The sequence below is a fragment of the Oncorhynchus kisutch genome, linkage group LG17 (assembly GCF_002021735.2).
Source record: "Oncorhynchus kisutch isolate 150728-3 linkage group LG17, Okis_V2, whole genome shotgun sequence".
Classification (NCBI taxonomy): domain Eukaryota; kingdom Metazoa; phylum Chordata; class Actinopteri; order Salmoniformes; family Salmonidae; genus Oncorhynchus; species Oncorhynchus kisutch.
Window position 1 is genome coordinate 38383387 of NC_034190.2, and position 121012 is coordinate 38504398.

General features: G+C 43.0%; 2 protein-coding genes and 2 long non-coding RNA genes across 7 annotated transcripts; 1 reads left to right on the forward strand and 3 right to left on the reverse strand.

Annotated features, from left to right (window-relative positions):
• Positions 1–47123: 47123 nt before the first annotated feature.
• On the forward strand, positions 47124–96528 carry LOC109908519 (sodium/hydrogen exchanger 3-like). The gene is made up of 16 exons (XM_031793779.1): positions 47124–47507; positions 53361–53663; positions 53872–54032; positions 62399–62477; positions 63069–63246; positions 63734–63954; positions 73904–74106; positions 74252–74341; positions 78815–78885; positions 79038–79167; positions 79461–79612; positions 88853–88973; positions 89082–89255; positions 89355–89409; positions 95229–95309; positions 95452–96528. The coding sequence occupies exons 1-16, from the start codon at positions 47258–47260 to the stop codon at positions 95595–95597; spliced, it is 2415 nt and encodes an 804-aa protein (XP_031649639.1). The 5' UTR covers positions 47124–47257; the 3' UTR covers positions 95598–96528.
• On the reverse strand, positions 85678–86682 carry LOC116354406 (uncharacterized). Its single transcript, XR_004203625.1, has 2 exons — positions 86401–86682; positions 85678–86310 (listed from the first exon to the last, which is right to left on the reverse strand). It is a non-coding gene; the product is annotated as an uncharacterized LOC116354406 (long non-coding RNA).
• Positions 94025–97616, reverse strand: LOC116354405 (uncharacterized). Its single transcript, XR_004203624.1, has 3 exons — positions 96941–97616; positions 95407–95593; positions 94025–95298 (listed from the first exon to the last, which is right to left on the reverse strand). It is a non-coding gene; the product is annotated as an uncharacterized LOC116354405 (long non-coding RNA).
• A 4910-nt stretch (positions 97617–102526) lies between these two features.
• On the reverse strand, positions 102527–113698 carry olah (oleoyl-ACP hydrolase). 4 transcript variants are annotated; one of them, XM_020505713.2, is made up of 7 exons: positions 113591–113698; positions 110909–111039; positions 106603–106741; positions 106288–106387; positions 105945–106114; positions 105002–105084; positions 102527–104715 (listed from the first exon to the last, which is right to left on the reverse strand). In XM_020505713.2, exons 2-7 carry the CDS (start codon positions 111033–111035, stop codon positions 104573–104575), a joined length of 762 nt encoding a protein of 253 aa, XP_020361302.1. In that variant the 5' UTR covers positions 111036–111039; positions 113591–113698; the 3' UTR covers positions 102527–104572. The 4 variants fall into 4 exon arrangements, with proteins under 4 accessions (XP_020361302.1, XP_020361303.1, XP_020361304.1 ...); XM_020505714.2 differs by having other exon boundaries at positions 113582–113698; XM_020505715.2 differs by having other exon boundaries at positions 110909–111044; positions 113591–113693.
• Between the last annotated feature and the right edge of the window lie 7314 nt (positions 113699–121012).

Sequence of the window (121012 nt, forward strand, 5' to 3'; positions counted from 1 at the left end):
TGACATCGGCTGATGTAAAAAGGGCTTTATAAATACATTTGATTGATTGATAGTACACAACTTCTTTACCCATGTCATCATTAGCATAACAACAATCAAAACAATCCGATTAACATACTAAAACTTACTCAAATCAATCAGTCAGTCTTAAAAATCATTCAGCTTCCAAATCATAATTAAAACCCAATGAATTATCCTACCAAAATTTAGAATGACATTGCTCAGTGATTCACATTGGTTCTATCCCTCAAAATGAACACCCTCAACTTAACACACATCAGCACTGGGCGAATGTACATTTATATTAACATACAATATATTCACCTTATAATTAACCCAATTAACTATCTCATCAGGGTTATAAATACAGATCAGTATCTCAATGCATTCTTAGCCTAAATTACTATAAATGTAGCAGTGTGTAAACCTCCTCAATCAAACTGATACCCCAACTAACAATTTCAGTCTAAATCAATTACGGGCACTGTTGACCAACCCCCTCCCTTTCCTGGTAATCTTCTGGCATTTCTTAATTTTTCTTCTTCAGATAGCTTCACAGTTCAAAGTGTATGGCCCATGACAATGTTGTTACGCCCTGGTCGAAGTATTTTGTGTTTATCTTCATTTATTTGGTCAGGCCAGGGTGTGGCATGAGGTTTTTGTATGTGGTGTGTTGGTATTGGGATTGTAGCTTAATGGGGTGTTCTAGTTAAGTCTATGGCTGTCTGAAGTGGTTCTCAATCAGAGGCAGGTGTTTATCGTTGTCTCTGATTGGGAACGATATTTAGGCAGCCATATTCTTTGAGTGTTTCGTGGGTGATTGTCCTTAATGTCCTGATGTTCCTGTCTCTGTGTTTGCACCAGATAGGACTGTTTAGGTTTTCACTTTTCTTTAGTCTGTTCATGTATAGTCGTCTTTATTAAAAACATGAATAACCACCACGCTGCATTTTGGTCCGCCTCTCTTTCACCAGAAGAAAACCCTTACAGAATCACCCACCACAACAGGACCAAGCGGCGTGTCAACAGGCAGGAGCCGCAGGAGAAGCAACAAAGGCAGCAACAGTAGCGAAAAGAGGAATGGACATGGGAGTATGGTTTGGACTACAAGATTATGGACTATATTTCTTGGGAGGAGGGGCTCACAGGGAGTATGGCTACGCCAGGTAGGAGACCTGTGCAAACTCCCTGTGCTTACCGGGGGGCTAGTGAGACCGGGCAGGCACCGTGTTATGCTTGGGAGCGCACGGTGTCCCCAGTGCGGGTGCATAGCCCGGTGCGGTACATTCCAGCTCCGCGTATTGGCCGGGCTAGAGTGAGCGTCGAGCCAAGTGCCATGAAGCCGGCTCTACGCATCTGGTCCCCAGTGCGTCTCCTTGGGCCGGCTTACATGGCACCAGCCTTGCGCTCGGTGTCTCCGGTTCGCCTGCATAGCCCAGTGCGGGCTATTCCACCTCGCCGCACTGGCAGGGCGACCGAGAGCATTCAACCAGGTAAGGTTGGACAGGCTCGGTGCTCAAGAGCTCCAGTGCGCCTGCACGGTCCGGTCTATCTAGCACCACCTCCACGCACCAGCCCTCCGGTGGCAGCTCCCCGCACCAGGCTTCCTGTGCGTGTCCTCGGCCCAGTACCACCAGTGCCAGCACCACGCATCAGGTCTACAGTGCGCCTCGCCTCTCCAGCGCTGCCGGAGCCTTTCTCCTCTCCTGCGCTGCTGGAGTCTCCCGCCTGTTCAGCGCAGCCAGAGCCTTCCTCCTCTCCTGCGCCGCCAGAGCCGCCAGTCTGCATGCAGCAGCCAGAGCCGTCAGTCCGTATGGAGCAGCCAGAGCCGCCAGTCAGCATGGAGCAGCCAGAGCTGCCAGTCAGCATGGAGCAGCCAGATCCGTCAGTCTGCCAGGATCCGCCAGTCAGCCAGACTCTTCCAGATCTGCCAGACTCTTCCAGATCCGCCAGTCAGCCAGACTCTTCCAGATCCGCCAGTCAGCCAGACTCTTCCAGATCCGCCAGTCAGCCAGACTCTTCCAGATCCGCCAGTCAGCCAGACTCTTCCAGATCCGCCAGTCAGCCAGACTCTTCCAGATACGTCAGTCTGCCAGGATCTGCCAGTCAGCCAGACTCTTCCAGATCTGCCAGTCAACCAGATTCTTCCAGATCCGCCAGTCAGCCAGGATCTGCCAGAACCGCCAGCCAGCCAGGATCTGCCGGATCCAACTACCTGCCTGAGCATCCTCTCGGTGCTGAGCTTCCTCTCGGTGCTGAGCTTCCTCTCGGTGCTGAGCTGCCCCTCAGTCCCGAGCTGCCCCTCAGTCCAGTGGGGTTCTGGGTGAGGACTACTAGGCCATGGTCGGCGGCAAGGGTGGACTATCCTAGGACGCGAGGAAGAGGGACTAAGACATTGATAGAGTGGGGTCCACGTCCCGCGCCGGAGCCGCCACCATGGACAGACGCCACCCTCCCTATTGTTTTGATGTGCGTCCGGGAGTCCGCACCTTAGGGGGGGAGGGGTTCTGTCACGCCCTGGTCAAAGTATTTTGTGTTTATCTTCATTTATTTGGTCAGGCCAGGGTGTGGCATGGGGTTTTTGTATGTGGTGTGTTGGTATTGGGATTGTAGCTTAATGGGGTGTTCTAGTTAAGTCTATGGCTGTCTGAAGTGGTTCTCAATCAGAGGCAGGTGTTTATCGTTGCCTCTGATTGGGAACCATAATTAGGCTGCCATATTCTTTGAGTGTTTCGTGGGTGATTGTCCTTAGTGTCCTTAGTGTCCTGATGTCCTTGTTCTGTGTTAGTTTTTATACAAGTATAGGCTGTTTCTGTTTTCGTTACGTTCATTACGTTTATTGTTTTGGTAGTGTTTGTGTTTAGTGTGTTTTTTCATTAAACATGAATCATAATCTACACGCCGCATTTTGGTCTGATCCTTGCTACACCTCTTCGTCAGAGGAGGAGATAGAAGAAAACCGTTACAAATGTCCCATTTTCAATGTCTCACCTGAGCCCCACCTCAACTCCTATGTCCATTTGCCAACCAGTACACCAGCAACATGAGATGTTTTGGAACGGATCTCTCTCCATTCTCACTCCACGTGGACTTCTGTTGTACACCTGATTGAAAAGGCATGAGAGAAAAGGATGTCGATAGCTTCAACTGGATGCTGTACACTGGTTGCTGGCTCGGACTCAGGTCTCTCGATAGAAGTGGTGCAGGACAAGGCTGTAGTGAACGCCATTTCTTCAGCCGGTTAGAGGTGTTTTGAGGTCCACACCGTTTGGTCAAATAACCCTTGGATGCATTTAGATACCAACTGTAGCCATCTCTCCATAATCTCGAGAAAGGACAGATAAGAACAACAGTTTAGTTCAGTTCACTTCTGAATCAGGAAATACAGACAAGCATTGACTATATGACAAATTATTACTAATATTGAGCAATATTATTAATACAAATTTCTAAAACAAAAGTAAAGAAAGAATAACAACACATTCCATTGAAACAATTTTTCCAAACTCCCCTCATCACACTGTCAACCTCATCGCAGAGTCATAAGATCAGGAAATTATCCCGGTCATCCAGCAGACCCAATCTGGTGAAATTTGTGTCAAAGCAAAACAGAACAAACAACGCAACAATACACTACTTCATATATCACTCAATACATCCCTACATATCACTCAAGGTGTGTAAACTTCAATCCAAAAACCTCAAAAGACTGGTAATTCCCCCATTTTGACACATGACTAATGTGTAAAAACAACACTACTGGTTTAAAAAATGAAACAAAACAACTTAAAATAACAAAATCGAATTACAAGCACTACCCATAATCACACCATAAAGAACATTTGTACCCATCATTGCAAAAACAGACTTTAGACAGTCTCCCCTTATTCAAGGGCAGCCCTCTCTTTCCCATGTGGATCAAATCACAAATAGGGCTATGAACTATAAACCTCTTCATAATTATCAGTATTACAAATGAGCTTCATTTCATCATCCAATGTCTCTCGGCTTTCCAGTGGGGGTGATCAAACCCCACTAGAAAGTCAGGACAGAGGTCAGAGGTCATTCAAATAAGTGTTATTACTGTTTTAATGAATTATGTAAATAATAGTCGAACATTCTATACATTTCAATTTCCAGGTTCACAGTAAGTTTCTGCAGGACATTTTTATCAAAATAATTAATGTGTTCAATTAAAACTCAGAAACTTCAGAAAATTCCATGTGTGTGTGTGTGTGTGTGTGTGTGTGTGTACCCTTTAGGATACCTTGGCACTAAGACAAATGGGAAACCCACTACCCCCAAATGAAATAGAAAGGTCACAATAAATCAGACATAGTATCTAAAAAACACAAACAAATATTCATAATATTCAAGTGTGTTGTGTGTGGGTGCCTGCAAACAATACAGCAAAAACAAGCCAAAATGGCCACCATTTGATAGTTTACGGCCTAATCTGGATACCTTTCTTCTAACTACATTGCAGAATTTCACTAACTGCTCTCCCAAAGAGAGAACAAATGACTACCCCATTCTACAGGAAAGGAAACTGTACATTTCTTTAGCATTCACTATACTAATATCATAATCAGCAAGCCAAAGGTTTTAAACTACAAACAAAACACGATAATAATAAGCCTATTGTACTCCCTCAAATCATTAATTGTTTGTTTTAATGTACATCAACGTTATGTGTGCTTAATTTACAATGCAAGTAATTTTTCCAACAATTGTTTATAGACAGATTATTTCACTTATAATTCACTGTATTACAATTCCAGTGGGTCAGAAGTTTACATACACTAAGCTGACGGTGCCATTAAACAGCTTGGAAAAATCCAGAAAATTATTTCATGGCTTTAGAAGCTACTGATAGGCTCATTGACATAATTTGAGTCAATTGGAGGTGTACCTGTGGATGTATTTCAAGGCCTACCTTCAAACTCAGTGCCTCTTTGCTTAACATCATGGGAAAATTAAAAGAAATCAGCCAAGACCTCAGAAAAAAGTTGTACACCTCCACAAGTCTGGTTCATCCTTTGGAGCAATTTCCAAATGCCTGAAGGTACCACGTTCATCTGTACAAACAATAGTACGCAAGTATAAACACCATGGGAACACGCAGCTTTCATACCGCTCAAGAAGGAGACGCGTTCTGTCTCCTAGAGATGAACGTACTTTGGTGTGAAATGTGCAAATCAATCCCAGAACAACAGCAAAGGACCTTGTGAAGATGCTGGAGGAAACAGGTACAAAAGTATCTATATCCACAGTAAAACGAGTCCTATATTGGCATAACTTGAAAGGATTATTTTCATCATTGTGTCAAGAGATATAGTACTAAAACACTTGAGCGTCTCTCTTGATCCTAGGTCCTGGCAGAGTTGTGCAGACTCAGGACAACTGAGCTTTGAAGGAATACGCAGATTTAAAGAGGAGTCCGTAATTTGCTTTCTAATAATCATAATCCCAGAAAGCCAGAAGAGGACTGGCCACCCCACATAGCCTGGTTCCTCTCTAGGTTTCTTCCTAGGTTTTGGCCTTTCTAGGGAGTTTTTCCTAGCCACCGTGCTTCTACACCTGCATTGCTTACTGTTTGGGGTTTTAGGCTGGGTTTCTGTACAGCACTTTGAGATATCAGCTGATGTACGAAGGGCTATATAAATAAATTTATTTGATTTGATCTGATAATCAATGCTTGGAATTTGTCAGAATTTGTGGGGTTTTGTTTGTCCACCCGCCTCTTGAGGATTGACCACAAGTTCTCAATGGGATTAAGGTCTGGGGAGTTTCCTGGCCATGGACCCAAAATATCGATGTTTTGTTCCACGAGCCACTTAGTTATCACTTTTGCCTTGTGGCCAGGTGCTCCATCATGCTGGAAAAGGCACTGTTCGTCACCAAAGTGTTCCTGGATGGTTGGGAGAAGTTGCTCTCAGAGAATGTGTTGGTACCATTCTTTATTCATGGCTGTGTTCTTAGGCAAAATTGTGAGTGAGCCCACTCCCTTGGCTGAGAAGCAACCCCACACATGAATGCTCTCAGGATGCTTTACTGTTGGCATGACAGAGGACTGATGATAGCGCTCACCTTGTCTTCTCCGGACAAGCTTTTTTCTGGATGCCCCACACGATCGGAAAGGGGATTCATCAGAGAAAATGACTTAACCCCAGTCCTCAGCAGTCCAATGCCTGTACTTTTTGCAGAATATCAGTCTGTTTCTGATGTTTTTCCTGGAGAGAAGTGGCTTCTTTGCTGCCCTTCTTGACACCAGGCCATCCCCCAAAAGTCTTTGCCTCACTGTGCGTGCAGATGCACTCACACCTGCCTGCTGCCATTCCTGAGCAAATTCTGAACTGGTGGTGCCCCGATCCTGCAGCTGAATCAACTTTAGGAGACGGTCCTGGCGCTTGCTGGACTTTCTTGGGCGCCCTGAAGCCTTCTTCACAACATTTGAACCGCTCTCCTTGAGTTCTTGATGATCCGATAAATGGTTGATTTAGGTGTAATCTTATTGGCAGCAATATCCTTGCCTATGAAGCCCTTTTTGTGCAAAGCAATGATGACGGCACATGTTTCCTTGCAGGTAACCATGAATGACAGGAAGAAAATAATTCCAAGCACCACCCTCCCTTTGAAGCTCCCAGTCTGTTATTCAAATATTCAAACTCAATCAGCATGACAGAGTGATCTCCAGCCTTGTCCTCGTCAACACTCACACTTGTGTTAACGAGAGAATCACTGACATGATGTTAGCTGGTCCTTTTGTGGCAGGGCTGAAATGCAGTTGAAATGTTTTTGGGGGATTCAGTTCATTTGCATGGCAAAGAGGGACTTTGCAATTAATTGCAATTCATCTGATCGCTCTTCATAACATTCTGGAGTATATGCAAATTGCTATCATACAAACTGAGGCAGCAGACTTTGTGAAAATTAATATTTGTGTCATTCTCAAAAATTATGGCCACGACTGTACATGGAATTTTAAAAATGTTCACATGTAAACATGCAGTGGACGGGATGTTTTGAAAATATGATTATATTAAATTAATGCACAATTAATTATGATATTTATTTGTAGTTTACAATTTTAGTGTTTTAGCATTATAAGTAGTGTCAAAATATATTTTGAAATTTCATGGATATCATTAGCATCATGTTTTCTGTTAGAGAGTGGAGAGGAAGGAGAGGAGGAAGATTGAATAGGAAGAAGAGTGAAAGAGAGAGGGGGAAAGGTAAAGATATGATTACAGAGCCTGACAATTTATTATTCCAGACAATGTTTTTGAGATAAAATACAAAAATGAGGCAAGCAATGGGAATCTTTTAACCAAAGTATTTTATCTAATAGTGTACTATATATTATTAAAGATTGGAGAAGAAGGAGAAGGAAAAATTAAGAGAGTAAAAAGAGTGAAACGAGGATAGTGTGGAAGAGTGAGGTGGAAAGGTAAAGAGACGGAAAGGAAGAAAGATCAGGAAGGACGATTGAAGAAAAGAGGAGAAAGATTGGAGGAGAAGAAAAAGTTAAGAGAGTTAGAAGAGTGACACAAGGAGAGTGAAGAAGAGCAGACGGAGGAGGTACAATGGCTCTTTCCAAGAAACAGAAATGTCATTTTAATGACAACATGATGAGAGAATTTCCATTTATACGCTCAGGTCAAGACGATAGAATGGTTCACTGCACCCTTTGTAATTCCTCTTTTTCAATCGACAGCGGGGGACGAACGGCAGTGGTAGAACATCAACAGACAAAAAAGCAAAGCCTCTCTGATTGGCCGTGTTGGTATGCCCTCTGTCACCACATTCTTCAAGAAGGTAGAGCCTTCCCAAGATACCACACTATGTGACACAATCATAGTTACAGATCTATGGGCTGCACAGCACAACTGACACGAAAGCTTTATGAGCCGAAGTTTACATGTGCTAGGACAAAATGTGAAGCCATAGCGAGTAACGTGTTAGCATCATGTGCAACTACTTTGGTAACGCAGGACCTAGACCAGGTTGATTTTGTGTCCCTGTCCATTGATGTGTCCAATCATGGACATGTAAAGCTGCTGCCAATAGTAGTCAGATATTGTAAGATATATGGTGGCAACACATCTGTGGAAACAAAACTGCTTGATTTTGTTGAATTGAAAGGAGAAACAGCAGAGGAAATTGCAGCTGAGGTCCTGGTGGTCATCCAAAAACGTAACCTGGAAAAGAAAGTCGTAGCTTTCTCTACCGACAACAAATACCAACTTTGGAAGACTGAATAGGCTGGGGAGGGTCAATGTCCATACCAAAGTTTAAAATGCTCTGCATCGGGAGGTGATTGGCTTAGGTTGTCCTGCCCACATCATTCATGACATGGCCAGAACAGCTTTGGTTATGATTCCCCTTGATGTTGAGTACCTGCTCACAAATATATTTGGATATTTTCACTGTTAGAGTACAAAGACTGAAGAGCTTTTGAAAGTTTGTTGTCCAGGAGTACAATAACATTTTAGGACATAGCAATGTTTGCTGGCTGTCCAACGAAATGTATGTGCCATTGAAATCCTTTTTTCTTTCTAAAGACAAATGCCCTGTTGTCCTGCGAACAATGTTTGAAGATCCACTGACTGAACTTTGACTGGCCTTTGTCCATGGAAACTTGACCGTATTCAGTGACACGATCAAGATGCTTGAAGGCCAGGACCACTGTGCTGTGGAGTCAGCTGCAATTCTGAGAAACATTGAGGCAAAATTGACTGCAAGATGTGATGACAACTTCATTCCAGTTTTAGTCAGAGGACTTCTGAGAGAGCTAGAGGAAAATGGAACAATGTCTAAAGAGGGCTTTCTCAAAAATATTTACATTGTCTCCTTTTAAAAAGGAAACATCAGCGTGAAGAGATCCAGAAGGCAGCAGGCACACTGCAGGAAATATGCCCCAATGTGACCATCAATGAGGATGCATTGTTTGATGAGGTTACTGGCCTGCAGGAGTTCCTAAAGGGGGGGCATCGCTTGAAGAATGGAAAACATCTGAGACACCGCTTAGTCAGAGATGGAGCACGGCAGTTACCCACTTCAAAGAGAACGACATCCCATACACTAACCTGTCTAGATTAGCCTCTGTTGTCATGTGCTTACCTGGAAGTAATGCACCAGTCGAGAGAGTGTTCTCCCAAATGAATGATATATGGACAGCAGCAAGAAATAGGTTCACTGTTCCTACCATCAAGGCCATGCTTATTGTGAAGACAAACTTCAACCTCCCCTGCCAGGAGTTCATGGAGAAGCTGACCAAAGACAGAGCAATCCTGAAGAAGATACATTCTTCTGAGAAATATACAGAATAGGTTGGTATAAGTATATTATGTTGTTACCAATCTCATCATTGTCTTATTTCTTTATTATGTTAAGTATTTCACATATACTATTGTCTGTTTTTTCAATTTAGCTCATGTTCTCTTCTGTTCTTATTCTACCCAGACTACCAGGACCACTGAATGGCTGTTCAGATTGGACAGTTCTGTCTTGTCTGTAGTGTTCCTGTAATATAGTTGTTTTCTCTGTCACGGTGTGCCTGTTAGACTATCAACCAATCTATTGGCTCAGCAAACATTCTCCCAGCAGAAGAAAAAGGAAGTTTCCAGGAAACTGCCTTGCCCGGTCATGGGATCCTACATGGTTCTCTATCCTCCCAGAAACTACGGCAAAGTCTAGCCTTCCAGAAACTATAGACTTGCTGCTAAAATCCCGCTCTCAATACCACCCCGAGATGTTCTATGATGGGCAGTGATGGACGGAACACCAAGATAACGTTATATCAAAACACATTATCGAAATTTCAATCATCTTATTATGCAAATTTCCATATCTTTTTTCCATACTCACACACACTCGTATCACAGGAATGAGACAGACATGGAAAACCAGTTAGCGCTGTTCTTAGATTTCAAAACCCTGTCTATATGAACAGGGAAATCAATACCATTATCAAAATATTGCCTATTAAGTGGTCCCACAACGGGGTGTTGTATCCACACAGGGATATCGCTGTAATGGCTCTCGTTGGTGGTAGAAAGAGTAGACCAAGGCGCAGCGTGGAAAGTGTTCATGATTTTAACAAAAAAAACACAAACAAAATAATGAAAACGTACAGTTCTGTCAGGCAACAGTAACTAAACAGAAAACAAGATCCCAACAAACTAGGGTGGAAAACAGGCTGCCCAAGTATGATTCCCAATCAGAGTCAACGATTGACAGCTGCCTCTGATTGGGAAACATACTGTTAGATGAATTTAGTTATTGTGTTCATTAACCAATTCAAATTAAAACACTCTGTCCGTTTCTAAGAATTTGTAAGATCCTTATTTGCATAAAATAGACATAGACCAGTCAACTGAAATTATCCAATAGTGTTTATTCTCGAGAGTGCTGATCATAATACCACGTACATTGGTTTATATACCACACATTTCGTCATAGCCCCTCCTTCTCTCCGACAAGGACAAAGCTGCTTCTAAAGTCCATTCCAACCCACTAGCGAACATACATTACACACTATATCTGTTTTATCTCCTGAAGTCTCACCACAGTTTATTACCACTTAGCTGACAGTTCCAGTCCCCCCAGATACGGAAAACCTGGAGGGGCTCTCGCTGTCTTATTCTATCTCCACAGAGTTATAGCCGGGTAGGTTCAAACATAGGTTAAGGATTCTCTTACTTTAGACACACACATACATTCCTTCTTCCACATTGGTTATCATTTCCAATTACCCCTTGTCCATGCTACATAACCTCTTTCTTAGGAACTAACATTATTAACCAGATATAATAAAACAGGGTATAATTCAATTAGTTATAGTTCTAATTATGTATATATTGTTTAGTCATTATTCATAAAATTCATAACACATACCCGGCCAACAAAGAAATAGAAAACTAGAATGCCCACCCAAATCACACCTTGACCTAACCAAATAGAGAAATAAAAAGGCTCCCTAAGGTCAGGGCGTGTGTCACACCCTGACCATAGTTTGCTTTGTATGTTTCTATGTTTTGGTTGGTCAGGGTGTGAGCTGGGTGGGCATTCTATGTTACATGTCTAGTTTGTCTAGTTCTATGTTTGGCCTGATATGGTTCTCAATCAGAGGCAGGTGTTCGTCATTGTCTCTGATTGGGAACCATATTTAGGTAGCCTGTTTGGGGTTGGTTTTTGTGGGTGATTGTCCTTGTAACTGTCTAGTGTTAGTTTGCACCAGTTTAGGCTGTTTCTATTGTTTATTGTTTTTGGATTGATTCGTGTTTACTTTGTTTTTATTAAACATGAATCTCAATAGCCACGTCACATTTTGGTCCGACTCTCTTTGCCATACAGAAAACCGTGACAGCGTGACAATCGCCTACTGCGATTATTATGGTATAGATTCTCTTATGTCTATCCAAATGTACAAAACTACCTACAGAGTACCCATGTCTCCTATCTATGTAACACAGTACCAAAAAATCCTCTCTTACCTGGTATTTCTAAGTATCAGGAATATCAAAACACACCTAACACCTAACAACAGTAACCCAGGGCATACCTGTTTATCTCATTTAACAAAACATTTGATCAATTACATACATGTTATAATTTGAACTTCACCAAGCCAGATGCCCTCGCAAGGCGTCACCTGCACTCTAGTTCCTCTTTCAATGAGCTTCACCAAGCTGAGTTCTCTTGCAAGATTACCCGTGTTCTTGTCCTACACTCCACATTAACCTCACCTGTCCTACTGTGATCAACTCAGTACCACAGATCTGGACTTTTGGTTGCCCGCAACTGTCTAATTAACAATTAAGCCCAAGGATACCTCACTTAAGAACACTCTAAATCAACTCTGTCTTGCTAGTTACCTCAGCGGTGGCCCTATTAAGGAAGACCTCGCTCTGAGCATACCCTCAACAGGATCCTTTATGTTTTTATTATATTTTTATATTTTATAATTCCATCACTTATTGGTAGATTGTCCAAGCCTACCTCTCTCAGTACTATGTCCAAGATCTGGTATCCACCCATACCCACTACTTCTCAGGTCATAGGCGGGTCCAGCTGCCCAATAATAAGCCTGGTTTACCCTGAGATCCCAATTTCTCATCCCCTGTGCACAGTATACCCAGATCTTCAGGAGTGGTCAACAGCTGAAGTTGCAGAGATCCTCCTCGTCGCCAAAAATGTAGTGGAAATTCTGTACTGAGAGAGACTTGGTCATTTCTTCAAACAATCATCTTTATTTAATCTTGATCAATTATTGCAATAATGAAACCGGTCAACTCAAAATACTTTATTTAATCTTGATTAATTATTGCAATAATGAAACCGGTCAACTCAACAGACTTTATTTAATCTCGATTAATTATTGCAATAATGAAACCGGTCAACTCAACAGACTTGATTTAATATCGATTTATTATTGCAATAATGAAACCGGTCAACTCAACAGACTTGACGGTTGAGCAGCCTTTACAGACAATGCACAGTTTTTATTTAGCTGATACCAAGAATGCTTGGTTCCACCCCGCCAATATAGATTGGGGGGCACCATAACCCACTTTGGGTTCATCCTATGGTCATCTGCCTCTGGTGTTGTCTTCCAGATACCAGTATAATTAGACACAATAAGTATTATGTTCTACTCCCTCAGGCTCTCTTTATCTTGGTTACACCCACCTCATCTTATCTAGGGAATGCCAGCTGTAGGTTTTTACCGAGCCATCACTTAATCAGTTGCCAGCCCAAGCTTCAAAAGACTCCTCTCAGGCCACTCAGAATGAAGGAGAGAAATGTATCACTGTTAAGTATATACTCATTCATTATTCATATCAAACAAAGCAGGTAAATATTTTTCTATCACAAGTTTTCCTTATTATATCTCTCAGCCATGACCCTCATATTTCACAGCATCAGGCACAAGATGTCCTGTCTCAGAAGTTATTTAAAGAGAAATAAGAAACCTCCGGTGGATGGTTATATTTACTGTGTCAATACATGGCACACAGGTAAGGGCAACGTTTTATCAGTCAACCATATTCTGTTAAATGTACACATTGCACAATGCCCCAGTACATAAAAAAGGACCACAGTGCTAGTCATTTTCATCTACATTTTTCCCATTCATTGCCAATTCTGAACTGTTTTTATGGTTTTGCATTATTGGATTTATTTTTGTAAAATTCCAATAATATCCACAGCTACATTTAATCTAAACTAGTAACATGTTTCCCTGGTGAGACAACCCTACTATTGTACTTAAAGAATGAAAAAGACAATAAATTCCATATAAAATGAAACTATTCTGAGATTTCGCAAAGTGCAAAAGGACAGTTTATTTTTTATTATCATAGACACCTGGTTACAGTGGCATGTATTCATGGATGCCAAGAGAATCCAGGCTTGCCCAGAAAATCTACCAAGGAAAAATAATAATTTTCCTTCAATTCATAAGAGGCTGAATGTATCTCACTGGAGAAAGCATCTGATTGAGTGAAACAACACCCTTCTGTCTCTGTATGTGTAGCCCATCTATCTGATGCTGTCTTGTCAAAAAGAGTATGATATTGTTGCTGCCCGTAGCATTGAATATAATGGAAGCCAGCGAGCATTTGGCCTCCCTTGATAAAAAAAAAAATTATAATAATAATGTCAATCAGCGTTGAGCTAAATTCAGCGAGCTCAACTGTGAATGGTCCTGGCGCACAAAAAAAAAAAGTTTCATGAGAAGCCAGTTTGGATTTGGCTTCTCTCTAATCATATCACATCAAAAACCAAACGTCATTGACAGAGAACTTGAATTGTTGCATTTCATTGTGAGGTTGTCCTCCGGTGATGGCTAGCTAGCCAAAATAGGCCCTTTCCTAAATTAGCCATGGATGGAGATATGGATTTAGACTTGTGGTTTTACTTAATTTTCTGTACTGGCCAATGATTATAATGATAATTCTGATGGCTATTCTTGCCTGAGAGGATGGAAGTTCAATATGTAGCTAGATGCAGCTTAAGTATGTAGCTTACACTGACTGGACTAAATAGTTTTTTGGTATCTTTTCGTTGTCACTGTATTAGACTAAGCATAGGTGAGTTGATAATGATGAAATGTTAAAGTTGAAATGCCGTTGGAATATTGGAGGCAACACCTGTTTTCTTTGCAACATGCCTAACTCTCCATGGTTCTAAATCTATAGTTGGTCATATAACTGTTATTACATGCAATATGCTTTGTGGACTTCACAGGACAGATGTTGCTCTCCGGTGTTGTGATGAAACGCAGGTGTGGTTGAATTTATTCTGCCTCTGTCATCTTTGTCTTGGCCTTAGGCCTACAGTTGAAGTCGGAGGTTTACATACACCTTAACCAAATACATTAAACTCAGTTTTTCACATTTCCTGACATTTAATCCTAGTAAAAACTCCCTGTCTTAGGTCAGTTAGGAACACCACTTTATTTTAAGAATGTGAAATGTCAGAATAATAGTAGAAATAATTATTTATTTCAGCTTATTTCTTTCATCACATTCCCAGTGGGTCAGACATTTACATACACTCAATAGGTATTTGTTAGCATTGCCTTTTAAATTGTTTAACTTGGGTAAAACGCTTCAGGTAGTCTTCCACAAGCTTCCCACAATAAGTTGGGTGAATTTTGGCCCATTCCTCCTGACAGAGCTGGTGTAACTGAGTCAGGTTTGTAGGCCTCTTTGCTTGCACAAGATTTTTCAGTTCTGCCCACAAATCTATTGGTTTGAGGTCAGGGCTTTGTGATAGCCACTCAAACCTTGACTTTGTTGTCCTTAAAGCATTTTGCCACAACTTTGGAAGTATGCTTGGGGTCATTGTCCATTTGGAAGACCAATTTGCGACCAAGCTTTAACTTCCTGAATGAGGTCTGGAGATGTTGCTTCAAAATGATGCTGCCACCCCCGTGCTTCACGGTTGGGATGGTGTTCTTCGGCTTGCAAGCCTTCTCCTTTTTCCTCCAGACATAACGATGGTCATTATGGCCAAACAGTTCTATTTTTGTTTCATCAGACCAGAGGACATTTCTCATTTGTTCCCATGTGCAGTTGCAACCCGTAGCCTGGCTTTTTTATGGTGGTTTTGGAGCAGTGGTTTCTTCCTTGCTGAGCTGCCTTTCAGGTTATGTCGATATAGGACTCGTTCTACTGTGGATATAGATACTTTTGTAACTGTTTCCTCCAGCATCTTCACAAGGTCCTTTGCTGTTGTTCTGGGATTGATTTGCACTTTTCACACCAAAGTACATTAATCTCTAGGAGAGAGAATGCGTCTCCTTCCTGAGCGATATGACGGCTGCGTGGTCCCATGGTGTTTATACTTGCGTACTATTGTTTGTACAGATGAACGTGGTACCTTCAGCCGTTAAAAAATTGCTCCCAAGGATGAACCAGACTTGTGGAGGTCTCCAACTATTTTTTCCGAGGTCTTGGCTGATTTCTTTTGTTTTTCCCATGATGTCAAGCAAAGAGGCACTGAGTTTGAAGGTAGGCCTTGAAATACATCCACAGGTACACATCCAATTGACTCAAATTATGTCAATTAGCCTATCAGAAGCTTCTAAAGCCATGACATCATTTTATGGAATTTTCCAAGCTGTTTAAAGGCACAGTCAACTTAGTGTATGTAAACTTCTGACCCACTGGAATTGTGATACAGTGAAATAATCTGTAAACAATTGTTGGAAAAAGTCCTTGTGTCATGCATAAAGTAGATGTCCTAACCGACTTGTCAAAACTATAGTTTGTTAACAAGAAATTTGTGGAGTGGTTGAAAAATTAGATTTAATGACTCCAACCTAAGTGTCTGTAAACTTTACATATCATGGTGGCAAGGCATATGAACTAACTGCACCGCTACTGCCTGGTTACTAATTTTGGTTTAATAGCTCCCTTATGTCATCCAGCTCAGGATTTTAGCATGTAAAATCCTGTGCACTTTCAGAAAGGATTACATTTCTATGATGCAGATCCCTTCACGTTCAAGAGCAAGCTTTCCATGATCTAAAACAACTCCAGGGCCTGGCCAAACAAATCTTTTGACAACCCCATGCTTTCGCTGATGCAAGCCTCTCCACACTCCCTTTGTTAGACCTAAGTAAATCAAATTAAATCAAATTAATTTATATAGCCCTTTGTACATCAGCTGATATCTCAAAGTGCTGTACAGAAACCCAGCCTAAAACCCCAAACAGCAACCAATTCAGGTGTAGAAGCACAGTGGCTAGGAAAAACTCCCTAGAAAGGCCAAAACCTAGGAAGAAACCTAGAGAGGAACCAGGCTATGTGGGGTGGCCAGTCCTCTTCTGGCTGTGCCGGGTGGAGATTATAACAGACCATGGCCAAGATGTTCAAATGTTCATAAATGACCAGCATGGTCAAATAATAATAATCACAGTAGTTCAGTAGCACCTCAGGAGTAAATGTCAGTTGGCTTTTCATAGCCGATCATTAAGGGTATCTCTACCACTCCTGCTGTCTCTAGAGAGTTGAAAACAGCAGGTCTGGGACAGGTAGCACGTCCGGTGAACGGGTCAGGATTCCATAGCCGCAGGCAGAACAGTTGAAACTGGTGCAGCAGCACGGCCAGGTAGACTGGGGACAGCAAGGAGTCATCATGCCAGGTAGTCCTGAGGCATGGTCCTAGGGCTCAGGTCCTCCGAGAGCGAGAAAGAAAGAGAGAGAATTAGAGGGCATACTTTAATTCACACAGGACACCAGATAAGACAGGAGAAGTACTCCAGATATTACAAAACTGACCCTAGCCCCCCGACACATAAACTACTGCAGCATAAATACTGGAGGCTGAGACAGGAGGGGTCAGGAAACACTGTGGCCCCCTCCGATGATACCCCCGGACAGGGCCAAACAGGAAGGATATAACCCCACCCACTTTGCAAAAGCACAGCCTCCACACCACTAGAGGGATATCTTCTACCAACAACTTACCATCCTGAGACAAGGCCGAGTATAGCCCACAAAGATCTCCGCAACGGCACTACCCAAGAGGGGGCGCCAACCCAGGAAGATCACATCAGTGACACAACCCACTCAAGTGACGCACCCCTCCTAGGGACGGCATGAAAGAGCACCAGTAAGCCAGTGACACAGCCCTTGTAATAGGCAGAGAATCCCAGTGGAGAGAGGGGAACCGGCCTTGCAGAGACAGCAACGGCGGTTCGTTGCTCCAGAGCCTTTCCGTTCACCTTCACACTCCTGGGCCAGACTACACTCAATCATATGACCCACTGAAGAGATGAGTCTTCAGTAAAGACTTAAAGGTTGAGGCCGAGTTTGCATCTCTCACATGGGTAGGCAGACCATTCCATAAAAATGGAGCTCTATAGGAGAAAGCCCTGCCTCCAGCTGTTTGCTTAGAAATTCTAGGGACAATTAGGAGGCATGCGTCTTGTGACCGTAGCGTACGTGTAGGTATGTACGGCAGGACCAAATCAGAGAGATAGGTAGGAGCAAGCCCATGTAATGCTTTGTAGGTTAGCAGTAAAACCTTGAAATCAGCCCTTGCCTTGACAGGAAGCCAGTGTAGGGATGCTAGCACTGGAGTAATATGATCATTTTTTGGGGTTCTAGTCAGGATTCTAGCAGCCGTATTTAGCAATAACTGAAGTTTATTTAGTGCTTTATCCGGGTAGCCGGAAAGTGGAGCATTCAAATCAAATCAAATGTATTTATATAGCCCTTCGTACATCAGCTGATATCTCAAAGTGCTGTACAGAAACCCAGCCTAAAACCCCAAACAGCAAGCAATGCAGGTGGAGAAGCACGGCGGCTAGGAAAAACTCCCTAGAAAGACCAAAACCTAGGAAGAAACCTAGAGAGGAACCAGGCTATGTGGGGTGGCCAGTCCTCTTCTGGCTGTGCCGGGTGGAGATTATAACAGACCATGGCCAAGATGTTCAAATGTTCATAAATGACCAGCATGGTCAAATAATAATAATCACAGGCAGAACAGTTGAAACTGGAGCAGCAGCACGGCCAGGTGGACTGGGGACAGCAAGGAGTCATCATGCCAGGTAGTCCTGAGGCATGGTCCTAGGGCTCAGGTCCTCCGAGAGAGAAAGAAAAAGAGAACTTTTGTAAAACCATGGAGTCAGTGTTAGTTTGGTCAGTCTGTTTAGTCTGTCATTGGCTGCATTTTCACAGGCAGCCCAGTTTACTAATTGATCTTTAGACCAATTAGATGAGCTCTGAATAAGATATGTGAAAGGTCTGTTCTGACTAGTCAAAAGATCAATTACAGTGCCTTCAGAAAGTATTCATACCCCTTGACTTTAATACATCCTGTATTAAAATCATGTTCTTTCTCACCCATCTTGTAGTGGTCCTACGTGTAGCTGGTGTACGGAGTCAGGCGCAGGACAGCAGATATGAATAATAAAAGTACTTTACTCAAAAAATACAAATAAACAAGGCAACAATGATAGCCCACAAACATGGACCGAATTACAATAAATAATCACTCACGAACACAACATGGGGAACAGAGGGTTACATAGTAAACAAGTAATTGGTGAGTGAAGCCAGGTGTGATAAGACAACGACAGAACAAATTGAAAAATGAAAACTGGATCGACGGTGGCTAGAAGGCCGGTGACGTCGACCACCGAACACCGCCCGAACAAGGAGAGGTGTCACGACTTCCGCCGAATTCGGTCCATCTACACACAATACCCCATAATAACAAAGTTAAAACATGTTTTTAGAATTCTTTTGCAGACTTATTGATGAAATACAAATCTAATTTACACATGTATTAACACAACCAAGTCAATTCATTTTAGAATCACCTTTGGCAGTAATTACAGCTGTGAGTCTTTCTGGGTAAGTCTCTAAGAGCTTTGCACACCTAGATTGTACAATATTTGCCTGTTTCTTTGTAGTGACTGGGTGTATTCATACACCATCCAACGTGTAATTAATAACTTCACCATGCTCAAAGGGATATTCAATATCTGCTTCTTTTTTTTTTACCCATCTGCTAATACTGTACATGTCCTCCTTTGCGAGGCATTGGAAAACCTCCCTGGTCTTTGTTTGAATCTGTGTTTGAAATTCACTCCTCAACTGAGGGACCCTACAGATAACTGTGTTTATATGGTACAGGGATGAGGTAGTCATTCAAAAATCATGTTAAACACTATTGCACACAGAGTGAGTCCATGCAACTTATTATGTGACTCAAATCACGGTCACGCCCTGACCGTAGAGATCCTTTTATTCTGTTTGTTTGGTCAGCCTGTGACTCTGGTGGGAAAGTCTATGCTTTCTGGTTCTTTGTTTTTGGTCGGGTATGATTCTCAATCAGGGACAGCTGTCTATCATTGTCTCTGTTTGGGAATCATACTTTCGGCAGCCTTTTTTCCTTTTCTCATTTGTGGGTTGTTGTCTTTGTTAGTGGCATGTATAGCCTTACAGAGCTTCACGTTCATTTTGTTTATTGTTTTGTTGGCGACATTTAAAATAAAAGAATGTACGCTTACGACGCTGCACCTTGGTCCGGTTATTTCCTTGACGACGATCGTGACAAGGGTTGCCATAACAAAGGTGTTGAATACTTATTGACTCTAAGACATTTCAGAGTTTCATTTGTTACATTTTCTAAAAACGGTTCAAAAATTCCACTTTGACATTATGGGGTATTGTGTGTAGGCCAGTGACAAAAATATATATATTTAATCCATTTTGAATGCAGGCTGTAATAACAAAATGTGGAAGAAGTCAAAGGGTCTGAATACTTTCTGAAGGCACTGTAGCTGCAAAAAAACACAGAATTGGGTTGTCTTAGTTTCTTTTATCGTCCAATTATTACCTTAGTGCATGTATTCCTATTTTCCATTAATTGAATGACAACCTTTCCGTCTGTGGATCTGTGGCGTGCCAATTGGTCTGGTTTAATCCGGTCTGGTTTAGTCACAATGGCTGCATTTACACAGGCAGCCCAATACTGATATTTTGCCCAAAATATCTGAATTGGGCTGCCTGTGTAAACACAGCCTAAGTGCAGTACATCACCAGTAGTTGATTATGTAGCCACATTAGCTGACACTGGATAAGACTGTCTGCTAAATAAAAACACGTTCCTGTAACCTACTAAGTTGTTAAATGTTAAAACAAACAAAATCAAGAGGCTCTTATGTTGATGCAACTTGGTAATCAGGTTGAACATGAGAAGCATCTGCTGCTGTTACACAAGCAATATATTTTCTCCCTACCACAAACAATGGTGGATCAATGGAGGATAAAGGATACATTTTCCATCACCCTGATAAGTTGCTACCAGCAGGAGGGAGAAATACTATTTGTGTTGGCTGTTCCAAGACTGGACATAGTCTACCTTCTCTGTTTGGTCATAACAGTGAAGACCTTACAGTGCAGTCGGAAAAGATTTGCCACACTCAAAACAAGCACTCTTGGCACCCTTGATGAAGATGAGCAAAAAATATAAAATAACTAATACCAATACCGAGCCCCCCCCCCTCTCCTCGCCCCGCCCCGCCTCGCCCCTACCTGGGCTCGAACCAGGGACCCTATGCACACATCGATAACAGCCACCCTCGAAGCATCGTTACCCATCGCTCCACAAAAGCCACAGCCCTTGCAGAGCAAAAGGAACAACTACTTCAAGGTAGTTGATTGAATCGCTATTAGCGCGCACCACCTCTAACCAGCTAGCCATTTCACATCGGTTACACTACGACAGGCAACCACGCAACGCCATCCGAAATGATCATTAGCAAATGTAAGCATAACTAAACTTAACAAATTGCAATTATTATTACTACTGGTTCTATTACATGTACTGTAGTTCTGCGTGTGGTTTGTCCAAGTGGTGTTGCTTAACCCCAGCAGAAGCCATTGCTCGACTGCTCTCTATTTCAATACTTTCAAATGTATTAAGTGAAAACTAGAATGTAATATGAGTGTTATGTAGGCTATATCAATGTCGATAGTGATAGTTTTAACGTCAACACGTCAATTCCTCATTTTGCGTTGGAACTGTAATTGTGGAAATAAATCATATTTTGTGGAAGTGTTTGAGTGGAAACAAACGTGTTTGGTGAAAACAAACGTGTTTGGTGAAAAATGGGCCTGGAAAGTTAATTAGCCACACATTCACCCAGCGACCAACAATGGTGCTCACAGGCGTATTCAACTAACGTTAATGTCTTTATTACCTTATACTGGTCAGAAAGCCCACGTGAAGTCTGAGTAAAGTGTCAACCATTTTATGTTGCGCTGCATGTGTAATTTATGTAGACAGTAGTAGCTTTCATTTATTGCATATTCATATAGTACACTGTATAGTATACTGTATACTGTACGGTATATATTTACTGTAGATTGGTACTGTATAGATGTATAGATGTACTGTATAGATGTACTATATAGATGTACCGTATAACTGCACTGTTGTAACGGCGTTCTTCGTTTGTTGAGAGAGAGTCAGACCGAAATGCAGCGTGGTGGTTACTCATGTCTCATGCGTGAGGCTGGCACCAACTTCACCAGCCGACTAACACGCACCTCAGGACGAGTATGGAGTGCTAACTCAGGTGCCATCAAATCCCCGACACGATCCGTCGGACGAATATGATATCTATAGCACCAAGCTAGCAACTCCCTCATTACTCTCCACTCCACTTTCCCCATTAACTCCTTCACAGTCTCTGCTTCGCTCACCTCTAACACCGGCTCTGGTTCTGGTCTCCTCCTTGGCTCCTCACGATAAACAAGGAGAGTTGGCTCAGGTCCATCTCCTGACTCAGCCACTCTCCCTCTGAGCCCCCCCCCCAATAAATTGTTTGGGGTGACTCTCGGGTTTCGCTCTGCGCCACCGTGTCTGTTTCTCCAACTCCATTCGCCTATAGCCTTCTTCGCACTGTTCCAGCGAATCCCATGCGGGCTCCTGCACTCTCTCTGGGTCGGCCGCCCACCTGTCGATTTCTTCCCACGTCGTATACTCCATGCCATTGCTGTCCATAACGTCCTCCTTTCGCTTTTCCTGCGGTCGCTGCCTGTAACCACGCCGCTCGGTCCGTGTGTGGTGGGTGATTCTGTAACGGCGTTCTTCGTTTGTTGAGAGAGAGTCGGACCGAAATGCAGCGTGGTGGTTACTCATGTCTTTAATGAAGAAAATCGTGATACATGAAATAAATAAATAAATACGAAAACAACAAACGGAACTTGAAACCTAATACAGCCTATCTGGTGAACACTACACAGAGACAGGAACAATCACCCACGAAAGACAAAGCGAACTCAGGCTACCTAAATACGGTTCCCAATCAGAGGCAACGAGAAGCACCTGACTGCTGATTGAGAACCGCCTCAGGCAGCCAAGCCTATACAACACCCCTAATCAGCCGCGATCCCAAATACTACAAACCCCAATACGAAACACAACACACAAACCCATGTCACACCCTGGCCTGAACAAATAATTAAAGAAAACACAAAATACTAAGACCAAGGCGTGACAGAACCCCCCCCCCCCCCCCCAAGGTGCGGACTCCCGGACGCACCTCAAAACCATAGGGAGGGTCCGGGTGGGCGTCTGTCCATGGTGGCGGCTCCGGCTCGGGACGTGGACCCCACTCCATAAATGTCATAGTTCCTCCCCTTCGCGTCCTGGGATAATCCACCCTCGCCGCCGACCATGGCCTAATAGTCCTCACCCAGAACCCCACAGAACTGAGGAGCAGCTCGTGACTGAGGGGCATCTCGGGACTGAGGGACAGCTCGGGACTGAGGGGCAGCTCGGGACTGAGGGACAGCTCGGGACTGCGGGGCAGCCCGGAACTGAGGGGCAGCTCGGGACTGAGGGGCAACTCGGGACTGAGGGGCAGCTCGGGACTGAGGCAGCTTGGGACTGAGGGGCAGCTCGGGACTGAGGGGCAGCCCGGAACTGAGGGGCAGCCCGGAACTGAGGGGAAGCCCAGTACTGAGAGGAAGCCCAGTACTGAGAGGAAGTCCAGTACTGAGATGAAGCTCAGGTAGGTAGTAGGCTCCGGTAGATCCTGGCTGGCTGGCGGATCTGGAAGATTCAGGTTGACTAGCAGATCTGGAAGATTCAGGTTGACTAGCAGATCTGGAAGATTCTGGTTGACTAGCAGATCTGGAAGATTCTGGTTGACAGGCTGATCTGGAAGAATCTGGTTGACTGGCAGATCTAGAAGATCATGGCTGACTGGCGGATCTAGCTGCTCTATGCAGACTGACAGCTCTGACTGCTCCATGCAGGCTGACAGCTCCTTGCAGACTGGCAACTCTGGCTGCTTCATGCAGACTGACAGCTCTGACTGCTCCATGCAGACTGACAGCACCCTTGTAGACTGACAGCTCCTTGCAGACTAGCAGCTCCTTGCAGACTGACAGCTCCTTGCAGACTGACAGCTCCCTGCAGACTGGCAGCTCCTTGCAGACTGACAGCTCTGACTGCTCCATGCAGGCTGACAGCTCCTTGCAGACTGACAGCTCCTTGCAGACTGGCAGCTCCTTGCAGACTGACAGCTCCTTGCAGACTGACAGCTCTGACTGCTCCATGCAGGCTGACAGCTCCTTGCAGACTGACAGCTACTTGCAGACTGACAGCTCTGACTGCTCCATGCAGGCTGGCAGCTCCTTGCAGACTGACAGCTCTGGCTGCTTCATGCAGACTGACAGCTCCTTGCAGACTGACAGCTCCTTGCAGACTGACAGCTCCCTGCAGACTGACAGCTCTGACTGCTCCATGCAGGCTGACAGCTCCTTGCAGACTGACAGCTCCTTGCAGACTGACAGCTCCTTGCAGACTGGCAGCTCCTTGCAGACTGACAGCTCTGGCTGCTTCATGCAGACTGACAGCTCCTTGCAGACTGACAGCTCCTTGCAGACTGGAAGCTCCTTGCAGACTGGCAGCTCCTTGCAGACTGACAGCTCTGGCTGCTTCATGCAGACTGACAGCTCCTTGCAGACTGACAGCTCCTTGCAGACTGGAAGCTCCTTGCAGACTGGCAGCTCCTTGCAGACTGACAGCTCTGACTGCTCCATGCAGGCTGACAGCACCCTGCAGACTGGCAGCTCTGGCTGATTCATGCAGACTGACAGCTCTGACTGCTCCATGCAGGCTGACAGCACCCTGCAGACTGGCAGCTCCTTGCAGACTGACAGCACCCTGCAGACTGACAGCTCCCTGCAGACTGGCAGCTCCTTGCAGACTGACAGCTCTGACTGCTCCATGCAGGCTGACAGCTCCTTGCAGACTGACAGCTCCTTGCAGACTAGCAGCTCCTTGCAGACTGACAGCTCCTTGCAGACTGACAGCTCCCTGCAGACTGACATCTCTGACTGCTCCATGCAGGCTGACAGCTCCTTGCAGACTGACAGCTCCTTGCAGACTGACAGCTCCTTGCAGACTGGCAGCTCCTTGCAGACTGACATCTCTGGCTGCTTCATGCAGACTGACAGCTCCTTGCAGACTGACAGCTCCTTGCAGACTGGCAGCTCCTTGCAGACTGGCAGCTCCTTGCAGACTGACAGCTCTGACTGCTCCATGCAGGCTGACAGCACCCGGCAGACTGGCAGCTCTTTGCAGACTGGCAGCTCCCTGCAGACTGGCAGCTCCTTGCAGACTGGCAGCTCCTTGCAGACTGACAGCACCCTGCAGACTGGCAGCTCAGGCTGCTTCAAACAGGCAGGAGGCTCCGGCAGCGCAGGAGAGGAGGAAGGCTCTGGCTGCGCTAAACAGGCGGGAGACTCCGACAGCGCAGGAGGGAAGGAAGGCTCTGGCTGCGCTGAACAGGCGGGAGACTCCAACAGCGCAGGAGAGGAGGAAAACGCTGGCTGCGCTGAACAGGCGGGAGACTCCGACAGCGCAGGAGGGAAGGAAGGCTCTGGCTGTGCTGAACAGGCGGGAGACTCCGACAGAGCAGGAGAGGCGAGGCGCACTGTAGGCCTGATGCGTGGTGCGGGCACTGGTGATACTGGAGCGAGGACATGCACAGGAAGCCTGGTGCGGGGAGCTGCTACCGGAGGACTGGTGTGTGGAGGTGGCACAGGATGTGCAAGGCTAGGGATGTGCACAGGAGGCCTGGTGCGTGAGGCTGGCACCAACTTCACCAGCCGACTAACACGCACCTCAGGACGAGTATGGAGTGCTAACTCAGGTGCCATCAAATCCCCGACACGATCCGTCGGACGAATATGATATCTATAGCACCAAGCTAGCAACTCCCTCATTACTCTCCACTCCACTTTCCCCATTAACTCCTTCACAGTCTCTGCTTCGCTCACCTCTAACACCGGCTCTGGTTCTGGTCTCCTCCTTGGCTCCTCACGATAAACAAGGAGAGTTGGCTCAGGTCCATCTCCTGACTCAGCCACTCTCCCTCTGAGCCCCCCCCAATACATTTTTTGGGGTGACTCTCGGGTTTCGCTCTGCGCCGCCGTGTCTGTTTCTCCAACTCCATTCGCCTATAGCCTTCTTCGCACTGTTCCAGCGAATCCCATGCGGGCTCCTGCACTCTCTCTGGGTCGGCCGCCCACCTGTCGATTTCTTCCCACGTCGTATACTCCATGCCATTGCTGTCCATAACGTCCTCCTTTCGCTTTTCCTGCGGTCGCTGCCTGTAACCACGCCGCTCGGTCCGTGTGTGGTGGGTGATTCTGTAACGGCGTTCTTCGTTTGTTGAGAGAGAGTCGGACCGAAATGCAGCGTGGTGGTTACTCATGTCTTTAATGAAGAAAATCGTGATACATGAAATAAATAAATAAATACGAAAACAACAAACGGAACGTGAAACCTAATACAGCCTATCTGGTGAACACTACACAGAGACAGGAACAATCACCCACGAAAGACAAAGCGAACTCAGGCTACCTAAATACGGTTCCCAATCAGAGGCAACGAGAAGCACCTGACTGCTGATTGAGAACCGCCTCAGGCAGCCAAGCCTATACAACACCCCTAATCAGCCGCGATCCCAAATACTACAAACCCCAATACGAAACACAACACACAAACCCATGTCACACCCTGACCTCAACAAATAATTAAAGAAAACACAAAATACTAAGACCAAGGCGTGACAACTGTATAGTATACTGTATAATATACTGGTAGCTGTACTGTACAGCTGTACTGTATATATGCACTATAGATGTACTATATAGTATACTGTACAGTGTACTATATAGTGTACTGTATAGTGTACTGTACAGTGTACTATATAGTATACTGTATAGTATACTGTACAGTGTACTGTATAGATGTAATGTATTGTATACTGTATAGATGTACTCTATAGTATACTGTACTATACAGTATAGCTGTACTGTGTAGTGTACTGTATAGCTTTACTGTATTGTATATTGTATAGATGTACTGTATAGTATACTGTGTAGATGTACTGTAACGCTGTACTTGTGATAAATAGCATTATTAGTGTTTGTTTGATTAAAGTGCAAACAGTATTATTTAGTCAGCTGATATCGCCAAGTTGGTTTTGTTCCTACAACATCATAATTAATGTTGCTTCAGAACCATCATTGCAACTGACCTGTCGTTAGTTGGTTACGAATAATGATATCACAACAGTCTAATCAAAATGTACAGACTCTTGTTAGCCTCCATAGGTTAGCCTTTTATCATTTTAAAAGGCTAATTGATCATTAGAAAACCCTTTTGCAATTATGTTAGCACAGCTAAAAACTGTCCTGATTTAAAGAAGCAATAAAACAGGCCTTGTTTATATTAGTTGAGTATCTGGAGCATCAGATTACAGGGTCAAAATGGCCAGAAACAAAGACCTTTCTTCTGAAACGCGTTCATATATTCTTGTTCTGAGAAATGAAGACTATTCCATGCGAGAAATTGCCAAGAAACTGAAGATCTCGTACAACGCTGTGTACTACTCCCTTCACAGAACAGTGCAAACTGGCTCAAACCAGAATAGAAAGAGGAGTGGGAGGCCTCAGTGCACACCTGAGCAAAATAAACAAGTCCTCAACTGGCAGCTTTTAAATAGTACCCGCAAAACACCAGTCTCAATGTCAACAGTGAAGAGACGGCTCCAGGATGCTGGCCTTCTAGGCAGAGTCTTAGAAGGCCAGCATCCCGGAGTCGTCTATTCACTGTTGATGTTGAGACTGGAGACAGCCTAGCCGCACTGCTCCTTGACACAATGCCCGCTTAACCCGGAAGCCAGCCACACCAATGTGTCGAAGGAAACACCATACACCTGGCCACCGTGTCAGTGTGTGCATTGCCTTCCTCTGACACCGCATGGTATAGAGGTCCTGGATGGCAGGGAGCTTGGCTGTCCGTATGCACTACCTTCTGTAGTGTAGTTGGATGCCAAGCAATTGCCATACCAAGCGGTGATGCAGCCAGTCAAGATGCTCTCAATGATGCAGATGTATAACTTTTTGAGGATCTGAAGACCAATGCCTTTCAGCCTACTGAGGGGGAAGAGAGGTTGCCGTGCCTTCTACATGACTGTGTTGTTGTGTGTGGACTATGTTAATTCCTTAGTAGAACTTGAAGCTCTCAACCCGCTCCACTACAGCCCCATCGATGTGGATGGAGGCGTGCTTGGCCCTCCATTTCCTGTAGTCCGCGATAAGCTCCTTTTGTCTTGCTGATGTTGAGGGAGAGGTTGTTGTCCTGGCACCCTATAGGCTGTCTCATTGTCGTCTGTGATCAGGTCTACCACCGGCGTGTCGTCAGCAAACTTAATGATGGTGTTGGAGTCATGTGCGTCCACACGGTTGTGGGTGAACAGGGAGTACAGGAAGGGACTAAGCACGCACCCCTGAGGGGCCTCAGTGTTGAGGGTCAGTGAGGTGGATGTGTTGTTGCCAACTCTCACCACCTGGGGGCGGACCATAAGGAAGTCCAGGATCCAGTTGCAGCGAGCGGTGTTCAGTCCCAGGGTCCTGCGCTTATTAATGAACTTGGATGGTGTTGAACACTGAGCTGTAGTCTATGAACAGCATTGTCACATAGGTGTTCCTCTTGTCCAGGTGGAAAAGTGTGGACAGCAATAGAGATTGTGTCATCTGTGGTCTGTTGGGGTGGTATGTGAATTGGAATGGGTCAAGAGTCTGGAATGATGGTGTTTATGTGGGCCATGACCAGCCTTTCAAAACATTTCATGGCTACAGATGTGAGTGCTACGGGTCATTTAGACAGGTTAACTTGATGTTCTTGGGTACAGGGACTATAGTGTTCTGCTTGAAACATGTAGGTATTAGAGACTGGCTCAGGGAGAGGTTGAAAATGTCAGTAAAGACACTTGCCAGTTGGTCAGTGCATGCTCTTAGTACGTGTGCTGGTAATCCATCTGGACCCACGGCTTTGTGAATGTTGACCTGTTTAAAGTTCTTACTCACATCGGCTACGGAGAGCAAGTTCACACAGTTATCCAAAACAGCTGGTTTTCTCATGCATGGTTCAGTGTCTGGTAGTATTGAATCACTGGGCAGTTCCCTGCTGGGTTTCCCTTTGTAATCTGTGATAGTTTGCAAGCCCTGCCACATCTGCCGAGTGTCAGAGCCAGCATCGTAGGATTTAATCTTAATCCTGTATTGATGTTTTACCTGTTTGATGACTCGTCAGAGATCGTAACGAGATTTTCTATCTACGTAGCGGGATGTTTAATCTTGATATATGTACTATCGGATGAATCCCGCAACATATTCCGGTCTGTGCTAGCAAAACAGGGCTGTAGCTTCCCTCTTGGACCACTTCCCTATTGAGTATATCACTGGTACTTCCTGTTGAGTTTTTACTTGTAAGCAGGAATCAGGAGGATAAAGTTATGGTCAGATTTGCCGAAGGGAGTGCGAGGGAGAATCTTGTATGCATTTCTGTGTGTGGAGTAAAGGGGATCTAGAATTTTGTGGCCTCTAGTTGCACATCTGACATGCTGGTAAAAATGAGGTCAAACAGATTTCGGTTTCCCTGCATTAAAATCACAGGCCACGAGAAGCGCTACCTCTGGGTGTGCATTTTCTTCTTTGCTTATGGCCTTTGCACTCATTGTGTCACGCCCTGATCTGTTTCACCTGTCCTTGTGCTTGTCTCCACCCCCCTCCAGGTGTCTCCCATCTTCCCAATTTTCCCCTGGGTACTTATACCTGTGTTCTGTTTGTCTGTTGCCAGTCATCCAGCCTTTTCTCAACTCCCGCTTTTCCCCGGTCTCTCTTTTTTCACCCTCCTGGTTTTGACCCTTGCCTGTCCTAACTCTGAGCCCACCTTCCTGACAACTCTGCCTGCCCCTGACCCTGAGCCTGCCTGCTGTCCTTTACCTTTGCCCCACTACTCTGGATTATCGACCCCTGCCTGCTTTGACCTGTCATTTGCCTGCCCCTGTTGTTGTAATCAACATTGTTACTTCAACACAGTCTGCGCTTGGGTCTTACCTGAAATGTGATACAATTAGCTGTACGTCTTAGTGCCAGCATCAGTTTGTGGTGGGAAATAGACAGCTACAAAAAATATAGATGACAACTCTCAACTCTGGCGAGCAAAAACTTGAGACTTCCTAAACATTAGAGATTGTGCTCCAGCTGGTGTTTAAAAGAGACACACCCTCCCCTGTCATCTTACCCGAGGCTTCCTGTCCGGTCTTGACGATGCATGGAAAAGCCAGCGAGATGTATATGATCTATATCTTTGTTCAGTCATGACTCTCTGAAACACAGAATATTACAGTTCTTCAGGTCCTGTTGATAGGATAGTCTCGAACGGAGCTCGTCCATTTTGTTCTGTAGTGACTATGTTCGCCAACGCATCTGAGGATCGAGGTGGTTTATTTGCACGCCAACGTAGTCTAGTCAGGATGCTGGCTCATCTGCCTCTTGCACTATTGCTTCCTCTTTCGAGCCCCGGGGATTAGTGCCTGGTCCGAATTAAGCAGAACGTCCAGAGCTGCCGACTCGTTGAAGTAGAAATTGCCATCCAAATTCAGGTTAGTGATCGCTGTTCTGATCTCCAGAAGCTGTTTTCAGTTATAGGCATTATGTAGACAAAAAGTTAGTGGGAAAAAAAGAGCATAATTGGTCAAAATGGCTGCTATTCACTGCAGTGTCATCTTAGATCAATTGAGTTATATTTTACCACTAGGCTACTTTCTGTCATTTCTGCCTCAATGTGGTTCATGTGTGATTTGTGCAATGATGTGACCAGTCTGGGATTTAGTGCACTATTGGGTAAACATTATAAGCCGTCTCAATAGCCTACTACAGTATTTGCAGCCATAGGTGGTTTTCAAATGTAAGAGTCTTTTTTTTTTACATTGTCACCTTAGTTGCATTGATATGTCTTAGTTGTACTGCCTTTCTCCTTTCGAAATCCACCTTTCCAGTGGGATCAAGAAAATCCAGATTTGATTGATTAACGGTCAGATTGGATTATGAAATCCGAATCCCTATCCAGAAGATCAGAATGAAATTTTTCAGTAAAAAAAAAAAAATCCCAATTCTATGGAAGCTTGTTCCCGCCACCAAAATCATATCTGACTACGAGTTATGGGAAAGTAAGTAATTATTATGAGTTATACCATGGCATTGTTGAATACTTTTTTCCCCCCTGATTTGCTTGAAGGGCTTTCTGAAGCATGCATTATTTCCCTATAAAGACGGTATATTAGCACAATAGAATTCAATGGCTATAGTTAATTCATTCTTGCATTCTATGTTTGAGCTGCTTTAATTAAAGTTGAATTCAAAACATTATGGGCATTGTTAAATATAATTTTCATAATAGTGAGCTAGGACTGATGGTTTGGTTAGCTAAACTAGCAAGTCTGTTTGTTTGGTTACCACTGTAGCTATCTGGTAAACTTGCTAGCTACTTCAGTGGATGTTGAACACATTTCTACCTGCAAATAAACACATTTATGATGGGAAATGTGTTAAGTTGGAATAATCAACTTGGGGAAGTTTTTTTGGAGCGAGTTAATATTTACATTTTTAATTTCATCAATAAGACCAATGTATTTATAATGAAAGATGTAATATGTTATTATTAAAATGAAAACAAAACCACTGAATAAGTTGTTAATTTCTTCATTCTCTCTGGTAAAGTTTATATACACAAAAACAAATTTGAAATCTGTCCCTAAATGCAATAACGTAAACTCACTCACTTTTGTACATCGCCTTGGTCCGTACAATTGACCTTATTTTAGCGCCCCAAAAGCGTAATACTTCCAGATCAACTGTTCTGTCAATACCATTGTAAAGCACAATTTCTCCCCTTTCCAACAAAATCAATGACATGAGCCCCACGCTGCCCGTTTCTGCATAATTCAACAAGGCAATGAGCTCTCAGGTCTTTCTAAAAATGGCGGGTGGGGAAGCTAAACTCATGCGTGATAGTGAGAAGGACAGATGTCGTGTGGGAAAACTGCGTTTTTTCACTCGATCTGTCCAACTTATCGCCTCTAAAATGTAAAAACACTAAAGAGTTTATATAATGTGTCATTCCATACTTATTTGAAGGTTTGTGTCGATTTTGAATCGGGTTTTTAGGGCGGTGCTAAAGTGATCTTCAGAAGTAAACCGCAGCTTTGAGAGTCATGATCGCATGCAGTGATGATGCAAAACATGACTAGGTATCAACCCCTTACCCCGTCACTGTCCATTTCTTGTTTTTAAACTATGAGAGAAGTGCTACACCTGGTGGAGAGATTGTAAGACAGAAATAGTTGCTTTATGCATGCTGTACGTTACGGCATGACACGTCATGATGTAACGGAGGGTCTGTTTTTTCAACTTTTCTCCAATACTATAGAGCCATTAGCATGTCGATCAACGCTTGAATAGAAACGTAGTTCACACCCCAAATTTTGAAGTCAACAGTCGCTACAGTCCCATTAGTTTTCTTTGCAGCCTCGTTTGAATGTCGCTGTTGCGCACATTTGTACGGAATGGGGTGAGTTTACGTTATATTTTTACCAATATCTAATCATCTTTAGAATTAGTCAATAACAAACAAAAAAACACTTCTTATAACTCTATCATAAGGTTATACAACTGTAACCCCTGGCTTTTTATCCTTTTTCTTTTAGGAACTAACTTTTGAAAGTTTATTTTACATTTTGTCACGATCGTCATAAGAAGCGGACCAAAATGCAGCGTGGTATGTGTTCATGATGTTTTAATTAAAGAAAGCACCGAACACTGAATACAAAACAATAAACGAATAACGACCGTGAAGCTATAATAACTGTGCTGACACAAGCAACTAACATAGACATAGACAATCACCCTCAAAATACCCACAGAATATGGCTGCCTAAATATGGTTCCCAATCAGACAACGATAGACAGCTGCCTCTAATTGAGAACCAATCTAGGCAACCATAGACATACAATTTACCTAGAAAGGAAACAGCCCCATAAACATACAAGACAAAAACACATACATCACCCATGTCACACCCTGACCTAACAAAAATAACAAGGAAAACAAAGAATACTAAGGTCAGGGTGTGACAGTACCCCCCCCCCCCAAAGGTGCGGACTCCCGACCGGACACCTAAACCTATAGGGGAGGGTCTGGGTGGGCGTCTGTCCATGGTGGCGGCTCTGGCGCTGGACATGTACACCACTCCACCATAGTCTTAGTCCGCTTTTGTGGTCTCCTAGGAACGGCGACGCTCGCCGCCAACCTAGGACTGGCAACCCTACTAAAGGGCCCCACTGGACTGAGGGGCAGCTCCGGACTGGCTGACGGCTCTGGCGGATCCGGACTGGCTGACGGCTCTGGCGGATCCGGACTGGCTGACAGCTCCTGGCTGACTGGTGTCGTGGAGGATCGTTACAAAATATAACACTTACAAGAACTTGTGAATTCAATATAGGCTTTTAATACAAATATCAGAAGCCTAGATGGTCCGCGCAACACACACTTTTCCAGAGCACTGGCTCTGATTTATACACATACAACATATGAGTCCATCCCACATGCAAATGAAGTTGTTTCCCTCAGTCCATCTGCCACCATTATCTTTCAATCTGTGCTTCCTGCTTGTTCATGCCCAATAACGCCCATATCTGCTTTCAGTCAAGTTATAATGGTGACAGGACCTCTTCATGTCCCAAAAATAATACATGCCCATCTTATCCTATGGGCCCCTTAAGTTCAGCTTGGTGTGTTCTTTTGGTATGTCTGTCCTTATTAGGACTAGTAGACTGTGTCTCTTCTCTTCATGTCCTAAAAATATATGCCCTATGTCTATATTCCATCCGTTGGTCATTTGGCTGACTCCCTCCTTTGTGTGTCCCTCTGACCTCGGTATGTCCAGCTGTCCTATGCTCTCATGGCCTTACTTTGGTTTCCTGTCCTATACAATAGACAATGCATTTTACCAGAATGGCAAATACACTCTAAGTGCATCTTTCTCTTGTGGTACAGTATTATGTTTCTCCCTAGATGTACATCTTGCTCCCACACTGGCGGCTCTGGCGGTTCCTTGCAGACTGGCGGCTCCTTGCAGACTGGCGGCTCAGAACAGACTGGCGGCTCAGAACAGACTGGAGACTCTGGCGGCTCAGGACAGGAGGAAGGCTCTGGCGGCGCTGAACAGACGAGGCACACTGTAGGCCTGGTGTGTGGTGCCGGCACTGGTGGTACTGGGCCGAGGACACGCACCTCCAGGGCGAGTGCGAGGAGGAGGAACAGGGAGTACTGGCCTCTATACGCGCACAGGAAGCCTGGTGTGAGGGGCTGCCACCGGAGGGCTGGTGCGTGGAGATGGCACCGGATAGACCGGCCCGAAAAGGCGTACTGGAGGTCTCGAGCACCGAGCCTGCCCAACCTTACCTGTTTGAATGCTCCCCGTAGCCCGCCTAGTGCGGCAAAGGTGGAATTGCCCGCACTAGGCTGTGCAGGCGAACCGGGGACACCATGCGTAAGGCTGGTGCCATGTATGCCGGCCCAAGGAGACGCACTGGAGACCAGATGCGTAGAGCCGGCTTCATGGCACCTGGCTCGATGCTCAACCTAGCCCGGCCGATACGAGGAGCTGGAATGTACCGCACCAGGCTAAGCACGAGTACTGGGGACACGTGCACTCCACCGCATAACACGGTGCCTGACAAGTACGACGCCCTCTCACTCCGGTAAGCATGGGAAGCTGGCGCAGGACTCCTACCTGCCTTGGCCACACTCCCCGTGTGCCCTCCACCAATACATTTTTGGGGCTGCCTCTCGGGCTTCCTACCGCGCCGCCGTGCTGACTCCATTCGCCGGTATCCCTCCTCACACTGCTCCAGAGAATCCCAGGCGGGCTCCGGTACTCTCCCTTGGTCAGCAGCCCACCTGTCAATCTCCTCCCAAGTAGTGACCTCGTCCAGATCTCGCTCCCAAGGCCATAAGTCCTGATTACGCTGCTCCTGCTGCCGCTGCCTGTCACCACGCTGCTTGGTCCTGTTGTGGTGGATGATTCTGTCACGTTCGTCGTAAGAAGCGGACCAAAATGCAGCGTCGTATGTGTTCATGATACTTTTAATTAAAGAAAGCACTGAACACTGAATACAAAACAATAAACAAATAACGACTGTGAAGCTATAATAACTGTGCTGACACAAGCTCCTAACATAGACATAGACAATCACCCACAAAATACCCACAGAATATGGCTGCCTAAATATGGTTCCCAATCAGAGACAACGATAGACGGCTGCCTCTAATTGAGAACCAATCTAGGCAACCATAGACATACAATTTACCTAGAAAGGCAACAGCCCCATAAACATACAAAAACCCTAGACAAGACAAAAACAAATACATCACCCATGTCACACCCTGACCTAACCAAAATAACTAGGAAAACAAAGAATACTAAGGTCAGGGTGTGACACATTTAATACTATTTTATGTTTATTCAGAAAAAAAGTATACATGTAGTGATGTCTTGTTTGTATTGTATTGTAATTTGAAATGTTATCTAAAAAATACATTTTAAAAATGTATCAACTCGGGGCTCTATGCCTTCTCTGGAAAGTAATACAACTCTGTGCAAGGTTAGTTCCACTCCTCTAGCACGTCGTGGAACACACCTTCCACGTCATTCATTATTTTCCATAGAACGCATTGCCCCTCGTTGATTTATCCCTAAGATAGTAAGTCACAGTTATGACATAGTAAGTCATTATTTATGAGCTAGTAAGCCTGGATCATGGACATTGAATAGTCCTGCAGGTCGACCCCCTTTAACCCCCTAAGGTTGACGTCTGCGCCCGTCTGGAAATTGAATTAGCATAATACAAATCTGTCAGTTTAAGCTAGAGATATGTTTTGAATTGGATAGGTCTCAATCCACGGCATATGCCTATGTCACGCTTCCGCATCTGCAGTTAAAGGTGACAGACCTAGAGCTATGTTTGTCGGTTTTAGTTGAAAAAATGTATGGAGGTACAGTATGTGGAGACTGTTTAATGCCACAAATATGGGGTTAAAAACATGTAAGAAAAATAATTATCCTGACCTTTCTTATCGCTCAGATATACTCTAAAACTTCCTTTTTACATTTGTGGGGACTATCTGTTCCATGTAGTGAATCTGTTATTCAGTGCGTTTGTATGGACTAATGGCAGTAAGGCCTACAATTATTTGTTCCTCTTTTTTTATATACAGTACCAGTCAAAAATTTGGACACCTACTCATTCAAGGGGTTTTCTTTATTTTTACTATTTTCTACATTGTAGAATAATAGTGAAGACACAAACTATGAACAAATCAAAATATATTTGAGATTCTTCAAAGTAGCCACCCTTTGCCTTGATGACAACTTTGCACACTCTTACGTTGCATGTACACTAGATAGCGGTAAATTGCCACGTGCCGCTTAGGCCTCCCGCATATGGCAGCATATAGCAGCATGTTAGATTGTGCGTCAATAATTCAGCACAGCATTTTTGTTTGAAGGCCGGATTATTATATGGGTACATAGTTCAATAGTAATATCCTCTAAAACGCTCTGGTGACAAACACTTTGCTGCCCTGTTTCCGGTCGTCCACATGGCTGGGAGAACCTATTCAAGTAAGTAAATACATTTTGAAAATGTAAAGAAAACAATGTATTATTAGCTAACTAGCTACAGTGCAGGCTAACTCAAATGAGCTGCTAAATGTGCTAGCTAGTTGGTTAGCTATCTACCTAGTCAACTTCACATACTGTATAGATAGCTAGCTAAGTGAATGAAATGTCACCATCTACCTAACTTCATATTAGCTAGGTATATGCATTTGTAGGTAGCTAGCTAATGGCCATGGAGGAGGGTGAAAGGATAGCCACCCCAACTTTCAGTGAGAGAGTAGGCTATTCTGGATAGGGCAGGTACTTTTGTGTTCCTGTCCCTAGAAGTGAGGACGGAGATAATAGTAACGTAATATTCAGTGCGGTGTAATATGACTATAATGAAGTCTGTTTCTTGTGAGGTTTTCTGTCCTCAGATACAGAGAGCTGTGAAAGCCTGTCTCCAGATGAAGAGGTCCCAATGAAGAGAAGTGGTTCTCAGTCCTGGTCCAGGAGACTCCGAGGTGCATATTTTTGTTTTTGCCTCAGCACTGCACAACTGATTCAAATGATCAACTCCTCATCAAGCTTCAAGTGGTATTTATGTATTCATTTCTGATGCTATCCTTGATATGATCCTGTTATTGTCACATGCTACACATGCACATGTGTGTGCCCATGCATCTATCAATCCAATGTTATCATGATTTGTTATCAAGGATATTATACTTTAGTAATCCACAATGACCTGGTGATGTAAAAGTCTAATGATTACATTATCTTCCATATTCCTACCGATACCTTGTGACTGGAGATTCCTTCAAAACAATTGCCTTCAGTTAACGTGTAGGGCACTGCAAGGTTGGGTGACCAGGGTCATCTGGGACTACCTCCTGGAGGAATTCAAGTGTGTGAAAACTACCAGTGTCCTGCATAACTTCATGAGAATGGACACGAGGACCAGGAGGGGATCTGCAGCCATGTGCCAGAGAAGAAGTCTGCTGCTCTGCAGGATGTTTCCATCAATCAAATGTCAATCAAATGTATTTATGCAGCCCTTCTTACGTCACCTGATTCACAAAGTGCTGTACAGAAACCCAGCCTAAAACCCCAAACATCAAGCAATGCAGGTGTAGAAGCATGGTGGCTAGGAAAAACTCCCTAGAAAGGCCAGAACCTAGGAAGAAACCTAGAGAGGAACCAGGCTATGAGGGGTGGCCAGTCCTCTTCTGGCTGTGCCGAGTGGAGATTATAACAGAACATGGCCAAGATGTTCAAACGCTCATAGATGACCAGCAGGGTCAAATAATAATAATCACAGTGGTTGTTAAGGGTGCAACAGGTCAGCACCTCAGGAGTAAATGTCAGTTGGCTTTTCATAGCCGATCATTGAGAGTATCTCTACCTCTCCTGCTGTCTCTAGAGAGTTGAAAACAGCAGGTCTGGGACAGGTAGCACATCCAGTGAACAGGTCAGGGTTCCATAGCCGCAGGCAGAACAGTTGAAACTGGAGCAGCAGCACAACCAGGTGGACTGGGGACCACAAGTAGCCATCAGGTCATGTAGTCCTGAGGCATGGTCCTAGTGCTCAGGTCCTCCTCCGAGAGAAAGAGAAAGCATACTTAAATTCACACAGGATGCCGGAAAAGATGGGAGAAATAATCCAGATATAACAGACTGACCCTAGCCCCCGACACATAAACTACTGCAGCATAAATACTGGAGGATGAGACAGGAGGGGTCGGGAGACACTGTGGCCGCGTCCAACGATACCCCCGGACAGGGCCGAACAGGCATTATATAACCCCACCCACTTTGCCAAAGCACAGCCCCCACAGCACTAGAGGGATATCTTCAACCACCAATTGCCATCCTGAGACAAGGATAGCCCACAAAGATCTCGCCACGGCTCAACCCAAAGAGGGGTGCCAACCCCTACCAGGAAGATCATGTCAGTGACTCAACCCACTCAAGTGACGCACCCATCCTAGGGACGGCATGGAAGAGCACCAGTAAGCCAGTGACTCAGCCCCTGTAATAGGGTTTGAGGCAGAGAGTCCCAGTGGAGAGAGGGGAACCGGCCAGGCAGAGACAGCAAGAGCGGTTCGTTGCACCTGAGCCTTTCCGTTCACCTTCACACTCCTGGGCCAGACTACACTCAATCATATGACTTACTGAAGAGATGAGTCTTCAATAAAGACTTAAAGGTTGAGACCGTGTCTGCATCTCTCACATGGGTAGGCAGACCATTCCATAAAAATGGAGCTCTGTAGGGGAAAGCCCTGCCTCCAGCTGTTTGCTTAGAAATTCTATGGACAGTAAGGAGGCCTGTATCTTGTGACCGTAGCGTACGTGTAGGTATGTACGTCAGAACCAAATCGGAAAGATAGGGAGGAACAAGCCCATGTAATGCTTTGTAGGTTAGCAGTAAATCCTTGAAAACAGCCCTTGACTTAACAGGAAGCCAGTGTAGAGAGGCTAGCACTCAAGTAATATGATCACATTTTTTGGTTCTAGTCAAAATTTGAGCACTAGCTGAAGTTTATTTAGTGCTTTATCCGGGTAGCCGGAAAGTAGAGCATTGCAGTAGTCTAACCTAGAAGTAACAATGGATGAGGTCCAACAAGGATGGGGTCAAGGATGGGGTCCAACAACGCAGCAAGACAGTCAATCCGTGTGCGGGAGATCTTCACCTCCTACTTCTTTGAAGAGGGTGCTGTTCCCTGGCAACACCATAGACTAGACTATGCACAATACTATACTATACTGAGTATTCTTCCATTTACTTAGATATGTCAACTGCAGTTATTCAATTCCAAGTTTCTCTCCCTTTGATTTCTACTTCTCAGGTGAGGGTGCTGTTAAGGGTGTGATGTCTGTACAAAAACAAAACACGCTATTTTAAATCACCCATATATTACGTTCCCCAGTTTCTGTGTTGTGGTTTGTGTATTTGCATGTATGTATTTCAGGAAATGGCTTCCTGAAATTCTCCCCAAGCAGCTGTCTTCAATTGCCAACTCCTTCTGAAGCTATATAAACCAGTGTTCTGTTGCTCAGAAGGGAGATGATTGCTGAGAGAGGCTGATGGCTGAGGGTTATATCATATGTTGGTTGTTGCTGAGAGTGAGACAGTACATACCAAAACTGCATATGTTAGTTGTTGCTCAGTCAGAGAGAGCTTATTTGATGTCCTGTGTTTCTCAGTTTTTTTAAAGAAATTGTTTGTAATATTCTGTTTCATTTGTTCCCAGGGGGAAGGGGAAGGCACCTAGGGAGTGCTTAGGCAAGGCGCCCGCAGGCATACATAGACCCGTAGTATATACTCTGTCTATGCACACTAGGTAAGACCTGGGCGGACCACCCCCTGTATTTTGGTTAGCGCACCAGGTGGTGCTAAGTTAGAGAAGTAGTGGGTAGGCAGGGAAGGTAGGAGAGGGGGCTTTGACATTTACTTTCTTTGCTTTGGTTCCATCCAGCCCCTTTTTTCGCCATATTACCGTGTGAAGGAATAAATTCCTAGTAAACGGTAAATTCCCTGCCTTTTGTCATCCTTACTCGCACCTACAGTCCCATACTGTCACGCCTTGGTCATTGTATTTTGTGTTTTCGTTATATATTTGGTCAGGCCAGGGTGTGACAGGGGTTTATGTTATTGTATTTCGGATCGCGGCTGATTAGGGGTGTTGTATAGGCTTGGCTGCCTGAGGCAGTTCTCAATCAGGATTCAGGTGATTCTCGTTGCCTCTGATTGGGAACCGTATTTAGGTAGCCTGAGTTTCGCTTTGTCTTTCGTGGGTGATTGTTCCTGTCTCTGTGTAGTTTCACCAGATAGGCTGTAATTAGGTTTCACGTTCCGTTTGTTGTTTTTGTATTTATTAGTTATTTCATGTATCGTCACCATTCATTCATTAAAGAACATGAGTAACCACCACGCTGCATTTCGGTCCTCTCTTTCAACAAACGAAGAACGCCGTTACACATACCTCTTTCACTCCACGGGGAGTTGAGTTGTAGCAGTGTGTTGCATTCCCTCTTCCTAGAGACGTGCGTAACACCATATTGAAAAAATGTTAAACAATTAGACAACCTATAACCCACACCTACACACGTATCAATCTGATTGATGGATTGTGTTGTGCAGTAAGCAGGCTCAGGTGTATAACTGGCTCCTTTCACCTTCAAAGAATAGGCAAGAGGGCCAACCACGGAGAATAATAAGACACTTCATTATTTCTATAACTACGCTATATTATTTGTCTTTGTGTCCATTCATGTTTTTCAGCATAAAGTACTCTGCAGCCACTTAGTGTAGTGTGGACAACAGGTGAGGCCACACACACAGATTCCTGTTGCACACTGTCCCTTAGAGAGGCTGGACTGAGGGCTTGTAGGCTTGTTGTAAGGCAGGTTCTCATCAGACATTACCGGCAACAACGTCGCCTATGGGAACAAACCCACCGTTGCTGGACCAGACAGGACTGGCAAAAAGTGCTCTGACGAGTCGCGGTTTTGTCTCACCAGGGGTGATGGTCGGATTCACGTTTATCGTTGAAGGAATGAGCGGTACACCGAGGCCTGTACTCTAGAGCGGGATCGAGGTGGAGGGTCCGTCATGGTCTGGGGCGGTGTCTCACAGCATCATCGGACTGAGCTTGTCATTGCAGGCAAACTCAACACTGTGCGTTACAGGGAAGACATCCTCCTCCCTCATGTGGTACCCTTACTGCAGGCTCATCCTTGCATGACCCTCCAGCATGACTATGCCATCAGCCATACCGCTCGTTCTGTGAGCGATTTCCTACAAGACAGGAATGTCAGTGTTCTGCCATGGCCATCGAAGAGCCCGGATCTCAATCCCATTGAGCACGTCTGGGACCTGTTGGATGTGAGGGCTAGGGCCATTCCCCACAGAAATGTGCGGGAACTTGCAGGTGCCTTGGTGGAAGAGTAGGGGAACATCTCACTGCAAGAACTAACAAATCTGGTGCAGTCCATGAGGAGGAGATGCACTGCAGTACTTAATGCAGCTGGTGGCCATACCAGATCCTGACTGTTACTTTTTTATTTTGACCCTCCCTTTGTTCAGGGACACATTATTCCATTTCTGTTCGTCACATGTCTGTGGAACTTGTTCAGTTTATGTCTCAGTTGTTGAATCTTATGTTCATACAAATATTTACACATGTTAAGTTTGCTGAAAATAAACACAGTTGACAGTGAGAGGATGTTTCTTTTTTTGCTGAGTTTACATCCAGACACAGCATCATTCAAAGACTGGAATTTGATACTCCTGGTTTTGGACATGACTGAAGAATAATCTCATTCATACCTGAACTGCACCTTTATTTGCCAAGGAAGAGTACATGATCAGTGAATATATTAAATGTACAGGCTACAATGTGGGGATTGTAACGGCGTTCTTCGTTTGTTGAAAGAGAGTCGGACCGAAATGCAGCGTGGTGGTTACTCATGTTCTTTAATGAAGAAAAAGTGACGATACATGAAATAACTTAATGAATACAAAAACAACAAACGGAACGTGAAACCTAATACAGCCTATCTGGTGACACAACACAGAGACAGGAACAATCACCCACGAAAGACAAAGCGAAACTCAGGCTACCTAAATACGGTTCCCAATCAGAGGCAACGAGAATCACCTGACTGCTGATTGAGAACCGCCTCAGGCAGCCAAGCCTATACAACACCCCTAATCAGCCGCGATCCCAAATACTACAAACCCCAATACGAAATACAATAACATAAACCCCTGTCACACCCTGGCCTGACCAAATATATAACGAAAACACAAAACACAATGACCAAGGCGTGACAGGGATCTCATGCATGGTAATAACTACATGTATATACGACTTGCATCCTTTGCTCAAAGTTATATTATATTCTACTCAATCCATATGCTTCATTAATGTAATTCAGACTGGTTTGAATTTGATACAACTGGCTATGATAGCTGAGGTTCATAGCTAGTTTTTGAACTAATGTGTATACAAAACATTTTTGTCCATACACAGATCGGCTAGATAGCTAGCTACACATTCATAGGCATACAGGTATTTTTTATCCTCCATTGCACAGTAAGCAAGAACTACGTTATTTCATCTATCTGTATTGCATTGCAAATATCAGCAAGTCAAGCTTACAAAATTGTACATTCAATTTGCAGTAAATGCTTTAGCTAGCTAGATTCTTTACATCCACTGTTTCACCAGACAACAGCCTGGTTTGCTGGTTGTTTCTGGTTGTTTAATGTTTTAGGGACTCCTGAATTACAATTTGATATTCATGTCACAACACCATAAAGCTAGCCAGCTAGCTGGCTAATGCGATTTTCGTAATTTAACTTTATGAAAATAATATGCTTAATCGTTTGTCTCTACATTATCTAACATATTCCTGTCAACTGTACTTTTTTTGCATGATTCGTTAAAGTCACTTACATTTGCTTCCATCCTAATATTTTTGTCAGCAATCTTTGCTGAAGAAAGTCTCCAGCTTTGGGTCACATAGCGTCAAATTCGTCATGGGATTCACTCAATATGATTGGTCATCACCCAGTGGTCGCCGCTGGTGATTTGCATAAAGTTGGGAAAAGTGTATATTTTTCACCGTATCCCATGCCACCTTGGCACCGCCCAAAGGTCCCCCGCCCTCTCCGCTTCTCACTGCTTTCCTTCCATTAAAATGAATGGGAAGCGGTTTTTCACCACAACGACATCCTTTGCTAGTGTATCATGCCCGTTAGAATTCTCTCAACCAACTTTTTGAGGTAGACACCTGGAATGCTTTTCCAACAGTCTTGAAGGCGTTCCCACATATGCTGAGCACTTGTTGGCTGCCTTTCCTTCAATCTTTGGTCCAACTCATCTTAAACGATCTAAATTGGGTTGAGGTCAAGAGATTCTGGAGGACAGGTCATCTGATGCAGCACTCCATCACTCTCCTTCTTGTTCAAATAGCCCTTACACAGCCTGGAGGTGTGTTTTGGATCATTGTCCTGTTGAAAAACAAATGATAGTCCCACTAAGCGCAAACCAGATGGGATGGCGTATCGCTGCAGAATGCTGTGGTAGTCATGCTGGTTAAGACATCTAATTTGTGCAAGACACAAGGAATTTTTCCAACAATTGTTTACAGATTATTTCACTTATAATTCACTGTATCACAATTCCAGTGAGTCAGAAGTTTACATACACTAAGTTGACTGTGCCTTTAAACAGCTTGGAAAATTCCAGAAAATGATGTCATGGCTTTAGAAGATTCTGATAAGCTAATTGACATCATTTGAGTTAATTGGAGGTGTACATCTGGATGTATTTCAAGGCCTACCTTCAATCTCAGTGCCTCTTTGCTTGACATCATGGGAAAATCAAAAGAATTGGGACCACACAGCCGTCACACCGCTCAGGAAGGAGACGAGTTCTGTCTCCTAGAGATGAACGTACTTTGGTGCAAAAGTGCAAATCAATCCCAGAACAACAGCAAAGGACCTTGTGAAGATGCTGGAGGAAACAGGTACAAAAGTATCTGTATCCACAGTAAAACGAGCTCTATATCGACATAACCTGAAATGCCGCTCAGCAAGGAAGAAGCCACTGCTCCAAAACCGCCATAAAAAAAAGCCAGACTACGGTTTGCAACTGCACATGGGGACAAAGATCGTACTTTTTGGCGAACTATCTTCTGGTCTGATGAAACAAAAATAGAACTGTTTGGCCATAATGACCGTCGTTATGTTTGGAGGAAAAAGGGGGAGGCTTGCAAGCTGACGAACACCATCCCAACCTTGAAGCACGGGGATGGCAGCATCATGTTTTGGGGGTGCTTTGCTGCAGGAGGGACTGGTGCACTTCACAAAATAGATGGCATCACGAGGCAGGAAAATTATGTGGATATATTGAAGCAACATCTCAAGACATCAGTCAGGAAGTTAAAGCTTGGTCGCAAATGGGTTTTCCAAATGGACAATGACCCCAAGCATATATCCAAAGTTGTGGCAAAATGGCTTAAGGACAACAAAGTCAAGGTATTGGAGTGGCCATCACAAAGCCCTGACCACAATCGTACAGAAAATTTGTGGGCAGAACTGAAACGCTTATGCGAGCAAGGAGGCCTACAAACCTGACTCTCTGTCAGGAGGAATGGGCCAAAATTCACCCAATGTCTTGTGGGAAGCTTGTGGAAGGCTACCTAAATTGTTTGCCCCTAGTTAAACAATTTAAAGGCAATGCTACCAAATACTAATTGAGTGTATGTAAACTTCTGACCCACTGGGAATGTGATGAAAGAAATAAAAGCTGAAATAAATCATTCTCTTTACTATTATTCTGACATTTCACATTCTTAAAATTAAGTGGTGATCCTAACTGACCTAGGACAGGTTATTTTTTACTATGATTAAATGTCAGGAATTGTGAAAAACTGAGTTAAATGCTTTTGGCAAAGGTGTATATAAACTTCCAACTTCAACTGTATATAGCCATTGATTCTTGAAGAATGTAAGTAGAAATGTCTCATGAGCAATGGTCTTACCCCGTCAGAAACCGCCAAAAAGTTTGTTTTCCTCAACTGTTTGTAATCAATGTTATTGTAAACCAACACAGTATACTGTAGCTTTAAAACATGGTTTAAATTATCATTCTGATCTAATGGATGGTCAGTCCTTGCATCTATGTGTATTTGAGAGTGGTTATATTTCTCTTGCCCTATTCCTCAGCTCTACCAAATAAGGTGGTGGGGAGTACGCCTTAATATTGTTAGGGGGAGGGGGTTCGACAAAGTTATATGGAAATGTTTTAAGAAGGTCATATCAAGGAACTTTTAGCCATTTGATTTTGAATTCTAAGACCCATTGAAGAATAAACAAATACACAGTACCAGTTTGGACACAACTACTCATTCCAGGGTTTTTTCCTTTATTTTGACAATTTTCTACATTGTAGAATAATAGTGAAGATATCAAAACTATGAACAAATCAAAATATATTTTATATAAAAAATATATTATATTTCAAATAACCACCCTTTGCTTTGATGACAACTTTTCACACATTTTGCATTCTCTCAACCAGCTTCATGAGGTTGTCACCTGGAATGCATTTCAATTAACAGGTGTGCCTTGTTAAAATACACAATTGCTTTTCTCTTAACACATTTTAGCCAATCAGTTGTGACAAGGTATGGTTGGTATACAGAAGATAGCCCTATTTGGAAATAGACCAAGTCCATATTATGGCAAGAACAGCTCAAATAAGCAACGAGAAACAACAGTCCATCATTACTTTATGAAGATCAGTCAATATGGAACATTTCAAGAAATTAAATTGCAGTCGCAAAAACCATCAAGCACTATGATGAAACTGGCTCTCATGAGGACTGCCACAGGAAAGGAAGACCCAGAGTTACCTCTGCTGCAGAGAATACACTCTTTAGAGTTACCAGCCTCAGAAACTGCAGCCCAAATAAATGCTTCACAGAGTTCAAGTAACAGAAACATCTCAACATCAACTGATCAGAGGATACTGCAAGACTCAGGCCTTCATGGTCGAATTGCTGCAAAGAAACCTCTACTAAAGGACACCAATAAGAAGAGACTTGCTTGAGCCAGGAAACACGAGCAATGGATATTATTTGAGATTTTTGGTTCCAACCTCCGTGTCTTTGAGACGCAGAGTAGGTGAACAGTTGATCTCTGCGTGTGTGGTTCCCACCGTGAAGCGTGGTGTGATGGTGCTTTGCTGGTGACACTGTCTGTAATTAATTTAGAATTCAAGGCACACTTAACTGACTTGCCAAAACTATAGTTTGTTAACAAGAAATTTGTGGATTGGTTGAAAAACGAGATTTAATGACTCCAACCTAGTGTATGTAAACTTCTGACTTCAACTGTATTTATAATTTAAAACTCTACAAATTGATGTACCAATCCCATATTTCTCCTTTAGTGGATTTAATTGAAATAATGAATACATCAGACAGCCACAAGCTCACATCAACAACTCTCCAATCCATTAATTCGGAACGACAAACTCTCTCTCTCGCTCTCTCACACACACTGTGTGATTGACAATAGAATATACTTAAGGTTAGAAGTAGAGGATGGCCTGATGCAAGGTGCACATTGGATTCATGTGATACTGATCACCTAAACGGATCTCATAATGTTTTTTTGTCTTATATTTATGACGTACATATCTCACGACTTACCATCTCATAACTCGTAGTCAGATTAGTTTTGGGTGATGGGAACAAGCTTCCATAGAATTCTATCATTAACTTTTGAAAAACTAGGCCAGAGCTGTAAGTGTCCTTCCTGCAGGGACGTCATGCACCCTGGAATGGCGGGGGACCAGAGGGGGGCTAGGGGCTGTCTGTATCCTCCTGACTGCTTTTTTATAAAGATACTACATTTATCTGGGAAAAAGATTTGAAGGAATGTGAGTTTTATTGAGTAATTTCTTGCTTTTCTAAAGTCTACCAACCTTGCCAGCAGACATGCCGGTTAAGATAGTTAGACAAGCTGCTTCTTGGTAGCTAGTTGGGAGATTGGGAATTTACCTGGGCTAGCTAAAGCCAACTTCATAAAATTGCTAGGTGGCAAGAAGTGTTAGAGAAACACAAATCTGAGTAGCCACATGTCCCTCTGCCAACCCCAAAATAAATATTGGGCCCCCTCAGATTTTTGTTGAATCTCTAACACCTTCTAGCCAACTAGCAATTTTATGAAGTTGGCTTTAGCTAGCCCAGATAGGTTCCCAACCTCATAACTAGCTACCAAGAAGCCATTTCAGGCTATCAATCAAGTTAGAGTAGCTAGCTTGTCTAACTAGCTTAGCTTAGCTGGCGTGCCTGCTGGCAAGGGTGGCAGACTTTGGAAAAGCCTCTGGTGTCCTGATCTAGTGATTACCAAGAGGGTGGCAAGGTGGGGCAAAACCTCCGTCCCTGCCATTGAAGAAGTGGCCCAACTAGCTGGTCCGGCTAAAGAGTGGGAGGAGCTTTCATCTGTAGTGAAAAGGTGTACTCTAGCCTGAGCGAGGACGGAGAGGAGCAAACATACTTAGGGCCAGCACTGAAAATCCAGAGACGGTGAGAGAGGACAGAGAGGGAGGGAATGAGAGACAGACACCAAGATTGATCAAAGATCAAAAGATTTGAAAAGCATCCAGCTCCTATATGCCAGCTCTATGGCACTCCACGTTCTTCCTGGGGATTGTGCTGCTTGCCATCAGTAGGCCCAGCCTGGCATCTCAGGCAGGTAATGATGACCGTCAGATGGGCACAGAGCACAGGACTGACAAGGGCACAGAAAATGGAACAACGAACCTTATCACCACCCTGCCCATCGTCACCTGGAACTGGCATGAAATTCAATTCCCGTACCTGATAGTAGTCTGGATCCTGGTCAGCTGGCTCTGCAAACTCGGTGAGTACCATGCATGTACCTCCCCGTCCCTAGGCTACTTATCTTTATAGCACTTCATCGTACCATAGATCGCGTCCCCTATTCACTCTCAGAGTTATAACAGATGTTATAAACCAAGCCGATGTCAGTTTAAGACCGCTGACTTTACACTGTCATGACACAGCCAATTAACTGTGTGTTAGTGTAGAATTTTACAGGATTTATTTGTGTTTCGACAGGAAAGCTGAGGAAAAGTTTGGTAGAGTCTGGCAGGTGATAATGTAATTTGTGCTAATGTGTATGTAGGTAGAGATGTGAGTTATGGAGTTTCAGTTTTTGAAGGTGAATGGTTAAAGGTAATGGAGCATTCACAGTTGTGTTGACACGTGAGACGTTGGTTACACTCTGTGTATAGGTTCATACACATGTGGGAGTGTGTTTTCCAAGTATACAGCCTTGATGTGTTACTGGCAGATAAAGACTTCCATATAGATTTAGGTATGGCTCTGCTTGCAGATAAACTGAAATGTAGCTGGTCATTATTCCCTTCAAATGACTCTATGCTGACATCTGTGAAACAGCTCCTGAAAATGTAACCACAGCATTTACACTGGTGACTCTGAGGAGTGCTTATCAAACCGTGATAATGTAAAAGTCTCGGATAGACCCCAGGATGGGTTGTGTCAGGTCCCTTTCCATTTAATTTGTCTACATGAATAATGGGTTGTCTGTTAATGAGTCAATGCAGAACTCTACAAACATGATTCAATTAAATTATAATAGTAATCCGTCACTGTTTTGCAGAATGTTTCTGTAAAGAATTAATGGCTTTTAAACCTGGTACCTAAGCATTTTATATTGCACAAGAGTTGTGGTCTACTGTAGACAACAGTGTGTTTTCCCCATAATGGGAAAAGCACTGGCATTTTTCGTCCTCCACAGATGTATGAAGCTTGCTTTCTTCCATCCTCTTCTCCACCAGCTCTCTCAGTCAATTTATTCTGCTTGATGATAATTGGGGACAATGGACCATGTCTGGTTGGTGTGCTTAGTACAGGGGGCCAGGATGGCGTCATACCTCCTCCAGTCAGTATAAATATGCTGTCACGTTCTGACCTTAGTTCCTTTGTTTTGTCTTTGTTTTAGTATGGTCAGGGCGTGATTTGGGGTGGGCAGTCTGTTTGTTTTTCTAGTTTGTTATATTTCTATGTGTTGGGCCTAGTATGGTTCTTAATCAGAGGCAGGTGTCGTTCATTTTCTCTGATTGAGAATCATACTTAGGTAGCCTGTTTTTCCCATTTTGGTTGTGGGTGTTTATTTTCTGTTTCCGTGTGAGTGTTTGTTGCCACACGTTCGTTTCATGTTTATTGTTTTGTAGTGTTCAGTTTGTCTTTTAATAAACGTTATGGACACTTACCACGCTGCGCATTGGTCCTCCGATCCTTCTCGCTACTCCTCCTCCTCAGAAGAGGAGGAAGAATGCCGTTACATATGCACTGTAAAATGACCTGTTTGGACTGTAGAACTTTTGAACTGTTGCATACTTCACCTCCTGTGAACATCTACATGAAGTAGAGAGGAGATTCAGCAACTCTTGGAGGACAATGGAAGTGCGGAAAAAACATGATTTTACCTTTAACAATAAATATTTTATTTACTTTCATTGTCATGCAAAAGTTGCTGAATCTCCTCTTTACAACTCATGCACCTTGTTTGGAGAGTGAGGTAGTAGTGATCGCTTCCCTTAAGATCTACATGCAAGAACATGATCAACTAATAAATTGACAGGTCAAGGCAGGCAGGGGTCGATAATCCAGAGTAGGAGCAAAGGTACATGATGGCAGGCAGGCTCAGGGACGGGCAGAGTGGTCAGGACAAGCAAGGGTCAAAAACCAGGAGGACGAGATAAAGAGAGGCTGGGAAAAGACAGGACAAATGCTGGTAAGCTTGACAAACTGACAACAGACAACACAGGTATAAGTACACAGGGGATAATGGTGAAGATGGGCAACACCTGGAGGGGGGTGGAGACAAGCACAATGGCAGGTGAAACAGATCAGGGTGTGACATAACCTAGGGTTGACAACTTGTAATGGACTGATTTCTTGTATTCATCTAATTCAATCGTCACAAAAATCTCCTGGGCTGTCTTCACTATTTGACAGGAAGTAACACCAGTCCAAACTGGAAGGTTGGCAGTCCTGATTAGTAATCTGTAAAGAGACCTTAGAAAGAGGGTTTGCCATGGGTTGAACATCAAAAACATATTTGGCAGTGGTTACTTATGGAAATTTGCTATAGAAGTATTTTATTGCAGGCGTAAGGTCATTTTACACAATGATGAAAATGTAAAGGACATTACAAAGCACATGAGTATTCTGAGGTTGCTGTAGGTCGCCTTCAGCAACCTGTAGTTCGCCTTCAGGGCATTAGTAGCAGAAACACAGAAGGGTTAAAAGAATACCTGAATGCTATAGCTCGTAGTAACTCAATTGCAACTGGTATGAACTTCGCAAATGTTAAATATACACTGCAAAGATACAATTCCACAAGAATATGTAGTGTGTCTACAACTTCAGGCACCAAAATGCCATTTGTTTAACCTTTCCAAGACTGAACCTTTCTAATCAGGTGTTAAAAATGGCATACTTTTACATGCTTGGAGGAACATGGGACTCAAGGCCATAATCATGTTTAACATTTTAAAGGCTAAACAGCAGGCTGTGCGCTGGTTAAAATGATACATTGGGACATTAGTTCATTTACATGGCTAATAGTGTGAATGATGCATGCCATATTTTCCCACCCTATTTAGCCATGGAGTTAAACATTTGCCTGTAAATCAAGTAGATAATAATAAACCCGCCTCTAATGTATGTTAAAATAACATTTGACTTATTTATAATGTGTGCAAGTTAGATTACTCACTGGGTCTGTTATGCAGATGCATCCTCAAGTGAATGGCATCAGTTTCACAACACTTCCAGCTGTTAGGCCTTGTTAAGTCCAACAGGCTTATGTGAGCACTGTGTTACATTGACTGCTGAACAAGTCACTATATGTACACATATACTGACACATACTGACATACTGACTTATGACTTATTCACTTGTACACATATTACAAGCTATGATAGCAAAGAGTTCCAAGTTAAAATAAATCAAGTTTCAGTTGGATTACCTGTGTCACCTGTGTAAGGAATATTATTCATTATGCTGATTGAGTACAGTACATGTCCAGTGACTGTGTAGTTTTAAGGAAATAAAACACATATCCTAAATAATATGTCATGATGCCTCCGGACCCAAACAACATCGTCACTATGGAGTTCACCAGAATAGTGTTCTCATCACAAATACATGCCATTGTATACTACTTGATACGTTTCTGTTGTGCACTATATCAATTACGTTAACATACAAATACGTATCCACAGATTTCTTGTCCCGTGTACACACACCTGCGTGAGAATGTGGGCATGAAACACCTCTCTGAGGCCAGGCAAACAATGAACTGAAATTACACACCAAATGTAAAAACTTTTCATTTGGCTTGAAAGCACAGATTAGTATGAAGTTTCCTCCTTGAGAGTGGCATAGTAATCTCTGCCCTTGATTGAGTACAGTAGAGACTGAGAAACACAGAGAGAGTCTCTGCCTTTGATTGAGTACAGTAGACTGAGAAACACAGAGTCTCTGCCCTTGATTGAGTACAGTAGACTGAGAAACAGAGAGAGACTCTGCCTTTGATTGAGTACAGTAGAGACAGAGAAACACAGTCTCTGCCCTTGGCTGAGTACAGTAGAGACTGAGAAACACAGAGAGAGTATCTGCCTTTGATTGAGTACAGTAGAGACTGAGAAACACAGAGTGTCTGCCCTTGGTTGAGTACAGTAGAGACTGAGAAACACAGAGTCTCTGCCCTTGATTTGAGTACAGTAGAGACTGAGAAACACAGAGAGTCTCTGCCCTTGATTTGAGTACATTAGAGACTTAGAAACACAGAGTCTCTGCCCTTGGTTGAGTACAGTAGAGATTTTTTGCAGCATTATTTATTTAGTGAAATGCCAAGCAGAACTTGCTGCTGGGGGCAGCATTGCTGACTTGCACCATGGGCCTAGTGGTTGAGGGTATGGAGGTGGGAGCACCCCATGGGTCGCATCCAGAGTCAGGGGTGGCGGGATCGAACCACAGCCAGGCTGGAATGGACCATGGGTCCAGCCTGTCAGGGATACAAATTGTGACTTATGTGGTACCATGTGGAAGCCCCCTACCTCATTATCCTACGAATACTGGTGGCTGGGGTACCCAAAATGGGTATGCGGTCAGCTTTAGGGGTCTTGAGGATCAGATGACACAGCTGCAGATTCACTGTTAGACAATGATCATTGATACATTGTTTGAATTGAGTGTTTTGAACTTTTGGGGAGAGCAGTTGTGATCAAATTAAAGCTTTAAAGAGGAAACAATACTACTCAGACTAAATCCAGGATTCACTTCTGCCACAGTTTAAAATAATGTTACAGACACAAACTATGTCAATGAATATATCGCAGTTGGTAGTATTCACAACGATGCTGGCAGACAGATAAGGCTATGAAAGTTGTAATGACTTTCTCTGTGGCCTGGACTCAAATATGACTCATGATCCTAAAACATAATCAAGAATTTGTTCTTAGATTCTGATCTTCATGTATTTTCTTTGGTTAAATTCTCTCTTTTTTTTAACCTTTTATTTATCCAGGCAAGTCAGTTAAGAACAAATTCTTATTTTATGTATACTTGGGGTCTCATTTCAAACGAGAAAGTTAACTTTCATAATTCAATACAATGTTCATGGGAGGGAACATGTAGGCCTAACTGAGTGCAGGACAAAGAGGGGAATAATAGGATTTGAAGTCTATTGTAAACATCAGATCGAAGGGAGCAGGCAATATCCTCCAGTGAGAATGAAAGCTGTGTTTTGTATAGCATTTGGGCCATAAATAGGCTCAACATAATTGACACATACACACATAACTGTCTGGCAACTATAGCCCTCATCAGTGTTATCAACAAGTATAAGTAGCTGCGTCCCGGACTGGTTTTTATTTAATTTTTTACCTTTATTTAACTAGGCGGTTAAGATCAAATTCTTATTTTCAATGACTGCCTAGGAACAGTGGGTTAACTGCCTGTTCAGGGGCAGAACGACAGATTTGCACCTTGTCAGCTCGGCGATTTGCAACCTTCCGGTTACTAGTCCAACGCTCTAACCACTAGGCTACCCTGCCGGTCTCAGAGTGGGTGTGTCCAAAGCGCTCTGCTATAGGTTAGACGCTCTTGATTGAATGGTGTTGTCTATGCCATTAAGTGTTCCCATTGGTCAATCCCAGACCGTTCTCTACCTGATGTTGCGGAGCCTTGTGACATGCTGCGTTGTTTTGTAGCTAATATATTTCCTTTGTTTTCTTTTGCCGATTTTCAAAGTCACTTACTATCCAGAGCAAATGCATCACCATATTTGTCTAAACAGTGGGTAACACCGTAACAATAGCTTTTCCATGCAATAACCAATGTACCAGCAGTTATAGCACAAAAGTAGGTTGCCTACAGTGGATGACTAAATATAGCATGCACGCACTACCTTACAAATATAGTTTAATTATACGAGAAACACACAGAGTATAAATGATCAATGGATAGACAGAATAACATTTATATAGGTAAGACGGAACACAGAAATCTTAAGATGGTAAAGTAGTGTACATATGAGTCTGAAAGTGCTCTGTTATCATTCAACTTTCTGACCCTCTATCTTTCATTCACTCTACGTATCTCTGAATGTGTCTCTCTTGTCCTTGTTTCTCTCTCTCTCACTCTCTTCACCAACAGTGTTCCAGCTGATCCCCAGCCTGACCAGTGTGATCCCGGAGAGCGGCCTCCTCATTTGCATCGGTTGGGGCCTGGGCGGCATCATCTACGGGGCAGACAAGGTGCAGTCCTTCAGGCTGCAGCCCTTCATCTTCTTCTTCTACCTGCTGCCGCAGATCGTCCTGGACTCGGGCTACTCCATGCCCAACAAGCTGTTTTTCAGCAACTTGGGCTCCATCCTGGTTTACGCCGTTATTGGCACCTGCTGGAACGCTGCCACTTTGGGACTTGCCCTTTGGGGTTGCTGGTTGGGCGGGGCCATAGGTAAGGCAGCCAATGTGTGTCCCAAATTCCTATTATAGTGCACTACTTTTGACCAGGGGGCCCATAGAGCAGATCAACATAAAATATGGGTTCTTCTATAGTTTTCCGATGATTGAAAAGGGCATTTGTGCAGTCCTCAATCAGAGTTAATGTGTAAGGTAGATGAAAGGTCTGAGATCATAACACCTTTTACCCTGGGCCTCTGTAGGTGATATCGACACTGGTCTTCTGCAGTTGCTGTTGTTTGGGAGTCTGATTGCTGCTGTGGACCCCGTGGCTGTGATCGCCGTGTTTGAGGAGGTCCATGTCAACGAGGTCCTGTACATCCTGGTGTTTGGGGAGTCCCTTCTCAACGACGGCGTCACAGTGGTCAGTCTCACAATCTTCATCTTCATTTATCATTATTAGGCTGCGTCACAAATTGTACCCTTTTCCCTATGTCAGCCATGCTGACCAAGAACGGTGTCAATACGGAATGAGGCCTGCATTTGTATTTTTTTTGGAACACAGTAGCGCTTTCAACTTACTCTTCTTGAAAGGTGTAATAGTGGAATACACAAGCTGCAATTTTGTAATTTGGCAGTGCTTCAACAGTTTTACTCTTATGTCAGTCATTTGAGTTTGAGTTTGAGTTAATTTTTTATTTTTACAGGGACAGTGCACATTAATCAACGTTTCAGTAAAGTGCCGGTTTTAGCCAGCTGGCTAATTTTCAACCGCAGTCCCTGGGCAGGTTATTAAAAACAATTACAATATAGACAATAGCAACATAGAACAAGCAAGACATAGCAACATAGGACAAGCAAGACGTAGCATACAGACAGACGTGGCATATTGCTGACCTGAAAGAGCTATTTATGACAGTTGATCAACTAGCCCATGTTAGCTAACGTTTTTCACCCCATTGGTTTTGTTGTAATGTTTGAGTCACTCAGATATCACATGAACACACATAAGACATGGCAAAATGTGTACAATTGCAGAAAATGAGCTGTTCAACTGAAAAATGTTCTCTCCACCATGGAAAAATGTATAGAATTGGACGGAATTTGCTTTAAAACATACAAAACAGATATCACATGAACACACACAAGACATGGCAAAATGAGAAGTGGGGGTCAGTTACTACGCTGATAATGACAATATCCATTCGGACCTTTACCATCCTAGGAAATTTGTGTGATTGGACTTTCTCAAATACTATTTGAATATCCCTGTCCTACTGTATATAGTGCACTACTTTTGATCAGGTTCCCTTCAGTTGGTAGCCTACAGTTTGTATCATTCCATTTGCTACATCTGTAAAAGCTGTCACATCCGTGTTGTTGTTGCTGAGGATCACTAGTACTAGTTCATAATATTTCATGTAAAAAAAAAAAAAGACATGTTGGCTAATTAAATCATTATGGAGCGCAGACCAAGCCGTAACAGTTTGAACCTGAGGCATGGCGCAATACTTGGCCACTGGGAACATCACTTAATTTCAAGGTGGACATTTGGTTGAGACGTTCATCAATGAGATTTAAACCTTTATCCACCCAACTCCAAAATAAGAATTCCTAATGTGTACAACTTAATTCCAATGGAAAAACTGTCCGATTTTGGATTTAGGTATCATCTAAATGTGTCATCACTGTTATAAAAGCACAACAACGTTCAAATGGGAATACAATGTCTGAATAGTTTGTATTTATACAACAGCTTAATGCGTTATCAGTGTGCTTCGTCTAGAAACAATCAAATGACCTGGATTGCAGTTGAGAGTAGTGCATTCAGAAAGTATTCAGACCCCTTGACTTTTCCACATTTTGTTACGTTACAGCCTTAGTCTAAAATGGATTAAATAAAACATTTAAATCTACACACTACACCCACAATGACAAAGCGAAAACAGGTTTTTAGAAATGTATGCAAATGTATTACCAATAAAGAAAATGATATCATATTTACATAAGTATTCAGACCCTTTGCTATGAGACTCAAAATTGAGCTCAGGTGCATCCGGTTTCCATTAAAAATCCTTGATGTTTCTACAACTTGGAGTCCACCTGTGGTAAATTCAATTGATTGGACATGATTTGGAAAGGCACACACCTGTCTATATAAACCTGTTTTTGCTTTGTCATTATGGGGCATTGTGTGTAGATTGAGAATTATAATTTTTCTAATCCATTTTAGAATAAGGCTGTAACCTAACAAAATGTAGAAAAAGTCAAGGGGTCTGAGTACTTTCCGAATGCACTGTACATTTAAAAGTCATCAATGCTGTTCGAGATTCTGCTCAGATTATTATAGCAATTGTAAAGATCAATACAGACCTGCGACCTTTTCATGCCATCTTGAACACGAATGCTTTCTATGATAACATAAGGACGTTTAGTTACAGTAACCTCAATGTGGCCATGGATGTTAATGACTTTAAGGTTGAATAAATTCTGTTACATTAGTTAGCCGTAACTTTACGCTATTTACTGCATTACAAAAGTAATATGAAATGTGTTTTGTTGACAACGCAAACAAGTATTAAAATCTAAAGGAGATGTCTCTAATACTTGGATAATTTGAGATGAAGATGTGAATCCAGCAAATCAATTATTAATTTGTAGAAAAACTGGAGTACGTCAGTGGCACAGAACATGCATCTCCTTCAAATGTTGGAGTTTGGTTGTGCTGACAACAAATAAAATTCAATTTCACTTTTGCAATACAGTAAATATCCTAAGTTGTGGACAAGTCCAACTAAACCAAAAACAAAAGTTAAAGAATAGGATTTAAGCCATCTCCTTCAAATGTTGATATTTGGTTGCATTGATAATCAAAAACAATTCAATAATCCAGTTTGCCTACAAATGAATAAATTATATGTAGGATTCATGTCTCCATCTCAACCAAAAATTTAAGTTAAAGAATTGCACTAAATCAAATAAAACTTTAAATTAAGCTAGTCCTATTCTTTAACTTAAATAATGGTGTCTTATCCGTTCACCCTCTGAATGGCACATATACACAATTCATGTCTCAAGGCTTAAACATCCTTCTTTAACCTGTCTCCTCCCCTTCATCTACACTGATTGAAGTGGATTTAACAGGTGACATCAATATGGGATCATATTTTTCACCTGGTCAGTCTGTGTCATGGAAAGAACTGGTGTTTCTAATGTTTTGTACACTCAGTGTATAAAGTATGGTTACATTTAATTTAAAGGAGTTGCCATGCCGCTTTGGTAGTAGCCGAGACAGAGCTCTTGTAAATGTGTAAATTTGTTATTTTCGAATGTGTAAATTTGTTATTTTCAAATGTTTTTATCCATTGTTTTTGGAACCAACATTTACAATTTTTACAAGTTTTTATTGCACATTCTGTATATTGCAGATTGACTGACAGGTCAACCCTTTTTGTTTTGGCTTGCTAGCTAGCTGGCTAATGTTTTTGTTTATGCATCTGGACACAGTACCAGCTTATATATTTCACCTGTCTGCCAGTTTCTGATATTTTGAGAATATCGTGAGAGGAATGTGAGATGGACGAATACAGTTCAGAAGGCAAAGGGTTTAGAGATAGGATAACTGGCTACTACTCTAAACTGGCGCCGACAGAGATGGCCGCCTCGCTTCGCGTTCCTAGGAAACTATGCAGTTTTTTTTTTACGTGTTATTTCTTACATTAGTACCCCAGGTCATCTTAGGTTTCATTACATACAGTCGAGAAGAACTACTGAATATAAGATCAGCGTCAACTCACCATCAGTACGACCAAGAATATGTTTTTCGCGACGCGGATCCTGTGTTCTGCCTTACAAACAGTACAACGGAGCGGATCCTATGCAGCGACCCAAAAAAACTACTCCGAAAGAGAGGGAAACGAGGCGGTCTTCTGGTCAGACTCCGGAGAAGGGCACACCGTGCACCACTCCCTAGCATTCTTCTTGCCAATGTCCAGTCTCTTGACAACAAGGTTGATGAAATCCGAGCAAGGGTAGCATTCCAGAGGGACATCAGAGACTGTAACGTTCTTTGCTTCACGGAAACGTGGCTCACCGGAGAGACGCTATCCGAAGCGGTGCAGCCAACGGGTTTCTCCATGCATCTCGCCGACAGAAACAAACATCTTTCTGGTAAGAAGAGGGGCGGGGGCGTATGCCTTATGGCCAACGTGACATGGTGTGATGAAAGAAACATACAGGAACTCAAATCCTTCTGTTCACCTGATTTAGAATTCCTCACAATCAAATGTAGACCGCATTATCTACCAAGAGAATTCTCTTCGATTATAATCACAGCCGTATATTTCCCCCCCCCAAGCAGACACATCGATGGCTCTGAATGAACTTTATTTAACTCTCTGCAAACTGGAAACGATTTATCCGGAGGCTGCATTCATTGTAGCTGGGGATTTTAACAAGGCTAATCTGAAAACAAGACTCCCTAAATTTTATCAGCATATCGATTGCGCAACCAGGGGTGGAAAGACCTTGGGTCATTGTTACTCTAACTTCCGCGACGCATATAAGGCCCCTGCCCCACCCCCCTTTCGGAAAAGCTGACCACGACTCCATTTTGCTGATCCCTGCCTACAGACAGAAACTAAAACAAGAGGCTCCCACGCTGAGGTCTGTCCAACGCTGGTCCGACCAAGCTGATTCCACACCCCAAGACTGCTTCCATCACGTGGACTGGGAGATGTTTCGTATTGCGTCAGATAACAACATTGACGAATACGCTGATTCGGTGTGCGAGTTCATTAGAACGTGCGTTGAAGATGTCGTTCCCATAGCAACGATTAAAACATTCCCTAACCAGAAACCGTGGATTGATGGCAGCATTCGTGTGAAACTGAAAGCACGAACCACTGCTTTTAATCAGGGCAAGGTGTCTGGTAACATGACCGAATACAAACAGTGCAGCTATTCCCTCTGCAAGGCTATCAAACAAGCTAAGCGCCAGTACAGAGACAAAGTAGAATCTCAATTCAACGGCTCAGACACAAGAGGCATGTGGCAGGGTCTACAGTCAATCACGGACTACAGGAAGAAATCCAGCCCAGTCAAGGACCAGGATGTCTTGCTCTCAGGCAGACGAAATAACTTTTTTGCCCGCTTTGAGGACAATACTGTGCCACTGACACGGCCTGCAACGGAAACATGCGGTCTCTCCTTCACTGCAGCCGAGGTGAGTAAGACATTTAAACGTGTTAACCCTCGCAAGGCTGCAGGCCCAGACGGCATCCCCAGCCGCGCCCTCAGAGCATGCGCAGACCAGCTGGCCGGTGTGTTTACGGACATATTCAATCAATCCCTATACCAGTCTGCTGTTCCCACATGCTTCAAGAGGGCCACCATTGTTCCTGTTCCCAAGAAAGCTAAGGTAACTGAGCCAAACGACTACCGCCCCGTAGCACTCACATCCGTCATCATGAAGTGCTTTGAGAGACTAGTCAAGGACCATATCACCTCCACCCTACCTGACACCCTAGACCCACTCCAATTTGCTTACCGCCCAAATAGGTCCACAGACGATGCAATCTCAACCACACTGCACACTGCCCTAACCCATCTGGACAAGAGGAATACCTATGTGAGAATGCTGTTCATCGACTACAGCTCGGCATTCAACACCATAGTACCCTCCAAGCTCGTCATCAAGCTCGAGACCCTGGGTCTCGACCCCGCCCTGTGCAACTGGGTACTGGACTTCCTGACGGGCCGCCCCCCAGGTGGTGAGGGTAGGCAACAACATCTCCTCCCCGCTGATCCTCAACACTGGGGCCCCACAAGGGTGCGTTCTGAGCCCTCTCCTGTACTCCCTGTTCACCCACGACTGCGTGGCCACGCACGCCTCCAACTCAATCATCAAGTTTGCGGACGACACAACAGTGGTAGGCTTGATTACCAACAACGACGAGACGGCCTACAGGGAGGAGGTGAGGGCCCTCGGAGTGTGGTGTCAGGAAAATAACCTCACACTCAACGTCAACAAAACTAAGGAGATGATTGTGGACTTCAGGAAACAGCAGAGGGAACACCCCCCTATCCACATCGATGGAACAGTAGTGGAGAGGGTAGCAAGTTTTAAGTTCCTCGGCATACACATCACAGACAAAATGAATTGGTCCACTCACACAGACAGCATCGTGAAGAAGGCGCAGCAGCGTCTCTTCAACCTCAGGAGGCTGAAGAAATTCGGCTTGTCACCAAAAGCACTCACAAACTTCTACAGATGCACAATCGAGAGCATCCTGTCGGGCTGTATCACCGCCTGGTATGGCAACTGCACCGCCCTCAACCGTAAGGCTCTCCAGAGGGTAGTGAGGTCTGCACAACGCATCACCGGGGGCAAACTACCTGCCCTCCAGGACACCTACACCACCCGATGCTACAGGAAGGCCATAAAGATCATCAAGGACATCAACCACCCGAGCCACTGCCTGTTCACCCCGCTGTCATCCAGAAGGCGAGGTCAGTACAGGTGCATCAAAGCTGGGACCGAGAGACTGAAAAACAGCTTCTATCTCAAGGCCATCAGACTGTTAAACAGCCACCACTAACATTGAGTGGCTGCTGCCAACACACTGTCAATGACACTGACTCAACTCCAGCCACTTTAATAATGGGAATTGATGGGAAATGATGTAAATATATCACTAGCCACTTTAAACAATGCTACCTTATATAATGTTACTTACTCTACATTATTCATCTCATATGCATACGTATATACTGTACTCTATATCATCGACTGCATCCTTATGTAATACATGTATCACTAGCCACTTTAACTATGCCACTTTGTTTACATACTCATCTCATATGTTATACTATACTCGATATCATCTACTGTATCTTGCCTATGCTGCTCTGTACCATCACTCATTCATATATCCTTATGTACATATTCTTTATCCCCTTATACTGTGTATAAGACAGTAGTTTTTTGGAATTGTTAGTTAGATTACTTGTTCGTTATTACTGCATTGTCGGAACTAGAAGCACAAGCATTTCGCTACACTCGCATTAACATCTGCTAACCATGTGTATGTGACAAATACAATTTGATTTGATTTGATTTGAACTGTGTGTGGTTTCTGGTGCCCAGAGCTGCCGAGGCATCGCCCAAGTGGGTGCTACACATAGTGGAAGAGGCGAAGTCCAGTGGGTATATGACTCAGGCTTGGTTCCCAGAATTGCCCTCTACAAGACCACCAGCAGACTCCCTCACCATCATCTACCATCCTCTGTCCATTTCCCTCCGCTCAACCCATGAACTAACCCTCTCCATCAACAGAGGATGCAGCATTCAAAGACTTGGCCTCAGTTGGTTGACCTGTCCTGTCATGATATATTGTTTGTTCTTTGCTTATGAAGCTTTTTGAGATTTCTATTATGAAAAGCGCTATATAAGTTAAATGTATTATTATTATTTGCTCTGTTAAACCAACCTTTTAGAATGATTTTGATAGCAACAGTGAATCTATTTAATGGAGATCTCTCAATCATTCTCACAATAGCACATTGGTAGTAGTCAGTGACAAATGTCAAAGCTAAGCAGGGCAGGGCTAGGTTAAAACCCTGGGTGGTAGAACATAGGGATAGCTGTAGATCAACTATCCAGTAGGAGGTGCTGCCCAGTGTATTTTTTCTGGTAGTGGATATAACATCAAAGATCTATGTTTGTCTATGTTGAGTAATGAAACAGTACTGGTTGACTTTCTGCAAATCCACGTGTTTTACACATAGATTAGTTTTACACGTAGATTCCACGACACAATACATGTGACAAATTATATTGAAACAATGTTGATTCAACTAGTTTGTGCCTAGTGGGATCACACAGTTCCATGGTCAGGGCAACCAATAGGCCAGGGTATACTATTGTACACTATTCTCCATATTATAATTCTATGCTAATTTTCCAACATTACCATGGGTTGAAGACCTGAATGTGGCCATTTATTTAATTAAAAAAACTTTTTTTTGTGTGCAAAACCATATTTTCCCATGTGCAGCTTAGGGTTCATGAAAACTTCCCTAAGAATATAGTTAAATATCACTGCTTTTATGCATGGATCACTTTTCTATGCATGGATTCTGAAACTAAAGATAAATATGTTTTGATGGCTATCTTTCATTGATGTCCATTCTGAACGCCTTCTTCATAGGCTACATTCTAATGTTGTTCAGATCACATTCCGTATTTAAAGGGATTGCTTTAAATACTCACTGATCAAATTGGTAGGCCACCCAGTGGGTGTATTTTCTGGGATTTAATTAAAGCCACACACACCGTTCTTGTTACGCATGTGCATAGGGTAAGTCTGAAGATGCCTTTCATATGGAATAGGGGTGCCATTTGGGACACAGGCTTAATGTTTACACTACAGTTTTTTGGCAAAAACATTTACATCACTTTTTGTAATGTGTTAAATAAGAATTTAGATGGGTTCCAAATGTAATGCTATTCATCATGGGAAACCTAAACCTCACAAATGAAGTGCAAAGGCAATACACAAGACACGGCACCTTTACTGAACTGCACTGTCAGTCACATGACTTACTTCTGGGAATGCTGTCTGTCTGTAGGTCGCCATAACATCAATCACGTACAAATAGACCAATAAAACAATTGTAATCTAATGGATTACATTACACAATTTATTAAATGAATTGTAATGTTTGATGAATTTGGTTGCTTAACCTCCCCACCACAGACCGGTCATCTTTATTTCCATGTTCCCTCAGGTGCTGTTCAATGTGTTTAATGCATTTGTGTCGCTTGGAGGGGCAAAAATCGACGCTGTAGAGATCATCAAAGGCATAAGTACGTAAGAGCGTCACACCGTGGCTACGTCCCAAATGGCACCCTATTCCTTATGTAGTTAACTTCTTTTGACCATGGTCCAATGTGCAGTACTTTTTACGAGAGCCCTATGTGGGGAATAGGGTGCCATTTGGGACGCAGTGTTAGATTTTCAGGACAACAAATAGAGCCCTGTCACGTAGTCAACAGCGACAGCTTCTTGTGCCAACTTGAAGCAAACTGCTAGGATAATGCAACAAGTAATCGAGTATGTAATCTATCTAACCCAGGGGTAGGCAACCCTGGTCCTGGAGAGCTGTTTTTGATTTAACCGACCTGAAAGACCAGGTATGTTGAATTTAGGCAGTCACTGAACTGATCAATTAGCTCAGTTGGTCAGGTAGGGTGGCTAGTTGGGACAAAATCCTGCAGCACCTGCGGCTCTCCAGGAACAGGTTGTATGTTTTGTATTTATTCATGAAACAAGTATCTTTGTTCCCTGTTTGCCTCTCCATATGTCATTCTGTCTCACTTCTTCCTCTTCTTTCACCCTGTTTCCCTTTTCTCTGTCTCTCATCACCCTCCTCTCTCTTCCTCCTCTGCCCTGTGTAGTCTCGTTCTTCGTGGTGGCGGTTGGAGGCGCCCTGGTTGGTGTCGTCTTTGCTCTGCTGATCTCGCTCCTAACCAGATGCACCAAGAACATCCAGATCATCGAGCCAGGCTTCATCTTCATCCTGGGCTACCTCTCTTACCTCACAGCCGAGATGCTCTCGCTATCTCCTATCCTGTCGTAAGTCCTTCTGAGTGTTATGTTGATTTATTAGCCTTTTACAACCTTTCCATTAAGGGGGTTTCCATTGAAAACCTAACATGATATTTCCACTTACCTTGGCTTAGTTTTTAGATACAATATGTATTTCAGTTACATAGCTCTTTTTTTCTAAGTGTGTACTACCTAGAACCTAAGAGTTCTTCAGCTGTCCCCATAGTATAACCCTTTTTGGGTTCCAGGTAGAACACTTTCACAGAAGGTTCTACATAGAACCCAAAAATATTCTACGTGGAAGCAAGAAGGGTTCTCCCTGGAACCGAGAAGGGTTCTACTATGGAGACAGCCGAATAAACCTTTTTTCTCAGAATGTATGTTTGAGCCATGTATGGCCCTTGAGGTTGACTCTGGTCGACTATGGCAGAGCTCTCTACATAACATTATATACAGTACCTACTGCGTTTTAGTCTATTCTAAGTGACGTGACTCCTTTCTTGCTGTGACATAGGTGTACGTTCTATGGCGTCTGCTGTCAGAAGTATATCAATGCCAACATGGACGAGAGGTCAGTCAGCACGGTACGATACGCAATGAAGGTGTTCGCAAATGGCTCAGAGACCATCATCTTCGTCTTCCTCGGCATCACGGCCATAGATCCATCTATATGGGTGTGGAACCCAGCCTTTATCTTCCTCACACTCCTCTTCATCTTTGTGTTCAGGTTCATAGGTGAGTTTGGGTCATAATCTTTAGTATTATTTTGTGAGCGGAGAAATCAATGGAGATTCTTTTCCCTTAGAACAGCTTAAATTCGTGGAGGCACGGATTCTAGAAGGTGTCGAAAGCATTCCATAGGGATGCTGGCAATGCTGACTCCAATGCTTCCCACAGTCGTGTCAAGTTGTTCTGGATGTCCTTTGGGTGGTGGACCATTCTTGATTCACACGGGAAACTGTTGAGCATGAAAAGCCCAGCAGTGTTGCAGTTCTTGACACACACAAACCGATGTGCCTGGCTAGGGCAGTTGCGGTGACCATATTACCGCCACACCGGCAGTCATGAGTCATGACCTCAGTAATATTCTATGTGACCGTTGAGTCACAGTAATCTCCTCTTATGTACTCTGGAAATACGTTGGTAGTACCCAACTCGCTAACGATCATCAGGTCGCTAATGGCCTGATACTCATGGCTCTATTGTCCCTCTAACCAAATGCAATCAAAAATCAAAAATCACATGAAACACTTAACTCACATCACTGTGATTGATCAATTTGAAGAAAGAAGTTCAACAACTGAGTGGAAGGCACAGTTGTCTAAGGCACTGCAAAGCAGTTGCTGGCTGTGCCACTAGAGGTTCTGAGTTTGAGTCCAGGCTCTGTCACAGCCGGCCGCGACCGGGAGACCCATAGGGCGGCGCACAATTGGCCCAGCATCGTCCGGGTTAGGGGAAGGCATGGTTGGCAGAGATGTCCTTGTCCCATCACGCACTAGTGACTCCTGTGGTGGACCGGGCGCAGTGCACACTGACACGGTAGCCAGGTGTACAGTGTTTCCTCCGACACATTGGTGCGGCTGGCTTCCGGGTTAAGTGGGCATTGTGTCAAGAAGCAGTGCGGCTTGGTTGGGTTGTGTTTCGCAGGACGCACGGCTCTCGACCTTCCCCTCTACCGAGTCCGTACGGGAGTTGCAGCGATGAGACAAGACTGTAACTACCAATTGGAAACCACGAAAATGTGGAGAAAAAGGGATTTAAAAAAATGTAAAGTGGAAAACATGGTCATTGTGGATGTGGTTTCAAAGCCTAACACAACAAAATGGACAGCACTTTAAAAGGTGAGGATTAATTCAAAACACCATATGCATATTAGAGATTATGTATAAGCATTGGCCTATATATGAGCCCAAGCTTGGATAATTCCAGAAAATTAGGTCATGGCTTTAGAAGATTCTAATTGACATAATTTGAGTCAGTTGGAGGTGTACATGTGGATGTATTTCAAGGCCTACCTTCAAACTCAGTGCCTCTTTGCTTGACATCATGGGAAAATCAAGAGTAGGCAACAACACGTCTGCCACGCTGACCGTCAACACGGGGACCCCTCAGGTGTGTGTGCTTAGTCCCCTCCTGTACTCCCTCTTAACCCATCACTGCGTGGCCAAGCACGACTCCAACACCATCATTAAGTTTGCCTATGACACAACAGTGGTAGGCTTGATTACTGACTACGATGAAACAGCCTATGGGGAGGAGGTGAGAGACCTAGCAGTGTGGTGCTAGAACAACAACCTCTCCCTCAACGTGAGTAAGACAAAGGAGCTAATCAAGGACTACAGGAAACGGAGGGCTGAGCACGCCCCCATTCACATCGATGTGGCTGTAGTGGAGCAGGTCGAGAACTTCTGAGAAGTTCCTCAGTGTCCACATCACTAAGGACCTATCATGGTTCAAACACACCAACACAGTCATGAAGAGGGCACTATATCGCCTCTTCCCCATTTAGGAGGCTGAAAAGATTGGGCATGGAGCTTCAAATCCTCAAAGTTCTACAGCTGCACCATTAAGAGCATCTTAACTAGCTGCATCACCGCTTGGTATAGCAACTGCTCGGCATCCGACCACAAGGCGCTACAGATGGTAGTGCGTACGTCCTAGTACATCCCTGGGGCCAAGCTCCCTGCCTTCCAGGTCCTTGATACCAGGCGGTGTCAGAGGAAGGCCCTCAAAATTGTCAAGAACTCCTGCCACCCAAGTCAGACTGTTCTCTCTGCTATCGCAAACCATGCGGTACCGGAGCGCCAAGTCTTGGACTAAAAGGCTTCTCAACAGCTTCTACCTCCAAGCCATAAGACTGCTGAACAGTTCATCAAATGGCTACCCTGACTATTTACTTTGACCCACCCTTTCTTTAGTTTTTTTGCACTGACTCTCTTGCACTGGTTCTATGCAAACTCTAACCACACATACTACACTGACACTCTTTACATGTGCTGCTGCTACTATGTATCCTGATTGCCTAGTAACATTTACCACTACTTACATGCACATGTCACCTCAACTACCTTGTACCCTTGAACATTGCCTTGGTACCAGTGTATAGCCTCATTATTGTAACTTTCTTTCTATTGAGAAATTTGTTTTGTTCTTACTTTTTAACTCTGCATTGTTGGGAAAGGGCTTGTAAAGTAAGCATTTCGCGGTAAAGTCTACACCTGTTGTAGATTTGATTTGAACCCTATTCCCGATTAGAGGGGGTCAGGGTTTAAGGTTCCTGTGCCAGAACATATGGAGAGATGGTGCCCCTAGCAGTGAAGCCGGAGTGCCGCGGTTCTGGATTATCATTCTGCATGACTGAGATTGTTTCTGTGCGAACAAAGGCAAAAAAACGTCCCTATGGCAAGAGGAGAAAAAGGGTTCACAAGAAGATGGCTAATGGCAGTTCGACTTCCTAAACCAAGTCATAGAGACCGGAGGGTGTGCAGACATGATGACAGCTGCCCCTGGCTGTGAACCCAAAAATGTACTGGGGGGAGAGCCTGAGGGAGGAGAGACACTCTGGGGAAAAATGTGTCTCCTCCTTTTCTCGAGTCAGCAAGGACGTGAAGTGGGATGCAGCACAGAGAATAGTCATAACCTAATGTCCCCATGCCTCCCCAGTGTTGCAAAACGTGTAGTGGGGAGGGATGTTAAAACCCGAAGAGAGAGGATAGGGCAGGGAGCAGTCTGCTTTGTGCGTTGTCTTCCACTGCCGCAAGGACTGCACCCTAGATCCCCTAAGGCCAGCCGGGTGGCAGGGACGACATACATTGATCAACAGGCTGCCATGAGGCCCGGGTTTGTGGGGCAGGCAGAAGTTAAAGTCTTCGCCTTCTGGTTTACGCATTTCACACTTCTGCCTTATGTCGTGACAGTGGGCTCAAAGAGGAGGTCTAACTTTTCTTTGTCTGTTCAGCTGAATAGGCTTAACCCTTTCGCCTACTACTGCTAAGGTCATGGTATGACCACAGCTTGGGATAGCAGTGCGGGAGACACAGTGATATTGTGATATTACAGATCTCTTCCCAATCTGAATGCAGCCATCTCCCCACCTCCTCCAATAGTTCTGTCAGGTAAGCCATCAAAAAAAAGGTCTCGTTGAGAGCTCTTCTGACAGACTGGGCTGAGGCTTTGTATGGTTTCTGGAAAATGGAGGCAGTAAAGCGATCCATCTTATCAGGGAGTGAGGCGTCGGTAGTGATACCTATAAGGCGTGAGGGGTAGCTGTGGTTAGCCAGAGATGGTGCCACTTTAAAGCTGATTCAAGGAGATTCCGGCAATCGCAGTGGCCATACAGCATTTATGGTGATGCGTCCTCCGCAGAAATCAGGGCATTCGTACTTCTTGCGCTTCACAGAGTGGAGTGTCACTTAGTCTGCACAACTTAAAGCACACCTGTTACGGCTTTCTTCCGTCGAAGGAGAGTCGGACCAAAATGCAGCGTGGTTAAATCGAGACATCTTTAATAACGATGAAAACGAACAATACAAAACAACAAACGGAATAGTGAAAACCTAATACAGCCTGTCTGGTGACAACTAACACAGAGACAGGAACAATCACCCACAAAACACACAGTGAAACACACAGCCTGACCAAATAAATATATAAACACAAAATACTAAGACCAGGGCGTGACAACACCACTCATAGTGATTGAGGGCTTATCACTATAGCCAGTCAGCTATTAGAACAGCTGGCTAAACAAAAAGACCTCTTCTGAGATGTTGGAGTCAGTTTCTCGGTGCTTGACATAGGAGTTCAGCCAAGATAGCATGAAATAAAAAGGCAGCACCGTTTTCCCACCTGCATCTCCATTTTGACCGTAAATATATATATTTTTTGCTTTACGGGCTTGCTTGCGACTGCCTCCACTTCTTGTGGCCAGATTCCCCTTCCATTCCCATTACCTCCCTGATCTCTTTCAATGAGATGTTTATATTTACAAACTTGCTCTGATAGCCTTTTGTCAAAGTTCTCCATGTTTGTTGTCAAGGAAGTGACTTTGTGTTTATACAGGACGTACCTCCAGCATCTACCGTCAACCGATCATGTCAATGCAGAGCTATACGGTGCCCTCCGCATTTTGGGAGGAAAATTTGGGATACACATGGCGTCCACATACAGAGCTTGATTTGGCATCAGGAGGCTCAGCAACTACGTCACATTGCGTCAGTCGGCTTTTAAGATGGCCTGGATTCCTCCATGTTGTGCATGTTTAAGCTTATGCGCTTAGCCAACACTTTTTCAGTAAGGGGCGTATCCCACAAGTGCTTAGCTTACCATAGGCAAGCTGCAACTGCAGGTAGCAGTTGCTTTACTCGGTCTGCACGAGAGGAAAGTCTCCTCCCATCGTAAAGATTCCATTCTCGGTTTCTGTTCCCCAGGGGATCCGGCCACTCGATCTGGTCGCGGCTCGCCTACAGACATCAAAGAACCCAAACTCCAGTGGAGGAATGGCGTCTTCTCTGTCTTCGAGGCTGTACCATCTAAAGGACTGAGAGGGTGGGACCTGGTCGACCTCCATGTCGCCTCAAGGAGACTGGCAAGGTTAATCTCGCCATCATCCTCATTGACCCCTAGCTTGCCTTCCCCGAGAGGGGATCGTCGGACTGATAGAGGGAGGAATTAAGTCTATCAATGATTTCGTCCCAGCTGGTCATGGGGGCAGAGCTACAGCTCCCGCTAGTGGCTCAGAGGCGAACCAGGCTACCGAGAGAGAGGCCCGTTTTACCTCAGTTAGCGACATGCAGCAATTGTAGGACTCAGTCCTTGAGTGCCACCTTGGCATGTTTCCCTCCCAAGCACATGATGCATAGAAGGTGATAATACTTCCTAGCAATTGTAGAACCGAAAGCACAATAACGTAGTAATTCATGTCCTGAGCTAAGCTCGTTTTGGGTACGAGTAGCGGTAGCCAGTGTGAAGAAAAAAGCCTTGCGGCTGAGGGCTAGCAGTGATTAGCACAGTAGAGAATGCTATAGCAATGAGGCTGAAACGTGTTAGCTAGCTAGCAGCTACCTGGAGGTGTACTGTAGCTAGCTCAGTGCTAGCTGAAGGGGTTGAGCTAGGATAGCATAAGCCTTCAGGTTAGCCTACTCCCACGACTTGAAGATCTGTGTGGCTGGGTAGACGGTCTAGTTAGTACCGGTGAATTAACACGGGTTAAAACTAGGCGAGGGGAAAGCTAGCAATGCTACAGTGTTGCAGGTAGAATTGTGTGGTTCGCTTGACCTGCAGCTAGCTAGCTGAGTTAGCCTGGGCTAACCGAGTCACACTAGCTCACAATGTAGCTACCTAGCAGGAGGGGGGACCGAGGTAAAGAGATTTCTACACGTGCAGTTCTACCGTGTTGCAGGTAGAATAACCTGGTTATCTTGCCTTGCAGCATGCTAGCCAAGTTAGCATGAACAGCGCAGTGTGGGCTAACTGAGTCCCAATAGCTAGTGGTGAAGCCAGCTAGCAAAGGTAGAAAAGTACATTTCTACAAGTAATACGGTTACTACTCTGCCTCATGACTGGGTCCGATTTGGCAGCGATAAGCCTTGCGGGTGGCCTCCACTTTTAAGTGGAAAAACAGAGAACCAGTCACAGTAGGATAGAGAAGAATTGTCTTCAATGAGAAAGAGAAACAAAAATTGTCAGTGTGCGGGAGAGTGGCTTTTTCAGGCAGGATGAGGGCGCACCCAATTCACTGTTTTTACGGTCTGTTTTGCAAAATATGTTTTATGATTTGGTTACTTCAAGTTATGGGAATTCCAGGAATGAAATCCCATTGTGAAATACAAAATGTAATTTGAAAGAGAAAGCTCTGCAAATTCAAGTATTGTGGTGGCAGCATCATGTTATGAGTATGCTTGTCACAGGCAGGGACTGGGGAGTTTGTCAGGATCTAAAGAAATATGAAAGAAGCAAAGCCTGGGTAAAAAGTTAGAGGAAAGCCGGCCTCAGTTTAATGAAACCTTAACACTGGGATGTAGTTATTTTTTTGCTGGACGATTACACACATTTTAATAACAAAGACACACCAGAATGGGGTTCCAAGACATATTGAGTGATCCTGAGTGGTCTAGTCTCAGTCCTGACTTAAATTTGCTTCCAAATCAGAGATTTTAATATTGCTGTCTGTCAGGATTTGGCCAGAGTTGTTCCGGTTTTGGTCACTAGATGCCCCCATTGTGCTTTTTGACCCTTTTGTTTTCCCTTGTTCCCAGTTATTATTGGCACCTGTGCCTCGTTTCCCTTGATTGTATTTAAACCCATAGTTTTCCTCAGTTCTTTGCTCTGTGTTTGAATGTTAGCACCCAGCCCCAGTGATGCTGTGAACATTTGTTGCTCCAGTTGGACTCTCTTGTGGAACTCTGTTTTTGTTCTTGTTTATTTATTTTTGAGTATCTTTTGAGGCTTTTTTCTGCTGTACCTACCACCTTGTGGATTTACCTTTTTGACTTGGAGGATTACCTTTGTTCTCTTGGAATTACTTTTGATGATGTGGAGTTATATTTTTGCCTGAAGAACTTTCCTTTTTACCTTATTAAAACACCGTCTCAAGTACTGCTGTGTCTGCCTCATCTTCTGGGTTCTGCCGACTATTCGTGGCTCAGTTTGCTAAGTGACTGTTTCTCACACCGGAGACCCGGGTTTGTAACCGGGTCCTGACAGCTGTCCATCAATGATCCTTAAACAAATTTACTGAACTTGAGCATTTTGGACAAGAACAATGGATATGTTGCCCTAAAAGTTGTGCAAAGTTGGTAGAATCTTATTAAAAATGCTTGTAATGGCTACCAATGGTGCTTGCTCAAATGGGAAACTGGGAAGTCCGATATGATTGTGTTCAAGTGCTTTTGAAGTTGGAACAATTATTCAACCAATAAAATTTTAGTTAGCATGATAAGATCGCTAACATTGCTAATAATAAAGTTAGCTAGCTTGCTTTATGCTCTGGAACATTGGCAACTACTAGGTATTTTTTAAACCTCACGCTTTGGGCTGGATGTGTCAATGTGAAGTTCATATATGCAAAATCTATGGGCAGAATTAATGTTTAACATCAATTAGCCACGAAATCCCTAGTTTGAAAGGTAGTTTTTATGGAAGCTGTGCTGCGCCATTTTCCCTACATTTTTTCCTATGTGGGCCAGGCCAAGCAATTTGAGTTGAACCAATGAGATTCAGTCCCTCACCATATGAGAATGGTAGAAAGAGGCACATCAGGCACCCACAGCAAAGCGAGAAAGAGCAATGAATGATGTGGTGCACATATTTGACTCATTTCAGAAAACTAGGCATATGTCGCGGGTCACCACTTCACAAGAGAGCCCCCATTTGAACGTACACGTTTAAAAAAATTAAAATGCATTTTTTCATATTTTGTAAAGAAATGCCATCTGGAACATGTGAACCTGCATGTGCCTTAATAACAGATGTGTATGCCATCTGTAAATACAAATAAATTGTGTTAAATTACAAGCCTAGTTGGTTTAGCTACAGAAAGATAGCAACCTTCCCGCTAGCCATGATTGGCTGAGATAATGAGTGGGCTTGACATGCTGAGAGTTCAGATTGGACTGCATAATATACCACGCTTCTGTCTATGTGAGCTGGTCAGTATGTGTAGGTAATCCTGTCTATCATAGCTAAGGTAAGAGTCTAGCTAGCTACATTTTCAGATATTACACATTTCTAATTTTGACAGTCGTTATCACTTCAAAGTATAGTGTTAGCTAGCTAGCTAACGTTAGCTAACTGGCTCGCTCACGTTACGTGTATGATCTTATTATTCGTATCTGAGCCATTTGCTTTGCTAGTTATAGCCTCATTTTAGCTAGCTAACATTGAACCTGGTTGCAGATTCATGCAGGGTAATAACATCATGAGTTGGTTCCTTGTTTAGCTAGCTAGCTATGTCTTCACAAAAAGACTCCACTATGTAAGTAATTTTTTCAATAGATTGTCACTGTGACAACTCTTGATAGGCGTAGTTGGTCAATTCGCTCTAGCTATCTACTCCGATTTCAGAGCACTCACGTCAGAGTGTGCCAGAGCTCAGAATAACTGACGAGTTTACGAACACTCAAAACCTGTTGAATATGGCCGGTGTTAATAAACATTGGCAAAAAAGCGCACATTGTTGCCAGTAGCACAGTTGCAGTCACCAACACTCTGGATAACATAAAAACAGCCTAACCAGCTCTGCTAGTGTGAGTAAAATGGTCAGTGAACGGTTCTCTCATGTTAGCCAGTTAGCTTGAGTGCTTGACTGTTGTTGTTAGGACAGAACTCGGATCAACCCTTAAAGAGATGGGTGGTGCTAAAGCTTAAGAGGGTGTGATCAATACTGAATGGGTGTAGACAAAGAGGTCTCCAGTAGGTAACCAAAACATTCAAAGTCCATTTTCTCAAAAGTGAAGTAACAAGTTTATCAACTTTCAAAGCAGAATTACTCAAATGTAGTGTATGATATACCATTTTGTAGCTCTGTGTGTCTGCTTTTATCCAATGTAAAAAACACAATTTCAAAAGTATCTACATTTGACCGAATCAAGGCGGTCGGTCACATATACGCGTGTGACGTAGTACACAATTTTTGAGGACCACTTTTGCTCGTATGCACCACTTTCAGAATTTCTGGCTAAATAAATATACAAAACTACCAGATAATCTCTTTAACATTGACAATATGGTCAGAGTAGCTACATTATCCATATTGATAAGGTTGTCATTGTCAAAAACGGATTTGTTGTCATCTTTTGGTTGAAAAGGTAAATGGTCAGTGGAGAAACGTCACAACTCGGGTAACATTTTCTCTGAGTTTCCCACTTGGAATTCCAACTTGGATGGTCATTCATTTCCCACTGAGAACTAGGAGTTTCCGCTAACTCCGATAGCATGTGAACGCGGCATAACTCTGAGGTGTGAAGACATGCACCATCAAGACATTTTTTATTTATTTAATTAAGAACATCTTCTATAATTTTATTTCACTTTGAAAATGTGAAGTAGGTTGTGTATCTGTAGGAAAAAAAATCTAATTGTATCCTTTTTTAATGCAGCAAAATGTGAAGACTACAAGGCACATTGATAGGAGAATTATGTTCTCCAGGTACATCACCCAATTTAATTATATTACTCTGTCTGCAAACCCGAATTTCTAAGATCCTGGTCGAATGAAACAGACGGAGGCCCAGCTAAATGGTCAAAAAGGTTTATTCACGGAACGTTCTGAAGTCAAGAATACAAATCAATTCATTTTATACTGACTTCTTACACCCACACATACACACAAACATACGAACACATACGCACACACATGTCCTGCTACGCACACACTCTGTGTCTCTTCCCAGCCGACAGAGATAGTGACTTTGTCCTTGAGACGTACTCCCCGTTCTCTCCCAAATCTCTAGTCAGGTTGGCATCAAGCTTAGACAGTCTGTGTTTAAAATACTATAAAGGCATATCGTTTTACCCTAATTCTGACTAGGACTACACATTTATTGATTATGATTTTATACATTCTAATCAATTTCATATAATTATATGTTTCAGGGCGGAATATTCTAATCATTCAATTAACAGACAATCCTAACCTATCACACATGTAACAAACACTGCTTTTCTCTGTGTGTTTATATCACAGGGGTCTTTTTTCTCACCTGGATTCTCAACCAATACCGACTGGTTCCCTTGGAGTTTATTGATCAGGTAGTGATGGGCTATGGTGGCCTACGAGGGGCAGTAGCCTATGGCCTTGTGGTCTCACTGGATGAGAAAAAGTACAAGGAGAAGAACATGATGATCAGCACCACCCTCCTAGTGGTGTACTTCACTGTCATGCTGCAGGTAAAATAACTCATTTAAATGTCAAACTTCAGTCCATAAATATTTCACTATTTGTTGTTTTCTTTCAGTGTAATATGTCTTCACTTGAACAGACTGGTATATTCTAATTTGTCGCCGGTTTACTATATTTTCTTATTTGTTGCAGGGAATAACCATGAAACCACTGGTCAACTGGCTAAAAGTGAAGAGAGCAGCAGTGACCGAACGCACACTAGCTGAAAAAATACAGAATAGGGTAACTATTTAGTCAGAAGTCTTTGTTGTTCATCAACCCAAAAGAATCAGACAACAAACCTTACATCTCTCTAATAAATACCCAAAGTAAAGTGTTTACCTTTTGTAAACTGTACTACACCACCTTTTTATACACAAGGGGAGGTCCTCGGGACAAGTCAATCACAGGTCTGTCAGATGAACGACAAGGTATATTAAGAAGAGAACACACAAATAAATAAGTAGCAGAGCAAGATTCATGCAGACTTTAAAGCACATTCGTGATGAAATACTCTTTGTGAGCTAGTACAGTCGTGATGAAAAAACTCTTTGTGAGAGAGCACACATGGTATAATATTCTTCTAGTATAATAACACACTGGTGGTAATTGGCATGTGAATGCACACTGCTTTTGAATTAAATAGCTCCCTCTTAAGAACAGCCAGCCTAGAAGGTCTCTAGGGAAGTGGTGACACAACATACAAACAAACATTTATATGACAAAGAAAATTGTACTAATCTGCCCACTAAGGCAACCCCAAATCATTTGCATGGATACCAGATAATTTGCCATGGCAGACTACACAGAAAAACCTCAAATCTACCGGGACACAAACTAACTCAACAGTAAGAATAGCGCGCGATCCAAAAACTCTGAAAAATAAAAAACATAATTATAACCCTGGCTCATTTACACAATAGCAGTATCAAACATTTTATATTTTAGTAGCCCTTTCCTGCAGTCAAATGACCTAGTCGCCTCATGGGTGGAATGTGATTTAATATTTTTCATAATATCAGTAATACACATTTTTGTAATATTGCAGTCTTTTGTGATGTATATTATCAAGTTTAATATTGGGATGTAAACTCAAAATTGAAAACATTTCAACTTTTTTAAAGCCCATAACCGTGTGTATGAAGTGTATACTTTGGTTTCAAAGTAATTTGTTTTAGAAACACTCTGTGACCCTGATTTAGCCCACTGCAGTAAAAGGCTAAATAAACAGCATTATTAAATAGACTTGATTCACATTACAATGTTAAAAGTGAATACCATTAAAATGAATGAGCTATACCTGTCTCCCAGCTCGTACACTCACTACCGTCTTCCAAGCCACTTTTCCAAATTAGGAAAAATGAGGGAATGTGAAATTGGAGTGGGTTGTCTCGCTTTCTCTACCATCTCTGCTGGCACAACCCACAGCCCACAGGTATGTTTTTCCCTAGATAAAACAGTCACAACGTCAAAATTGTCTATACTGTGGCGATAGCGGACCCACTCCTTAGCTAGCTGACAAACTAGAAGAACGAGGAGACTGTAGCTGAAATTGAACCGGTGAACCAGATATTTAATGTCCTCAAAATACAGACTAAAAGAGGGTTAGAAGGGTTGCCCAAAACAAATGCATCTGGCTGTCAAATAACTCAAAGGAGATGTTATTGTGTCCCATTCAGCTTCTCAGACACCCTCATCCCCCAAAACTTGTGGCCTATCAGCTATCTAAACTAGGAGCAACTCCTCCTCCATACTTTCCCCATGAGCCCCCACACATGACCTTTGGTATTTTTGGCATTTGGTATTTTATGATGGTGCTAGAGCAGTGTTACTCACTATTTTTTTGTAAGGGGGCCACTTTGGGTTGAGACAATCATTCAGAGGGCCGCACAGATCTTTAATTTGTTGTACTTTTTCTACCAATATGATCAATTATCAATTGAGAGCAAATTCAGAGCAATAGAGCACATGCAATTGATTTGATGTACAGCACATCACAAATACAGTGGTTCTTCCTTTATAAGTCACGAGCTTGTGTCACGACTGTTAGTGGTAGATGGTGGCATTCTGTTATTGCACAACACTATATCACAAGGGGGAGTTAGAAGGCTGATCTATCGGTAGTCTAAACTGTGGCACAAATTTACTATCTTCTTGTAAATTAATGGACGTGTTTTCATTCTGAGAGTCTCTCTTCTCTGGCACTAGAGTCCTGCATCAGGTAACAACAACAAAAAACTGTCGTTGGTCCTGGAGTTAAGAGAGATCTTGGGAAAATACAATGGGGGATTTATACTTAACATGTGGACTGACAATTTTCGATAAAATAGGCATGGTAAGCTTTTGGTTTCTCTCCCACTAAAAATAGAAATAAATAATTCTAAATATCAAAATGGCTTTATTTACAAATAAGTAAGAATGTCTCACCCCATGTTCAAGAATGGCCTTTTCCCCTTTATTCAGATTACAACCGCTCACTTTCGGTTATTTGAAAACAAAATAATTTCCAAAATATCAAGCCATAGAAGTTGATTGCAATTTCAGTTTAAACCACCAGAAAAGACAGAACAAATAATACAACAAATATTATGGTTAAACTCAAATATACTAATTGATCAAAAAAATGTATCAATCGAAACCTTTATCAAGTGGAAGGGGGAAAAAGTAAGTAATTTTTCTGTCGACCCTGCATTAAAGACCAAAATTGTTTAAAGGAAATTGTGATAAATATATAATACCAGTTTAATTTAAGGACCAAAATATTGATAACTGTGCCATATAGATTGCAAAATAGTTAAAGAAATGTTCAATGTACTGATTCCATGGCACATGGTTAATGAATTGACACGCAATGTTCCGTTTATTATAACCTACTGCAGGCCTAAAACCTATGGGTTTAACCTCCTGAATTAATGATTATATTGAAGATAGAAGCCGCCTCCGAGAGTTCCGAGAGTTATCTGTTATCCAACAATTATTGTTATTATTATTAACCCTAATTATATAAAGCCCCTTAGATATTTTTTTTATTTTTATTTACAGTAGTGATGGACACCTGGAGGCATTTTGTTTTTCACAAGCGTAGCAGGCTGTGAATTCTGCAAACAACGTTTCCAGGATGGGCTATTAGCATAACAATAGACTCTTCAACCTTTATAAAAGGATAGTCTAATAGCTCGTCTACTGTAGGCGTGAGAAAAAAATCCCCCCAAATTACACATGTATTAAGTACTCTGTTTAACATCCCTAACGCCAAACCTCATGCAACCGCAAAATGTCGGATCAAGCATAGATACTGTACAGTATTTATGCTTTTGTTAATAAAATAATGATAAAAATACTCTTTCAAAATGTAGATGTTTATTTCAACTATCAGCAGGACAATAGGGAATAAATATCACTGAATGACAGAGCATGGGGACTGGTCTTGATAAATCAATCAGATTTTTATTTGGAACTGTTAGGATTATTTTGCTCTTCACTTGCAGTCACTTAGTAGCTTAGGCCTACTCCCGACCGGTCACGTTGTACAGCATCATATTTTCCAAACTGAAACCCTTAATTAAAACGCTTTAGCCGTGATGGTAAAATGAATCAAGGCTCACTTTATTATTTAGTTTTATAACTAAAATGCTTGACTGTATTTAATGACATGGAAGACGTGTATGCTGTGTGATGACATGCACAAATTCATGAGCGATTGATTGATGTACTGTATATTTAAGTAGATCTTTATGCCAATAAGTAAGTTACACTAAAACAGCTACACTAACAAATCGCATTGTAATTCTCTTGGAATAGAAACATGTTGTACAGTGCCATATGTTCCTAACAGAAAGGAAACCCTATTCTTGGAATAGAAAAAACATAATATTCATCAAATGAATTAGGCTTAATTTTAAAAAAAAATAATTAAGAATTTTGCGGCAGCATGCAAGTATGTCACAACTTTTAAAGGAAGAACCACTGTTTATACATACACACATCAAATAGGCTTCATCACATGTATAAGACCCATATTAAGGGTTAACTCAGTAGTTGGACGAGCGAAAATGTCCCTTTTTGACTAAATTTATTCAAAATGTATAGTCTGTTGCTATCCTTGTGAGGCAATCTAGGTGTGCATTGGTCAGTCTGTTTCTTTGTTTTTGATTCACAATGTTCATTGTTGAAAATGTTGTCTCATATGAAAAAGTGCTGACCAAAAATGTCACTTTTTGCACACACTGCTTCAGAAGTGGATACTATGGGTCTGTTTCAAGGCTCCAAAAATGTGTAACACCTGATCTTAGATCATTTACCAACACAGTAGTTGTGTTTTGTGAGTCCACCAGATCAGAGGCAGTAGGGATGACAACGTGTTATATTGATAGGTGCCATAATTCTGTCCTGCTTGAGCATTCTAAATGCAACGAGTACTTTTGTGTGTCAGGGAAAATGTAAAGAGTAAAAAGTACATTATTTTCTTTAGGAATGTAGCGGAGTAAAAGTAAAAGTTGTCAAAAACATAAAAAGTTAAGTATAGATACACAACAAAAACTACTTAAGTACGGTGGAGGTATGGAAGATTAAGGGTGTTTATCAAGGGCTGAGTGTTGCTAAACCCCTCTTTTGTAAAACATCAACCAGCTCATATAACAGTTTTGAAAATGGTCAACCTAAATATAACCGTGACAAAATAAATCCATGGATCACCATTCCTTTTTATTTTTTCAGACCTTTGACCATATTCTTGTCGCCATAGAGGATATTTCTGGACAAATAGGACATAACTACATGAGGGACAAGTATGTGGACACTAACATCATTTTATCAATTTCAATACGTTATTATCATATTATGACTATTATTTAAATGTATTTATTACATACCATACCTTCAAAGATTAAATTTAACACTAAATTGTTTTGTTTTTACTCTCTTCTCGTATCCTTCTAAGGTGGAATAACTTTGAGGAGAGGTGGTTGTACTGGCTCTTGATGACACCCTCTGCTAAGAAGTCTTGTGACCACATATTCAACATCTTCCACAGACTCAACCTCAAGGATGCCATGAGCTATGTGAAAGAGGTAAGAGTGACTTACAAGGTTGGAGAAAGCCCTGACAACTTAATACTACTGTACTTACGACGTTACACAATAGATTAACCAGCAGGATCACCGATTTACATTAACATTACAAAAAATATACTATTTTTGTTTATTTTTTTATGGCAGATGTTACAGCAGGTGCAGAAAAATGCTTGAGTTACTAAAACTGTTAAGAGCCAATAACACAAGCATTTCACTGCTACCATCTGCTAATCTGTGTACGTGACCAATAAACTTTGATTTGATGAAGTATTTTTATCCCATCATCATAGGGTGAACGCAGAGGCTCATTGGCGTTCATTCGGAAAGAAACCAAGGTTGATGTGGATTTCTATAAGAAGTTTGGTGCCAACTTCTCAGAGATGATGCCTTACATCATGAAAGAAAATATGGGATCGGATCATGTTCCAGTCTCCTCCATCTTGTAAGCAACATTGCCTGACAGTCCGCATCTCAATGGCAAACTATTCCATAGGGCTCAGATCAAAAGTAATGCACTATAGGGAATAGGGTGCCATTTGGGACTCAGACTTCTGCATGCATCACTAACATGGGAAGGCAGATTGTTCTGGCAGTTCTCACTTAGAAACTTCATTGAGGGGGAAGGACATCTGACATGGCCAACAAAAACAGGTTTAGGTTGAAGTAACCTTGGACAGCCCTGGGGCAAAGTACAGGCACGAATGGTGAAACTGACATTGCGTGCAGCTTACTTACCCATTTTGCACGCTTAAGTCAATCCCTCCTCAGAGCAACCTGCTGGAGCGTGGTTTCCCTTGTCGTATTGTTTCAATACGGAAGGTAGACGTCTGTATTAGTCTAGCAAGAGTGCAATACAGAACTGAGCGTATGATCTGTCACAGCGGCATCACCTTAGGAAAACACAAGCTGGTGTGTTCCAATGGTCCCATAGTCAACATCCCATATTTGGCACCAATGTAGCGAACAGCGGGACAGGGAGGCCAAGCCAGATAGCTGGGGTGGGAAACAAACACCCTACGCAAGGCGCCCAATGGTGTCTATAGTTATAGCTAGCCGAACAGGTGAAAAGTGCCTGATGTGTCTAACAGTCTGGGAGCCAGTCTGCTTGGTGAAGAGAGCAAACGCACCCTTGCAGTTGCGAGTTGTCAGTGTAATAAAATCCCTATATTATGATGGAAATTATGTTGCAGGACAGTTTTATGGAAAACTAGTTACCAACCCGAGGAGATTCTATATGAGCCTAGTGGATCCTTGATTGAACCTTTTAGGATGTGCTCCACACCCACATGAAAAAGACTATAGTATTCACTGTAGTGTTTTTGCTGACTTTACTGTAGTTTTTCCTGTAGTGTTGCGTACATGACTGTAGTATTTAAAGTTTACTATAGTATAAATACTATAGTAAAAAAAAAATATATATATAGCAATGAGTAATGTTTTTGCAGACTGTAGTATACTACATAATTTAATGTTGTGTTTTTGCGGACATTACTGTAGTATTTACTATAGTATTTTTTAAATCATTATATTTTACATAGCAGTGGGGGCTTTCTCCTTGAGGAAAACTACTGGATTGAACTGCTCTTTTCATAACCTGTAGGGAACACATTATATGGTCTATACTTGGCATGTTGGTTTCTCACTTAGGAGTGGCACAAATTGGGATATGGAGAGGGAAATGGGCAAGGTAAATGCAAATAAATACTGTAGCATATACTATAGTAATTACTGCAGTGTTTTGCAGACTATAGTATTTTTGCAAACATTACTGTAGAATTTACAGTGCATGAGGAAAGTATTAAGACCCCTCAACTTTTTCCACATTTTGTTGCATTACAGCCTTACACTAAAATTTATCAAATAATCCCCCCCCCCCCCCCCCTCATCAATCTACACACAATACCCAATTATGACAAAGCAAAAACAGGTTTTTAGAAACCAATCGTAATCCATGCTTCAAGATAGTTTTGATCACGCGAACTAGGATATGTTCCGGGTAGCCTCGGAGATTGACATTGATGTATACACGGACACGGTGACTGAGCTCATTAGGAAGTGTATAGGCGATGTTGTTCCCAATGTGACTATTAAAATCTACCTAAACCAGAAACCGTGGATAGATGGCAGAATTCCCGCTAAACTAAAAGCGCGAACCATGGCAAGGTGTCTGGGAATATGGCCGAATACAAACAGTGTAGTTATTCCGTCCGTAAGGCAATCAAACAGTCAAAATGTTAGTACGGAGACAAAGTGGAGTCGCAATTCAACAGCTTAGACACAAGACGTACGTGGCAGGGTCTACAGACAATCATGGATTACAAAAGGTAAACTAGCTACGTTGCGGACACCGACGTCTTTGCCCAGATAGCAACCCTAGCCGCGTCCTCAGAGCATGCGTAGACCAGCTGGCTGGAGTGTTTACGGCCATATTCAATCTCTCCCTAGCCCAGTCTGCTGTCCCCACTTGCTTCAAGATGTCCACCTTTGTTCCTGTACCCAAGAAAGCAGGTAACTGAACTAAATTACTATCGCCCCGTAGCACTCCTGTCATCATTAAGTAATTTGAGAGGCTAGTTAAAAGGATCATATCACCTCCACCTTACCTGCCACCCTAGGCCGCCCCAATAGATCCACAGACGATGCAATCGCCATTGCACGGCACACTGCCCCATTCCATCTGGACAAGAGGAATACCTATATGAGAATGCTGTTCATTAACTATAGCTCAGCCTTCAACACCATAGTACCCTCCAATCTCATCATTAAGCTTGGGGGCCCTGGGTCTGAACCCCGCCCTGTGCAACTGGGTCCTGGACTTCCTGACGGGCCGCCCCCAGGTGGTGAAGGTAGGAAACAACACCTCCACTTCACTGATCCTCAACACAGGGGCCCCACAAGGGTGCGTGCTCATCCCCCTCCTGTACTCCATGTTCACCCATGACTGCGTGGCCACACACGTCTCCAACTCAATCATCAAGTTTGCAGACAACACAACCATAGTAGGCTGGATTACCAACAATGGCGAGACAGCCTACAGGGAGGAGGTGAGGGCCCTGGCGGAGTGGTGCCATGAAAATAACATCACTCTCAACGTCAACAAAACAAAGGACCTGATAGTGGACTTTAGGAAAAAGCAGAGGGAGCACGCCCCTATCCACATTGACGGGACCGCAGTGAAGGTCAAAAGCTTCAAGTTCCTCGGTGTACGCATCACTGATTATCTGAAATGGTCCACCCACACAGACAGTGTGGTGAAGAAAGCTTAATAGTGAAAATTTGGCCCCTAAGACCATCACAAACTTTTACAGATGCACAATTGAGATGATCCTTTCAGGCTGTGTCCCCGCCTGGTACAGCAACTGCCCAGCCCGCAACCGCAGGGCTCTCCAGAGAGTGGTAGGTCCCTCCAGGACACCTACAGCACCCGATGACACAGGAAGGCCAAAAAGATAATTAAGGACATCAACCACCCGAGCCACAGCCTGTTCACCCCACTATCATTCAGAAGGCAAGGTCACTACAGGTGCATCAAAGCAGGGACCGAGAGACTGAAAAAATGCTTCTCTCTCAAGGCCATCAGTGTTAAATAGACATCCCTAGCCATCTACCACCCAGTTACTCACCATTTCACCTTAGAAGCTGCTGCACTATATACATAGACATGGAATCACTGGTCACATTAATAATGTTTACATACGGCTTTATTCATTTCACATGTGTATATACTGTATTTTAGTCAATGCAAATCTGACATTGCTCATCTAATAAAAAAAAAAAATATATATATATATACACTGCTCAAAAAAATAAAGGGAACACTTGAACAACATAATGTAACTCCAAGTCAATCACACTTCTGTGAAATCAAACTGTCCACTTAGGAAGCAACACTGATTGACAATAAATTTCACATGCTGTTGTGCAAATGGAATAGACAACAGGTGGAAATTATAGGCAATTAGCAAGACACCCCCAATAAAGGAGTGGTTCTGCAGGTGATAACCACAGACCACTTCTCAGTTCCTATGCTTCCTGGCTGATGTTTTGGTCACTTTTGAATGCTGGTGGTGCTTTCACTCTAGTGGTAGCATGAGACGGAGTCTACAACCCACACAAGTGGCTCAAGTAGTGCAGCTCATCCAAGATGGAACATCAATGCGAGCTGTGGCAAGAAGGTTTGCTGTGTCTGTCAGCGTAGTGTCCAGAGCATGGAGGCGCTACCTAGGCCAGTACATCAGGAGACGTGGAGGAGGCCGTAGGAGGGCATCAACCCAGCAGCAGGACCGCTACCTCCGCCTTTGTGCAAGGAGGAGCAGGAGGAGCACTGCCAGAGCCCTGCAAAATTACCTCCAGCAGGCCACAAATGTGCATGTGTCTGCTCAAACGGTCAGAAACAGACTCCATGAGGGTGGTATGAGTGCCCGACGTCCACAGGTTGGGGTTGTGCTTACAGCCCAACACCGTGCAGGACGTTTGGCATTTGCCAGAGAACACCAAGATTGGCAAATTCGCCACTGGCACATGTGACAGACGTGACAGTCTGGAGACACCGTGGAGAACGTTCTGCTGCCTACAACATCCTCCAGCATGACCGGTTTGGCGGTGGGTCAGTCATGGTGTGGGGTGGCATTTCTTTGGGGGGCCGCACAGCCCTCCATGTGCTCGCCAGTGGTAGCCTGACTGCCATTAGGTACCGAGATGAGATCCTCAGACCCCTTGTGAGACCATATGCTGGTGCAGTTGTCCCTGGGTTCCTCCTAATGAAAGCCACCTCATGTGGCTGGAGTGTGTCAGCAGTTCCTGCAAGAGGAAGGCATTGATGCTATGGACTGGCCCGCCCGTTCCCCAGACCTGAATCCAATTGAGTACATCTGGGACATCATGTCTCGCTCCATCCACTAACGCCACGTTGCACCACAGACTGTCCAGGAGTTGGCGGATGCTTTAGTCCAGGTCTGGGAGGAGATCCCTCAGGAGACCCTCCGCCACCTCATCAGGAGCATGCCCAGGCGTTGTAGGGAGGTCATACAGGTATGTGGAGGCCACACACACTACTGAGCCTCATTTTGACTTGTTTTAAGGACATAACATCAAAGTTGGATCAGCCTGTAGTGTGGTTTCCACTTTAATTTTGAGTGACTCCAAATCCAGACCTCCATGGGTTGATAAATTTGATTTTCATTGATAATTTGTGTGATTTTGTTGTCAGCACATTCAACTATGTAAAGAAAAAAGTATTTAATAGGAATATTTCATTCATTCAGATCTAGGATGTGTTATTTTAGTGTTCCCTTTATTTTTTTGAGCAGTGTATATATACACACACACACACACACACATACACACTTATTTTCTTCAGGGCATCAGCTTTAATATTTATTTCTTAATTCCATTATTTTACTTTTAGATGTGTGTATTGTTGTGCATTGTTAGATATTACTGCACTGTTGGAGCTAGGAACACAAGCATTTCGCTACACCTGCAATAACATCTGCTAAATATGTGTATGTGACCAATAAAATTTGAGCTCAGGTGCATCCTGTTGCCATGGATCATCCTTGAGATGTTTCTAGAACTTGGAGTCCACCTGTGGTATGTTCAATTGATTGGTCATGATTTGGAAAGGCAGACACCTGTCTATATAAGGTCCCAAACCAAGCTTGAAAGCATTTTCCGTAGAGCTCCGAGACAGGATTGTGTCGAGGCACAGATCTGGGGAACGGTACCAAAAAACGTGTGCAGCATTGAAGGTCCCCAAGAACACATTGGCCTCCATCATTCTTAAATGAAAAGACGTTAGAACCACAAACACTCTTCCTAGAGCAAGCCACCCGGCCAAACTGGACAATCGGGGGAGAAGGCCTTTGGTCAGGGAGGTGACCAAGAACCCGACAGAGCTCCAGAGTTCCTCTGTGGAGATGGGAGAACCTTGCGAAAGGACAACGATCTCTGAAGCACTCCACCAATCAGGCCTTTATGGTAGTGGCCAGATAGAAGCCACTCTTCAGTAAAAGGCACATGACAGCCCATTTGGAGTTTGCCAAAAGGAACCCAAAGGACTCAAATGAGAAACAAGATTCTCTGGTCTGATGAAGCCAAGATTGAACTCTTTGGCTTGAATGCCAAGCGTCACATCTGGAAGAAACCTGGCACCATCCCTACAGTGAAGCATGGTGGTGGCAGCATCATTGGTGGCAGCATCATTGTCATTATGAGGTATTTTGTGTAGATTGATGAGGGGGAAAAATAATTGAAGAACAAGGCTGTAACGTAACAAAATGTGGAAAAAGTCAAGTGTTCTGAATACGTTCCGAATGCACTGTATGTAAATCTGTCTCTCAGCTCAAACAGTAATGTAAGGGAGTGTGTACACTTATTACCATGAAATTATTAAATGGTATTATTCAGCAAGAAACTATAAAATAGTTAACTTATAATTTGAAGGTGATTCAGGTCTCAAAATGACAAGGCAATGCATTCTTGGAGACAGTAAATATCATACAAAAACAAAGAAGACTTATTTAGTAATAACCAGGGTGAAGTAATGGATATACAGGAGGAATGAATCATGGAGATTGTAAGGGCAAAATGATGTACTAATACAGGCTACAGAATCAGTCACAAACAGGTAATGGGGATTAGAGGGACTAAATTCAAACCGTTATTCTTGATATTTCAGAATGAGTCAAGGCAGGGATTATTGGACAGAGGCCTGTGTCCCACCTAGCTATTTTAAGATGAATGTGTATATACTGTCTGGAACTAATGGTCTTCCGAGAACTCTCCAAAACAAAGTATTTCAGAAGTCCAGTACTTATCCACAGTCATTTTTAATCTTCATCGGGTCCCAGCTGATTCGTTCTCTCGCACTTTGGTTCAACCTGCCACGCTTGTTGCTGATAGGAGAAGCTTTGATGTAGACTACAGGTGTGAGATGAGCAAAAGAGGGGAAGGACGACTCCTGCTGGGAGATTGCTGTGGGTGGTCCCCTTCTTCCTTTGTTCTCTGGCCACTGAATAGAGGTCCTTGTGTATTCTCATTTTGGTTTATGTCTGGAGTGGATGTGTTCATTCGAATCTCCTCTACACTAACAACCTGGCTTCCAAACGACTTCTCCCAAAAACAGCATAGAAGACAGCACTGCAACACAAACCATTGTTTTACATGGCTGTGTTTTACTTTAGCAAGCAGTAAAACATTTACAGAACAAGAAACAAAAATGTAGCTTACCAAACTTAAGGTGAACTGCCACAACAAAAGCCCACGGGTAGTGATGGGATGATTGAGCTCAGGCACTCCCAATGCAATTTTCAAATCACTACTGATTTGACACAAAGTAACAATTTGTATCAAAGTAACAATACCACGTGAAGACGTTTGACACCTCAGATGTCACATTACCATCTGACAGGTGTTGAACGAGTAACTGAGCGCACCGACCTCTGCTGGAACCTCTTTGTTTTAATCTAGATATTATTTTACCTGCTTAGTAGGTGGAAAGAACTCAGGGTGTAGAACCACATGGCAGAGGAATCTTTCTTGAAATCGTAGCACACTAGTATCGAATCTTACGTTTTTTTATTTCTCAAACATTGATTGTAAATTAAACAGCTCTAGTAGTTATTGGTAATTATCAAATGATTGATCCGACGTTTTTTAAATATTTAAAAGTGACTTAAAAGTTTAATTCAAACCCAAAGCAAAGTTGATAAGGTCATGTGACCTTTTCAACGTACAAAGCTTTACTTGATCCCTCAGTGGATCCCGCTGTGACTTCCCAAAAATGTACCTCTGCTGGACACGTCATGGGTTGTTATAGACAGTCTAGATATTCTCCCCTACATCTTACCTGACAGGTGGGTCAGCCTGTAGAGCTGTGGTGAGTTTCTCATCTTGTGGAGACACAGGATAAAATCCCTGTATTTATATAGATTTTTTTATATATATTCTTTGAAAAACTGGCTACATTGAATTTCTAACTTTTAATTGACGAGTTTAATAACATCCTAAATCATGCAATGGAGACACCGTATTTTGTAAATTTACATATACATTTTTTACTATGTTGCTCATTTAACAGCATCGATGGTATAGTCGCAGATAGTTTCAAAGTAACGTTACCAGGTGATCACATGCTTCTTTAAACCGGATTTTGCAAAATGCGAGATCCCACAGATGTTGCCAGTGCTTTCTTCGATGCCAAGTTGCTTTCAACCCCCGACCTCTACTGGACACATTTACCAATTTAGTTAGATTGTTTATCATCACTGCCCACGGGTATGGACAAGGAGTGTGCCCCCTCCCTTGTCAGCCGTGGCAGAACCACAAGCTCGCTAGTCAAGAGTTCTGTCTCGCTAATTTATTCTCAAATCTCACCTCGTTTTACACCAGCCACTAGGTGCCTGCCACTGTCTACAACTTACACCTAGCCTATCAGAGGGCAAGGTGGAGGAATTACAACATTGCTTACCTACCTGAGTATTGCTTACCTACCTGTGCTTACACCTGTCGAAACAATTCAGATTTCCACAAATGCTTAGGTGTTGATTTGGAATTGGGCCTGACACCACAACGTTTTTGACTTTGTACAATATGTAGGTCAGGGCTCGGGTTTCCCATTAGCAATGGAATTTAGGCTTATGAGTGTTTTAAAGAAGCGTCTTTCCTACAACGGCCGATGATATAACATACATGAACCAAAACACCACGCAGAGAAAACCTTCGTTAAATTGTGTCGTTGAGGCATGTGTCAATACTGAAAGGATCGAAAGGAAGGCAGTGCTGCGCTCGGATCAGCTTTATCCAGTCAAATCATAGAAAGATCCATCAGCTCCTAGAAAGATATAATCTATGGCTGCAATTATTGAGGTGGTTTATTCTAATGCTTACACTAATATAATGCACTAAATTAAGACTTGGCACATAATTGTGCATGGAATATATTGAGGCTAAAATGATAAACCTATTTTAGCAAAAAAAATAGAACTCAGTTGAATGAACAATTTATTTCAAAATTGAATTACATAGGCCTATGTAGCCTATACTGTAGGCTATTTATCTTTTAATGCATCTCGGTTTTCATTTGAAGAGTATTTTCATCCTTCAGTTGTTTGTAACAATTGCAACAACATTGGCAACTTTGTATTTGTAGTCAACTTCGTTGTGAAGTTATTGCCGTCACAGAGAGACAGATAAACGTCTTGATTCAATAGCGGAGATCTTCTGTGTATAAAGTGGCGTGGTATGGAAACAGCACATTTAACAGCGCACTAAATTGTTCCACGAGTGGTCTGAGGCAGTCAGTAAATAACAAGCATTTACATTTGTTGGTCATTTAGCAGATGCTCTTATCCAGAGCGACGTACAGGAGCAATTAGGGTTAAGTGCCTTGCTCAAGGGCACATCGACCGATTTTTCACCCAGTTGGCAAGGGGTTTCGAAACGGCGACCTTTCGGTTACTGGCCCAATACTCTTAAACACTAGGCTACCTGCCAAGTGCAACATTAGTAACGATGGTTTTGAAAACAGCTCAGAGATTTAATGGTGCTACTACGAGGGTTCTAACGATGAACTTAGCCTTAAGATGCTTTTGGGAAACCGTGCTCAAATAGGTTTTCAGAGACTGCCCTCCAGTGGCCAGCAAATTACCAACAGTGAACTTTTATGTTTCTTCCCTTCTAGATGGGACAGTATGCCCTCTGTCTGCCTGGACATGCATGAGCAGGACCTGAAGATGAGGGAGTCAGAGGACTTTAATGCACACCATCTACTGCAGCAGCACTTGTACAGAGGCAAAAAACAGGTATTGCTTAGTCGAAGACAATTAGACCCCCCAAAAACATGTTTTTCTCAGGGGCGCTAAAAAGCAATCTGTTTTTTACCCTCTTCCTCTCATTCCTTTACCTAACAGCACAGACACAGGTGCAGTCGGAAGCACCTCGAAGTCAACAAGGACAAGAATGAGGTGCAAGAGATCTTCCAGAGAACCATGAGGAGCCGTCTAGAGTCCTTCAAGTCAGCCAAAATAGGTGTCACTCCACCCAAGAAGATAACCAATCATCTAAAGAAAGACCAGCCACAAAAGGTCAGGGATGACCACACATATTCTCCTTCCCCCTTGTCTTCATAACCTCTTGGAGGCAATGTGATAATATGTACAGTATGTTGTGTATATCATTTTTAGATGCCACATGGAAAATCCACGGATAACAGTCAAAGCCATGCTTATGGTGATGAAGGTACTACTCTGCTCTTTCTCTTTTCACTTCTCTTTTGCATTATATAAGAGGCTTGGGGGAAGGGGTGTTCTTGAATTATGGTGGTGTGTTTTCCTAGATTTTCTTGGGGTACCTATTCAAAATCAACTACAGTGCCCTCAGAAAGTATTCATAGCCCTTAACCTGTTCCACATTTTGTTTTATTACTGCCAAGTGTCTTCACTGACATTTTCAACCTCTCCCTGACCGAGTCTGTAATATCTACATGTTTCAAGCAGACCACCATAGTCCCTGTGCCCAAGAAAGTGAAGGTGACCGGCCTAAATGACAAACGTCCATAGCACTCACATCGGTAGCCATGAAGTGCTTTGAAAGGCTGGTCATGGCTCACACTATCATCATCCCGGAAACACTAGACCCGCTCCAATTCACATACCGCCCCAAAAGATCCACAGATGCAATTTCAATCGCACTCCACACTGCCCTTTCCCACCTGGACAAAAGGATCACCTATGTTCATTGACAATAGCTCAGCATTCAACACCATAGTACTCACTAAGCTAAGGACCCTGGGACAAAACACCCTCCTCTGTAACTGGATCCTGGACTTCCTGACAACAACACATCTGACTCATAGAGCCTCAACACTATGGCCTGTCAGGGGTGCATGCTTAGTCCCCTCCTGTACTCCCAGTTCACCCACAACTGAGTGGCCAAGCAGTCCCTGGACAACAATTTCTCCATCAACGTGAGCAAGACAAAGAAGCTGATCGTGGACTAGAGGAAAAGGAGGGCTGAACACGCTCCCATTCACATCAACAGGGCTGTAGTGGATCAGGTTGAGAGCTTCAAGTTCCTTGGTGTCCAAATCACCAACAAACTATCATGGTCCAAACACACCAAGACAGTCGTGAAGAGGGCACAACAACACCTTTTCCCCCTCAAGAGACTGAAAAGCGTTGGCATGGGTCCTCAGATCCTCAACAAGTTATACAGCTGCACCGGTAGAGAGAAACCTGAACGGTTGCATCACCGCCTGGAATGGCAACTGCTTGGTATCCGGAAGGCGCTAGAGAGGGTTGTGCGTGAGGCCCAGTACATCAAGAGAGGGTAGTGCGTGAGGCCCAGTACATCACTGGGGCCAAGCTTCCTGCCATACAGGACCTACAGTTGAAGTCGGATGTTTACATACACCTTAGTCAAGTACATTTAAACTCAGTTTTAAACTATTCCTGACATTTAATCCTAGTAAACATTCCCTGTCTTAGGTCAGTTAGGATCACCACTTTATTTTAAGAATGTGAAATAGTCAATAATAGTAGAGAATTATTTATTTAAGGTTTTATATCTTTCATCACATTCCCAGTGGGTCAGAAGTTTACATACACTCAATTAGTATTTGGTAGAATTGCCTTTAAATTGCTTAACTTGGGTCAAACGTTTCGGGTAGCCTTCCACAAGCTTCCCACAATAAGTTAGGTGAATTTTCGGCCCATTCCTCTTGACAGAGATGGTGTAACTGAGTCAGGTTTGTAGGCCTCCTTATTTGCGCACGCCTTTTCAGTTCTGGCCACAAATTTTCTAGAATGGAGGTCAGCGCTTTGTGATGGCCACACCAATACCTTGACTTTAACTTCCTGACTGATGTCTTGAGATGTTGCTTCAATATATCTACATAATTGTCCTACCTCATAATGTAATCTATTTTGTGAAATGCAGCAAAGCACCCCCACAACATGGTGCTGCCAGACTCCAAACATAACGATGGTTATTATGGCTAAACAGTTCTATTTTTGTTTCATCAGACCAGAGGACATTTCTCCAAAATTATGATTTTTGTGCAGTTGCAAACCGTTTTTATGGCGGTTTGGAGCAGTGGCTTCTTCCTTACTGAGCAGCCTTTCAGGTTATGTCAATATTTTACTGTGGATATAGATACTTTTGTACCTGTTTCCTCCAGCATCTTCACAAGGTCCTTTGCTGTTGTTCTGGGATTGATTTGCAGTTGTCGCACCAAAGTGCGTTCATTTCTAGGAGATAGAAAGTGTCTCCATCCTGAGTGGAATGACGGCTGTGTGGTCCCATGGTGTTTATACTTGCATAATTTTGTTTGTACAGACAAACATGGTACCTTCAGGCATTTGGAAATAGCTCACAATGATGAATTAGACTTGTGGAGGTCTCTAATTCCTTTTCTGAGGTCTTGGCTGATTTCTTTAGATTTTCCCATGATGTCAAGCAAAGAGGCACTGAGTTTGAAGGTAGGTCTTGAAAAATATTCACAGGTACACCTCCAATTGACTCAAATGATGTCAATTAGCCTATCAGAAGCTTCTACAGCCATGACATAATTTTCTGGAATTTTCCAAGCTGTTTAAAGGCACAGTCAACTTAGTGTATGTAATATTGACCCACTGGAATTGTGACACAGTAAAATATTTCATTTATAATCTGTCTGTAAACAATTGTTGGAAAAATTCCTTGTGTCATGCACAAAGTAGATGTCCTAACCGACTTGACAATACGATAGTTTGTTAACAAGAAATTTGTGGAGTGGTTGAAAAACTAGTTTTAAATGACATCCAAACTAGTGTATGTAAACTTTCGACTTCAACTGTATGTATTAGGCGGTGTCAGAGGAACGCCAAAAAAATTGTCAAAGACTCCAGTCACCCAAGTCATAGACTGTTCTCTCTACTACCACATGGCAAGCGGTACCCAAGCGCCAAGTCTACTGTCATGGCCAAAAGTTTTGAGAATGACACAAATATTAATTTTCACAGTCTGCAGCTTCAGTATCTTTAGATATTTTTGTCAGATGTTACTATGGAATACTGTTTAATTACAAGCATTTCAAAAGTGTCAAAGGCTTTTATTGACAGTTACATGAAGTTGATGCAGAGTCAATATTTGTAGTGTTGACCTATCTTTTTCAAGACCTCTGCAATCTGACCTGGCATGCTGTCAATTAACTTCTGGGCCACATCCTGACTGATGGCAGCCCATTCTTCCATAATCAATGCTTGGAGTTTGTCAGAATTTGTAGGGTTTCAATGGGATTAAGGTCTGGGGAGTTTCCTGGCCATGGACCCAAAATATTGATGTTTTGTTCCCCGAGCCACGGTTGACAGAGGAAGAACAATGATTCTGAGCACCACCCTCCCTTTGAAGCTTTCAATCTGTTATTCGAACTCAATCAGCATGCCAGAGTGATCTCCAGCCTTGTCCTCGTCAACACTCACCTATGTTAACGAGAGAATCACTGACATGTTAGCTGGTCCTTTTGTGGCAGAGCTGAAATGCAGTGGAAATGTTTTGGGGAATTCAGTTCATTTTCATGGCAAAGAGGGACTTTGCAATTAATTGCAATTCATCTGATCACTCTTCATAACATTCTGGAGTATATGCAAATTGCCATCATACAAACTGAGGCAGCAGACCTTGTGAAAATTAATATTTGTGTCATACTCAACTTTTGGCCATGACTGTAGGTCCAAAACGCTCCTTAACAGCTTCTACCCCCAAGCCATAAGACTACTGAACAATTAATCAAATGGCCACCCGGACTATTTACATTGACACCCCCCACCCGATCTTATTTTTACACTACTGTTACTCGCTGTTTATTATCTATGCATGGTCACGTTACCCCTACCTACATGTAGAGATTACCTCGACTAACCTGTACCCCCCCCCCCCCCCCCCCCCCACACGTTGATTTGGTACCATACACCATGTATAGAACCTTGTTTTTTTTAAACTTTAGATTATTTAGTAAAAAAAATATTTCTTGAAGCTTTGTGAGAAGTGTAATGCTTTAATATTTAATAATGTCTTCCCCTCCAAATTCATATTCATTATATAAATAGGCCTCTTTAATTGTCTGGCTTGCCTTTTCAAATAAAATTGAATATTTTTTGCTAATATAATTTTAAAAAACAAAGACTTTGTATTCAGGACAATAAGTTAATTGCTTTGCCATATTTTTTGCAGTATTACTTTAGTGCCTTGTTGCAAACATTATGCATGTTTTGGATTCATTTTATTCTGTACAGACTTCCTCCTTTGTTGATTCATCACAGCCATTAGACTCTAACTGTTTTAAAGTCACAATTGGCCTCATGGTGAAATCCCTGAGTGGTTTCCTTCCTCTATACCAACTGAGTTAGGAAGGACGCCTATATCTTTGTAGTGACTGGGTGTATTGATGCACAATCCAAAGTGTAATTAATAACTTCACCATGCTCAAAGTGACATTCAGGCTTCATTTTTACCCATCTACCAATAGGTGTCCTTCTTCGCGAGGCATTGGAAAACCTCCCTGCTCTTTGTGGTTGTACCTATTTGAAATTCAGTGTTCAACTGAGGGACCTTAAAGATAATTGTATGTGTAGGGTACAGAGATGAGGTAATCATTCAACAATCAGGTTAAACACTTATTGCTCACAGAGTGAGTACATGCAACATATGTGACTTGCTAAGCAAATGTTTTACTCCTGAACTTATTTAGGCTTGCCATAACAACGGGGTTGAATACTTATTGACTCAAGACATTTAAGCTTTTCATTTAATTTGTAAAAAAAAATTGAAAATCATAATTCCACTTTGACATGAGTTATTGTGTGTAACAAAATGTGGAAAAAGTCCAGGGGTGTGAATACTTTCTGAAGGCACTGTAATATGGCAGCTTAATGACTTTATTTACTACCATTATGATAACCAGAGTTGTAACACCAACGACACATTTTTGTTAATTGAGGGTTTTCTTTAATGGAGGCCATGATTTACTAAAGCGCAATGAATTTTGCTCATAATGTAATTTCCCTTATTTTAAATTGAGTAACACCAATGACACTTTATATTTATGTAGAAGTATTGCTTCCTTCCCTCTACTTGCCTCGAACCAGGGACTCTTTGCACACATCGACAACAGTCACAGATTTAAATGCTACTAGCACACACCAGTTAAACTCACCCGGGTCACGGCACCAATATAATAGTATTGCTACCGTCCCTCTTATTTGCACCAACCTGGGCTTGAACCAGGGATCATCTGCAAACATAGACAGCAGTCCCCCACAAAGCATCGTTACCTATCGCTCCACAAAAGCCACGGCCCTTGCAGAAAGGGAAACAGCTATTTGAAGGTCTCAAAGCGAGTGGTCAACAATTGAAATGCCTCTAGCGTGCACTGTTATCTAGCTAACCATTTTACACCGGTTAAATTTAGACACCAAATTATCAATGCAATTCTAAATTTTCTAACATACTAAATGGGTATGATTAGCTAGTACTTTTCTTTTCAATATAAACCCCTCCTAAGTTTAACTGGAGGGAATGCTCATGGTCCTTCTATGTCTTTGGAGTCATTTCCAAGGCGGTAACACCGACAACTTACTGACACATACAGTATCATATTTGTAAAAAAAATCTATATATTTTAATAGCCTTTGTTTTTATTGACCTATACAACGTATTCAATAATTTTGTTTACTTAGCATTCAAGATAGATCTCTAAATCCCCAAAACATGTCACTACAACTGTACTGGGTCCAGCCAATTTGCTTACCCTAAGTACTTCTAACATATAAAATATTGTGTTTTATTATTGATGAACAGTTCAATATAAACAAGTGTATGATGTAACTATATATATTCATCATTTTAAACTTCTATGGTTGCAAGGGCGAGGGACGCAAATGCCACCACAATCCAAGACCTACCAGGGGGGAAAAAACGAGGCTGATTACATTTGCTTTCTGCCATTCAGGTTTAGATACCTCTGCATAAATAAACATAACTTAAGTGTTTTCTGGTTGGCTGTTTCTCTCTGCCTTCAGATTTGGAGTTTTCTGAGGGAGACAGTACCTCTAGTTGCGAGGCTGCTGACGGTTCATTCCCCATGAGAGCCTGTAGAGGTGGTAAGTCATAACATCAACTCAAAACTACTGAAGTAAACCAAGTTAAACATGTCAGTCAGACCCAAACACTTCAGTCACTAAACAACAATAAGCTCACCTCTTAGAGATCTTTCAATTCATTGAAATCTCTTTCCTGGTCTAGCTGGAATCCTGAACCCAGCCTTCAATGCAAAGATGGACCCCGTGCCACGAATGCAGCAGATTCTGCCATTGGCTGAAACCCGAGGTGGACAGCAGCGCCGTGGTCCCTTCTCAGAGGGCTCAGCTGAGACTGCCCTGGACACCTAGAGTTAGAAGTTCATCTAGGGGTCATGATTGAGGCTGTACCAAATGATTGATGTATTAGAATAATTGATTATGCTTATGTTGCATTAATAGAAGGGGAGGGTTTATAAGACCCCTCCCTCTTTACATTTATAGGGTCCTAGAGTAGATGAACAATATATATACATGGGGTTTTAATATTGTTCCACAGTTGTTTTCTAGTTCTCTCTCTCTCTGCCTCTTATAAAGAGACCCCTCTTTATAATGCAGAGGTGTGACTGAGACAGAACTCTGCAGGGGAGTGTAGGAGATAAGACTAGTCAGACATTCCACCATAAATCAACTTTAACATTTACTGCTAAGCTTTTAGATAACACACTAAAAGCATTGTTTTTATAGCTGTGTGGGCATGGTTTTGTTCTCATGAGTAAAAGATAATGACGTAGGCAGTGACATCACGAGGGCTGGACTTCGGGTTTGATAAAATAACTTGGGACCTTTTCTTTGATGCAGAACTTACTCAGAAACATGCGTGCTATGTTCTTGATTGTCAACTTCTGTCTGCAATTGCATTAAAGGTTTTTGAATTATTTAATTAAAGATAGTCATAATGCTAATTTCACCAATGAGCCAATGATTGACAAGGAACAGGAACGAACCCTAACACTAGCAACCTCCAACGCCCTGGCATCGCTGCACCTAATCACCCACTCCTTCCTGCTATATACACCATTTCTTACTGTGTTTAGTTGTGGGTTAAGTTTTTCAAAGGAATAGGGACAGTACTGTATGCAACTTCATCGTAACACAGGGAGATAATGAGACCAACACCAAATAAGAATGATTGGACATGTGACCTCGCAGTCCAAATCCATGGTCAATACTGACTCGGTTTACCTGACAAAACCAATCCCCTAAACAACCCAGGCTTTGACTCCCATGGCTTAGATCCCATGTTGCCTGACAGTAAAAGTTAAACCACACTCACCATGACACCAAACAAGCATGTTTATGCATGTTTTCACTGTCCTTTTCGTGACAACCTCACCCCTCAAAATAACCTACATTTATATTTTAGATATTGCAATTTTATCAATAGAAAGTCTTAATTGCTTTGTTTTTTTCAATTTTTGAGAGACTTGTATCAGCCTGTTTAACTTTGCATTAACTGACGAGTGTGAAGTAACACAAGCGTTGACAATAATGTACCTTTCTCCTGGGAAACGACCCCGGACTTTTATTCAGGGAAAGAAACAGAATGCGCAAAAGCGCTGAGTAACAATTAAACCAAAACAAAATCTAGCTCCTCTGAGCTTTTCTTCCAGTCTTCCGGTCCCTCTCTGCAACCGGACAGCTAAGCCGTTTACCTGCATATCCAACAAAAGTAACGTCCGGTAGGTTCCTGTCCAGTTGGGTTCGATGTTCATCCCAGGATTGGAGGACCATGCATGTCAGCTCTTGCTGCTCTAGACCATCAAAAAAAAATCTGGCCAAAGGCAGGTTAAAACAGCCACCACCCACAATAATTAGATTCAGGTGTGTGTAATTAGGCTCTCCATCCTCTTTCCTGGCCAACAAATGTAGACAACAAGCAGGAATATACAGGCCTTCACACACCATCACATAATCTAAGCAGAATATTTATCAGGAGAGACATATTCACAGATGGTCAAGGCTGCAAAACTCATTCACTTACGATGGTGTCATAGCACAATGGTGAATCTTTCTATAGCTATAGAGTGAAAAGTATAATTTCTAGTCTAGTACTGTCTTTTTGCTAGCTAGGGCCATCTACTTTAAGTGCTGCCTGCCTTCCAGTAGCCTACTACTTGGTGTGAACTGCTGGCAAGGCAATTTGTGAGGCATTTCAATTGTTGATCACTCACTTTGAGACCTTAACATTGTTTCCCGTGGCTTTTGTGGAGCGATGGGTAATGATGCTTTGTGGGTGAATGCTGTCTGTTTGCAGATGGTCCCTGGTTCAAGCCCAGGTTGGGGCAAGGAGAAGCAATATACCTTGGGGCAAAAAAGTATTTAGTCAGCCACCAATTGTGCAAGTTCTCCCATTTAAAAAGATGAGAGGCCTGTACCTACTCTTCTGTCTACACCCATTCAGCATGATTCCCTACACTATTCAGTGCTTTCTCACATAAACTGAAATTGAGTGTAGAATTTTAGCAACCAGGAAAATACAAAGCGTTTTCTACATTGGCCGATTGACCCGATTTCCACAGCCACGAAATCAAAACAGCTTTCCCATTTTGACAACAGATACCGGCGTGATCAGTGTATTACTTACCCACCAGTGTTGCGATTGGCGGTGTTAGATTCTGGGTTGAACTTAGAACATGGTTACTCAGAAGGATAGTGTCTAACAGTGAACGAGACTGGTTTTTACATCAGAAGTTATTGGTTATCTGTAGGAGTCAGATGGCTTTAGAATGTGTAGGGGAGACGGGTGGAGATCTTATAACCTAACAATGTCACTGAATGAGAGAGGGTAATGTATAACATTTACATTATGTCTGGATACGTTACTGTTAACCCTCAGGGATCTTATGGGAGGGATCCTCTGGGAGGAGAAGACACACAGTCTGGTATCAATAACCATGACAGCCTTTAATTGATTTATTTCACCTTTATTTAACCAGGTAGGCTAGTTGAGAACAAGTTCTCATTTACAACTGCGACCTGGCCAAGATAAAGCGTAGCAATTCGACACATACAACAACAGAGTTACACATGGAATAAACAAAACATACAGTCAATAATACAGTAGAACAAAAGGAAAACAAAAAGTCTATATACAGTGAGTGCAAATGAGTAAGTTAAGGAAATAAATAGGCTAATTACAATTAAACACTGGAATGGTAGATCGGCAGAAGATGAATATGCAGGTAGAGATACTGGGGTGCAAAGAAGCAAAATAAATAAATAAATAAATAAATACCAGTATGGGGATGAGATAGGTAGATAGATGGGCTGTTTACAGATGGGCTATGTACAAGTGCAGTGATCTGTAAGCTGCTCTGACAGCTGGTGCTTAAAGCTAGTGAGGGAGATGTGAGTCTCCAGCTTCAGAGATTTTTGTAATTTGTTCCAGTCATGGGCAGCAGAGAACTGGAAGGAAAGACGACCAAAGGAGGAATTGGCTTTGGGCGTGACCAGTGAGATATACCTACTAGAGCACGTGCTACGAGTGGGTGCTGCTATGGTGACCAGTGAGCTGAGATAAGGCGGGCTTTACCTAGCAGAGACTTGTAGATAACCTGTAGCCAGCGGGTTTGGCGACGAGTATGAAGAGAGGGCCAACCAACGAGAGCGTACAGGTCGCAATGGTGGGTAGTGTATGGGGCTTTGGTGACAAAACGGATGGCACTGTGATAGACTGCATCCAGTTTGTTGAGTAGAGTGTTGGAGGCTATTTTGTAGATGACATCACCGAAGTCGAGGATCGGTAGGATGGTCAGTTTTACGAGGGTATGTTTGGCAGCATGAGTGAAGGATGCTTTGTTGCGATATAGGAAGCCGATTCTAGATTTAATTTTGGAATGGAGATGCTTAATGTGAGTCTGGAAGGAGAGTTTACAGTCTAACCAGACACCCAGGTATTTGTAGTTGTCCACGTATTCTAAGTTTACTTTTAAGAGCAGTTGGAAGCCACGGAAGGAGAGTTGTATGGCATTGAAGCTCGTCTGGAGGTTAGTTAACACAGTGTCCAAGGAGGGGCCAGAAGTATACAGAATGGTGTCGTCTGCGTAGAGGTGGACCAGCAGCAAGAGCAACGTCATTGATGTATACAGAAAAGAGAGTCAGCCCGAGAATTGAACCCTGTGGCACACCCATAGAGACTGTCAGAGGTCCGGACAACAGGCCCTCCGATTTGACACACTGAACTCTATCAGAGAAGTAGTTGGTAAACCAGGCGAGGCAATCATTTGAGAAACCAAGGCTGTCGAGTCTGCCAATAAGAATGTTGTGATTGACAGAGTCGAAAGCCTTGGCCAGGTCGATGAATACGGCTGCACAGTAATGTCTCTTATCGATGGCGGTTATGATGTCGTTTAGGACCTTGAACGTGGCTGAGGTGCACCCATGACCAGCTCTGAAATCAGATTGCATAGCGGAGAAGGTATGGTGGGATTCGAAATGGTCAGTAATCTGTTTTAACTTGGCTTTCGAAGACCTTAGAAAGACAGGGTAGGATAGATATAGGTCTGTAGCAGTTTGGGTCTAGAGTGTCACCACCTTTGAAGAGGGGGATGACCGCGGCAGCTTTCCAATCTTTAGGAATCTCAGACGATACGAAAGAGAGGTTGAACAGGCTAGTAATAGGGGTTGCAACAATTTTGGCAGATAATTTTAGAAAGAGAGGGTCCAGATTGTCTAGCCCGGCTGATTTGTAGGGGTCCAGATTTTGCAGCTCTTTCAGAACATCAGCTATCTGGATTTGGGTAAAGGAGAAATGGTGGGGGCTTTGGCGGGTTGCTGTGGAGGGTGCCGGGCAGTTGACCGGGGTAGGGGTAGCCATGTGGAAAGCATGGCCAGCCGTAGAGAAATGCTTATTGAAATTTATCGGTGGTGACAGTGTTTCCTAGCCTCAGAGCAATGGGCAGCTGGGAGGAGGTGCTCTTATTCTCCATGGACTTTACAGTGTCCCAAAACCTTTTTGAGTTAGTACTACAGGATGCAAATTTCTGTTTGAAAAAGCATGCCTTAGCTTTTCTAACTGCCGGTGTATATTTGTTCCTAACTTCCCTGAAAAGTTGCATATCACGGGGGCTATTCGATGCGAATGCAGAACGCCACAGGATGTTTTTGTGCTGGTCAAGGGCAGACAGGTCTGGAGTGAACCAATGAATATATCTATTCCTAGTTCTACATTTTTTGAGAGGGGCACAGCCTTGAGTTGGGGAGGAGTAAGCACTATTGGGTAGAGGTCAGGTCAGATGAAGTGAGGAAGAACAGATATCACTAAGGCTCTGTCTAGCAACATAGATGCATTGGCTGTTCATTTGTGGAGGTAGAGACTCAACCTAGGGGAAAGGGTTAAATATCAGTGCTTGTGTGAAATGTCATTTGTCTGAATTACAGCTGTATCGACCTTTTGGGAAGAATTAAACTTGGTTAAGCTTCTCTAGAGTTATTTACTCCCAAAATTAGAACCTAACAGTGGGTGATACTGTGAAACACTATCATTCCACTATCACTGCAAAAATGTTTAAAAAAAAATTATAATCCTGTGTAGCACCTTTAAAATAAATAAAATAATTTGTTAACTGACTTGCCTAGTTAAATAAAGGTAAAAATATTTTTTTTTAAATCCACCTGACAGGTGTGGCATATCAAGAATCTGATTAAACAGCGTGATCATTACACAGGTGCACCTTGTGCCAGGGACAATAAAAGGCCACTCTAAAATGTGCATTTTTGTCACACAATTCCAGTCTCAAGATTTGAAGGAGTGTGCAATTGGCATGACGACAGCAGGAATGTCCACCAGATCGGTTGCCAGAGAATATAAATGTTAATTTCTCTACCATAAGCTGCCTTCAACAATGTTTTTAAGAATTTGGCATTACGTCTAACCAGCCTCGCAACCCAGGACCTCCACATCTGGCTTCTTCATCTGCGGGATCATCTCAGACTAGCCACCCGGATAGCTGATGAAACTGTGGAGTATTTCTGTCTGTAATAAAGCCCTTTCGTCAGGAAAAACATATTCTGATTGGCTGGGCTTGGCTCCCCAGTGGGTGGGACTACGCCCTCCCTGGCCCACCTATGGCTGTGCCCCTGCCCAGTCATGTGAAATCCAGATTAGGACCTAATGAATTTACTTCAATTGACTGATTCCTTATATGTAACTCAGTTACATATAAGGAATCTTAACTTTAACTCAGTAAAATGTTTGAAATTGCTGCATTTATATTTTTGTTCAGTATAGTTGTATTATAACATCTGAAAAACATGTCAACTCAACTGTTATTAGGTCTCAATATTCACTAAACATTGTAAACTCTTTACATACAGTATATGCATTTGAAGTCGGAAGTTTACATACACCTTAGCCAAATACATTTAAACTCAAAGTTTTTCACAATTCCTGACATTTATTCCTAGTAAAAATTCCCTGTCTTTAGGTCAGTTAGGATCACCACTTTATTTTAAGAATATGAAATGTCAGAATAATTTATTTCAGCTTTTATTTCATCACATTCCCAGTGGGTCAGAAGTTTACATACACTCAATTAGTATTTGGTAGCATTGCCTTTAAATGGATTAACTTGGGTCAAACGTTTCAGGTGGCCTTCCACAAGCTCCCCACAATAAGTTGGGTGAATTTTGGCCAATTCCTCCTGACAGAGCTTGTGTAACTGAGTCAGGTTTGTAGGCCTCCTTCCCAAGGATGAACCAGACTTGTGGAGGTCTACAATTTTCTTTCCTGAGGTCTGGGATGATTTCTTTTGATTTACTCATGATATCAAGCAAAGAGGCACTGAGTTTGAAGGTAGGCCTTGAAATACATCCACAGGTACACCTCCAATTGACTCAAAATAGCAGAAGCTTCTAAAGCCATGACATAATTTCCTGGAATTTTCCAAGCTGTTTAAAGGCAGTCAACTTAGTGCGTGTACATTAATCCACACACAAAACGGTTGACCGACATCAGTTTATCTTTCAATCACCCACGTGGGTAAAACCAATGGAGATGGCACGTGGGTATCTGCTTATATAAACCAATGAGGAGATGGGAGAGGCAGGACTTGGTGTGAGGCCTGTGGCAATTTACTCTTCTGTCTAATGGTAAGTTCACCACTGCATCATTTATTGTATTGAGATTCCCATTCACTAGCCTAACCATCCGTTTTTTGCAAGTTCGTCAAGACGTTTGACCCCCGGTCGAGGTTAGAATCCCAGTCGAGGCTACCTCCGAATGAGCTACAATACACTTCCATAGTTGGTTTGTATTTATTATGGATCCCCATTAGCTGCTGCCTTCATAGGGTCCAGCAAAATTAAGGCAGTTTTTACAGTTTAAAACATGAAAATAATACATTCACAACACACAGTGTGCCCTCAGGCCCATACCACATATCTACAGTGCTAAATCCATGTGTCTGTGCCTATGTTTGTGTTGCCGTTCCATAAGGTTTTTTTTGTTGTCCGTTTTTGAAATCACATTTTACTGCTTGCATCAGTTACTTGATGTGGACTAGAGTTCCATGTAGTCATGGCTCTACTGTGCGCCTAGTAGTGTGTGCCTCCCACAGTCTGATGAATTCATGAATGCCATTTTTATGTATCTGCATCCAGTATGTTGGAAGTTAGCAGATGTTGTGTGAATGCTAACTAGCTTAGCACAAAGACTAGAAGTCTACAGGAACAGTTAGCATGCTAACACTTTTGATCAGAACACAAAGTGACAGATGCACAGATGGTGCCAAAACTGGCCCAGATATTCTCCATCCTCATGGACATCAGGCTCAGTAGAATGTCATTGGTACAGTAATGGTAACAGACTATGTCCCAAATGGCACCCTGTTCTCTACATTGCGCTGGTCAAAAGCAGTACACTATAAAAGGGAATAAGGTGCAATTTGGGAGACAAACATTGTTATAGAGGACTATATTGACTATAGCTCAGCATTCAACACCATAGTACCATCAAAGCTTATCACTTATCATTAAGCTTGAGGCCCTGGGTCTCAACCCCACCCTGTGCAATTGGGTCCTGGACTTCCTGACGGTCCGCCCCCAGGTGGTGACAGTAGGAAACAATATCTCCACTTCACTGATCCTCAACACTGGGGGCCCACATGGGTGCGTGCTGTCAGGAAAATAACCTCACTCAACATCAACAAAACAAAGGAGATGATTGTGGACTTCAGGAAACAGCAGATGGAGCACCCCCCAGCCACATCAAGGAACAGCAGTGGAGAAGGTGGAAAGTTGTTCCTCGGCGTACAAATCACTGACAAACTCACACAGACAGTGTGGTGAAGGCGGCGCAACAGCGCTTCTTCAACCTCAGGTGGCTGAAGAAATTTGGCTTGTCACCCAAAACACTCAAACTTTAACAGATGCACAATTGAGAGCATCCTGTCGGGCTGCATCACCGCCTGGTACGGCAACTGCACCGCCCACAGCCGCAGGGCTCTCCAGAGGGTGGTGTGGTCTGCACAACGAGTCCGGGGGCAAACTACCTGCCCTCCAGGACACCTACAACAACCGATGTCACAGGAAGGCCAAAAAGATCATCAAGGACAACAACCCCCTGAGCCACTGCCTGTTCACCTTGCTACCATCCAGAAGGCAAGGTCAGTACAGGTGCATTAAAGCTGGGACCAAGAGACTGAAAAGAACTTCTAGCTCAAGGCCATCGGACTGTTAAAACAGCCATCACTAGTACATTAGAGGCTGCTGCCTACATAGACTTGAAATCATTGGACACTTTAATAATGGAACACTAGTCACTTTAATAATGTTTACATATCTTGCATTACTCATCTCATACGTATATACTGTATTTTATACTATCTATTGCATCTTAGGCTATGCCACTATCATTGCTCATCCATATATTTATATATCGTTATTCGATTCCTTACATTTGTGTGTATTAGGTATTTGTTGTGGAATTGTTAGATATTGCTGCATTGTCGGAACTAGAAGCACAAGCATTTTGCTACTCGCGCAATAACATCTGCTAATCATGTGTACGTGACCAATAAAATTGGATTTATTTGATTTGAGAACTAGTCAGGCAATCTCTCTGGATTCCATTTTAGGCTGTAATACATCTTACATCACTCGTAAAATCCTAGACGCATTGGCTAGATTCACATGGTCAACAAACACTACTTCCATCATTTGCATTATTGCTCAAAGGCATAGATACTACTGTTGAAATGCTTATTGGACTAAGTAAAACTGGTTGTGTTACTACAATGAAAACATAACATGATACATTTCCTTTACTGCCACGGTGCCCGTCATAGCTACAAGTAGTCCATTTCCGCCATCTCCAGATACTTTGTGATGTAGTCCAATATGATCTTCTCATTGGCTGCATCTTTTAAATAAAAGTGAGCTCCAGGTAGCATTTGCACTGTAAAATCTCCAGATGATATTTCTTTCCATGCTGTTAAATGAGAAAAGGGAAAGGCACATACCACATTTACAGTTGTGATGGAAACAGATCACCATTCGGTTTCAGCAACTAAAGTTCTAAAGCAACTTCAGAGTTCTCTGAAGACCTTACACAAACAGCCAGGAACCTACAGCTGAACTGTGCTCATCATTTAGGACTATTAATGGCCATTTTTTTGTGTGTGTTAATCACAGGGTGTTACAGCAGTGTAACTTATGGAGAGAATCGCTAGACATCACATGGAAAGCAGACATGCACGAGACATCAGAGCGCTGACCTTGTAAGTCATGAGGCATGTCCTGCTTTCCATCGAAGCATGTGACTGGGCATGAGAGGAGAGGACTCTCTGGCTTGTCACACCTGGAACACAACAACAATCTTGATTACATATTTATACAAAAGCAGCTCAAACATCGACCATGTCAGAATTAAAGAGTGACTGCCTTTAAAGAGCAACGAATCCCTTTGAAAACGGGCTGTGTAGCATCGATTAAAGTCAAAAACAGTTATTTTTGTTATAAAGTCAGTCTCATCTAAAATGGAGTTTGGAACATCCGTGTGCCACAATGGGTAAATTCATTTGACTGTCTATTTTCCCACTAACATGGGGTGAACAGCTGCGATGATTGAACTCTATCCAATAGCATAGACAGTGAAACAGATCGACTGATTAAGACTTTTTTTTTTTTTACTTGAGAAATACTCCAAACATTTACTCAACTAAAACATCCGACAAAAAAGGTCAACATTTATTACAGATTTCTTGAGATTTTGAGGAAGTGAAATAGGCTACAGTGTCTCATGGGGGAAAAACATTAACCAACTGCGGAACCGGTCACACCGCAGACTGAAATCTTGTTTTTCTAATGAGAAACAGAAAAACACGTGCCAATCGGCGTGTTCAGATAGTCTTTAACTCCATAGCCATTGCATTATACAGTGCATTATAGGGAAATAATGCACGCTCTAGAATGCCCTTCTAGACAAATCAGAATTGAGTATTCAACAATGCCATGGTATAAGGGGTAATAAATGTGTTGCTAATTAACATTTACAGGCCAGAGGTGCGAATAGAATGTGCGTCCCAATAATATCTCCTATCTTCTGAAGTGTGGGGAAATTTCCACCATATTTCTTATACCAGCAATTTCCTTTCAAATTAGTGAAAGTGCACACTTTGGGAGGAAAGAGAGAATTGTGACAAAGCTAGAGACGCCCACCTGTAGTTCTCCACCACGTGGAGGTCGGCTTTCAGCGCAGGTAGGAAGAGCTTTACAACCTCAGGATTGGCCAGTAACTCGGGGGGAGTCCCACCAATCCTGGTCATCCACTGGAGGAACTCCTCGTCTGATAAATCACTTCTCTTTGGGGCTTGGATACGCATCTCAGACTAGAAAGCAAGGAAAAACTAAAGGATGTCTGCTTTAGGTCAGTACATTAACTGGTAGCATTTCAAAAGGTATGAGAAATGCCCATATGCCCACATGTCATACAAATGTCGTAGTAAAGTTATATTGTATAAATGCTGTTCCGTTGTTACATGATTGCTATTATAGTACTCACGTAGGGTGCAGAGGCACCAGACAGGAAGATGTGAATTGGTTCCAGCTTGTGGACTCTTTTCAAAGTATCTGCTATAGCAAAGCTGGTCATGGCGCCAAAGCTGTGACAGTGCAGAATAGCGATAAAAGGTCATCACAATTCTGACAACTTTGGATCAATAAAATGTAGCTTCAGATAAGGACCATGATGACTATAGATCAAACAGTTCCCTCAGTAATTAAGTGTACCATCAAACTGTACTCGTGATAACCCGATTTGGTTCTGGGTGACGAGATTCATACCTAAGTGGCACTGATGATATTTTTCTACTTGTACCTGTGGCCAAAGAGGGCAAACGGTTTCTCCTTGAGCACCGGCAGTAGCACATTGATGACCTCATCTACAATCTGCTCCATGCTTTGAAAGAAGGGCTCTTTGGCTCGAGCCTCCCGGCCAGGAAGTTTAACAGCATACACTAGCAAAGAACAAATTGGGAGATAGAAACATTGGGTCTCCTTTCCCTTCACTAAACCTACAGCTCATGAATCATGATGCAATTTCAATTGACCAATCCTATTTTTATAATATAAATTAGAGCCTGACCGATATGGGTTTCTTGGGTCCGATACTGATTTTAGGGAGGAAAAAGTCACTGATTATCAATATTGTTTTTTTTAAGAGGTGGAATGAATTATTTATTTTTTTAACTACAAACTGTGCTCCAAAGGATTAACAGATACTCTAAAGAATCATTTCTTAAATATTAAAATGATGTGGTTTACATCAAAAAGCTACTAAATCCTCCATAAATAACAAACACTTGTTCCATTTACCTTCTTAGGTTGAACTTAAAAAGAATTGTCCATCTATAGCAGGGGATAAAAATGCAGAATTGTTTTGTTGCTGAAGCACCACAAGCAAACTATTAAACAAGGGATGAATGAATCACACTGTCTCCATAAATGTTAAACTTCACTGTTCACACGTTCACAACCTATTGATTGAAATGCAGTACCACGCAGTTCATGTCAACACTAGGTGTCAGCATTTGTTTTGAGTAGATTCAATGTGCTTTCAAATCAGTGCTTTCAAATCAAACTTTATTTGTCACATGCGCCAAATACAACAAGTGAAGACTTTACGGTGAGATACTTACTTACAAGCCCTTAACCAACAGTGCAGTTCAAGAAGGGTTAAGAAATTCTTTACTAAGTAGACTAAAATAAAAAGTCACACAATAAGAATAACGAGGCTATATACAGAGGGCACTGGTATCAAGTCAGTGTGCGGGGGGACAGGTTAGTTGAGGTCATTTCTACATGTAGGTAGGGGTGAAGTGACTATGCATAGATAATAAACAGCGAGTAGCTGTACAAAAGGGAGGGGGGGGGGGTCAATGTAAATTGTCAGGTGGCGATTTTATCAATTGTTCAGCAGTCTTATGGCTTGGGGGTAGAAGCTGTTGAGGAGCCTTTTGGTCCTAGACTTGGCGCTCCAGTACTACTTGCCGTGTGCTAGCAGAGAAAACAGTCTGACTTGGGTGACTGGAAGCTTGGCTCCAGTGATGTACTGGGCCGTTCGCACTATAAGAATAACGAGGCTATATACAGAGGGCACTTGTATCAAGTCAGTGTGCGGGGGAACAGGTCAGCTGCTGAGCAGTTGCCATACCAGGCGGTGATGCAACCGGCCAAGATGCTCTCGATGGTGCAGCTGTAGAACCTCTTGAGGATCTGGTGACCCATGCCAAATCTTTTCAGTCTCCAGAGGGGGGAAAGGTTTTATTGTGCCCTCTTTATGACTGTTTTGGTATGTTTGGACCATGATAGTTCGTTGGTGATGTGGACACCAAGGAACTTGAAACTCTCGACCTGCTCCACAACAGCCCAGTTGCAGAGGGAGGTGTTTAGGCCCAGAGTCCTTAGCTTAGTGATCCTGGGCACTATGGTGTTGAAATCTGAGCTGTAGTCAATGAACAGCATTCTCACATAGGTGTTCCTTTTGTCTATAGTCAAAGGTCATGTAAACAAACACTTTATGGAAACCTTGCATTGAGATCTTGGTTAGTGCACATGCTAGCTGTTCATTACGCCAATGTTTTCTTACAGAAACCATAATGTAAATTACACTGATATTCAATACAACATGCATTGGCTATACACTGAGTGTACAAAACATTAGGAACACCTTCCTAATATTGATTAGCACCCCTTTTTGCTGACAGAATAGCCACAATTTGACAGGGCATGAACTCTACAAGGTGCCAAAACTGTTCCACAGGGATGCTGGCCCATGTTGACTCCAATGCTTCCTACAGTTGTGTCAAGTTGGCTAGCAGTCCTTTGGGTGTTGGACCATTCTTGATACACAGAGGAAACTGTTGAGTGAAAAACCCAGCTACGTTGCGGTTCATGACACACTCAAACCGGTGCGCCTGGCACCATAACCATAACCCGTTCAAAGGCACTTCAATCATTTGTCTAGCCGATTCGCCCTCTGAATGGCACACACACAATCCATGTCTCAAGGTTTAAAAATCCATCTTTAAAAACGGTCTCTCCCCCTTTATCTACACTGATTGAAGAGGATTCAACAAGGGACATCAATAAAGGATCATAGCTTTCACCTGTTCAGTCCATGTCATGGAAAGAGCAGGTGTCAATGTTTTGTACACTCAAGTGTATATTTCAACTGCAAATGGCATACGCTGATGACTGAAAACGTTAATGCAAGAAAATCCTTGCCGCAATGGTTTTAGTCATACACCTAATTCAGCTATCTATCTCATCATGAATGCAAGCGCATGACCCGAATGATAGACTGGCGCCAAATATCTTGCTTTTTGTAGTTTGTGGAAAACTAACTAAATAAGCCCACACAGTAAGTGCTATTTTTGTATCAAGGAGTGTTCACTTTGGCGTCAGTCCAGTGTCCGCACATAAGTAGCACAGAGATTGCTAGCTAGGTTAACACACATACTTACACACACATATACACAAACACGCATACATACATATGCCATGCCCACACAGCCATCTCCATAAACAAACATTGGCAGTAGAATGAGCACAGTGACATTCAACGTGGCACCATCATAGGATGCAACCTTTCCAACACAACAAGTCATTCGTCAAATTTCTGCCCTGCTAGAGTTGCCCCGATCAACTGTGCTGTTGTGAAGTGGAAACGTCTCAGAGCAACAACGGCTCAGCCGCAAAGTGGTAGGCCACCCAAGCTCACAGAACGGGACGCCAAGTGCTGAAGCGCGTAAAAATAGTCTGTCCTCAGGTACAACACTCACTACCGAGTTCCAAACTCCTTCTGGAAGCAACGCCAGCACAATAACTGTTTGTCGGCAGCTTCATTAAATGGGTTTCCACAGCCGAGCAGCCACACAAGCCTAAGATCACCATGCGCAATGCCAAGCGTTGGCTGGGGTAGTTTAAAGTTCGCTGCCATTGGACTCTGGAGCAGTGGAAACGCATTCTCTGGAGCGATAAATCACACTTCACCATCTGGCAGTCCGACGGACAAATCTGGGTTTGGCAGATGCCAGGAGGACGCCATCTGCCCCAATGCATAGTGCCAACTGTAAAGTTTGGTGGAGGAAGAATAATGGTCTGGGGATGTGTTTTTATGGTTCGGGCTTGGGCCCTTAGTTCCAGTGAACTAAAATCTTAACACTACAGCATACAATGACATTCTAGACGATTCTGTGCTTCCAACTTTGTGGCAACAGTTTAGGGAAGGCCCTTTCCTTTTTCAGCATGACAATGCCCCTGTGCACAAAGCAAGTCCATACAGGAATGGTTTGTCGAGATCAGTGTGGAAGAACTTGACTGACTTGCACAGAGCACTGACCTGAACCCAATCGAACACCTTTGGAATGAATTGGACCGCCGACTGCGAGCCAGGCCTAATTGCCCAACATCCGTCCCCGACCTCACTAATGCATGTGGCTGAATGGAAGCAAGTCTCCGCAGCAATGTTCCAACATCTAGTCTAAAGCCTTCCCAGAAGAGTGGAGTCTGTTATACAGCAACGGTGGGCCCAACTCCATATTAATGCCCATGATTTTGGAATGAGATGTTCGACAAGCATGTGTCCACACACACTACATGCCCAAAAGTATCTTGCCGGCTAGATAGAGCCTAACTACATAGCTGTCTAGCTAGCCAGCTAGCGTTAACTAAGTGAGAATGGGATGAGGACAGGGCTGTTTGCTTGGTGAAGTGTACTTTGATTATTTACTTATTCAAATATGCCATCACTAGATGTGGCAAGCTACTCACCGTCAAACCACCATGCCTACTCTCTCTTGACTTAGGGCTGAATGTTGTTCAATGAGCATCTCGTAGAATGCCATCTTTAGGCAACCATTGAAATAATCTAAAAATGACAGCAAATAAGACATACTGTATTCGTTAATTCTATGTATATAATATTGCAGGTTTATATGCGGAATAAAGACAGACATATTTCTGTGAAAGATAAAAGAGAAGAAAGATAAGATAATTGGCCGATAATATTGGTCAACCGATTTATAGGTCGGGCTCTAAAAATAATAGTACCTTATGTAAAGCGCCTTTGGGTCTTTGAAAATGGATATGTAAATCCAATGTATTATTATCATCATCATTACCTTCAATGGAGGTGAGGATTTTCCCCCAGCGTGCATAGTGTATGGAGCCTCCACCTGCCCATGGGAAGCATATCAGCCTGGCCACGGCATCAGGTCTCTTACTGAAGCAGTTGATCACCTTGTCCATTCTACTGTACTTGACAAGAGAAATGAAAATAAGGAATAGGCCTATGTATAATGCTGTAAAATTGAAGATGACATTTGCTAAGGCCAGCATCCTGGAGTCGCCTCCTCACTGTTGACCTTGAGACGGGTGTTTTGCTGGTACTATTTGATGTCACGGGTGCACCTCAGCCACGCTCAAGGTACTGAACGATATCATAACAGCCATCGATAAAAGACAGCATTGTGCAGCCGTCTTCATCGACCTGGCCAAGGCCAGGATATGTCAATCACCATATTCTTATCGGCAGACTCAGTAGCCTCGGTTTTTCTAATGACTGCCTTGCCTGGTTCACCAACTACTTTGCAGACAGAGTTCAGTGTGTCAAATCGGAGGGCATGTTGTCCGGTCCTCTGGCAGTCTCTATGGGGGTACCACAGGGTTAAATTCTCAGGCCGACTCTTTTCTCTGTATAAATCAATGATGTTGCTCTTTCTGCGGGCGATTCCCTGATCCACCTCTACGCAGACGACACCATTCTGTATACTTCTGGCCCTTCCTTGGACACTGTGCTATCTAACCTCCAAACGAGCTTCAATGCCATACAACACTCCTTCCATGGCCTCCAACTGCTCTTAAACGCTAGTAAAACCAAATGCATGCTTTTCAACCGTTCGCTGCCTGCACCCGCACGCCCGACTAGCATCACCACCCTGGATGGTTCCGAATATGTGGACAACTACAAATACCTAGGTGTCTGGCTAGACTGTAAACTCTCCTTCCAGACTCATATCAAACATCTCCAATCTAAAATCAAATCTAGAGTCGGCTTTATATTCCGCAACAAAGCCTCCTTCACTTACGCCGCCAAACTTACCCTAGTAAAACTGACTATCCTACCGATCCTCGACTTCGGCGATGTCATCTACAAAATAGCTTCCAATACTCTACTCAGCAAACCGGATGCAGTTTATCACAGTGCCATCCGCTTTGTTACTAAAGGACCTTATACCACCCACCACTGCGACCTGTATGCTCTAGTCGGCTGGCCCTCGCTACATATTCATCGCCAGACCCACTGGCTCCAGGTCATCTACAAGTCCATGCTAGGTAAAGCTCCGCCTTATCTCAGTTCACTGGTCACGATGGCAACACCCACCCGTAGCACGCGCTCCAGCAGGTGTATCTCACTGATCATCCCTAAAGCCAACACCTCATTTGGCCACCTTTCCTTCCAGTTCTCTGCTGCCTGTGACAAATTGCAAAAATCGCTTAAGTTGGAGACTTTTATCTTCCTCACCAACTTTAAACATCTGCTATCTGAGCAGCTAACCGATCGCTGCCGCTGTACATCGATAAATAGCCCACCCAATTTACCTACCTCATCCCCATACTGTTTTTATTTATTTACTTTTCTGCTCTTTTGCACACCAGTATCTCTACCTGCACATGACCATCTGATCATTTATCACTCCAGTGTTAATCTGCAAAATTGTAATTATTCACCTACCTCCTCATGCCTTTTGCACACAATGTATATAGACTATTTTTTTCTACTGTTATTGACTTGTTTATTGTTTACTCCATGTGTAACTCTGTGTTGTTGTCTGTTCACACTGCTATGCTTTATCTTGGCCAGGTCGCAGTTGTAAAAGGGAACTTGTTCTCAACTAGCCTACCTGGTTAAATAAAGGTGAAATAAATAAAAAAGCTGCCAGTTGAGGACTTGTGAGGCGTCTGGTTGGTTTCCGATTGCCCAATGTCAAACAAACTAAAACGCCTAAACAAAACCATGTGTTCATGCAAGTAATTTGTTTATTGGAGAAAAATGCTCATGTTTAATCCATTATTGATTATCAAGAAGCATAACTTGCCTCTCAAACTTCATATCACTTTCGTCTTCCAACAACATGCAGGAGAAAACAGCGCAATAGACTCTCGCTCTAACCGCGCCGTGGATAGGGTATATTCAGTGGTCTTTATCCCTGGTATAGACTCGGGCCCTAATCAGCATGCTCTCATAAATGCGCTGACTACTCACATAATGTTTCAGACATATCAAGTTATGGTAAGCTACTGCGTGAGTATCATCGAATGTTCGCAGTCAAACAACCAATAATACTGCGCGCCTCGGGTTATTTTCCTGTTTTTGGTCCAGACTGGCACCACGTCACGAATGGAATCGGACCGAGCACCCTTTTTTTGAGTGAACCACGGTGCGTTGTTAGTGCGCTCCCGTGTGCTGATAAGAGTTCACACCCGTCCAAACGAACCGAAATAAGGGCGAATATGTGCCAGAGATCGTAAAAGACTTTGAAGAATTTGATGCGAAAGCCCTCATACTTTCCTGTGCATCAGGATGCAAAGGTATAATGGAACAAACTGACGACTACCAAAACGCAAACTTGTTTTATACCAGGTGCAATGTATAGGTTTAGAAGCTACCGCAAACGAACCATGTTTGTTTGGATTTTGGTCACATTACTGCCAGATCCAGTTCTTACACTTAATGTAGCTTACTAAATCTCACGTCACTGAAGAATTTCTAAGCGTTAACTAGTATGTCATACCTTAAATACCTGTTAAATAGTCGTGGCACCTCACATTGTCTCAAAGCAATTCCTTCAATTTTAAAGCTTCCTGGTTCTTCTCCTCCTTTCCTTCTTTTTCTTCTTCTTCTTCTTAGCGAATTGGCTGGCAGATCGCATCCAACTTTTAGATGCATACACTGCCACCTACTGTGCTGGTGTGTGAGGCCATTCACAGCCTACCGACATTAAATTCTTAATAAGGTAATACAAAATTGGGAAAAAGGAAAATTGTCCTGCCAACTATTAGCCCTCTCTCTCTCAAAAAAAAAACACCAACCCATTCCACTATTTAACCCTATCTAGTCCTATTCCAGAACCAATGGAGGCTGCTGAAGGGAGGGCAGCTCATACTAATGGCTGGAAAGGTGCAAATGGAATGGCATCAATCACATGGAAACCATGTGTTTTAAGCATTTGATACCATTCCACCTATTGCGCTCCAGTCATTAACACAAGCCTGTCTTCCCCAATTAAGGTGGCACCAACCTCCTGTGTCAGAACACTACCACTCAACACCCCCTGCAGCTGTTCTGCAGCAAATCCTTACAATCCCAAGTATTTCTCTGCCTCTGCGACCACAGTCCTGGTTCTTCTCTTCGTCAGGTTTGGTTAGTAAACGGATGCTGAAATAGATCAAAAGTTTCATCTGAAGTCTGGAGTGTGGAATTACATGGTAAATAATTAATTTATATATATTATATTAAATATATAAATAACTTAACTATGGATGTACAGTACTACATATCATATTAAATATATAAATAATGTTATTCTGGATGTATAGTACTGAGGCCAGTGAAACATTTTGGACCAAAGATTTGGAAGTGTATTTTACCCCAATAGGGTCTTTACCACTTTTGCTATGTACTGTACCCTGTCCCTATGCACTGCATTGTCAAATCCCTTATAAATAAAGGATCACTGACAACTTTTTTCTTTCACGAAGTGTAATTCTCTTTCAGGCCATTCGGTTCGACGTCTCACCTCTTTTGCGGGTCATTGGTTGAGGCCTTATTCAATCATGCCTAACAGGCCAATCAGCGCTTTGTGGGTGTAGGAGAGAACGGGTATGTTTATCCCATTTTTACAATCAGCATCACTCCATCAAGGGAAATATACTATTCTTTCTAACAAAGATATGTAAGGGATAAATGCCAACGTTCTGTACATTAGACGTTCTGTACATTAGACGTTCTGATATAGATTAATGTACAGAACGGAAGCGTTTATCCCGCTTATACCACAGTTGCCCCCCCAAAATATTAAAGCACACATTTACCGATATTAAACTTATTTTTTGGGCCTCCTTAGTGGCGTAGAGGTTAGTACAGACCCGGGTTTCATTGTCCCATTGCACTTTCTGAACGATTCCTCCAAAACATTGGTGCGGCTGGCTTCCCGTTAAGCTGGCGGGTGTTAAGGAGTGCGTTTAAGCTCATGTTTCGGAGGACACATGAATCCACCTTCACCTCTCCCAAGCCCGTTGGGGAGTTGCAGCGAGCTTATTTTTCGTTAATATTTTCATACTTTTTACAAGCAAATGAATACTTACTCATCTATTGATTGCTAGAGACGCGACCCAGTCGTTCATTAGATTCGTTTGATATTTACAAACATGACTCATTCGTTAGTTCTTTATGTTCCGCTGCCATGCTCAGTGGCAAAGTTCTTATCCTTTGCTTGCAGCTAGCTAGCCAACTAGCTACAGCTACCAGAGTATGTGAGCGGAGCTGGAGTGGAGCGAGGAGTGGAGCATACCCAATTTGACTGGAGTCTGGAGAGAGTTTCGCAAAGGCTGAAGCATCGGCCTTCAAGCCCGCTCCAATTTCACTTAATTAGCTCTGGGCATGCCCGGCCCAGCATGCATTTGTAGGCTACTTGTGTGCTGCTATAGCACCTTGCTTTAGCTACTGTCATGGAGTTCGCTAAATATTTTCATAAAGAAACTGATAAAACACTCAGGTGCAAAATCAAAGTGACTTACAAAGATGAGGACCAAGAGCAAGATAGGGAGTGTGGTGAGGGAGTGTTGTGATGTAACTAAAGGCGCTGCTGCGCCTTCTTCACCACGCTGTCTGTCTGAGCGGACCATTTCAGTTTGTCCGTGATGTGTACACCGAGGAACTTAGAACTTTCCACCTTCTTCACTACTGTCCCGTCGATGTGGATAGGAGGCTGCTCCCTCTGCTGTTTCCTGAAGTCCACTATCAGCTCCTTTGTTTTGTTGACATTGAGTGTGAGGTTATTTTCCTGACACCACTCTCCAAGGGCCCTTATCTCCTCCCTGTAGGCCGTCTCGTCGTTGTTGGTAATCAAGCCTACCACTGTAGAGTCGTCTGCAAACTTGATGATTGAGTTGGAGGTGTGCATGGCCACGCAGCCATGGGTGAACAGGGAGTACAGGAGAGGGCTGAGAAAGCACCCTTGTGGGGCCCCAGTGTTGAGGATCAACAGGTTTCCTACCCTCACCACCTAGGGGTGGCCCGTCAGGAAGGCCAGGACCCAGTTGCACAGGGCGGGGTCGAGACCTAGGGTCTTGAGCTTAATGACGAGTTTGGAGGGTACTATGGTGTAAAATGCTGAGCTGTAGTCGATGAACAGCATTATTACATAGGTATTCCTCTTGGCCAGATGGATTAGGGCAGTGTGCAGAGTGATTGTGATTGCATCGTCTGTGGACATATTGGGGCGGTAAGCAAATTGAAGTGGGTCTAGGGTGTCAGGTAGGGTGGGAGTGATATGATCCTTGACTAGTCTCTTAAAGCACTTCATGAAGATGGAAGTGAGTGCTACATGGCAATAGTCGTTTAGCTCAGTTACCTTAGCTTTCTTGGGAACAGACCATGTACCACGAATATAACAAAACATTTATTTTGACTCTAGTATGCAGGCACGGCAGGCCTTATTGCTTAAATATTTCAGGATGTTGTGCATCCCTGGAGATTATCAGAATTCATGTAAACATTACAGTTTTGAAAACAGGGCTTTTCCTCAAAAAAGGTGATCTCTTGGCACAACTTATGGGGTAAATTGAGCCGCAGGACAGAGTTAGTTATGCCTCAGACACATTTCTCTACTGAATGAAATATTATCCCTACTTTTTTAAAACCTTTCCCCAAGCACAATCAACACAATTACAATCGCTTTTTGTCTTTTAGTAATTTTAAGCATCTTTTAACTCAGGCTTAACACCTAACAAACACTTAGTAAATTTTTTTGTAACATAGGCCCTGTTACCTCATATCCCAGCGATAATGCCCTGCATTACGCCTGGGAAGAAAACGCTTTTGCTCAACTTGCCATTGGCTCAACAATTTGCTCAACTCACCCCAAGGCAAACATTTTGACTATATTAGCCCACACAGCTACAAGGATGCCCTTTCATGCTAGGTTTGGGACCTCATATTGAAGCTTATAGACCCTAACTGATTTATAGAACAATACTTAAAATGATCTAATTTCGCTTAGATACAAACCTCATGAAACCTCTAACACAATAAATGAATTTGACTTGGTAAAAATCTGTTTTTTTGGACTCAACTTGCTTACTACTTTTTCCATGTGGTTTCTTCCTTCACAGACTCCATTAAATGATGACCTCTTCCTAAATATTTGGTAAAATTATTCATTTTGTGTATGGTTTCTTAGAAACAAGGGTGGCTCAACTTATCCCTTTGGCTCAACCTACCCCACTCTCCCCTTCGCCCTGCAATATCTCTCTCATCATCACTCAATACCTAGGTTTACCTCCACTGTATTCACATCCTACCATACCTTTGTCTGTACATTATACCTTGAAGATATTTTATCGCCCCCAGAAACCTCCTTTTACTCTCTGTTCCAGACATTCTAGATGACCAATTCTTATTGCTTTTAGCCGTACCCTTATCCTACTCTTCTTTTGTTCCTCTGATGATGTGGAGATCAATCCAGGCCCTGCAGTGCCAAGCTCCACTCCTATTCCCCAGGCGCTCTCTTTTGATGACTTCTGTAACCGTAATAGCCTTGGTTTCATGCATGTTAACATTAGAAGCCTCCTCCCTAAATTTGTTTTATTCACTGCTTTGGCACACTCTGCCAACCCGGATGTTCTAGCTGTGTCTGAATCCTGGCTTAGGAAGACCACCAAAAATTCAGACATTTTCATCCCAAACTACAACATTTTCAGACAAGATAGAACTGCCAAAGGGGGCGGTGTTGCAATCTACTGCAAAGATAGCCTGCAGAGTTCTGTCCTACTATCCAGGTCTGTACCCAAACAATTTGAACTTCTACTTTTAAAAATCCACCTCTCTAAAAACAAGTATCTCACCGTTGTCGCCTGTTATAGACCACCCTCTGCCCCCAGCTGTGCTCTGGACACCATATGTGAACTGATTGCCCCCCATCTATCTTCAGAGCTTGTGCTGCTAGGCGACCTAAACTGGAACATGCTTACATGCTTACATCCTACAATCTAAGCTTGATGCCCTCAATCTCACACAAATGATCAATGAACCTACCAGGTACCTCCCCAAAGCGTTAAACACGGGCACCCTCATAGATATCATCCTAACCAACTTGCCCTCTAAATACACCTCTGCTGTCTTCAACCAAGATCTCAGCGATCACTGCCTCATTGCCTGCATCCGTAAAGGGTCAGCTGTCAAACGACCTCCACTCATCACTGTCAAAACAGGCCAGCAAAGCTTGACCTGGCAATTGCGGGCATTACATGTCCCAGTCTGGTAATTGTGCGGCTCTGTGCTACTTGTCTCGGCATAGACCACGCTTTGGAGGCTCTCTTTGACCCCGCTAGCTGTGCGCATAGCGCTAAGCTGGACCTTGGTGTCATTAAACATGAGAGTAAAGTACTTGGAAAGCACTGCTCAGGCCTAGCTCTTGATCGAGGATGATTCCGTTGAGAACAAGATCCCAGATGAGAGAGAGGCTATACAGTCTTCCCCTCAGTTCGAGCTCTTGACAAATTCAGAGGTCATCCATCTTTCCCAGGGGGCAAACCTTTCTGACGAATCCAGAAGTGAGGACGATGGCATTTCTCTTGCAGCATCAAGCAGTGCCCCTTTTGACCAGGAAGGGAATAACGCCTAGGGTTGCAAAATTCGGGGAACTTTCAATACATTTCGGTAAACCTCCAACCGGGATTTTGGGAAAACCAGGGAATTCATTTACAACCCTAATTACGCCCCTGAAAAAGAATGTCTGCTCAGCTTGTGCTGCCCAGGCAAACTGAAGAGTTGAGTTGAGTCAATAATTAATCTCTCCTTCTTCGAGGCACTGCCAAAGTCAGGTATCATACGCCTACAAGACTAGGATGGGTGCAATCACCTCTCAGTGTAATTCCACATCCGTCCAACAATGTTTGTCGTTGGATAAGTTTTCCTGGGCAGGGCCATTTAAGTCACTTTCTCTGGTGACTGGCTACCCGCACTTGAATAGTGTATTCCTCCTCCCGTAGAGCCTTCCCTGGCTAAACATCTCGACCCAAGGCGCGGGGACTTTGGGAGCCAGCTGAGCTCCTCTGACTTTGATGACCAGTCTCCTCAGGACTCCTGTGTCAGGTCACACAAGAGCCCCCCGCCTCAAGACTCATAAGTCCCCATTGGGACAGGTAAACACCACTGTTTCAGGTCTCAAATAAACAGTCCCATCACATTAAGGCCCTTGGGCCGAGGGTGATGGTTCAGAATGTTCCCATTCAAAACAATCAACCTCTCAAGGGCTACCTTGTCCAGCCACCAGGCCTGGCAAGTTCATTGTCCCTTTCACAGGGATACTCTGGGAGGAGAAGAGACACAGTCTGGTCCCAGGCACCATGACAGCCGTGAGTTGGGGAGGAGTAAGCAATTTGGGGTAGAGGTCAGGTCAGATAAAGTGAGGAAGAATAGATATCCCTAAGGTTCTGTCTAACAACAGAGATGCATTGGCTGTTCAGATGTGCAGGAGGAGACTCAGGAGGAAGGGTTAAATATCAGGGCTTGTGTGAAATGTCATTGTCTAATGCAGCTGTATTGATCCTCTGGGAAGAATTAAACTTGGTTAAGCTTTTATAATGTCCGTTGAGTTTTTTACTCTGAGAATTAGAACCTAACAGCCTCGTAATAATTGCTTAATGGTAAACCTAGACACATGCATCTTATAGTATTCTGAGTGGTGACACAAGGCTTGCAACCTTGGCTATACCTACAGGATATGATTATTCTTTTTTTTATGTCTCTGCCATCATTTCCTATGACCGAAAACAGCTTCTGGACATCAGAACAGTGATCACTGACCTCAATTTGGATGAACATTTCTACTTCAATGAGTCAGCAGCTCTGGACATTCTGCTTACTCCGGACCAGGCCCTAATCCCTGGAAATGGTGGGGAAAGAGAGACCACCATTGCCCAATGTTCTGTTGGTGAATGTGCAGCCACTGGAGAACAAACTGGATGAGCTCCATTCAAGACTATCCTATCAATAGGACCTGAAAAACTGTAATATCCTATGTTTCATAGTCGTGGCTGAATAAGAACATGAATAAACATCTCGCTGGTTTTTCGATGCATTGTCAAGACTGAACAACAGTGTCTCTTTTTTAACAGCTGCTGCGTGATCTCTAATGTTAAGGAAGCCTCAAGTTTTTGGTCGCTTGAGTTAGAATATATCATTATTGTTTTTTTTATCCATTTTGAATTCAGGCTGGAACACACACAATGTGGAATAACTCAAAGGCTATGAATACTTTCTGAAGGCACTGTGTAAATAGTATAGTACTGTGTAAATAGTATATAATACCTCATGATACGCTGCAGACCATACCATTTACACAGTGCCTTCAGAAAGTATTCATAGCCTTTGAGTTATTCCACATTGTGTGTGTTCCAGCCTGAATTCAAAATGGATAAAAAAAACGATAATGATTCTCACCCACACACAATACCCCATAGTGACGACGTGATAACATGTTTTTGCACATTTATTGAAAATGAAATACAGAAATATCTCATTTAAATAAGTATTCCCACCCCTGAGGCAATACATGTTAGATTCACCTTTGACAGTGATTACAGCTGTGAGACGTTCTGGGTAAGTCTCTAAGAGCTTTGCACACCTGGATTGTACAATATTTGCACATTATTCTTTTTAAAATTCTTCAAGCTCTGTCATTGCTAAACAGCAATGTTCAAGTCTTGCCATAGATTTTCAAGCCGATTTAAGCCAAAACTGTAATTAGGCCACTCAGGAACATTCAATGTCATCTTGGTAAGCAATTCCAGTGTAGATTTGGCCTTGTGTTTTAGTTTTTTGTCCTGCTGAAAGTTGAATTTGTCTCCCAGTATCTGTTGGAAAGCAGACTGAACCAGGTTTTCCTCTTGGATTTTGCCTGTGCTTAGCTCTATTCTGTTTATTTGTATCCTAAAAAACT

Excerpts from the sequence above, each read along its gene's own strand:
- LOC109908519 (XM_031793779.1), top strand. The coding sequence starts at position 47,258 with ATGCCAGCTCTATGGCACTCCACGTTCTTCCTGGGGATTGTGCTGCTT. Across the intron at positions 47,508-53,360 it reads CAGCTGGCTCTGCAAACTCG|TGTTCCAGCTGATCCCCAGC; the intron begins GTGAGTACCATG and ends CTTCACCAACAG. Across the intron at positions 79,613-88,852 it reads GTTCCAGTCTCCTCCATCTT|ATGGGACAGTATGCCCTCTG; the intron begins GTAAGCAACATT and ends CTTCCCTTCTAG.
- olah (XM_020505713.2), bottom strand. The coding sequence starts at position 111,035 with ATGGACAAGGTGATCAACTGCTTCAGTAAGAGACCTGATGCCGTGGCC. Across the intron at positions 106,115-106,287 it reads CTGGTGCCTCTGCACCCTAC|TCTGAGATGCGTATCCAAGC; the intron begins GTGAGTACTATA and ends CTTGCTTTCTAG. Across the intron at positions 105,085-105,944 it reads CACGTGGTGGAGAACTACAG|GTGTGACAAGCCAGAGAGTC; the intron begins GTGGGCGTCTCT and ends GTTGTGTTCCAG.